We start from the raw sequence: 144,179 nt of genomic DNA, 5'->3' as shown, positions 1-144,179 counted from the left end.
CCTTTCCACACATTAATTCTGAGAGCACCACTAAGCTCCAGGTGAGCATTACAGCTATTCCTCAGAGCAGATAATCAGGAGTTAGCATTCTCCAGCTTGGTCACTGTGTTTTGGTTTCACCATTTTAACACTATAGAACCTTAACTGAAATTCAGGTCTCAGCTTTTGATTTGTTAAAGATCTTTTATCAGTGGGCTGCTTTGAAGAAGGTGGCCTTAAAACCATGTCTAGGTTCCAACTTTATGATGCAAATGGCCCTGGACTCCAGAAGCATTTTTCCTTTCATATCAAGACAATATCATGTTGCCTTTCTTCCTAGCACTATTCAGGAATGTTTTCTCAAATCCTAATTTCTTCATATTGGAGATAAAACTCAAAAAAAAAAAAAAATCTCTGTCTTCTTCAGCTTTTGTCTTGCTTAGCTGTTTGTTTTAATCTCCTGCTTATTTTAATCATAATGCAGATTAGGAGCCCTATTTTGTAAGGGTGAAAATAAATGTAATCAAAGATGGCAAACAGTTAATTTGTGATTTATTATTTAGTCTCTCTTCAGATACAATAGAGTATGGTCCTTCTGTCATCTTTTTGTAGCTGTTTTGGAGAAGCCACCAGCAGCAGACTTCACAAAATAAGGAAGACCCAGCTAGAGGCTGCACGGAATGGTTTTCTTATGGCAGGTGTCCCGGTGCAGTATCACCCAAAGCCTGTTCCCTCCAGATAAAAATATGATGAGATACACACACCACCACAGTCATTTGTGTCATTTAACCTTGTTTGAATTGGATGCCTGAGAAAATAAGGCTGGTCCAATTTTCTTGTTCAGTTGAAAAGCTTTCCATGAGCACTACATGAGGCAGTCAGCAGAAAGGTTCCTTCACTTCCCAGAGGAACTCTCACTGCTGTAATAGCTCATTTAGAATATATATGTCTGTAAGAGTCATATTCTGATTTAGTAGGGGAAAAAAATCAAGGTAGCAACTTGTGAAGGAAGTGATATGTCACCATGAGTTATGTGGTACCTCCATACCTGTCTCAAGAACACATCCTTCGACATGCTGTGAATCACTTACAGAACTGTGATCCATCCTCTGGCTTCGACCAGGGCCAAACAAGCCATGGATATTAGTCTTTCACTAGGACTTCATGAAGCTGTCACTGACTTAATGAAATTGTCATCTCACCATTGACTTCAAAGAGAGATGGGCTGGGGCCAGCCGTCAAGTTACCATCAAATTACAATAATCTCATTCTTTTGATGGGATTTCCTCTCGTGTTTTTAATGGTGATGGACAGCACAAGCACCTGAATTCTTCTGAGATCAGGTCACTCTCCTGCAGTAACTTTCTTCTGCACTTTGTGTGTTTTTCTTCTCATTCTTGAAGAAGAGGCCAACACAGAGAACTGGCTTTTGCCTTTCCCCCTGCCACTCTATTAACATATTTTTACATATCAGATTATGCATCATAAGGAAGTTTAGCAATAAGCCTAGCATGTGTTACACAGGCTGACCTCCAGCTGTGATGACATGTGCTATGTTATAATTGTTTTCTGTTCTGGCATATTACATGTAGCAAGACATTGCCCAGCTCAGAAGACTATTTGCTGACATTGCTATAATGTGCTTAAACTGTTTGATGACAAGAAGGCTCCTGGGGCAGGGGAAGTGCTGTTGGTGAATTTGCTGCTCTGGTTTGATAGCATAGTAGGAAAACAGGCATGTGTTAGCATCTTGCCTTGGGTGCCTTCATCACAGATGATCCTCTCTCCAGCATCAGGTGCAGATATGGCAGTTGTGGTAATGGGAGCCTGTGGCAGCTGAGTGTTTTGCAGGGACCAGATTTGTCTTCTCAGTTTTAGTTCAGAAGCTGGAGCTAAGTTGGTAAAAGCACACTGTCAAAACTGGATGGTTTACTAAGAACAAAATATCTTCTTCCTTTGGCAGAAAATAAAATAAAACTCAGTCCCTCCTCCCCAGTATTTATGCCAAAAGTCACAGTGTTTGATTCCAAAACACAGTGATACAGCTGATGCAACCTGAGCATCTCAAGGCTTCACTCTCCTGTGAACTGAGTTTGCTCAGCAGGCTTCCTGCAACAGGCTTTGCACACCAGCTCCATCTTGTTTTAGTTAAAACTGTTTTCACTTTTCATTTCAAAATATCATTTCCCACTGACTTACTGTCTCTCAAAGGAAAGCCAGGGGATTCCTTCCATGTGCTTGCTCTTTCTGGACAGTGAGATACTATTAATCTAGATATCCAAACATTGCATCCCACATCCTTCAGCCTCAAAAGGATGCTTTTAGCAGGACATTTTACTCTGTTTTGTAAAGTCCACTCTGGGGTCAAACTGTGAGCTGTATGTATGTGGCAGAGTGTAATGGTTGCAAGATCAAACCCCTGACATGGACTTGAGAAAGAAAGTGGGAGAAACAAACCTGAACAACCTGGCTGTGCATCTCACACCCTGCATGGCTTTCAGCAGGACCAGAAGTGCCAGTGTTTAGCATCCTTCTTGAGAAGCAGACAAAATGTATCCACACACACAGAGCAAACCTCACCAGTGGCACTGCTCAGCACCCCCTGAGAGCAGAAGGGTAACCAGCTGGAAAACACCATTTTGGGGCTACAAGATTAGTTTTAACCTTATCAGAAGAAACCAAGAAATTAGAAAGGGTTATGAAGAAGAGCTGTAACGCTGAGATTCGTAAGCCACAGATTATGTATGACCATTTTGGCTGTGGCTTATTATTCACTAGTATATTATTCTGGCTTTCTAGCTCTTGGGCAAGTCCATGGAAAAGGCTGGCATAAAAGAGTGTTTTTTCTCTCCTGGGCTTTGCTGTGGGGGGAGAAAATGATATCATGATGGGATTCTGCATAATAAGACAATGCAGATGAAAAACGAGCAAGCTCGTCATGATGGAGCCAGTGCATTGCTTTTTAGATGAAAACCAATTGAGTAGTTAATTTTGAAGTAAATTGCCCTTGTTTCTCATAGTAGGGTGTTTTGACATTTGTGTTGACAGTCTCCTGATTAAATGGGAATATTTTGGTCACATTTGAATCTAAACCAAGCCAGGTGTTTCAAGGATCTTTTATATCTAACTTCTATTAAGGCAGATGGTCAGTTCCCCTCTGGGCATCAGAGAGGATGAAATCCTTTTTTTTTTTTTTTTTTTTGTGGAGTAGGGCTCTGTTACAAGCAGCAGCTCATGATGTTGCCAGAGGCAGCATCTAATGTGCATCACAGGTACCAAGTAAAAAGCTTATCTGCTTCGACTGTAATCTTTTTATTGCACAAAAGCAGATCCTTGAGCACTTTGTGGGGATATTCAAGCCTCCCCCTTGGCCAGAGGGAGGGAGAGAAGGAGTGAGGAAGCACCCTGAGGAGCATAGGCACAGGGTTCTGCTCCACTCTAGGTAGCACTGGGGGGAGGCCCAAGCAGAGAGTCCAGGTAGGAGGAGAAAAGCAATAAATGGGGAAGGATAATAGCAAGTCTGGGGGTGGCGAGAGGTTTTTCTGCCAAAATGTGAACTTTGATGTTTCCCCAAACTGGTAATCCATAGAAGGGTGCAGATTCAAGGGAACCATTTACAAGCTGCAGAAATGTTTGGATCTGCTTTAGTTTCACCTGAGTCTCCAGCACAGGTAGGTGCTCCAGCAACTGTGTAGCAAAAGCATAGGTGTGAGCTCTGTTATTTCTAACGCAGTGGTCAAACCCCTCATCTCCTGAAGCTGCTTAGCTTTGTGAGCCCTTTCTCGTAGGAATAACATGGCTATTTTATTTCAAAATATAAACCCAACTGAACTTATTAAGTCAGTTCACTCAAGCTGCCAGGAAATATCTGTCCAACTTTTTATTCCTACTTAAGCCAACAGGAATCCATGTAAATGCAGCACAAATATGTACAAGCAATCATTTTGACTCATGTGGGGCCTCTGGTTTATCCACTTCCCTGAACTTCCTCATTCCATATGGGAATGAGAAAAGAAACAAAGCACTACTCCTCTCTTAGGGAAGGGAAACTAAGGCACAAAGTTATCAAGCCCATGATCTTCTCTGTCTCTGGCCAAGCTAAAACTTGAATCCTTCAGGGTGAAAAAGTTGAGGCTCCTGCAGAGTCAGCCCCCCACTCACTCTCCCTCTCCCAGGACAACTGAGAAAGTTGAAAGAATGGGACAACAGACTGTTTGTTCCCGTTGCTAGCGGCCAGTTGCTACAGGAGATTTCAGTGCTCTTCTTCTCTGCCAGGGAGGGGAATCTTTTCATGTGCCCAGGGGATGCAGAAAGGATTTGACTTTCCAGACACAGTTTTGAGCTTAAAATATCTCCTTACACAGATTAAAGTACTTATTTCTGATTTAGCAAAGACCCCTTGAAATGCTGGACGGAACACAACATGGTTTTCATTCAGCTTTGTCTGCCAAGCTTAATTAGGGAAGAATTGGAGGTTCTCCTGATGGGAATTTGTTCTAACTCAAAGGCTGAGAGGCTTCTTGCACTGATAGCTGATGGATGCTCAAAGCCTGTCCCAGTCAGGCAGGCTCTAAACACGAAACACATGAAATACTGGAGGAGAAAATAGAATCAAACACAGCTATAGAATTAGACATCTCTTACTTTGCCATAGTGAGGGGCAGGGGCTCCTCTCATTAGGACTCAGCTTTCTCAGTTGTGCAATCTGGGAGTAGCAGGGTTCACATGAAAGCTGTATCTGTGAGCCAGAGCAGCTCAGCCTGCCTGGAGCCATATGGGCTGGCCTTGGGCTGGCTACCCTGCTGAGCATACAGCTTGGATAAAGTAAATATATATTAATATGTCTCATATATATATGTATATATATCTATATAAATACATAAATATAGAGAAGGAGAATATTTTTTCTTAAAATCTCTTTGAAAATTACTTCTGTAATGCAGAGGCATTCCTAGCTGCCTTTTATGCCCTTACATCAGTGCAAGTACACTTTGAAGTATGCCAGGAGCTCTTCCACTTTCATATCAGAGCATTGAAAACCACCCTCAAAAATTTACATGACGGAGGAATAAATCATTTCTTCTCTTTTCTTTTCTCTTTTCTCTTTTCTCTTTTCTTTTCTTTTCTTTTCTTTTCTTTTCTTTTCTTTTCTTTTCATTTCTTTTCTTTTCTTTTCTTTTCTTTTCTTTTCTTTTCTTTTCTTTTCTTTTCTTTTCTTTTCTTTTCTTTTCTTTTCTTTTCTTTTCTTTTTTTTCTTTTTCCTTTCCTTTCCTTTCCTTTCCTTTCCTTTCCTTTCCTTTCCTTTCCTTTCCTTTCCTTTCCTTTCCTTTCCTTTCCTTTCCTTTCCTTTCCTTTCCTTTCCTTTCCTTTCCTTTCCTTTCCTTTCCTTTCCTTTCCTTTCCTTTCCTTTCCTTTCCTTTCCTTTCCTTTCCTTTCCTTTCCTTTCCTTTCCTTTCCTTTCCTTTCCTTTCCTTTCCTTTCCTTTCCTTTCCTTTTCTTCCCCCCTCTTCTTTTATTTTATTTTTTTTTTTAAGTTTAGCTTCTTCTTGTTTTGTGAAATCTGTCCACCCTTTTTAAGGACTTTATCAACCCTCCAGATTCCATCATGCCTTTTTGTGCAATACATAAACCTTTGACTCTTGCAATGCATAAAAGGACTGGACATGGTTTATGCCCTATGAAAGAAAGATTACAAACGTAATAAGTAATTTAGGTGTCCACTCTGAATTTCTAGATGCTTCCTGGAATAATGCTGCTCCATCATCTCTCTCATTATTGGCAGCATCCTGTTCTGACAAAAGGCAGAAAGAAATGTTGCTGAAGAAAATGAGTATGTGCTTGTGATGCTACAGTGAAGGAAGATCTTGCTGTGGTTGAAAGAAATGTGGCTGCAATACCGAGGATACAGCTCCTACCTTATGCTTCTCTTAAGTGGTATAAACCAGCCACGTTTATCCACTGGGAAATGTTAAATGAGCTAATTGTTACTTACAGAATAGAAGGGAAGGATGGAACAAGAAGGTGAGAATAAATTATAGAAACCATACAAAAAAATAGAAAATAAATGATAGAAACAATAAAAAAATGGAAGATAAACTATAGAAATTATAAAAAACAGATAAAATAAAATATAGAAATTATAAAAAATAGAAAAATGAACTATGGAAATTATTAAAGAAAAGAGAAAATGAACTATAGAAACAATTTAAAAATAAGATACAGAAATTATTAAAAAATATAGAAACAATTTTAAAATATAGAAAATAAGATACAGAAATAAAAATAGAGAAAATGAACTATAGAAATGATTTACAAATACAGAAAATAAGATACAGAAATTATAAAAAATAGAGAAAATTAACTATAGAAGCAATTAAAAGTATAGAAAATATATAGAAATTATAAAAAAATGAGAAAATGAACTATAGAAATGATTTTAAAATGTAGAAAAGAAGATATAGAAATTATAAAAATAGAGAAAATGAACTATAGAAATTATTTTAAAATATAGAAAATAAGATACTGAAATTATAAAAAATAGAGAAAAAGAACTATAGAAACTATTTTAAAATATAGAAAATATATAGAAATTATAAAAAATAGAGAAAATGAACTATAGAAATGATTTTAAAATGTAGAAAATAAGATATAGAAATTCTAAAAAAATAGAGAAAAATCAACTATAGAAACAATTAAAAACAGAGAAAATAAGATATAGAAATTACCAAAAAATAGAGAAAATTAACTATAGAAATAATAAAAGATAGAAAAAATAAACTACAGAAATCGTTAAAAGTACAGAAGATAAACTATAGACATTATAAAAAAATAGAGAAAATAAACTGCAGAAACAATAAGAACTTATAGAAAGAACCTGTAGAAATGATAAAAGATGGAGAAAATGAAATGTAGCAATTATAAAAAATAGAGAAAGCCAACTATAGACATAACCAAAGAGAGAGAAAATTAACTATAGGGATTAAAAAAAAAAAAAAAAAAAAAGAGAAAACAAACCATAGAAACCAAAAGCAGAGCAACATGTGTTGCTGTTTGCAACCTATAGCTGTAAAGGTTGCTGTCAGTTTATACAACTCCTGCCTGATTTATTTTCCCTGGATTGAAACAGTTTTTCCCAAGCAGCTCCATTTTTCTCAGTAGTGCGTGAGGGACCACGAATTCTTCTGGCAGAGTCTACGGTGATGAAACAGCAAACATTGCATTACTAACCCCAATAATGCAGGGAAAACATCTTTCTATTGTGCAAGCAGAGAGCAATAGAACACAGAATTGCCCCCCAGGAATAGATCGCACTCTTCCAACAAAAGCCTTGTGAAAGCCTTTGTTCTGGTCCCTAAGGATGTTAGGAATTGTCACACAATCTATGTAGATCAGCCCTTGGTCCTGATAAGCAGACTTTGCATTTCTGTGCAAGCTGGCTGATGTTTGAATAGCATAATAGGGAAAAAAATAATTGAGATGCTTTTGATTATTTTGAGAAATACACATTTTATTTCTTGTCTTTTTTTGATGGGGAAGCAAGAGGTCAGAAATATCTTCACAGTGCACAGCATGCCCAGCTGGACATTGTAAATGGCTCTGAGGGGCTTCAGCTAGACCTTGAGGAGATCATAGAATCGGAGAATCGTAGAATCAGTCAGGGTTGGAAGGGACCACAAGGATCATCCAGTTCCAACCCCCCTGCCATGGGCAGGGACACCTCACCCTAGATCAGGCTGGCCAGAGCCTCATCCAGCCTGGCCTTAAACACCTCCAGGGATGAGGCCCCAACCACCTCCCTGGACAACCCATCCCAGGCTCTCACCACTCTCATGGTGAAGAGCTTCTTCCTCACGTCCAGCCTGAATCTCCCCACTTCCAGCTGTGTTCCATTCCCTCTAGTCCTATCACTACCTGATAGCCTAAAATGTCCCTCCCCAGCTTTCTTGCTATGATGTTATGATTTGAGTAGCCTCTAAATATCTAGAGAGGTTTTGAAAGTGACTTTTGTACTCCAGATTCACCCTGTCCTTTCTTGAATCTTTGCTTGGACCCCTAATGCCCTGCTTACCTTTTGTTGAGCAGCATCCCATATATGTGGAAGCTTTTGCTGCACAAATACTTGACACAAATTTAATGCTCACCATCCAATTGAGATGTTTCCTCTCTTTCTAGGAAGAGGACAGCAGGGATGTCACTGATGCTGCCCTAATTGTTTTAGTGCATTAAGTGAATATAAAACACTTATTCCATGGAAGTAGCCTACACAGAACTACTGCTAGTATTCCCTGACCAATGGACCCACCATGGTGAAAACATGTTTTGAATGATGCTTCCCAAAGGTGTTTTTAATAAAACTGAACAAACAGGATCCTGACAGACATAACACTGAGCAAGTAGCATCTCTGTGTTTTCATAACTCAAAGCCATGGCTTACAAATCATTAGAGAAGTGATTTGTGGTCATGTCTGTTCAAACAAACCCTGATTTCCCTCAGTAGGGCTTCTTGTCACAAATGGGGGCTGTACTTTGCAAAAGGTTCATGCACCTTTGACTACATCTGTGTTAACTGCTCCTTGCCATCAGGCTGGGGACCTTGTCCTTTGTGCAAATGCTGGGCAAGAGGTTGCCATTGCTGCTCCCTGCCTGGTGATGCCTCTCCAGCATGTCATTAGCATTCCCCTCCCGCACGAGCACCAGAGGGGAGCTGTAATTAAAATTCAATGTGACAGAGCATGTCAGATGCAAAAGGTTCCTTTTGCTAAGCTCCTGTTCATTGTGTGGTTGTATCAGTTATGTGTGCTGCTTTCTAGGAGCAAATTAACCTGAGCAGGTTGGGCTTTCCTGATATCCTACAGCAATTTTGTTTAGCTCATATTTTTGATCGTTAAATATCGTTGGTTTATTGGTTGTCTCTTGCTCGTAAAAGTAAAGTGATAACTCATTAATTATTTCTCCTCAGAGCCCAGATGTATTCAGTGCAACAGAATACTGACCCTGGAGTGGGGGCAGCTCTCCCAAAGCCAGCCCTTAGCAGCCACAGCTTGGGCATCACAGAATCACTGAATCACAGCATGGTGGGGGTTGGAAGGGATCTCTGGAGACTGTCTAGTCTAAACCCCCTGCTAAATCAGGGGCACCTGTCAGGCTGCCCAGAATTGTGTCCAGGCAGGTTTTGAATCTCTCCAGAGAAGGAGACTCCACAACCTCTCTGGGCAGCATGCTCCAGTGCTCTGTCAACCTCAAAGAAAAGTTTTTCCTTGTGTTCACATGGAACTTCTTGTGCTCTAGCTTGTGCCTATTTCCCTTTGTTCTGCTGCTGAGCACCACTGAAAATAGGGAGGACAGCCTGGAGAGGTGGGAAAAGGAAAATAGTCCAGAGAAGAACCCCTCAGGGTAGAAAACTTTTCCCAGTTTTACCTGGTTGATCTAAGAAACAAGAAATTATTGCTTAAGCAAGGAGGCCTGGAGATGAGCTTTGTGTTATGAGCAGGGCTTGCCAAATCCATCTAGGGAGTCTGATAGATGAGGAGCTTGGCTGAACAATAGAAAACTGAGGACTGGCAGTGACCCTGCACCACCAGCTCAGCTCCACTGGGACCACTAGGAGTCCACAGCAGACACTGGATGTTTGTGCCATGCAGGTTCTCACAGCACACCTTTGCAGGGCAGCAAGACAGGGGAAAGGCAGGAGTTGTGGAGGAGGAGGAGGAGGATGGAGCAAGTGCTGACAGGGCTTTTCCCTGAGCACAAGTGCAGGCTCAAGCTTATTGTTGCACAGAATTGTTTACACTAGTTTTGCAAGTCATTAACATATGGTAGAGATCCTCATTGCATCCCAGGTCTCACACTGTGCTTTGAAACTATCACTGGTGTAACTGGTGACTGCTCTGAGCAGCATAGAAAGTCATGACAAAGTCAGAGGTTACCTCTGTGGACATGTTGCCATTAGACAAAGGAAGCTTTAAAGGTGCTTGGGCAAATGTCCACAAAATACTGGGGCAGCAATAAAACTTCTAAAATAATAACAAAACTCATACTGAAAGCAAAACCTCCAGTAGAGTGATTAGGATTTTGGAGGGGTTCTCCCTGGGCTTGTCATAGCAGAATAATGCTGTTTGGGCAGGTGGCATAACCAAGGCCATGCCTCCCCTGGAAAGCTGGAGACACAGTAAAGCTAAGGAAGTGATTATACAGTTAAAGAGAACAAGCTGTGCCTCCTCACTGGCTGGTGTCCAAGGCAGGGTATTTTAGGAGGCATGAGAAGGGCAGAGCTCTTTGTGAGCTGCCTGGCAAGGTGTGGAACTGAAAGTGCCCAGGAGAGCTGCTCTGCAGAGCAGCAGTTTCTTGTAGAGCAGACCCTGTTGGATGTCTCAGGAGGGGCAAATGATTCAGGAAGAAGAGAGAAGATCCAGCTGGAATCCCCACGTCCACTTCTGAGGAGGCATCAACCTGTAAGCCAGCCCCTGAGGAAGCTGCATTACCACATGAGGAGTGTTGGCTTAACTGTAAAAAGGAGATTATGGATGAAATGGCTGTGCTGCCAGGTTTTTACCTTTCAAATTGAGTCACTGTGTGAGCTTAGGAAGCTTCCCAGTGAGCAGAAGTTTTGTTATCATATATTTATGATGAAAAATACAGAATCACTTCTTTCTGAGGTATGTGAACTCTTGGGTAGCTGGTATGACTCAAAACAGAGTTAATCCCCTGAGGGATTTCTTGACACCCTTCCCACTTAGGTCTGGATCTTGCTGAAATCTGTGAGGATGATTCCAGTGACTTAAATGGGCTTTAATGTATCATAGGGCTGCTGCACTCTGAGCAGGAACTCTTCTTCTGTGTTATTCATATAGTGCTCTCCTGCCTGGGCTGTGAGGGGGAATTCAGCACCCATCACAGCAGATGTCAGCTCTGTGTTTTTCTTCACTGGACTCTCCTCCAGCTCTTCTCCAGCATTCCTGTGGCACTTCCAAAGAGTGACTGCATACTTTGTATGCCACAACTGTTTTCACCCACTTCATCTCAGCCTCATGCTCTGAGTTAATTGCAAAGGTCTGTTTGAACTGTGACTTACCCTACCTCTGTCAGGTCTGGAATACTTATTTAATACCATCCAAAATTAATGGCAAAGGAAACTAAGGTTTTGAAGGTCTTGGCCATGCTTGAATTACAGCTCCCATATTAGTATTTGAGGTCTGAGTGCACACAACATTCAGCTGCTGGATGAAGTCATTCTCTCTAAGAGCAAGTCTCCTTCCTCCTAACAGTTATCAGCCTTAGTCAGCAACGAACATTTCTTCCCTGCCATTTAGTTACTGGTTTTTACCATGTTTGTGCCTGTGAAGAACAGAAAAAGGTCTGAGAAGCAGATAAGGTGATAAATTGGAGGTGTGTGCCTCTTGATGAGGAGGGGTGGTTCTCCTGCTTGTAACTTCCTTCTCCTTTGCCTTGCACCAGGAAGGCTGTGGAGCATGGAAGAGCACAGAGCATGCCATGTTTGATTCCAGGTGGCTTAGTTCAAAGCTTACCCCTCCTGCTTACTGACAGAGACCCATGTGGGTGATGGAGATGTCAGTGTGTCAGGTATGTGCAGTATCCTCCTGAAGGCTTCTTTGTTAAACAGAACTCATGTTAACTCCTCACTGTGTTTCAGAGCAGGACTGACCATCACTCTGTACACAATAAAACTCAGTGTCAAGCAGCACCGAAGTAATTTGTTTTACACACCCAGGCTCACTAGTAAGTCCACACACCCCTTCATACTCAGAATAATGCATACCAGCTGTATTTTAAAATCTAGCTGGCTTTAGACATTATTAAGATATAGCCAAATTCAGGAAATTACCTTGCTAACAGCTTGCTGCACATTGCCATTTATGGTGCTTGTTACTGTTATTACAAATGAATTCATGGGAAATTTAATTAAGTTCTCAAAAAAAGAAACAAATGGTTTCCTATCTAGTAAGTACCCTGGCTAAATTTACTTCTGGCATATTTTGTTGTCCTGTAAATGTTTTCACTACATTATTTTTCCCTGAGTAATCTTGTTACTAAATTAAGCCTTTAGGGTCAACATCAACTTGCTGTGTACCATAGCAAATGTTGATAACTTCAGTGTGCTGCACCTGCAGCCGGTGAAGCTTTAAATATTAAAGTTGCCCTTCTCAAATAACGTTTGCAGAGATATCACATTTATTTTCCTTGTTTGTGGCTCCTCTGTACTTCAGAATGGCTGTGTCCAAACACATCCAGCCAGCATCTCTGCTAGGGAGTGAAAGACTTTCCCTGTCTGGCAGAGCTAATGCACCCATCACTGGAGGTGGTTTTGCCTCCCCAGATCTCAAAACCAACATCTTAGTTAAAGGCTGGAGCTCCGTCCTAGGCTGGAGTTCAGTCCTAGGCTGGAGTTCAGTCCCAGGCTGGAGCTCAGTCCCAGGCTGGAGCTCAGTCCCAGGCTGGAGCTCAGTCCCTGCTGCCTTACCTCTCTGTCTCTGCCACCACCTGCTAGCTAACAAACTAAGGAGTGTGCTGGTACAGAAGGAGCAGTGACATGTATCAGTGAAAGATGGGGCTAATCATTTACTCTTAACCTGCTAAACCACAGGGGAATAGGTAGGAGAGCCTGGGCATGTTTTGATGAAGCAGCAAATCCTCTGTTGCTTGTTTAGGGAAGGAGAGGACATGGCTGTAAATCCAGAGGAGTCACTTATCTGCAGAAGGAATGTGACAAGCATGAGCAAAAGTGCCACATCATCTGCTTTGTGCTCCCTGGTGTTGTGCTGGGGTTTGTAATCTGATTGGTGAGGGCAAGAGGTGAATTTGATTTAGTAACATAGATCAAAATAATACTGGGCATGGAAAGTATTCTTCATAAATCATGTTATGGCCCAGCAGCTACCTGTTCATCAATTGATGCTGACTGAATCTCCTATGCTGGAAGGTGATTTGCACAGGCAGAAAGGCTTGATGCACTTCAGAGGCCCTGCTTCTGTGCATGGATCAGATCACAGATGGGTTTGCTGAGCTGAAAGGGAATTCAGCAAATCTTCACCCCAAATGAGAATTTTCATGGTCTGTGGAGTTTTGTTGTTGTTCTGCAAATCTTTACTGGTCTGTGTTGGAGTCCATGCTAGGGAAAGAGGCTTACAATAAGACTAAATACCATTGACAGTGCACCTGACAGCTTTAAAGCTATCCAGAAAGTGAAGTGGAAATCATTTGCTTGGTAAATAGTAACCTGCAAAGGCATATTCAGTCACTGCTCTGTAGTGTGCATTTGCTCCCTAGGAGTTTCAAACTGTGTCTTAAATCCTATATTTGCTCTTCAGAAACCCAGACAACTTGGCTACCTTATTCCTAAAATCCTGCTCCTCTTCTTGGGCCCTGCTACCCCAAAAGACAGAATGGTCAGAGGATGGCAGAAACTTTGTGCCTTGTCCAGCTGGCAGAGGTGAGCAGGCTGAAGTGAGCAGGGACACCTGCAACTGGATTAGGTTGCCTCGGGCCACACTGAGTCTGATCTTGAATGCCTCCAGGGATGGGGCCTCAAGCATATCCCTGGGCAACTTGTTCCAGTGTTTTCCTACTCTCATTGTGAAGAACTTCCTCCTAATGTCCAACCTAAATCTACCCTGCTCCAGTTTCAAACCATTGCCCCTTGTCCTATTGCTACAAGCCTATCTAAACAGTCCTTGTCCAGCCCTCCTGTAGGTCCCCTTCAGATACTGAACTGTAGCTATAAGGTCTCTCTGGAGCCTTCTCTTCTTCAGGCTGTGCAGCCCAAATTCTTTGAGCTAGTCTTTGTAAGAGAAGTGCTCCAGCCCTCTAATCATCTTTATGGCCCTCCTCTGGACCTGTTCCAGCAGGTCCATGTCTGTCTTGTGTTGGGGGCCCCATGGTTGGACACAGTACTCCAAGTGAGGTCTCACCAGAGCAAAGTGGCAGAATCACCTCTCTTGACCTGCTGGCCATGCTTCTTTTGATGCAGCCCAGGATGCAGTTGGCCTTCTGGGTTAGGCTACCTAGTGAACCTCTGCTAGACTCTGTGTTACATCACCATCTAATGTCATATGTGATGGTGAATGTACACATATGCATATTTCATTGCAGGCAGAGACCTGCAATGAAAGTTTGTCCTAGCAAACTTTGAGCCAGATTGTTTGATGGAGGGACCAGGCTAGGGTAGGGTTTGGTCACTGGGGTGCTGAAGCTGGGTAATTTAAAGGAGCATATATCAAATAATTACTGCAGATCCCCTTTAGGACATGAGGCAGCTCTTCTGGGTTTGGAGTTATGCTAGAGAAAAATGAGATTTGCTGATTGATCGTAGCAAGGCTGTTTAGAATTCAGCAACAGCCAGTAATTTGAAATAGATGTTGTAATGCTTTGACTCTTTGGTCTTTCTAAACCAGCCATATATTTCTACCTCATTTATTATTTAGAACTGATATATTGCTTGATGTGGTGAGGAATTTGTGCTCTCAGATATTGACTCAGTGAAAAATCATAGGGTCGTTTTGGCTATTCCCACTCAACCTGAGAGAAAGAAGCCATTGTCAGCTGAATTGAGAGTGCAGCTGCCCCAGGAGATAGTCTGCTCTGAGGATGATGGAGCAGCCCAAAGAGGAGGGAGTCAGCCCAGGTGATGTCACAGGGAAAATGAGCTTTTCTTCTAACATTTCTGAAAGACCTAAATCTCTGCTTTCCTTGGGGGAAAAGCTGGAGTCCTGTTTAAATTAGAAATGAGTACAGGGCAGCATCTCTGATCGGAAACTGTAAACATCAGACGAAAAGTAATTATTTTTTTCAGCATGGGATCCTAGGTAAAAAAAAAAACACCACCAACATTTTTTTCACTTTCTAAACTTACCCTGCCCATAACAGCAAACAAATAACCTGCCCATATTTTCACTCATCCTAAAACTTTCCTGTGCCCGGCCTGCTTTCTAGCCAGCGATTCATAGGGATGCAGCCAGTGCCAGAAGATCCTTTGGGTGAGAAATACAAATATGGGTGGGACACACCGTGCTCTAGACCCTCTCCTTGTAACTGGCTGGCAGCGATGGTAACTCCCGGCAGGGTGGAAGCGCAGCGGGCTCCCAGCGAGCCGGCAGCACCATCTGCTGCAGACAGAGCCGAACGGCAGCGACCGCCCTCGACTGCCGTCACATTGCCGTCCCGGCTGGAGAATGAGCAGTGTGAGGCTCCCCAAGTTGCTGTGGCTGGGTGATGAGGAATATTAGGCTCCCCAGGTTAATACGGATAGGTCACAAGGAGCATTGGGCTCCCCGAGCTGTTACAGATGGAAACAGATGTCCACAGCTAAGGATAAAGGAGCTGAAAAGTAGTCTTTACCCCTTGTGTGGAAAGGGAGCTTTGTTGATACTTGGATGTGAATGATTTTCTTGCAGCTGATGTCAATGGTTAAGGCCACTAGGCAGATGCTATTAACCTTCTCCCTTCACAAAAGAGGAAGGGGAAAAGGGAGTAAAGGAAAGAGACTTACCAGTTAGAAAAGAAACTAAAACTGCTTTAATGAAATAGTAATAACAAAAGAAAGAGTAATCATATTAATAATAAAATAAACATATAAAAATATATACAAACCCAGTATCAAACTCCCCCAGAGTCCAGACTGGGCTCAGTTGCAGGCAGAGCCCTCCTTGGAACTGACCATGGCAAAGGAAGGCTCGACCCTCATGACCCCTCAGCTTTATATTGAGAATGACACATGTGGAATGGAATGCTTTGGTCACCTGTCCTGTCTGCTGCTCCCTGCAGGTGCAACTGTTTTACTGATGACCCTTTCACTTATGGCACTCCAACGTGGCACACGATTTAGCAGTGACCTTAGTCTGCACAGGAGCAAGTATAAGCAAGAGCCTTTCTGCACACCAGTCTTTAGTGGTATCTATAAACATCAAGTATTGCCTCTTCTAGAAGCAGGCACTGTCTGCAAAATTATGCCCTGAACTTCAGCAAGTGCCATCAATGAGGAGAGACTGAGCTGAGAAGTAAAATCATTGCACAGAGATTTTGTTCTGTTCTAGCTCAAACCAGGACTGAATAAAAAACCAAAACCAACAACAAGCAAACAAACAAACAAACAAAACCCCAAATCAACAGCAACAAAAAAACCCACAACAAAACCACACACAAACAAAAAAGATTTAAAGGTTTCATCTCAGCTCCTGCTAAGATTTGGAGTTAAATGTGGACATCAGGGCTCAGACACTGACTACATCCCCAGCTGTAAATCACACAAATATTCAGACAAGTTGCTTGGTGGAACAGCTTGTCTGCTCCTCAGTGAACAGCAGTGGACTAAGCTGGTGCTCCAAGTGAAATCCAAACTTAAATATTAATCTGTCTTGCTAAAATGGGAAATGTCAAGTTTCCACAGAGCTTTTGTGGCATTTCAAGTGGAAAGTGGTAAAGGAGAATAAATCTGCCCTAATTATGGAAGTCAGTTAAAACCTCTGCTTTATCTTATAAATGGAGGAAGTTCAGATGTGACCTCTGCATCTGAAAGCTATAGGACAGACCATTTTTTTGGGTGGTGGCTGTAATGGCACTTAGTGATGTTGTTACAGCAGAGGACTGACACTGCTGTGCTGAGCTGAGAGCTGTTTGGAAACCTCTCTACTGCCCTTTTCCACCCTGTAAGTGGTAAACTGTTTTCCTGCAAAAGAATGGAAAATTGAGCAATGTGCTGAAGACTTGATCCAAAGCATATTGGCTTCGAAGTCTATCCCAAAACTCATCTTCAGAGGAATTTGGAATATACTTATCCCAATAATCTTCACTTTGAACAATAGAAAACAAAGCAATTTTTCGCTGGACATATAGGAAGTACCAGACAGGTGAAAACATGGAGACCTCATCCTGGACTAACCTCAGCAACTGAAATTCTCATGGAAATGGTGTCTTTGGTAGGGCAAGGACATTTTACTTCAGTGAAATCTGTAAACATAAATAACCTAAAAAAACCCTAGTAGGTATATATTACCTCCTTAAAATCTTTTCTCTGGAAAGAGTGGAGGTATTTAATACCCAGCTCCTCAGCAGACTGATGAGAAGATGAAGTATTTCTTGGTGAGCTCCCCTGGGCTTGGAGAGATGGTCTGTTTCCAAAGCTAGCAATGCTCCAAGGGCCTTGGCCCTGCTGTATCTTGCACAATGCCCAAGAGGTTTTTAAGAGCAGAAGAGTGTAAGGAGACACCCAAAGCAGCCTGCTTTTCACAGCTGTTTTTCAACAAGGTTTGCTTTGCACCCAGCAAGGACAGCCTGGGGTTGTTTGGCCTATCCAGGAACACATGCTTCCAGTAAGCTCCTCTCAGGAGAGGAAGGCATGTTTAGGAAACCCAGAGCAATTTTATTTTCTCATTTCCACACATCAGGGAAAACAAACAAGTAAACAAACAAAACCCCCCAAAAACCAAACTCACACCAAAAAAAGCCTAACCCCCAAACTAAAAAACTTTGTCAGAAACTCTCAACAGGATAAAACACCTGGTGGGTGGAGAATATTGCAGAGAAAGGGCTTCCTGGACCAAGGAAGCCCTAAAGCACCCCAAATGCCAGTGCAAGGAGGGTGTTTGGGTATATCCTGAAACATCATGTTGTTAGCTGTGCCAGAGAGTGTGGTAAGCCTTCTGCTGGGGCTTTGGAAAGCAGTTTCCAAAGCTGTTGAAAAGTTCTTAAATTATTGTTAGCTGAAAAAATTGCATCATAAATAAGGGGCTGTTGCAAAAGTCATTTGAAATGCAAAATTCTGCCTTAACCCTGCGCTTTGCAAAGCCCTCTTGATGGTGGGTAGAGATCTCATGGAAGTCTCAACCTATTGCACCCCAGAGGCCTGGTGGCTGTGCTGGAAGTGGTTTTCCATCTTATCCTCCAACTGTAAAGCACGTATGGCTCTTAGAGAAAACCCTGAGTTCATCCCCTGTACATTTACTTTGGGGACAGGCTATGGAAGGAGCTAAGATCCTGACCTACAGTTACATCAGCTTATTCAGCTTCAGCAGCCAGAGCACGTGGCTATTAGTAATCTAGTGAAAAATGTAAGAACACTTGCTTAAAAATAAACAGCCCACTCAAAAAAGGAAGTTACAATAAATAAACTGCATGAGAGGTAGCAATAAAAACTTTATGGCTGGAGTCATAATTGGCTGGAGAAATAAATGTCTCTAGAGCAGGAGGTATTGAATATTTTCCTCCCTACATCTTGCCACTGGTGTTTCCCCAAGTGGAAGAAAGCAAGTCTCCCAAGCCTGCATGTCCAGGAAGGAGACAGCACTGCATTTACAGTCACCCTGGTTCTCCTGCCCACACAACTTCCTTTCTCGAAGTCACGCTGGAGAGAGAAAATGTTTTCCTTCCACTTGCTGAGCAGAGTATGGTGAGCTCATACGCAGGAGACTTCAACTTTCAAATGCTGAACTTGACCTAAGTTTGATTTCCCTCTTTATTTATGTTTTCTTCAGCAGCTTCCATGAACTGAGGCACGCTGTTAAACTAATCTTCACCAGCTTTCACTCCTTGTCTGGAAAAGTTGCTGCAAGTGGCTCTGGTTGGTCTGTGAGTAATTCCTCAGAATTACTACAGTCCCAGATAACTGGGGCTCACCAGATGAGACTGGGACAACCAAAAAGGAGGGATAATAGAAATTATTGCTTACAGTCTCTCTCTCTTTTTTTTTTTTTTTTTAATTGTCATTTTGTGCAACTCCAGCTCAAAAACTAATTGCTTATAAAGAGCTCTAAATCAGAGTGGTAAAAGCAGACAAACCCCCACCCAGCTTTACATCACCAAAATTCCAGCCAAAGGAGAGGACCCAAACAAAACTGCCTTATGCCAGGGAAGGCAATGTCCCAGGTCTTGACAAAACCATGGCAAGTACCAATCTGCAGAAGTTCTGCCCTGACAGAGCTCAATGCAAACCCCAGGAGAGTTGCTTTTAACTGCCACATCCCACCCAACTTTGCAGAGATATTATCCTCCCACACATGTTGATATTGTTCTCCAGAAGGCGTGAGTTTTTTTTATTGTGCTGGTAGAGTTAGATGAAACTAATGAGTCAATGGTCCCATATTTTTAAACAGATGGTGGAGATATCACTTTTGATTTCAGTCAGCTGCTGTGCTTGGGTGCATCTGTGTTTTGGAGTGAGTGCTTCAGAGTACACCTGTAATGAAAAGAGGCTGAAAATGGCTGTGGATGTAGATTGGAGAGCAATGGTACCTTGCTGCAGGGAGCCTTCCACTGGCTTTCATGAGCAGACAGTTTTCAGTCTGAGGCCCTTCAAGGAGAAGGGTGGTGAAAAGGAGGTGTGGGGCAACAGAATAAGCACTTCCTGAAAAATAATAAAATTATGTCCTGAGAATGACTGAGGCATCTTAGCCCCACATGCAGACAGAGAGCTGCTGACACAGTGATGTCAGCCAGATTTCAATAGCATTGGAGAGGCATTTTGGAGGTGTTGGTGTACTTTGGAGGTACTGGTCTCATTGCACATCTTCACCCTCTCTCAAGATGTAATGTTCTTACTCATGTTGAGTAGCACATCTCTGAGGAAACAGTCCCAGTGGTTACAGTAGGCAGGCACTAATATTCATTATGAGTAAACAGCTATATGTGGGTATGGGGCAATACAAGATTGTTCAGAGTCCTGTGGTTTGTGAGGCAGTGGTCAATGTTAGAGATACATGGATATTCGTGCAAGAATCCAGATAAACGTCCTGAAGGTTGTGTTGACATTTCTACAGAGCTAAACGCGCAGACATTTCAGCAATTCTAGCTGGAAAGATTCATTTTCCTCTTTTTTTTTTTTTTTTTCCTTCCCACTGCTGCCTGGGTTGTGTTGTCTGAGCTTTGGATTAAAAGCAACATGTACAGAAAATACTTTGCATAGATCTCATGGCACCTGGATTCATGCTAGGAAGCATCTATACTTGCATATCTGAGCATGGCAAGCAGCTCTTTGGTAGCACAGAGTTAGCTTCACGCTGGTCTGATGTCATGCACCTGATGTAAACTTCACCATGATGCTTTGATCACATATGGTGTAGCTCATCTCAGTCAGCTGCTCTGCAAGTGCTGAGTTCCTTTAGTTGGTGAGAAAAGGCTGGTGGCATCACTGCTGGAAACCTCCCTGGCAGCACTAGGCAGCTGACTTTGGAATGGCCAAAGGTAAGGCCCTGTTGATAGCAGTGGATAGCGTAAAAATAGCAGGGAAAATAAAATGCAGAACAAATCAGAGCAAGACTGTTTAGATAATTTCTAAAGGCAATGTGTTTTAGATTGGAGAAATGAAAGCCAAAGCAGTACTGAGCAAAAGAGACTTCCCTGCAGTGCATCGGGACTGGAAAAATTGTCAAGCATATTGGTATCATTAGTCTTACCACTTTGGGGATGATTCTAGGGAGTATGTTTGCAGCTTTCTGTATTGACTGTGTAGTCAACGCCATCACAAAAGAGCTGTTTGACATCCTGAGCCCATTCAGCAAAAAGGTCCATGTACCCCAGCAGGCTCCAGGGCAGAGATGTTGAGCAACCATCTCGGACAACAGTGTTTTGGACTTCTCCAGCACTCAGTTTGCAGGTATTTCGATAAATCCCACTCTGAGGTGTTCCAGAGAAGCTGTGAACAAGCAAAAGGAAAAACCTTGTTAAGAGAATGGAAAAATCCCATTGCTTATGCCTTTTCCAAAGGAGCCTAGAGGTGGGAGGGTGCTTTGAGTGGCATTCATAGAGGCTGCCAGTCCCACGTAATTTGTGTAGGAAGTTTCTCACTGTTACAGTCTGCAGGGACATTTCTTCCCCCTTAGTGACCTAATTTTGGTGAGTGAGCAGCCATTCAGAAGGCTTTCTTGCCTGACTTTCCAACTGTAGCTCACAGCCAGCAGGAATGGTTCAGAGCTTCCCCAGGGGTATGTGGTTCAACAGCCCCACAGCTCCCTCCTGGGTGTCCCATTGCTGCTGGTGTACGCAGACAAGGTGTCACTTAATGGACAGAACATGACAATGTTGCTAAAAGAAATAGGTCCTTAGGGTATAAAGCAGCCTAATACAAGCTTCAGATCCCACTATGAGTAACTGGATGTGGCTGACTGAATTTTAATAAGAGTTTTGCCAGAAGAAAGCAACTTTTTTATACAAGGCACATGATTTTCCTTTGAAAGAATGTTTACAGAACAGAGCTCATTGCCTCATCAGTCAGTGTATCCTTGATATTTTCATTTATGTGGTTTCTTATTCAACACGTGTTTGAATCATAAGACTTCTACCCCTTTATCTGAATTCATCTACTGGGAGCATTTTTAAGAGTGAAATCTCAGTCAGGTGCATACCAGACATGCAACAAACACTTTTTTTCCTCTGATCCCTGTCTCAGTTCTCTGGAATTCTCTGCTGCTTTCTCATTTTTAATGTTCCCTCTCTAGCAGAGAAGTAGCAGGTCCAAGAAAAATACTCAGTGAGGTCCTAGGACCAGATCCTTGCTTAGCATCTTTGATCCACTTAAAACACACACGGAGGTTCTTTTGTCTCCCAGGTGAGAGTCTTTGAAGACTCCTCATATTTCTTCAGCTAGTCTATTCTGCCTCGGTACTGGAGGGCTGCCCTCAATCCTTTGGTGGGGCAAAAACCTGACAGCAGTTGATAGTGCTGCTGGACTGAGTGTTTTTCAGGTGAGTTTTTCCTTTGGCTTTACTTAAACAGCAAAGGAAGGGAAAATCAGATTGTGCAGGAGCACTGTTAGGAGTGGAAGCTGTGGGTGGGCAGAGAGTACGGCAACCCCCTGCAGATGTAAAACCTCCTGTGAGGTGAGGTCTACCATATGTGCCCTCCCATACCTTTTGGCAGCCCTTCCTGCTGTCCTCTGATGTGGACATACCTCGCTTCTGATTTCTTGTTCTGCAGCCACATGGAGATGTGAGGAAGTGGGCAACACTGGAATGGGAACAGAATGTCATTATTTGTGGTGAATTATTTCTTCATGCTGAGTGTAGGAGAGACCTTCAATATATGCAGTGGCACAGTTTTAGCATACTTCTTTCTCCAGCATAATAATGCAGTTCTGTAGCAAACCTTATCGACATTCAGGCCAGAACTTGGATTAAAGGAAAAAAAAGTAGCTGTTTGTTTTTCCCGATTTATTTATTCACTAAAATTAACATATCTGAGTATCATCAATAGCATGATGTACGTGCAAGCATGATGACAAAGAATATGCATGGGGGTGGTGTGATGCTGTGCAGGAGTAGTGTGATGTTTGGTGGTTTAAGCAAGACTTGTAGCTTGAGATGTTTAGAAATCCCCCCAAGGCACTGTATCTAAAATACATGATCTGGCCTGTATGCCCCAGTTTGCTACCCCTGGAACTTTTTCCTGGCTGCTGTGTGCATTGACATCACAGGCAAATGTAGCTGCTGGTGTCACATAGATCGCAAGAAAACAGGGCAACATCTGGCAGTGAGCACTACAAGGCCCCTGATCACAAAACTGAGTGTGAAGAGGAAATGTGGTGATTCTGTTGTCTCCTGAGTGCATTAAAAAAAAAATCAGACAGAGACTCAAGAACAAAACTATTTCTTAATGAAGCCTACGTGATCTTTCCAGTATTAAGACTCTGCAATGAGCTCAGACAGCATCTCCCCAGAGTGCTGATGTGGGGAAAAGGTTTCAAATGTGTCTGCAGTCAGCAAAGACATAACCCTACAGCTGAAATCCACAGGAAAGCCCTCTCCACTTGTGAGGGTCATGGTAACTTCAGTCCATGCTCAGCCACACAACTGAAACCAGGAGGATACAACAGACCTGTGTAGGTGAGCAGATGGTTAAGTCTTCTTCTTTGCTGCTGAATTTTACTGATAATGCCCAAGCCAGACAAGAATCCTCTTCACTTACTGCTAGTGGAAGAGGATCTGCAGTGCTAACTGGGCCTGTGACTTCCCATTAATTACAAGGTGCTATGATTGCATATTTACATTTGCTGATGACGCCTGTGTCTTTCAGAAGAAGGTGTAGAGGAATTTACATGACTTTCAGCTGGAACACGATGTCACCAACACTCCCCCTCCCAGGCTGGTGGAGCAGTTCTGATTGCTTGCAAGGCTTTATTAATAGACTTGCTAACATCAAGGAAAGCTTTAGGAACACTTTGGGTACAGGGAAGTGCCTGTGACTGCACCTTGTGCTGCTTCTGCTAATAATATGTAGAAATTCTAAATAATATATTTTTATTTTCTACCTGTTATAACTTGGTTATTAGTAGCCCTTCCTCAGCCTTTCAAAGCAGCATCCAACAGTCCTGACATCTCTGATGCATACAGCAGAGCAGGGTGCTTGCTGCTTAGTTTGGCAGGAGTTAAACCCAGTGCTGTGCAGGAAGAGGGAGTACAGGAGTGCATGACCTTTGCCATGTTTGCAGGCAATGGTGAAAATGGCACCAGAACAGCCCTTGGTAGCAGACGCTTGAGGAACTTTCATGCCTTCAGTGAAAATGACTGCCCTTGTCCTGGAGGTGCTAACTGACCTTGTGTGCATTGCTCTGCAGGCAGTTATGAGAACCTCAAACACATGTGATTATATCTCAGCAAGACACAGGACATCACAGTGGCTCAAGGTAGCCCCTTCTGCAGTTGCAGTGGATGAGAAATGTAGCACCTGGTTAATAACTCTGCTTCATGAGGAGAAAGATGATTTTCCATGACAAGATAGAAAGGTATTAAGATGTCTTGTGATCACCTGATGTGAAAGGGACAGGATGAAGCTCTTTATAAGAAACAAGAAGTAGCTTCCTTGGGTTGGATAGCACCTTCTTCAGGCTTTCCACATATCTTGAGCTCTGATTCTACAGTAGATGTAGCCTCCAGTACATCCTTGCTTCCAGTAAATCCAGCCGCTTTCAGGAAAAATTAAGTTAGACAGACTTTCTTAGCTCTTGACAGATCAATCTAGTTCAGAAATAGCTCTCACCTGATAAGGATCAGGTATAACTGATGCAGGAACTCCTACCAGTATGTTTCTGAACATCTTTGAGCTACAACATGGAGCCTTCTCTTTGTCTTCACTGAAATTTAAAAGACTCGTGGAGGTTCTGGCAATGATCAGTGCTAATTAGCTAGATGCAGTCATGAGTGTGAGTCAAGTACTGGCTTCCTTGATACTCATTTATAGTTCTGGACCAAATAAGTGGTGGCTACTCTGCACTTCTTGGACATCCACAGGCAAGAAGAGGTCTGTAGCTTGACAGAAATGTCCCCCATTTCTGTCAAGGATAGCTCGGTCAGCATGGACAGGCAGTGCAACCAGGTAACTTTGGCTGCTAGTCTAACATCTATCTACTAAGCAGACTTAGCTTGTGGCTGAGCAAGGCCTTTGTGCTGCAAATAACTTTGGTTAAGGTCTGCTGTGCATTGGCTTTTCATGGAAAACACTAGAGGGTATTTTCTAATAGTACAGAGTGTACTTTTTATTCCATCTTGCCACAGTAATGGCATTAACTTCTGGGAAAACAGACAACATGAGCTCCAGGTCTGGCTTTCTTGCTGACTAGCTCCTTGGAGAGAAGTCAGCTTACTTTAGCCATATCCATGAAAGCTGCTGTGCCAAATAACTGAGGCCATCTGAAGCAGTTTGAATACCCTGTTCTCATGCACTACATCATCTAGCAGGGTGTGGAAGTTTAAGCCATGAGTCTGTTCATGTATTCAAGTCACGTAGCTGTATACAATTTGGTCCAGGCTGTGCTCTTCTCTACCAAGTCTCATAAAGTAGTGTTGGTATTGGTGCTTCTCAAAGAACTGCCAAAATGGATCCTCCAAAACAAGTAATAGTGGTTCAAGCTACACTGTTGGGGTGGTTTCATTGTGTGTGGCTAGCCCAATGTTCATGGCTACATGTTTCATGTACAGTGATGTTCCCCCAAGGTTTCAAATCTAACGTCAGCTCTTGCAGTCAAAGAGACCATTCCCAAAGAGTACCTATGGTGATTGAGCAGTTAAACACTGCTCCTGCATTTGGGTGCCTTGGTGTCAGTTGGGTGACCAGACAAGATCCCACTGACCATTGTGCCCTACATCTTCACAGGCTGAAACTGACAGGAAAGAGTGCTGTATAACCACAGAACATAAAGAAGCCTGGTGTAAGAGCTGAGGGAGGGATGTAACTGGTGGGGACAGGTTGCCTCATTTTCTACTTCTTATACCTACATATGTGACATGAACATTCAAACTCATCCCTGGATTTGCTCTAAGCAAAAGGACATCCTTCCTTCATGGCTGATGAATCAGGCACCTTCCTTTACAAGTTGGCAAAGGGTCTGGCAGAGATACTTTTAACATGCCAGGAGATCAGGCCTTAAACTTCCCTTTTCTTAACAAAGTCCCTTGTCTGTAAAGAAAAAAATCCTCTGGCAAACTATCATTTGCAGGTAGATGGAGGTAGTGACGCCGACATACATTGTCTGTTCAGATCAAATGGCAGCTGGCTGAGAGAAAAAAAGAAAATAAAGGATTAATTCCCTGTGGTGTTTCTGAAGTAGGCACACATTGTGAGTAAAGCATTTAATGGTCACTTAAGAAGAGGAGGGTTTTTTTCCTATGGTCAGGTTTGATCCCAGCTATACATAGTTCTGGCTCTTGATGTTAACAATTACCTCTGTAAAATACAGATTTAAAGTAATTCCCACCCTGTTTTGATGGCTGAGGGCATCCTTTTTGGACATCCCAAAGTGTGAAAGGTAACACAAAAATTCAACAAATTGGCTGTTATCCTTTAACTTCTCTGCTTTTAAAACTCTCCATGTTGCAGCAGGATTTGTATACTAAGACTTTTGGTTTTTTTCCTTTGGATTTCTGATTCTCTCACTGCTTAGTTTTTTGTTTGAAGACAAACTCTTTAGGTAGTGACACAGAAATGAATTGTGGTAGAAATGTTGCAGATGAGAAAACCCAAATGGACACTAGCTTCAGGAAGGATATTAAATTAATATTTGATAGAATTATCATAGAAACATTGAATGGTTTGGGTTGGAAGTGACCTCCAAAGGTCATCTAGTCCAAGCCCCTGTAGTCAGCAGGGATGTCATCCACTAGATCAGGTTGCTCAGAGACTTGTCCAGCCTGACCTTGAATAGCTCCAGGGATGGAGCCTCAACTACCTCCATGGGCAACCTGTTCCAGTGTTCCACTACCCTCATGATAAAGAAGTTGTTCCTAACATCCAACTTAAATCTACTCTTGTCTCGTTTCAAACCATTGCCCCTTGTCCTTTCTCTACAGGCTTTCTCAACAGGCCTTCTCCAGCCTTCTTGTAGATCCTCTTCAGGTACTGGAAGGCTGCTGTAAGGTCTCTTCTCCAGGCTGAACAACCCCAGCTCCCTCAGCCTACCCTCACAGGAGAGATGTTCCAGCCTCCTGGTCATTTTCGTGGCCCTCTCCTAGACCTGCTCCATCAGGTCCATGTTGAGGGCTCCAGAGCTGGATGCAGTACTCCTGGTGAGGTCTTACCAGAGCAGAGAATGATAAAGAAATATTTAATGCTTTCTTCTGATTTCAGGTGAGTAAGTATTTTAAGACATTTGCAGAGTGTTTGTGTTTCATAATGTGTGTGTAAAGGTCTGATATAAAACAGAAATATGAGGGTCTTGGTATTTGAGCTCATTGTGTGTCCTAAATACAAATGTTTTTATTTCTAATGGAAAGAAAAAAAAAAACAACAAACAAAAAGCTTCCTGTTTTCTTCAAACAACATTTGTAATGAAATCTCAAAAGATAGACAAAACACAGGAAGCATTCATGGGACCGTATCAAAACAGAAAGCTTGAGAAAGTTTTCACCAAAAAATATCCGTGTTTTGTTTTTCCATTCAAAACTATTATTGGGCAGTGGGGAAGAAAACAAACACCTTCCCCTTAAATTGATGAGATTATCTGCGCTTTGAAAAATGGGCTGTGATTTTGCTCTCACCTTTTATAATAGGATTTTCAGGAAACAAATTTAGCCCTAAGTGTTGTTGATGTGAAGGTGACACAGTTTCACAGGAAAGGTGAGAATAAGACGCCGGAGACCAGCACTGCTGGGCCAAGTCCTCTTTTCTCCATGCACTTTGCTCCTCAGCAAAAGCAGTTTCTCACATGTCTCTACAGGTTGTGCTGGTTTAAATACAACAGGGAAAAATTGGCAGAGGTGTACCCTGTTCAGTTTTGATTTTAAAGCAGTCTAGTTAAGCCAGTGCCAGTACTTAAGGCAAATGAATTTAAACTAGTTAACTCTATAATCAGTTTAACTAGCACTGATGCTGTTCCAAATGACATTAAATCAGCATAAGTGAGAGTTTAACCTGGTTTATCCATGTCTGCTTTGGCCTTTGCACCAGTTTAATTACTGGATTTGCATTGCTGTGCTAGCCAAAGGAGGTTGCCCTCACAAACTTTATTCCATGGACTTTTACTGGGTTCCAAGAAGTTGTTCTCAGCCTATCTATGCCTGTGTTGGTGATACCTCCTGGGGTACATCTGTCTGCTTCTGCTGCTGCTTTTCCCTCTCCCAGAAAGCTTGCAAAAGACCAGCAAGCTCAGCAGGATGAGTTTGCATGCCTTTCTGTAGTAGTCTTTGCGAAGCCAGACCCAAATTATTTCCTACTGGGAGGATTAACCCCCTGGTCCTTGGGAGGAGCTGGTCACACATAGTCTGCTGTCAGCTCTTCTGACCTTGCTCTCAGCTTTGGATTTGTTTTTCTTAAGGAGGCAGTTCTTAAGAGTGGTACTAGCTCAGGAGAATCTCAGCTCTCACATAGAAGAGACCAACTGCCTGCCTCTCAGCTTGCAAATGCACCACTATATCCAAGGTTTATTGGGTGTTACTGGCCAGGAGTCTGGTTTAGAGTCCGTCAGATTCTCCTCTGCAGTCGATGGATTGAAAGTGAGAGTTCTCAGGTGACTCTTCTCCACCCTGAATCCCCCGCCTAAACCAAGGAAGACTGGCCATTTTTTCCTGCAAAGGTAGTTGTGTCCTCCACACCATCCTCCATATAGACCTAGGAACATCTGCTTTCAGCAGTAAACTTAATCTGTAATGTGGAAATCATGAAGACTATTCTTTTGATGAAGAACCAGAGGGAATGACTTAATCCCCAGTGTAGCCTTTTTTACCCTGAAGCCAAGTCAGAATGACATTGCTCTTGCAGCTTCTGTTTGCACCACTGCCACTGTTGCTAACCAGTGTCATGAGTTAGTGTCTGGAAAGAGGAACATGTGAAAATCAAAACAAGGATATTGAACAACAGAGATTGTCCAGTTCCCCCTTGACTTCTTCTGTTACCCATCCAAATATGGCAGAGATGAAGAAAGGGAGGACTAGGAATTAGTGGATGATTCATTAGAGTAACACAATTCATTCAAGAACCCCAGCTGCAGAATTAATCACCTTCAGTTCTGCTGATAAAACCACCCTGGGACTGACAGGGTTTCAGACTTTGTTCCAAAATGATGACACAGTCATTGAAACTATAATTTAAAATTATGAATTCTGCTCATTTCTCCTGGGGTACTCATGTAATGAGGGGGCCCATTTTCTACCTGAGAACTTGAAACTTTTACTGAGAGGAGCAGATGCAAACCTTGCAGTGAAGCGATCAGACCTGGCAACAGCATCTTGTGTGGGGCAGGCTGTGGGGAACAAGGCTCTCCTGCTGAGACCTGGGGTAGCTGGTCTGTTGTTCTCTGTCATAAAATGTCTTTTTGATTCCCTCTCAAAACATCTGGTTGGTACTGGCTGTCTAGCAAAGCCCTGCATGCAAACCCCTCCTGCTTGGAAGAATTATCTTGCTGTATGTGGCTGCTGGTTTTCATGTAAGTCAGAGATGTGCCAAGTGCTACTGTTGTGACAATCAGGTTAAATGGTGGTTCTTTGGAAAGCTGTATGTGGTGCACAGCAAAGCAGCAGCTAAATAGTTAAATTTACATGGATTTCATCCCTCTTGGACATAGAATCATAGAATCAACCAGGTTGGAAGAGACTTCCAAGATCATCCAGTCCAACCTATCACCCAGCCCCATCCAATCAACCAGACCATGGCACTAAGTGCCTCATCCAGTCTTCTCTTGAACATCTCCAGGGACAGCGACTCCACCACCTCCCTGGGCAGCCCATTCCAATGGCAAATCACTCTTTCTGTGAAGAACTTCCTCCTAACATCCAGCCTAGACCTCCCCTAGCACAGCTTGAGACTGCGTCCCCTCGTTCTGCTGCTGGTTGCCTGGGAGAAGAGACCAACCCCCACCTGCCTACAACCTCCCTTCAGGTAGTTGTAGACAGCAATGAGGTCACCCTTGAGCCTCCTCTTCTCCAGGCTAAACACCCCCAGCTCCCTCAGCCTCTCCTCATAGGGCTTGTGTTCCAGACCCCTCACCAGCTTCATCGCCCTTCCCTGTGCACATCTTCCATCCTAAACGAAATCAGGATTTCCCCACTGTTACACTTCTGAGCTGCTGTGTGTAGGGAGCTTATGCTGAAAGGAGCTTGTTTGGTTTATTTTCCTGAGTAGGGAGAAGGAATCCCTTTGACTTGAAAGCAGAAAGGATGGTAACTGCACCTTATGGGAGGAAGCTGAAATGGCAATTTGGGTTGGCAGGAATTGTAATTAAAGCTGGAGTAAATGTGTGAGAGTATCACTGGGAGGTGGAGGAAGATGAGGGCTGAAGTGGAATGCATCCTACGTGGGCAAAGATTTGGGGATAGCAGCTGGGGAGGGAAGGGGAATGGGTGCTATATTGCTGACCTGCAAAGAAATGGTGTGGCTGGATAAAAAGAAACTTAAGATAAGAAATGAGGCAGAGCAACAAAGAGAATGGGAAGAGGGGAGCTCTGCTACATCTGACCTGGAGAGTGAAACAATTTTAATCAGATATTCGCAATAAGAGATTTTTAACCGCAAAGTATGCAGCTGGTGGAGCAAAGAAATGGAATAGAGGTGTTCCTGTGAGACCCTATGTAACCTCTCCACTGAAAGCTCTCCCTGAAATGCCACCTTTCTCTCTATATTTAATGCTGAAAGCCTTTAAACAATTCTTCTGCCTTGTAGGGAGATAAAGAGGGATAACAACCTCTTGTCTTTTAGTCTTCAGGGATAAATTGCATTCTCTTCCCAAATTTCACGGTGTACAACTCAGAGAATGAATGCAAAGAGAACTTTCTTCAAAAATAAGTCATATGTCTGTTTATTTTTTTTAATCTTTTTTTTTTTTGAATAGCAGCATTGACTGCTTCCATTCCTTGTCAAATGAATGCACAAATTGTTGGGGAAGTCTTCCAAACTGGGAAGTCTGCTGAGTCAGGTGGCAATTTTTTTGCTTACTTATAGAGATAACAATCTGTGTTGCCACTCTCTGCCATCAGCTAGAGATCCTCAGACTGTGGATTGAGTACCATTACTGATGTAGGCCAGAAGAAGAAAAAATATGAGGACTATAAGTGAAGATACCACAAATGAGGGAACTGTAAAGAATAATCACTGGGCATGGCGGTATGTGTGGGGGAAACAGCAGCTCTGTCCAATGTGCTTGCTGCATTTTAAATTGTGCACCCCGCAGAATCTTGAAAATCATTGCTGAAATCACAGGAAATGTTGGTTCAGAATGAGGAAGAGCTGTGTCTCCTGATAAATCCTTCTCCTTGGGAGCTACACAGCTGAAGTCCTTCAGTCTCCTGAATCTTTGTGCTTCTTTCTAAGACTTGATGAGAATCTAGTCTGAAAAGGGGAATTTGTCTAATAATCTGAATACAGATTTTAACAGCTTTAACAATATCAGACCCATCTGTTGAACAATAACTGAACAATACTGAGCAGAGAAGAGGATGTCTGCATGGCACTGGGGAGGTAAGAAGAGCTGGGGAACCCAGACAATTGCTCATGATTTTTGGAGGGGGTTGTGTTAGTCTGTGCGAAGAATAAGACCTAAGTGTCATATAAGTACTGAGACTACCTCTATTGATAGTTGTTAATTTGCAGCTCTAGGAAGGAATTGACAAAGGATTAAAATTTCATTCGATCTGAAAAAAAAAAAAAAAAGGAGAGAAAATAAACCCCTCAAATCTAGGCAAATGGAATATTTTCTTCAGGGGAACAAACTCATGGAGTTGTCAAAATAGATTCAATTTGTTTTATTTTGGCTATGATTTGCATTGAATCATTCTTGAAAGCAAGACCAGTTTCAAGCAATTAGAAAAACAAGCTGTGCAATCCCAGTGGTTCCTAAATCTGATTACAGGACTGTACCCCGATAAAATCTGATTTACCCCCTAGAGAGCTGTTGGGACTTGCTCACAGGTCATCACCCTTAGTGGAGTGACAATGCTACAGAAATCCTACCCAGTAAGAGTCTTAGTAAGGTTATGCCATTAGTGCAAACACTAGATTAAAGCTTGTGTTCATCTCTGATTTGATGTTTGACAAATGACCTTTCTGTGTTTCGTTTTTCACTTTGCTAAACGGGATAATTGTTCTTGACCTCACAGTGGCTTTCCAATACCTAAAGGGGGTCTGCAGGAAAGATGAGGAGAGACTTTTAATCAGGGAACATAGTGAGAGGACAAGGGGTAACAGTTTCAAACTGAAAGAGAGTAGATTTAGATTAGATATTAGGACGAAGTTCTTTATTGTGTGGCTGATGAGGCACTGGAACAGGCTGGAAGTGTTCAAAGTCTTCTTGGACAGGGCTTTGAGCAGCTGGGTCTAGTGGAAGGTGTCCCTGCCCATGGCACAGGGTCTGGAACTAGATGACCTTTAAGGTCCCTTTGAACACAAATTGTTTCACAATTCTATGATTCTTGCTCACCTCCTTAAAGTAGTTTGACATCCATAAGTGGAAAACACTCACCAGAGCTATACAGAAGTCTAATGCCTACATCACAATGATAGTGACATAATCTTTAATTTCACTTATTATGTATTTTTTGATTAATTTTCTTTATAGAAATATGATTGCACTATTGGCATAGTAGGATTTAGCTTTGCTCACTTTGGGTCATGCTTACCTATTAGTATTCTGCTGAGGCACAGTGGAAGTATTGTTCCTTCACCCTGAAAAATAAACTCTAAAAAAATACTATAAACACAAATGACATCTATTATGAACAGAAGAATGCTTTGTATGACTCAGCAAAACAGTGCAAAGGTCTCAATTAGCCCAGGTTCAATGAGGAATTGCCCTCATCTGAACACCGAATACAAATTTTGTGTTGCACAGAATGGGGGTGAAAAGCAGAAATAAAAGCTTCGTGACAAGAAAAGCAGCTTCCTCTCTCCCTGGGAAGTGCACACAGCAGCCCTACTGAAGCTGCAGAATCTCAAGTGAAACAGCGTTACCCAGGATGTACATTTGCATGCTAGCTCTTAGCTCTTTAGAACTAGTGCTATAACTGAAACACAACGCTCCTGAGCTGTACATTTCTAATAGCAGAAGAGAGTATCTCATTTTTACACCTGGAACACCAGATGAAAAATCCTTACAAAGAGATGAGTCCTACTACTCACTCCCTTTCATCAAATCATGTAGCGTTTTTTCAGTCCTGAAAGCACAGCTCATCAGAAGCACCCCCTAAACCCACAGAGGCTCAGGCTGTAAACATACCTTGGCAGTGGGTTTTTTCTAAGTTGTCTCTAACCATTTGTTTGTTGGTTGCCTTTTTTTTGTATGTGTGCCCAAAGCATTCTCAGCAAGCCTACTCCCCTGTCAAGCCATCCCAGCCATCTGCCAATGTGGGCTCAAAAGAACATTCTTCAGGGCCTTATCCAATTTGTTTTATCTGATTCATTAAAGTAATTACTCTTGCTCTTAAGTCATTGCTGGGACTTTGGCACCTGCAGAATAATCTGGGACGTAAATTTCTAAACCAAGCTAAAATCTTTGGGTTTATTTCATCATATCTTGCACTGCCTGAAATGAGCAGGAGGCCTGGCTGTGCAGGTGTGAGCAGTCCCCAGTGCAGTGTCAAGCAGCTTCTGCATCTGAGATGAGGAGAAGAACAGGTGGAAAATCCTACTCTTTGGTTTACCCAGTCTGCTGGTGTTGGTGGTGCTGCACTGGTACAACACGAATGGGGTCATTTTAGATAGGAGGGATATGATGGCACCAGAATTACAAGGCATCAGTTAACAGCATCCTCAAATGTCCTTTGAATTGTGCTGTGACTTCATTTAGTGGGGTCAAAGCTCTGGGGAAATGCCATGAATTAAATTTCCTATGGTGTTTCTGAGCCGGAAGGTCCCTGTCATCCTAATGTTACAGTGAGAAAAGAGCACAGAGCTGAAAGAGATTTCTTGCCATCTGGATTGTAAAGGAGGATATTCTGATGGTCGGTGTTGACACACAGCACCTCATGAGCATGAGAAATAGAGATATGCTCCCAAAATCCAGCTCCCTGCAGCACTAAAATCCTAAACTGAGGGAAAAAAGAAAGGCCAGGCAGAATAATTTAACAAATACTGAATGGGACCATCAACTCTTAGCATCTTTAAACTCAAGGAGAGACTAACTCCATCACTCACAGAGGCTTAGCAGACACAGGATATCTCTGATCCTCAACACAACCTGAATCCCCCTATGCTGAAACTTCCTTGCTCATCCATGTCCTCCTGCTTCAGCTCTCCCTGGGACCTCATGCCTGTTGTGGCTAAGACATAGTGTGGCAGAGGCTCTTCCTAAATGTGTTCAAAGATTGTCTGCTCTTTGTTTCCTAATCCTGCCAGGAGACAATCTGGAACATGAGGCAATACTAAAAAACTTCTGCTGCAAATAACTGCAAGCCAGCTGGCTCTCATACATCTAATTTTACTGCACCTTTCTTCACAACATTTATGAGCTTTTGCCAATTTATAAAGACACACAAAGTTTGAAGGAAGCCTCTTAGAGCTACAGATTATTGTGCTGAGAACTTACTCTGAAAAGTGCAGAGTGCTGAGATGTGAGTCTCCATCACTTTTGTACCTGGCAAAATAAATTATCAACAATGTCCCACCTCTATGACCTCTAAATCTCTGTGGTTTGCACTCAAACCCATCACATCCTCCTCTGCCTAAGATAACCCCCATCTTCATCTTCTACTGAACTCCTAACAAGGTCAGTGCCTGAACCTGAAGCCGCACAGGAATGTTGTACTGCTGGGCACCCACCGCTAAGTCTGACAAGACTCTTTGCCAGATATTTTCAAGGGTGTGATGAAAAGCCCCCCTGCCTACACGGCAAAGAGTTTGAAGAACAAGTCTTACTAGAAGCAGCTGAGGGAACTGGGATTGTTTAATTTGGAGAAAAGGAGGCTTGGGGGAGACCTTCTCACTCCCTACAACTTCCTGAAAGGAGGTAGTAGTGAGGTGGGGGTTGGCCTCTTCTCCCTACTATCAAGTGATGAAACAAGAGAAGATATCCTCCAGCTGCACCGGTGGAGGTTTACGCTGGACAATTTAAGAAGAAAATCTTTGCTGAAAGAATGGCCAAGCATAGGAACAGGCTTCCCAGGGAGGTGGTGGAGTCACCGTCCCTGGAGGTGCTAAAAAATGGGTGGACTTGGCACTTGGGGCCATGCTTTATTGGGCACAGCGGTGCTGATGATCTTAGAGGGCTTTTCCAACCGAAACAATGTGATGATTCCATGGTGGGACTGGTCCTGGACAGGGCACGGCTGCAGGGAACCCCGCAGTTCTTCGTTGTCCAGCCGAGAGCAGGCGTGACGTCACTCTGGCGCCTGCCTGCCGTCAGAGCCGTGTGATGTCAGCCCTGGGGGGGCGGGGGCCGAGGAACGGGAAGGGGCGGCAGGTGGCGGGCACGGCTCGGCTGCGCTCGGCTCTGCTCGGCTGCGCTCGGCTCCCCCCACCCCCGCGCTCCCGGCTGACAGCGGCGGGCCCGGCCCGGCCCTTCGCGGCGCGGCTCGGCGGGAACTGTAGTGCGCAGCGGGCGGAGGCGGCCGGGCCGGCCCCGGGGCGGACTACAAGTCCCAGGCGGGGCGGGCGGCGCTGGTGTGTGTGAAAGCGGGCGGCGCGGCGAGGCTCGGCTCGGCTGGGCACGGCGGTAACCTCCCGTCTCTCCCTCTCGTAGCGGCGACGATGCAGGCTGAGTCGGGGATCGTGCCGGACTTCGAGGTGGGCGAGGAGTTCCACGAGGAGCCCAAGACATACTACGAGCTGAAGAGCCAACCCCTCAAGAGCAGGTGGGACAGGCGGCGGCCGGCGACCCACACCGCCGGGGCGGAGGACGCGATGCCCCCGCGCTGCGGGGCCGGGGCGGGTCCCTGCGCTGAGCCAGGCCGTTTGTAAAGACTGAAATACCCCCACACGCCCCCCGCGCTGAGGGGAGGCATCCTGCGCAGCGGGGCGGCCATTTAGTGCTTCCTGCCATAATAGCGGCGTTGTTGGGCGGGAGGGCGGGCCGGGCCCGCGTTATGTAAAGGGCATTGTTGGCCGTGCGGGGCCTCGTTGTCACGCCGGGGGAGCCCCCGCCGGCTTCTCGCGGGGGGGGGGCGGACGGAACACGCAAGGCACCGGCGGCACCTGCCCCCCGGTGAGAGCCGCCGCTTACTGAAGCCCGTCCTTCTGTCCCCGCGCCGGGCAGGTGCGGCGGCACTCGGGTGGGGTCAGCGCCAAGCTGCAAAGTTGTTGCAAGGTCTTGTGGCGTGTAAAGGTGTCTTGGGGTTTTTCTTTAGATTTAGCGAGCCGGTTTGTTAGTTGTTCGTGCTTGGGCACTGGAAACTTTTCCCTAGGTACGTCACTTTCTTCCTGGAGTATTTTCTCGGCGAGATACATGTTTTGTTCTTATCTGGAGCGGCTGCAGCACATAGATACGGTTTGTAAAGGGAAATAAGAACAGTGTGGATTTCTCTCCTTTCTGGGGTGTTCGGTACTAACTTTCTGTCATAGTACTGAGGGGGGGGGGGGGAAGTCAAGCAAACGCGCTCCCACGCCTTGAGCATCTGCCGTGTCATCAGTGGCACGTTTCTCCCTCCTCTGCTGCTTCATTCAAAGCACTCTGGCGGTAACGAACCCTCCATTTCATCACAACGCTCTCCTAAGCAGCACTCACTTGGATCGAAGGTTGTTGCTGCAAGAGTGTCTTGTTTGTAATCAAGTCTACTGTTACCCTGTCTTTATCGTCATGGTTTTTAGTTCTGAACAATGCTCTCTCTATGTCTGTGTATGTGTTTGAAAAATGAATGAGAAGGTAAATATTTAAAGGAAACTTGTGCTAAAATGAGCTTAGATTGTGTTGCCTGTCAGACAGACTCCAGAGTAAACAAATGAATTGTTGATCATGTTCTGAATGTTTAAGAAACATTAAAGATGTTGTTGAAAATTCTACTACTGTTTGCAAGGACTGGTAAATGAAGGACCCACCTCCTGCAGCCTGTCTTCATGGCAGGACTCTCTGGCATTGAATGCTCGGTGTTGCTGAGAAATGGTGCACATAGCTAAGGTAACCAAAGCTGCCAGAACTCCTCTGCCCTCCTGGACTGTGCGGGGTAGTTGCCATTGCCCAAGCAGTTAGCTAGGAGCCAAACTCAATCTAGGGAGAGAGGGCAGCACAGCAAAGATGGGTTCATCCACAGTGGTGGGTTCCACCTGTAAGGGAGGCAGCTGGGTGACCCACAGGGCTTTGGGCTCAGAGTCTGTGTCACCAGTGGAGTGCAGCAGTTATGGGATAGGTGGTGATAACTGCACCATTGTCAAATAGCCCTATTTGCAGCAGCTGTGGGTTCTAGCTGGTGTGCACGAGTTGTCCTTTTGTGGCTGTCCACTTTGTAGTCAGCAGTTTGGATATGTCTTCAAATGGTGTGGTGCCTATGCCTTCAGATATGAGGCCAGCATCAGAATTTCAATAGCAAGTCTGCGTTTGACCTTGCACAGAGGCTCCCAACTGCTTTTAATTCCTGGGGCTTGGTGCTTTGGGAGCATCCCCTATGTTTACTTTTCTTAGGGAAGTGAATAATGTTACTCTGGAATCAAGCACTGGACTACTTGGCCATCTTCTGAATGTTGTCACTTCAAACTTCTTAGACAGAATTGCTCCAGTACTTTCTTACCTGATACTCTTGCAGAGCTGGCACTGCCCAGCCTTCGGATTTAAAGGGATCCCGGTGTCAGTCATCTTGACATTCTGGTGGTGCCTCAGGCCAGTATGTGGTCTGATGTTTCCAGGAGGGCTTGTTGGGTAGCAAAAGTGACCAGCTTTCCCCAATCTGCCTTGTGTCCCTTCACACGTACCTGTGCATGCAAGAAGAGGGAGCCCTGAGGGTGGAATAAGACTACATGGTTTTCCTGGCAGATAGCAAACTAACATGTCAACCTCAGTGCAGAGCCTGCTTAGCTCACATACAGCTCTTACCTTGAGGTAAAGTCTCATCTGTCTTCCTGGTTTTGTGGGAGATGAAGAGGCAAAGAAGCCGGGACCCCTGCCAGGTCTGCATAAACCTGTCCCTGGAGCCAGGCTGATAAAACTTGATGATAACAGGAGGCAAAAGTTGCTCACAAACCTGTTTGCTTTATGATGTGCAGATTGTAATCTAAGAGGACTTCTGTAGTCCTTCAGCTTTGCTCAGGCCCCAAACCAGTCTGACAGATGATTATCAAGGGTATCCAACATCACCCTGCTGCTTTCTCTTGTGGATGTAAATCAGGAGTAATTGCACAGCAGTCAATGGAGTAGCACCAGGTCAGCGTGGTGTAGCAGTGGGACTGTGGCCATGGGAATAGCTTTCCTGCCATTTTCTTTGCAGCCCTGCCTGGAAAGGTGCCTGAGGAGCTGGCAAACCAGAGGCAATAGCTGATGTTAGGAGATGAGTCTAAATAGCAATCTACTCCTTTCCCTGGTGGGAACTGCTGATTTTCTAGCAACATTCAGGGCTTTCTGTGATTGTCTTTAAACCAGAAGAGGTGAGAAGCGTCCTTGGCTTAGTCATAGCAGCTGAAATTGTGAGTATATAAACAAAGCCATCCAGCTCAGAAATATGTAAGAATACCACTGCTCTGAACCAAGAGGAAACTTTTTTTGTTGCCTGGTTTAACTCGATCCTGCCTGTATTATGGTCCTGACTCAGTAAAACTCTCCTATTTTCTTCCTCGCAGATTGTCGTATTCCAGAAAACAAGCATCCAGTTAAAAGATTTCTCCTCTTCACTGTGCTCTTGCAGTTACTCCATCCGTATTTCATAATTCGTCTGAATTCAAAGCCACAAGGGGTCTGATAATAAAAGGTTTTTGCAGTAAATACTGTACTAACTGAGGCCAAGCCACAGCTGAATGTTAGAGGCCAAGGAAAAATGTAAGCCCAGCAAAAAGCTTTAATCACAGTGAGTGGAGAGAGTACATGGGGCTGAGATACATCAATTCCATCTGTATTTCCTAAACTCCTCAGACTCATGAGAAGTTAGCTTCTTGTGTAGAGTGCTGGCTATGTTTTCTGGTTCTCTGGAATTTGCTGTGGTTGAATATCTTTGAAAACTGAGAAGATGTTTCGGTTGCTTTGGTTTCTCCAGAGCCATTTTTCACTGTGGGAGGAAACTGGGCTCTGTGATTTGCCAGTAAGACAATGAGATTTATTTCCCCTCCCTCCCCCCCTTCATAATTCATTCCTCTCCTGCCATATTTCTGAGGATAATAGTTTTAATTTATAAGTGCCTACATTTACATATGTATGTGTATAATGAACAAGTAAGATTTCTTTTCTGATACAAGCAGTGCACAATAAAATTGATGGGAGTTTTATTTTCAGGCAATCAGTTGAAGAAAATAGTCAGTTGCTACCAAAAGTAAACACACATCCTGATGTGTCTGCATGGAGTCATCAGGGCACTGTAGGCTTAACTTCAGTTTGTGATACTACTGATTGCTTTATTAAGTCAAATGTTATAAAGAATGTTTTGGATATCAAGCTGGTATCTGTAAGTAATGACTTCACAGTCTGCCTTTGCACAGGGTGGTCTGAACTAACCCAGAAGTGCCAAATGCAGCAAAAAAAAGGGGTTATATTCAATTGCTTCTTCTCTGTTTTTTGGTTCTCTGTAATTTGTGTCCATTTGGATGTTATGTGCGACCCAGTAAGTGCCAGCAGGTTATTGGCAGTTACTGTAATTTGCTGCCTTGCTCATAATAAAACCGTGTTGCTGTAGGTAATTCTTTGCTATTGTGCTATTTTCTGTTGCCCTTTCCCAGTTTATTTATTTTCGGACAGGTTTAAAAAGCACCTGAATGATGCAGTTACTGAAGTATTTTTGGTGGAATAAATTACTATGAAATGCTTTTGAGTTACGTGAGAGTATTTTTTTGGAAGCTTATTCTTGCTTTATGAGCAATAGCATTGAGATGTAGAGTCTGTCATTATTGAAGCTGTGATGGTCTTGTAAAATTCTCATCATTCCTGGTATCCAAATGTCTTTTTTTTTTTTAATGTAAACTCTCAATATTTTACTTACCTGGGCTAGTACCTTATCTCTTTCCAGTTAGGATCCTCTGCAAAGGATTCCTCCTTTCTTCCTCTTCTGGTGCTCTACTAAACAAGTCTTGATTTAGTTAAAACATCCCTTTTAATACACAGTGTTTGTTGAGGAACTATTAATTTCATCAGAGACACACATTTTTGAACTGTGTACTTCCTTTGGAGCCTAAGAGGACTTTTCTAAAGTGCCTTAGTCTGCAGATGATCAAATTTAATTTTGTAAATGAACTTTGCAGCGTGATTAAATTCGAACTTGATTACATTAGGCTTCTCAACATTGAGTTTGTGCCTTATTGGAGGTAGTCTTTTCATATTACTGCTATTTATGGATCTTATTCAAGTGTTTTATATTCTGGTTGGGTTCTGCAATGCAGTTTGCTCAAGCTACTGCTTATATCTGTTCCAGTTGTGCAAGAAGTGGAAAATATCCTTTATTTAGAACAGGTCACATGTGCTTGCATCCAGGAACCGCATCTCAGGGTGTTTTAAAAAAAATGAAAATGTATCTTGGAGGAACAGATTTAAAAAGTTCCTGAAATATTTTTCCGTCTGTTACAGAGGAACATTACATATTTTAAACTAAAAGGTAATAATAGCTGAGTTGAAAGTGCTATGTAGGCTAGCCCTGACTGAAGTCAATGATAGAAGGCTTAACCAATGGCAGTGGGAGTAGAGTTAAACCAAAAGTATGTCTGTTTGAAATATCTGGTAACATTTTTGTGAGTGAGTCAATAATTCCATGTTTATTCTGCACCTCAAATTCACTTGACTGGGAAGGAAACCCTTGCCACAGCTTTTAGTACTTTTTTATTTTTGCAAACAGTCTTAAAAGGAAAGGCTGCAGTTGGAGTGTCTGTTGTATAAACATGTGGAGGCAATAAGTGGTGTTTCAGTTCCTTTGCACTGGGAGCGGGTGCTGCTCCCTGTCTGCAGCAGAGCATTTTCCATGGCAAGAGATCTTCGCTGACCTTTTCTCTTCTGTGTATCTCTGACTCTGTTATTTGCAGTAGGCCTTTGCTATTTAGCAAGGAAACAGAAATAGCCCATGAAAATCAGTTCAGCATTTGCTTTGATACAAGCTACTGAACATCACCTTTTTGCTCCCCTAGCCTGCTTCCCTAGGGAGGATTTTGTTCGGCTGCCAGGCTGATCAGAGAGTGCACAGATATTTTGAGCTGACTGCACTGACTATGTACCTCTTAGCATGCACATGTATTTTCTTTTTATTTTTTGGATTGGTGGCTGTATTAGTTGTAAGTACACATGCACTTTGCATGAAATAAATCCATACCTTCCTGGAGAGCAGGAAGCTTCCTGAGCTGGCTAGTATCGATTTACGGAATCCAGGTGATAATTTGAATCAATGTTTCTTCTGCCTCTTAAATGGCCGAAAACAAACAATTGCAGCCCTGCTCATGGAAAGCTGGGGTGCCCCTCACACTTCTCATTATTCCCATGTGTAATGCAGGTAATTTCACAAGCCTCTGGACCAAAATTTTGGGGCTGCTGTGAACCTACCAGCTGTCATTAAGAAGTCGGTATGGAGCTGCACTGTGTATGTTTTCATTTGGCACTTAGGGTGATGTACCAGAGGTCCTTTCCAGCACAGCAGTAGGCAGTATGCTAATTTCTGCTGTACTATTTGGTCAGAATCTGGAAATGAAAACAGAAGAGGTTTGCAGATGTGCAGTTTCATAAACAAATTCAGCCTCTTACCATGATCTATGATTAAAAGTTTAATGAGAAGAAATCTGTACAGCTGCTTAAAAATGAGGGTAGAGGAGAAACCTGTTTTGACACTTAATGTTCTGTCCTCCTATTTCTAGGCTTGCTTTCCAAAGCCACACACTTTAAGGCTTTGAAAATGGAACAGAAGGAGTAATCTTCTGTTTACTTTGCTGCTAAAAATGGGAATTGTCTGTTGTCTGTTATTTGTCTTCTGAGAACGATCTCTGTTCCAGTGTTGAGACCAAAATGAAAGTCCAACTTCCTTTAAGCTGGTGAGGCTCTTGGCCATTATTGTCTATCTTGTTGTATTTTGGATTTGAAAAGTTTTTGAAATACATCGGTTATAACATTTTTATCTGGTGAAATTCACTGTCTTTTTAGTATTATTTTTGCTGCAACAAAGAAAACATGATTAAGCAGCACGGCATGGCAGATTTTACTGAACAGTTAACTAATGCATCCCTATAATTACACTAAAACTGTGTATTTGTTTATTTTTAATAATTCCTGCAGCTAGAACAGTAAGAAGATAACCAATGACTTGCATGTAGCTTTGTAATTCGTTTCATACTGGGGAAGAACAGCACAGGAAAAGGAATATTGTTGCATATTCATAATATAACAATGCCACTACTTTATCTGCAACAGCTGTAAAAAAGCTTATGCTGCTTTAAGTGTCAAGATTGAAATATTTAGGTTCACTGGAACCAAAAACTGTAACAGCTCAGCCTGTCTTCCAGCCCATCTCCAAGGCAGAAGTTACATGCAGTTTTCGTTGTTAGACATGACAAACGTCTGCTTCCTGTGGATGGATGCTAGCAATTTGGGGATGCCCTTTAAAGGGCATGCTCTCTCTGTGTCTTTGGCCAGAATTTCAGTTTGCTGCTTGAATAGGCCCCATTCATTGATGTCTACGGGCTTCACCTGAAAATAAGCATTTCAAAGAGAACTTAGGAGTGTCCAAGTGAAAGAGGATGGTCTGGGTATTGCTGGTACAAGCACAAACCTGGTGAAATCTAATAAGGAAGGCTTGCAGTACAACTGCTAGCTAATACTGTAACCACTAATAGTGCCTTTGCATCAAGCTCAAATTTTCTGGTAACATCTCTGCTGCTGTAATGTTTGTGTTAGCAACTTTCTGTCAAACATGCAAGCCAGGGGCTGGTGGTTTATAGCTTTTTTTTCTTTTTTTTTTTTTGGCCTTTGGTGGTAAGTGATCATGTAGAAACTCTCTGTAGGCTCCCCCTGCCCTGACCTGCTGCTTGCAGCTGCTGCATGGACTGGACTGGCAGGTTGAAGGGTAAAAATGTGTTGCTGTGATATATAATTACTTCTTCCAGCATGAGCCAGCAGAGCTGCTTGCTGTGATGATTGTTACGTGTACTGCTATGTAAAAACAGAATGCCAGTTTAATGTAGGGTTCAGGTTAGTATTTTAATGTTGTAATTAACAGGCTCTTAACAGTAAACAAGCTTTTTTGTTGGTTTTTTTTTTTTTTTTAATGGGTTCTCATGAGTATTATTCCTTTACAGTGTAGGCAGACATACATTTGCAGATGTGGAGTTCTTGAATTCTCTATTACTTGGAAAAATGAGCATCCAGAACAAACACACAGTGTTTTTTCAGACCCTTTTACTGTAGAATAGCACAGGTACAGGGTCAGACACCTGGAGCCCAGTCCTGCAGTCTGGAGGGATATTTTGGCTAAGGGAAACTGTCGTATTTGAGATGATGCAGCAGTTGCCATCTCTTGGAAGAACTGGATTCATCTTTAAATGCTTCCCAAAAACTGGTGATCTACTTTCACAGGTATGTTGTGCTTTGGTTTGTGCCACTCTTTTGAGTAGCGACCTGAACCCACCTGAACTTGCTGCTTAGGCTGGGTGGAGCATGCTGGGGTGTCTGGTCTTCACAGACTGCCCTGTGAAACTGCTGGTGAAGAGACTGCTGATGTTGCAGGGAGTAGGAAGGAGGTTTGCATCTGTTCAAACCTATAAAGGCAAGCTTCATTTGTCTGTGTGCAAGGATTATGTGCCTGGTTTGGCCTAGGGTTATGTAAAATAAATTATTTGTAATTAATCCTGAGAGAAAATGACTTTATGTGGTGAAAATTAATGTTTTAGATGCCTGGAAAGATGTTGATCATTGAGATCTTTAGGTGCTGGAAGCTTGTCGAGTTTATTGTGTTTAAAGCATTGCACCAGTAACAGGCACTGTGTTGTCAAAGCTTGCCTGTTAACCCTGGGATGCTGAGACATGGTTTCTTGTCTTCACATTCTGTGACTACAAACTGCTCTGTGTGTGGTAGAAACTTTGTAGGGCAGGGACTGTGGGGTCTGGAGACCTGAGAAAAGTAACAAGAAGTGGGAACAACTGAAATAGTCCACATGAAGTGTGCTTTAGACAATGGAGACAAGGAGCACATTTACTATTTTGTGTTCAGGATTCTTTGGGCTTTACCTAAATAAAGGAGGAGAAGATTTGTATAAAATATAGCTTGATTTGGAAATACCTTTTCTGGATGTGTCCCTGCATGGTAATGTGCAGCTGTAAAGCCAAACTAGGAATACGGAGGTACAAACCCTTTTTATAATGTTGGTGGATTTCGTCCTTGTGTCGGTGTGAGCTGAAATTCCCCCCCACCAACAATAACCAGGCTAGCTCAGTCTGGAAGCAAATGAAAAGCTGTATTTACAAGCAGAGTCTAAAATCTACAATGAAATGCAATGAATATGTACAAATATACAAAATTCACAACATTTACAAATATATACAATCAACAGAAAAAGCACAACCGATCTCCCTTTGCTTCCCCCCAAGGGGACCCTCCCAAAGGGGCCTCCCTCTCCCAGGAGCTTCCCCCCCAGACCCCCCTGGACAGAGAAGCAGAGTTTAGTTAGAGCAGAAAGTTGTTAACTTAGCTGCCAAGGTCAGTACGTGTTATCTTCAGCCAGAAGAGAAGAAGAAACAGCAGCCAGACAGCCCAGCAACTGCCCCCACTGCCGAACGCAGAATGTGCAGAGTGCCTACTTTGTTTTGGGTAATAGTTCTTAAACATTTCTATCTAGCCAATGGAAGTGTTTAGAACAATCGTTATTTTGCTTTCTTACACCCAATAGTGACTTATTTACATTCTTTCACTTTCTCTGTTCTGAACTTTGCAAGGAAAAATTAAAAAGACAGTTTCAAACCACCACAGTCCTGAATAAATAACAGTTGCAACTTGAGGGAATGAAATCAGAATGATACTGAGATGTGTGAATGTGGAGGGAATGATCTTACAGAAAAGCAAAGTGGGAAGCCTCCTATGGGCTGTTCATTGGAAGCTGGAAGGAGTTCAGGGGAGCGTGGGGCTCTTGCAGTGGGTCCCCTGGGATGCCATTAACTACTATGTTTGGGTTTCTGCTCAATCTAGCAAGATTTATTTTATTTGTACCAAATATTTACAATTCTACCTGAGCTCAGCCATGCTGAAGGCAATGCTCCAGATGTCAGTATGTCTAGAGAAGCCATAGGCATGGCTCAGAAGGGTTGCTGGGATCATTTATTTATTTATTGCTGTTGTAACATGAAGGTTGCTATCTGATAAATAATTGTTCCACCCTTGGAGAAGGCACATTGTAAATCTGTTAAGCTGCTCCTTTGTTTGTTATGCTTGTGCATAATGAGTTTGGAATTTAAGATTAGTGGTATGCTGTGCAACTGCTCATTTCATGACCTCATCCTCCTGCTCAGCTCGCCTGCCTGTCCACCTGTCACATCCTGTTGGGCACCTAGGGCTATATCATAAGGGGAACTTTGGTTTAGTGTTGCATCATCTCATTTTTATGTGTTCTGCTGCCTAGTGGAATTTAAAACCCCATGAGGTAGGTATCTGGGTTCTTTACAGAACACATGGGGGAAAGGTGGCTTCAAAGAAGGCTTGTGAAAACCAGCATGTGGAGTTGGGGATTGCCTGAGTCAGGCAGTGAAGGGTGTAAAGAGGATGGTGCTGATGTTGAGCACTGTCCCTTGAAGGTTTGGTCTAGGTGAACTGTTGATAAACCTTTCTTGAGCTGACATGCCAAAGGTAGGTCTGCTCTTACAAAGATGAGAGAGCAGGTAGTACGCCATCCTCCTACACTAGCTTTACCCACTTGGGACGCAGAAGTCTTGAGTTCCAGTCCTGTCTGTGACTCAAAACATGGGACTGAACCCATCTACCACCCCTTGGAGTGCCTGAAGCATTAAATCATAGGCTTTTTTTGAGGTACCTCTTTTGCAGAAGCTAGTCTGTTTTGCCTTGTGTGGTATTTATTGAACTGGTAAGGGCTGGGGTGGCTTGGTGTAACACAAGCAAGTGAGCATTTACTTGGAATGGTTCTCACTCTGCTTCAGAAAATCGATATTTGTACAAAGGGGAACAGCTCTACCAGGAGGCAAGGAAGATGTGCTCAAAAATTAGATCGTTTTTGGCTCCCATCTGTTTCCAAGGTAGTTGTCCAAATCCCTGTAGTTGAGGTCTCAGCATGAAATATGGAGACCTACTTGAAATACAAGTGGTGATATTTGGAGCACAGATAGTTGGACAAAGAGAAGAACATCTTTCGGGTTATGGGAACAGGAGGTTCTTGAATTGTTGCAGGAAGGGAAGACAAGGAAGTCATAGGGTGGTATGGACAATCTGATGGTAGTGATGGCTGAAGGGCCTCTCGGTGACTGTAAGGAGAAGGTGTCAGGCAAAGGTAGATATTAAGAATGAAGATAAGTATGTTGTTTCTTAACAGCACCCAGGAATGTGAAATTCATGGTACAGCAAGAGAGGCCTGAATCTGTGCAGAAGTGAGTTACAAAGAATTAGTAAGGAAGAAGAAGAAATAATCTTGATCACAGAGTTGGTTTTTTGATTTAGCTTGTTGCACAGTTTATAGTTTCAATCTAATTGCAAAACTATTCTGCAAGTGATAATTTGGTTCCCAGCTAATACAGCTTTTGCTATTTACTGTTCAAAGCTGTGCTGTAGCAGCTGTTAGCCCTGGAGATGCTGTGGGCCAGCAAGAACTTTTGGCTTTTTAAGTGTTGAGTAAGGCAGAAAAGCATGAAACTGATCTGTCTGTTAGGAGCATCCTGAAGGTGGTGGAGCTGCTCCTGCTGGCTGAAAGGGGCCTGGTCCTGCTGCTACACGTTTGCGGAACTGGGGCAAGTCTCTTTGGTGTTTCCTAAAGGAATTGGCCACCCTGCTTTCATGGCAGCCTCCTGCTTTCTGAGAGAGATGCCTTGGAGTAGGCAGTAATTACTGTCTTTCCAAAAGAGTCCTTCTTTGTGGAGGAGACTATTAATTATCCCTCACTTGGCCTTTTTAATGACAGTGCTTGTAAGAGTTGTGCTGGGGTGCCATGATCTCCAGAACACAAAATTTCCCTCCTTGGGGTCTGCAGTGATCTCTTGCATGATCTTGGGGGTGTGTACGTTCTTGGACCTCAGGTGGGATTTTTAGGGACTTGCTCTTTGAAACTCTTGATCATTTGGCCTTTTGCCTTGCAGCACCACTTGAGTCTATAAATAGACCTGCAGAGGAACAGGTCCGATGATCTTGTGTTCCCGAATGCCGTTCTGCTGTGCCAAGTGTTGCGCGCTGCGTAGCAGGGAAAGGAGTGTGGTGAAAAAGGGTGGCTCTTGCAGTGAGCTGCAACCTGGGGCACCTCTGATGGTAGATGTGGTCTCAGCTGGTCATGCCACCATTTTCATATTCAGAGCTCCTCCTGCGCACCCTGGGCAGTGGAGCTCTTTTAGGTAGACACAGAGGCAGGCACACGGAAGCTGACAGGTCCTGCTCTCGAAGGACTGTGAGAGCATCAGGATGCTGTTGTTATGGAGCAATGTTCAACAGATCATGGTGATACTTTTGCCTGTGCCATCCTGGTTGATGTGGAAAACCAGCAGTACTGCAGGAAAAACATCGAAGAACAAATGCTTTACTAATTTTAATTTAATTTGATTTTTTTTTTTTTTTACAGCTCCCCCTTGTTTAGGTACTGCATTTACTCACTGGCCTGTATTCTCATAATTTTTGAGATGTGCTGTGAGCTGGGGAATGGTACTGGTTTGTGTGGTTACCAGCCTCATCCCCTGTTATCTGATAACTCCTGCCCTGTTGCTATGAAACGTTTTAGTGAGGTGCCATGTAAAAGGGATTCATGAATATCTGTCTGTAACTGCAGAGAGATATTTTTCCATGGCTCATCTCTTGCTGATATTTCTGATCAGTTTTCTAATCCTGTTGGTGAAGGATTTGAATGATTTCTGGTGTTGTCATACAGTTATCTGATGTTTTCCATCTATGATTTAATAACTTTGCTTTGAGGTTTATTAAATAACACAGTGCAGAAAATTACAGTATCTATCCTTGTTGTCTCTTTTCAGTGGGTTTAGAGGACTTTCACAGCTCTTGAAATTCTAATTCTGTAATCACTATTTTATCTAAGACAGTTTCCCTTGTATTTAAGAGCTACAGGGCTGTGCTTTAGAGAAATGCTAAATTTGGCTGCTTGCAGAGTCATCCAAAGTACATGAGTTGTTCAGTAGGTGCTGTTTGGCTTCTTGTAGTGCTATAGGGAATGCTGGGCTTTTGGGGCTATGTGATGAAATGCAGTTCTTCCTTTCTGCATGTAGCATAGGATGAAAAAAATGGTCCAACTAGGAACTGTGTGCTTTATTTGTTGGCACAGTTGCAGAGCACCTCTGGCAGCAGAAAGACAGATGCTCTAGAACTGCAAGATTGCATTGCTTGTATTGCATTTCTGCTGGAACAAAAATATACCAGGCTCAGCATTTGTGCTTTCCACTTGTGTATTGTTTTCTCTTTATTTTGTGTATTTAGAAAACGCTCTGCTCTGCAAACTGCTGGTTTAGTATTTTCTGTGGAATGAAAACCATCTGGATAATTGAATCAAATTTTATCTAAGTTTTTGGTAACAGGCTCTCTTCTGTTTCCTGGAATCTTGTTAGATGAAGATGAGAACTTGAGGTAAAATTCAGGAAGATATTTCTGTGCTGGTTTATGACCTGGAATTTTAGAAACCAGTTGAGCTTGTTTAAAGTTGTAGAAGTAGTCAACATATTAAAATGATACATAGTCTCTCCCAAAAGCATTCTTCCTGAACTTGCCATATGCTTTTATGTTTCTTCCCTAATGCACTTGGAATCCTTGGCCTAGTGGGGGCTGCAAGCTAAAGAAAGCATCCAGCATTCATGCCGACGCTTCTTTGAAAAAGATCTGGCTTAAACACCAGCTGAAGTTAAGCATATGTTTAAAGACCTCCCTTGATCAGTCCTCCATTCACCAAAATGCTGCCATGTATTCTTTATTTCATAATTCTAAGTAATTCAATTTGGTTTTGTATGCTTTAACTTGTTGTAGCCCTAAGGCTGTAACAAACACAGGAGTGCTTTACTCTGACCCAGCAAACCTTAAGCATGTGAACTGTGCTGCTCAAGACGATTTGTGCTTGAGTTTCTGTTCCTGCTTTGAACAGGTTGTTAGATTGGGATAAGAGTATTCAGCATATGGCAGGCTGCTAAATCTGATGTGCCTTTGAGCCTGACACTGTGGTTTTACATACATTTCAATTTCGTTGAAATACTACTTAGAAAAGTAAAAAAAAGGCTACTAGAAAAAGATAAATACATGATCTTTCCAATGTGAGAGGAAGAATTAAGTGAATTTCAATATAGCCTGTTTAACAGAGGAAGAGCACTATCAGTCAAGTTTTTCCCCTGAAAGACTTAACTGCCCATTTAGTTTCTGATGTCCCATTGATAGTGTTGGCTTAGAGGTTCCTTTTTTCTGGGTGCTGTGGTTTTTTTTGTTGTTTGTCCTTTGGGTGGGTTGTTTTTCTGTTGTTGGCATGTTGTGCATGGTGGTGGTTTTTTTTGTTTTTTTTTTTTTTTTTAAATTAGGTGAAGGAAGGTGCTCAGGTTCTCAGCACTGGAAGTTTTTAGGTGTTTGAGAGACGAATAATTACATATGCAGATGTTTAAATCATGAAGAACAGTTCCCTGACGACTTGTGTGTGTGTGTGTCTTTTCCCACTGCAATAGCAAGTGTCTGCATGACTCTTCTGAAGGAGCTGTTTGACTGCAGCTTTCTGAATCCAAACTAGGTTGTTCTCAATGCCAAAGCATTGTTAGTCCAGTACTGGGTGTCACATGGACAGGTTCTGAATGTTAGGAAGACTGTTATTTCCAACAGCCTTAAGTTTTTCCCGATGGCTATGTAGAATCACAGAGTCATTGAGGTGACACCTCTGGAGATCATCTCATCCATCTCCGTTACTCATCATGTTGAGTAGGTTGCTCAGAGCCATGTCCCTTTAGGTTTTGAGTATCAACAAAGACAGACTCCACAACTTCTCTGGGTGACCTGTGTAAGTATTGATGATCCTCACAGTAAAGAACTGTGGGGCTTTATTTGTGGTGGTTTTGGTTTTGTGTTTTGGTGTTGTTTTTTTTTTTTTCTTTTTTTTTTTGAGTCCTGTGTTACTCATACATCAACTGGTTTTAATGACAATGGTGTGCACAAGATGAAGTATGCAGGAGGCCACACACCTCCTCCCAGAATTGCAGTCCTGCAGCTTTGCTTTTCTAAGGCAAGGGAATGCATTTCTTATCTAAACTCTTGCAATTGTGCAAGCATAGGTAAAGACTTGGTGGGCAAAACTTCTGCACCCTTTTTAGTCTTGCCTCAAAGGCCACAAGGCCTTTGTTTTGATTCAGTCTTCTTTGACACAAGCTGTTTTTTTGCCCTGTCATTCCCCATAGTGGGTGGATATGAAGCACCCTATAACATAATGTTTCATTTAATAAGCAGTTCAGCTTCAGTGCAGAAGTTGTGTCCAGTGCTGCAAAACTCTACTTTGGTGTTGTTCGTGCAAAGCATTTGATAGATGTTTGTTGTTCACGATGTTATCTGGGCTGTTTCACATGTATAATAATTCCACAAGACTGTTGACTAAAATACTCCTGTTCTTTGATGCACCAGCTCTAACTTGCCTGCTATGAATTCATACACCAAAGTCAAAATTACTTCTAAAACAGTAAACATGAACTTTGGCCATTTCATGCTGGGGTAATTGTAGAAGCAGTTCCTCAGAGTGCTGCACATGAGCCTTTTTGTAACCTGTGTCCCTGCTTGCTGGGGCAGTGTATGGTATGCTTCTGCCAAGCTACATTAAATCATTCCACATGGAATGGAGTATCTAAGCTTTAGTCGGGACTGGTCTTGCCTTAGCTGTCCTGCATCATGCAGTTGTCAAGGACTGCAGTCTTCTGTAGGTGACTCTTGGCAGCTTCAAGGGCCAACAAACTGGAGATCTTACAGAACATGTTCTTTAGCATAAAGTAAGTTTACTGGGATTACTGGAAAAGTTTACTTCAGAGGTGCCTTCCAGGATAAAAAAGTGTAGCAATTGCATACAACACTGACAATAGCAAGAAAGAGCACAGTGCTATGCCATGCTGTAGCAGTCTCACTTGATTCACTTGGTACCAAACATAGAGATGAACATGTGTTGACTACACAGACTCCAGTTTGTATTTTCTGAGGCTGCATTCATTTATCTGTAGTGTCAAGCTCTAAAGTGTTAGAGTAACTGGAGTTGACTGGCAATAGCAGAACAGCAAGTATAGGAAGCAAACCATGTTTACTGCTGCAGACTGTTCCTGTTTCATTTCCAGTAACTATTGAGAAATAAGCAGAAAGTTAAGGGTGCTTCCCCAGAGTAGCTCTTTTTGGGAAAGAAACTTGATTGCTTATTGCCATCTAGAAACTAAAAAAACCCTGAGGACCCAGTAGACTCAATGGTCTTTCTTAATTTAAGTTTATGGATGAAGTTAATATCTGCATTTATGCAGTCCTGGGATTTTGTCATGTAAATGGAAGTGAATGGTAAACAGGGTGCAGCAGTATCTGCACCTTGAGGTGCTGTGAGGCTTAATTAGGTGTTTGGTGCCTTAGTGACAAAATTAATATCATGTGAGTTCTGGATATGGGCAGATCTTGCTGGTACTTTTTGCCTCTACTTGTTCTACCTGCAGCGAGAGCTCTTTTTACCCATCACTTCTGTTTGTCTCTCTTCTTGTTTATTCTAAGGCTTAGTGGTGTGTGCAAGGCAGATGAGGAGAAGCAGGTGGGGGGAGAGGTCTGGACATCTGCTTACAAGGTCATCTCAAAATGCCCCTTGAATATCTCACTTCAGATGCAAGATTTGGGAGCAAGAGGAATGCTGTCCTCAGTTGTCTGGGTAAAATATGGGATCCTGGGAGGTCTTATTCGCACTGTGTGAGCTGGTGCTTGAATAAAGCTGTTGGGGCAGTTAAACTCTGCAATGCTTAACTTCAATTAAGTTGTCAGGCTTAGCATTGCTTTAGGCATTAATAGAGTTTTACTCTCACTTAAAAATCTGGTTTAGTAATTAACCCCCATTTTATTCTGGAGTTCAGAAGGTGCTCATTTAGTGCAGCAAATCTAATGTCATGTGAATAAAAACATGAAAGATACTTAGTAATGAGAAACTGAAACAGGGTAGTGCAGAAATTAGATTATATGAAGTTTAGAGAGAGCTGTGCTAGATGCTGAGTTCTTAGTGAAGAGCATTTTGAAGGTACTGCTTTACCTCTGCATTTTCGGGGCTAGGGCATGTACTGAATTAAACTAGGAATTAGTAACAAAGTTGGAATTTCTGTTGTGGCACACAGAGTTGTTATTGCACTTTATTATACAGCTTTTCTGAAATCTGGGTGTGGAATGGCCCTGACAGTACAACTGTCCAGAAGCTGTGGGGCTTTGAGAAGCTGGGAGAGAAGTGGAGTGACCCCTAGTTCAGTGGGGTGAGACAAACTAATAGTTGAGACCTCCTGCTCTATTGTAACTAAAAACTGAACCCAAACTCCAGCATATTCTGCTGAGCTTACTGTTGGAGAGAGAGGGACAAAAGGATGGTGTGTGGAAGGAGAATTGTACCTGCAAACAGTGGAGTTACTTCACAAAAATTGTCCTGGCCTTTGTGATTTGTTTGGTAGTGTTCTTCATGTTGCTGTGCCCATATTTTATATCCTGCCACAGTTGTTACTGTTAGAAATAAAAGTCATCTCCATCTTTCCTGGCAAGAGGACTGTTTAACTACTCTCAGCACTGGAGTAATGCTGTGTACCACTGCTCTGCTCCAAGAGCAGAGCTTCTCTTGGAGCAGAGCTTCTGCAAGAAGCAGCAGGTTTAATTTTCTCCAGAAAGTGTCAGGCTTATCGCACGTATGGATGGAGTATGTGCCAGCTGGTAAGTGCCATGCTTTGCAGGACAGGACTGCTAACTTCACTTTGGCTCATGTGGGCTGATTTGCCTTTGAGTATAAGGCACAGGCCTTCAAACAGCCTGGAAAACTAGCAGTTTGTGCTGCCCAAGGGTTTTGGGTGACTGCAGGGGTAAGGGACAGCTTTCTCCTTTTCCACTGAACATCACATGTACAAAATGTTGTTTATGCATATTTTTCTGGTCTAGGTATCAGGCTCTATCTAAGAGTGCCAGTTCAGAATGTGAACACAAAGGCATCTGCAGAGCAATACTGTGTATCATCCTTTTGCCCTGCGACATTCATTCTCACATTAAAGTGCAAATCTACCAATTCTTTCGTATTGTCTACCCTGGTAGATTTCGGAGGTGAAGATGCAGGAGGCCTGGTGTTTGCCCACCCTACATCCTTTAGAGCTTACGTATGTGGAATTGGAGGCTTTGTCTATCATTTGAGTGATTTAAGGGAAAAAATAACCTCTTATCACTTAACTGCTTTATTTCCACAGCAGTAATGTGGGGTAAAAGTTCACCTTACGTACTTCGGCAGAAGGACTATGCACTGCGTGGGGTGTGGTTTTGTGCTACACCTGATCTCCTCTGGCTGCAGGCTGCTGCTGGAATGTATGGCAGTGCCCATCTGTGCCTTGAGTTGCAGTCTTGCACCCTGCGAAGGAGCTAGCTGTTTAAATAACTGCAGGCAGAGTTGGTTATCTCGCTGATTCAATGGAAAGGGACCACACATGCTCAAAACCCCCATCTGCTTACAGAACTGCCTTGTTCCATGGCCGCACAGTTATCAGACCCAACCCAGGGGAAGGCAGGACTCCTTCTGTAGCAGCTTGCAGTTATGCTGGGTCGGATGAAATATAAGATCATACTGCTGACTCTATAAAAACATGGTAAAAGTGATGTGCAAGTTGGTTGGTTGGTTTTCTGTATGCAGCTGTGTTTTGCTGTCTTAAAACCAGCATTGCAGTAGAAAATGTGACAAAACCCATGCTTGTCACCAGTCAATGACATCTTTACTAGAGTCCAGTCTGATGACTTAATATGTCTGATTCTTTACATACTGAATCTCTTAAATGAATGAGCAGTAATGCCAGTGGTCTGGTAACCTGCCAGACCTCTTCCTAAGCTTTATGCTTACTCCATAGGAACCGTGTCCCAAATGTGCTGGCTCACTGAGCTAATCATCTTACAGCTCAAGCATAGTTTAGTTAATTCTCTGTAATAATTTACTGATGTCAGCTATACTCTAGTAGTTATCTGTGTGCAAAGTCCTGGTTTGTTGCAAATATGATGTAACGTAGGTGAATGCTAACCTCCCTGACCATGGACTGAGCTAAGTTGCCTTAGTACACGTTGGCTGTGGTCTAACAGCACACGTGGCTGCCCTCGCTGCTCAACTGTGGGATGGTAATGTGTTAAGCCAAGGTATTTTCATCGACTGCTTGAGTCCTCCTGCCAGCATTGAGACCTGGAATCACTTGCATTGACTGCAGCTGCAACATCCAAGTCATCCTGTGTTAATCCATTTTCTGTGGGAGACAGAACATGTAGATAATGGATGAAATGATTAAATTCTTCCAGCATGTATCCACTGATGGTAACTGCGGACTAGTTTGACAGGGTTCACATCTGTGTTAACTTTCAGAAGACAACATGAAGCTATTATGCAGTTACTACCCACTCCAGAATCTGCACATCAATTAGGAGAGGCTGCTTACTCATGCTCCTCAAAAGTTGTGCCAAAATAGCTATTACATTATGTCAGAGCCCGTATTTTCATCCTGAACAATTAATCAGAATGTAAACCTTGTTTCTCCTCAGCAGCTTTGTATGTAGACCTAGGGCTTTGAAACAGGGTACTTTGGAGCTGCGCTGGTTGAAGAAGGCTCCTCTCTATGCAGTTGGTACATGTCAGGGAAATTATTATCAACTGTGACGTTATTTTGCCAGTGGTATATCTGGGAAGCTCCAATAACAAAGTCTTCTGTAAACAACTTTTGTTCTGCGCGTTATGACTTATTCTACTATAACGCTTAGGATCCCAGCTTGGGACCCAGCATCTCGTGCTGCTGGTAGGTGCTGCGTGAGCATGAAGGAAGGCTGTGAGCTGCTTAACAGCAGATCTGGAGTCTGAGAATAAGACAGGAGAAGCAGATGGCTGCAGGGGGAAACAATGAGGCAGAGCTGTCAGTATGGTGGGAAGGAGTCCTAGTGCACCCACTGCCTCTCTGTTGGCAAAACCCTGATCGGCGTCCTGCCCAGGACAGGGCTTTTGAGACACACTTGATAGAGTGGCTGGTCTGCTTTGGAGGTACCTCTGGGGACCTTCCTTTGTAAATAGAAGAAAGAGCTAAGCAGATGTGGTTGGAGGAATCTAGTAGTGTTGATGATCAGCTTGCAGCTTTTCTTCTCTAGCATCAGGAATCTGTGGTTCTGGAACCCAACTCTATCTCCTTGGGTAGTTGGTAGTGGTGCACTGTGGCCCAGAGATTCATGGTAACAGAGCTTCAGACATCTGTAGGTTCTCAGTTAAGACATGCCATGCTGAGGAAGCAATGTCTGTGGAGAAGCAACAAAACCTGTTGTAACAAAACCAGAAAAATACTGGCTTTAGTGATGCTTCTGGTCTTAGACAAGGACCTAGAGATGTGTCTCTGGACTTTCTAGTCTTTCCTCATATAATAGCTGCCTGATAGCGCTATACAGGAGCTCCTTTATTCCAAAGAAGAAAAAGGGCTCAAATGTCATGGCATGAATGATTTGTGCAATGCACAACTCAAACGAGGATTCTGTAGAGAAGAACGTGCTGTTGGACCCATGGGAAGGCTCAAGGCTGCTCTGTAATTCTTGATCCTCGTTCCCAAGTTTCTGTCTGTTTTGCCAAACGCCTTGTAATGCAGAGAAAACGGTAACTTGGAAAAGATGGGGGATAATAAAAATAGAAGCGCTTGCTCCAATTCCTCCATATGTTAATGGCTGGATTTACAGGCAGGAGATTCCAGTAAGGTGTGCCAGCAGTCTGAATACCTGCATGTGCTGCTGCCCTCTTTCCATGAAAAATCTGTTTGGGTTGGAGACAAGGGTGAAGTCATTGCAAATGTTTGATACCATTGTGAATAAGATCTAATTCTGTGTGATTTTATTAGAAGAAATGAAGTATTTTAATTCTTGAGGTACTAGCAAGGTTCTTGCTTTAGAAATCCTGTCTTGCATTTATTTTTTCCCTATTGGAAAATTTATAGAAAGTGAATAATATTGTCATGTTGGAGGCCGTCTGGAAATAGCTACAGCAAGCTAAATTATACAGTATATTTGATAAAAACATTTCCAAGACTTGCTCTAGGGAAAGGGGGATGGAAGAAGCCTGGAAAAAGGTTAAATAAGAAAAACATACAAAGAGATTAGGGTTCAATAAATAGGAAATTGTGATAATGTTTTTATAAAAACAAAACCCAAACCAAACAGAAAACCCCACAAAACAACAACAAAACCCCAAAACCCAGAAAACCACAAACAGTGATTGAATACAAATCCTGAGCTATCAAAGTGCTATTTAGCCAGTGGCTGTTCTCTTGGTTTATTGCCTCTTCTACCAGTATGACTTGAAGATGCAGACCACTTTTCTGTCATTTGACAAAATACTTACCTGTGTAAAATAAAAGTAAATACGTGAAATGCAACAATAGAGGTTTGTAAGGAGAGAAGTAAGTTTAATCAGGTAGTTACAGTATGGATTTGTTTGCTGCAGGAGGTTGTGGAGATAGATGGTACTAGTAGGTTCAGAAAGAGATTAGACAGTTTCATGGACAAAAGAGATGCTAAAGGGAACTGGTCTGGAGTTGCTCTGTCACTGGCTAGGGATGCTGGAGGATTACAGGGGAAGTAGAGCATAGATAGTGGGAGGGCTTGTGTGCATTCCCATTGGAGCTAGGGTGCTTATTCCATGCATTTGTCCAGTACCTGGAATTGGTAGCACCTGGATTGGGTACCAGTTGGCCAAGCTGTGGCAGGCTGGATGTCTAGTTCCTTCTTTCTCTAGTTATTTCAAACCCAGGAACAACTCATTGCAGTCTGGGCTAATGAATCATTGCAAGTGCTTGATGTGTTGGCAGCTACATGTCACCCAGCTTCACACTCTGTTCTGCTGCTGTAATTTTAAGAAACTATTGGAACACTGCCCTCCCCTCCAAAAAAAGTATATCCAAGGATCTGGAAACTAATGTATGCAATCCTCCCCCAGTTTATTTGTACCAAGCTGTTTGGGTAGGCCTTGATATTAGTTCTCTTAGCTGCAGAGCAGGTTTTAGTCAAGAAATCAGAAGGTTGGATATCATTTGCTCTGAGTGGATAACTGAGTCAGTTAATCCAGAATCAATGAGAAAAACTCATCTGAGTTGGGAGAACTTGGTTAAAGACATCAAAATCTCCCAAGTCCATAAGAAAAGATCTATATTGTGCTTTGCTTTAAATGGAGCACTAGTCATGATCCTGTCAGTCATGTTTATTAGTCTGATTTAGTGTTTATTTAGATGTCTCTCATGCCAAGCTTTGTTCATCTCTGCATGTACAGGAGACTTGTTTATTCTCCTAATGTGTTGGTTTAGTTGTTAGATTAATTGAAATCTGAACTTCCATCAACTATTCATCATATTTTATTTGACTCACAAAGTCCACATCTTGATGTGCTTCTGTGTACATGTTAGAACAACTTTGTTCAGCACCTCTAAAAGCCTGTGGGGGTCATCTGTTCCCTCAGTTTGAGGGGTCAGTAGTAGTTGCGCTTCCAGCAGAGAAGAAATGGGTAGTTAAAGTGAGTGGTCCTCTCCTGACTGGGTGCTTCATGGACCTTTGGTTTTTCACCCCACATCCCTGCTGCTGCTTCTTTACCCTTTGATGTTTGAAGCAGACCTCAAGTCACATTGCAGGTGAGTCTGGCCAGAGAAAGAGTCCATTTTATGGAGGGGTGAAGTCAGGGACAGTGTCTTATCCAGAAGCTGTGAATTAGGCCTTTTCTTCAAATCCAGGAGAACAGTCTCCTTCTCCAAGAACTTAAAACTTTTTCCAGTATTTGAAAAGCTGTCTGCTCATCTCTGCAAGTCCTCCTGCCTTTTTCTTCTCCATTTCTGCAGTGTCAGGAAGAGAAAATAAATCTGTAATCCGTGTAATATTCTAAATATAGAAGTGCTAGTTTACAAATGAGAAATCTTTTTGGTGGCTTCGAAATGGGTTTTGTAATAAAAGGAAATGTATCTGACACTGCCAGAATTTACAGTCCCACCAGAGGCTTGTGAAATAACTGTGATACCAAACATCCTCCTGGGCTGCAAGAGAGCTTGTTGATGTGTATGGGTTACTGAAGGGTATTTCTGGCTGTTGCCATGAGGATGGGTTAGCAGGAAAAAAAATAGACTCTTTGCAACTACTACTGTAGGGCCCTGGCTGTACCATCAGCTTTTAAAAAGAGCATTTTAATAAAAGGTGATTAATGGGGGGTGGGTGGGAGGGGAGTGTCCTTTAAAACCTTAAGTACCTGAATATTGCCCCCGAGTGTCAGGAGGAAGAGGCTATGAGTAAGTCTGTTGTAAGTGGTACAGACAAACACTGCTTTTGGCTCTTTAACCGACTGGAAAACTCTTTTACTGGAGCCTCTGCCACTTGCAGGCTTGCCTTTTTTTTTTTTTTTTTCTTCCAGAATCTTTTCAGGCTTTGACTTCTCTACAGCTGCTCTACAAATAAAGGTCTCAGTTATTCCCAGGTGGGATAATGTCTTTTTCATGTGGTCACTTGTAAAGTGTTGCAGGAAGGTGTTGTAGTGGTCTTCAGGTGACAGTCAAACACAGATTGCTGTCAGCCATTTGGTGAGGTCAGATTCAGCTACTAGTTTAGAAATAAAGTTTTCTCTGTTCACTATTACAGTGTTTTCACTAGGACTCAACCTAGTACTGTGTGAGTGCTCTTACTGCCTTTGCTTTATTTGTAGCAATTATTTATAGGTGCAGCCAGGGATCCAATTCTGTCTGATACACAGAGGCATAACCATGAAGAAGAATTACACTACAAAGTGTACTTTGCTGTGGAGGCATTGAAGATGTATCAGGGAAATCAGCAACCCCCGGGTTTTAAAGCCGTGGTTCTCAGCCACGTTTAGACCTATAATTCTGTAATCTTCCGTGGGACATGGGGCTTTGTTCTGCCTTTTGTTATGCTTTTAACTTGCAGGCTCCTGATGCCTGCACACCACTGACTGTTGTTTATGAGCCCCACACTGGGGACCACAGTTCCAGGCTCTGCTTCTTTATACCCAATAAAAATGCATCCATGAGCTTGCAGAGATGTTTCAGGTTATATAAAAGAGAATTTAAAATAGTATCTTTTTCACAACATGGGGAGCACGTGTTCGTGAATATAAATTTTCAGCACAGTGGCAGTGGAGTTAGTTTAACAGATGCAGAACTCTGTTACTAAGAATAGTTTCTGCAGTTATCTCCCCACACAAATTTTCTCCTTGGGCATTTGCAATATGCTTATCAACATATGCATGTTCAGGTTTTCTGCAGAAAATAATCTGCAAGCTTTCTGCTTTGAGAAGCTATCAAAAGCATGGGCTTCTGAAGCCATGCTGAGTTTCTACTGATGAATCAGAATTCTGCATGGAAGGATTTGGGTACAAACAAAATAAGGAAAATTAGCAATATATTTTTTATGCTTTTTAAAAGGTTTTTTTTTTTTTTAATTTCATTCTTGCTTTCCTTTGGTAAACAGCAACACTTGCTGGCAAGAATGGGAATAACAGATTAATCTGCTTATTTTCAGTTGTTGGAGTCACGTTCATTAGTCATCCAGCACTTTTCCAGCTGTTACCCAGCACAGAATTTTCCTGATGAGGAGGAAGATGTAATGTCTGGGCACAAGATGCAGACTCCTTCCTAATGACATTAAGGCCATAAGAGCACCTCAAGTCAAACCAAATGTTTATTTCCTTGAATGAAAGCTAAATTGCCAGTTTTCCCTCTAAAAGAAGCTGTGCTTTCATAAACAAACAGAATTTGGTCCCCAGTTAGGACACAAAATTGTTTTTAAACAAGAAAGAGTTAATTGAAGGTCGTTTATTTCTCATTTGGTAAGCAGCAGAACTTTTATAGGGTGTGAAACTCTGGTTATTAACCACGGTTAATGGAGATTGTCTCATTCATTACCCTACACTGTTAAGGATAACTGTTGGTTGCTCTCTGTTCAAGTAATGCTTCTGTTGCCAGTGATGTCAGGAGATTTGCTTCATTTAAAACCAACAAAGACCTGGGCTTGGCACATTAGTAGTCATTGAAGGTGAACATAAAAGGAAATACAATAGGTACAACACATTGAAAAGAAACACAGTTTTTTAAGGTAGTTGAGTGCTTAATTCCTTTTGCTATCAAACAGAAGTGCCCACACACAATTAAAATACAGCCTGAAGAAAAGAAAGAGTGAAAACTAAGGGTTGGGGAGATAGCTTGATTTGCCCTGATACCCTTTCAGGGTCCCATCATATCTGGCAGTGACATGCTGAGGTTCTGCATTTGGTCTGGGGGCTGCAGAGTTACTTGTAAGTCTTCTCTCTGACTCGATGGCCAGTAACTTATCAACGGATAGAATTTTAAATGTTGGCTTTGTGGCTTTGTATTTTTGTGCTTATTTTAGGGTACATTGTTGGATTGCATCACGACGTGGAACAACACAGCCTGAAATCTTGGGATGATTAAAAACCAAGTGAGTTTCTGTAGATGTGAAGTAATGTGTCCTGCTTTGCCCAGGAGAAAGAACCCTTTGCAGGTGGTGTAATTCTCCTGTAAACATCACTGCATTGATGCTATGAGATTGAGAGAGTTGGATGTGCTTGGATTACTCTGAAGCAAGACAGTATCTGCTAGAGTAAATACAGCTCTGCATGCTTTGGCAATATCAGGGAGTAAGCTTCTCTACTAACTGATTTTTGTAATTATTTTTGATGTACTTGATAATAGCTGTTTGATGAGTGGTGGTGTTGATGATGTGGTTTGTAGTGGCTGTTCTCATCATACCTGGGATTCAGTTTGTTGCCTTCACCAGCTGTGGTAGGTCCAACATCCCTCTGTGTTGTCCTGGCCTCAGTGATTTCGCTGAGATTGGGATTTTTTCAGCAGTTTAAACCTTTCCAAAGGAGACATTTCTCTTACTTGGCTTTTACAGGCTGCAACATTTGTAGAGCAAAAAGCATTTCTTAAAAAGCAAATGTTGAAGTATTTACAAGATTCCCTGAACTTGGGGCTACTAATCCTAGTCTGTCTCTAAGATGTTACACCCCCTTTCCTCACCTAATGATTGCGAAGGTGGAAATCCACCTCTCTAGCCTGGATTTGTCTCCGAAAGTCGGTTTTTACAAACTGGTACTGGGAGAAGAAAACATAAAAGGGACAGCAGCCTGGACCCTACTGTTGTAGACTTTGCACCTGGGAGCAAAACCCTGATCCCTGAAGTTCTGTAGGACTTCACCCTTGAAACAAGGACTAAGAATGCAAGGAGACAAAGGAAAGCTTGGGATTTTCCATAATCTTGTGCTTAATTTAAAAACAATGATTCAGACAGCCAAGGGAGGGGGTTTATCTGTTCAGCTATGATACAGGTGTTGCCTCTTCTTGTGCCAAATACCTTTGAGGATGGGAAGAGATGACATGGTCCTTCTGGAAACCTGCAAAGAGTGTTGATGACTTAAAAGGGATAAAATAAGTCTACTGAGTCTGTGCTGCCATTTACATCTTGTAGAAGAGAGTAGGGATTATAGTAGAGTTCAGGAGAAAAGCCTTTAGTTCAGTGAGTATGTTACTGTTTAAGGAAGCCTTTTATTTCTGACTGAACTGGATGACTTTTTATTTTCTCTTTCCTGAAGAAAGCTACAGTGTGTGGTTTTTGTCTTTCCAGCAGCTGTGGCAGCCTGTGGTGATAGTGCTGTGTGCTGTAGGTCTGAGATAAGTGTTGGAAATCTGCATGTTTGTTTCTGGAACATGATACAAATGTATTAACTTCTGAAGATCAGCTATAGATTAACAAATACTTGGTGAGTCATACCTTCCCTTTGCTGCCTGTTTTTTTTTTTTTTTGGTTCTCTTTAGCATGTCATAAATGTTTAGGAAGGCTCATTCATCCCAGATAGGCGTGAAATCAATCTTTGATGCATAGGGCTGTGACTCAGGCCGAGGAAACAAAAAGGCCACTTGGTGTAATGTCTGCTGCTATGTTCTTGCCAAATCCCTTCAGCAGAGGGGGAAATCTTTTCTACTGTAGTTTGTTTGGAAGATGCTTTGAAGATTATGGATCTCTTCCATGTAGCATACACCAATTAACTGTGATTAGGAGTCTTGTAGGTAATACCTCTGCTATGAGGATGAAAAGACGATGAGAAAGATGGATAGCACAGGATGTGAAGGTATTGGTAGAATATGCAAGGGAAGGCAATGGAGTATGGGGAGTCTTGTTCCAAGGGAAGTTAGACAGCAGGGAATTGTGGGACAGTGCAGCCTGGCAGGAGCTTTGTCTGGAGAGTTGCTAGGTCAGGCTTCAGCACCTTGCTGGGAGATGATATCAAGGTGAGTTTCTGCTTAATCTCCTTGCTCTGGCTTCAGTCCTTCTCTTTTTAGTGTGTGTTCCTTTGGCCCTTCTTGTGGAATAAGTGGGAGTACATCTCTGGAAAATCTTTTTTTTTTATTACTATTTTTTTAATTCAATGTAGTACAATATGGAACTCGGAGCTGTCAGGCTCTGTCTCTTGCCCATTCCTTCTGGCTTGAAATTAAGTATGTCAAATACATCTTAAACTGTGAGAACTTTCCTTATCCTTTCATGTTCATCTTCTTTTCCCCAGAACCCAGCAGTGCCATGTGAGCTCCTCTTCTCTTGCTTCCCATACTTGCTCTTTCATCCTAGAGGGGGTTTTGTTTGTTAAAGTGAACATTTCGTACATGTTCTTTGCCTTCCCACCTTGGAAGTCACTGTTCCAGATTTGTCTTTGGGTTACAGCACATCTGCTTCACCCTCCGAAGCTTTTGCTGTGTGTTCATGCACGTTGTCCACAGAGCACTGCTTCATGGTCGTTACCCTTGTGAGCCTTTTAAAATGGTCTTGGAAATGAACTGTGCTGTGTCAGTTGAGAGACTGGCAGGGAGTTGGTGTCCTGCTTTTAGGACTGGCTCAGTGGAACACAAACTTTTACAGGGTTCCCAGCGGATGACACCCACAATGAAGTTCACTATCCCAGGAACAGATTATAACCAGCCTCTTGTGCCCTAGCAGTGTAAGGCTGAGGGAACAGCTTTCTGAGTGCTCTTGTGTGCTGTGTGTGCTTGAACAGTGTTGATGTTCCTGTAATTTGCACTGTGTGGACAAACAGGCTTCTTATTGCTCCTCTGATTGCCCAGGAAATGTTCTGTCAACTCCACCCTTTTTTTCCTGATGTGTAGCACTTCCCACTGATCCAGTGTTGAGCTGAGCTGGATACAACTGGGTGAGTCATCTCACAAAGTTTTTACAGCAGGTGTCTCTCATTCTGCTTAGCTTGCTCTCTTTTCTCTTGTGGGTCTTTTTCTGCCCCATGTCTTTAAATTTCTCTGGGTTCTTTGTTGAGATGTTCTTAACTGAAACAGTCTCCTTTTTCCCCCATCTATCTCTGTCTTCTATTCCTTCCCTTGAGATCTTCATCTTACTGGCACAAGTGGTAATTGGTAGGCAAAGATGATGTTCAGAATTTTTCTGCTGCAACTCTTCCAATGGCAGCATTACATAAAATCAACTGTGCTGAGAAAAAATGAAGGGGAAGGTTCTGCAGAGCAGTGCTTGGTGGGGCATGAGAAGAGGGAAGGCTACCAGCTACGGTGCTGTTTCAAGTAAAAGCTTCTGTCTGTTGGCCTTGTCCCATCAAAATGAGTTGACCATTAACATTAGTATGGAAAGAGTATTCCTGCTTTCTATTTCTCCTTCCTTCAGAGGAAGGAAGAGAACCATGGTAAGAATTGGTTGGAGGTTTTTATTATGATTATTAAAGAAAAGACAAATAAAACCCTTAGGCTAGCATCTATTGTGAGGACTGCTGCTGTCTCCTGACACATTTTTCTTCCCCCATGTTCCTTATCTTTTCTGTCTTCTATAATAAGTTCCTTAGGACACTAGTGGTCATGTTTGCTGTTTGTGTAGTGCTCTTTGTACAAGATGCTGATTGATGTTGACTGCTCCTGTGTGCTGTGCAGTGCAAACAAATAATTAAGTTGCTTGTATGTGACAGGTAAAGAATTGGTGTATGTGTGAGTGAATGTGCACAAAACCTGAGCTATGTTGATGTATGAGGGCAGGGGGAAAGGTGTATAAAAAACCTGAAGTGTTGTGATTTTCATACGTAAGCTATTTTCAGATGTGGGTAGGATTGCTCTCTTCCTCTGTGGGTAAAATATCCAGTAACTGCTCAATGGAATGTAGCAAAATAGAAGCTTCCAGGATATGGGTTACTGTCAGAATTGCACAAGTTGGTCATTCAACAGCTGGTTGCTTTAACACTTTCAAATGCAGCTTTTAATGCAGATGGGCAGAACCTTTGCCTACTTAAATACTGAATTAATTTCTGTCAGACTCAGAGAGTAAAAGAATGCTTTTGTCCTTTATCAATTTTTTACCTAGTATGAAGGAAGAAAGCTGTAACAAAAGACATCTCCTGCAAGCTCATTTGGACTTGGGCCACATTTCAGCTCTTCCATCACTGGAAGAAATGTTGCATGGCTTCTTTTCACAATGTAAATATTTAAAAGGAACGTGCCCTCTTGATGGACCCGCCTAATTAAAAGTATTAGGAGCTGTGTTTATTTATAACCTGTATGAATAATTATTACTCAAAGTCTGAGTATTATTTTCTTGGGAAGTCCCTCATTAGAAACTCTGCATCATCAAGGGTGAACTGTACTATTACTTAACTAGTTTTGATTCATATCTGGGCAGAGACATGAAGAAAAACTGCAGAGGCAAATACAACACGCTGTGAATAAAAAAGAAAATCTTCCACCATCCCAAATAGTTTCCATAATTATTTTCCCTTATTGCTGAAACTTAAGCACAGCTAATGCTTAGCTGCTTGTGCAGCAAAATGATATATATGGAGTGTTGCTCTGGGTGGTGCTGGGAGTGAGGGTGAAGTCGAGAGCGGGTGGGTGTGCTTCCTCCCACTACCCCAATGCCAGTGCTGCTGGGCATCTCTGAGGTTGCCATGTACCTTCTACCAGACTGCACACCCTTGGTGCAGTGCTGCTTGGTTATACATCCAAGTATTTGGCCTCTCTCCATTTTCTTTAGAACAGGGGCCATTGTTTGTGCCTGGACAACAGTGGCTGTGTTTTCTAATTCAAAAAGTGCCTTATAGAAGAGGCCTTTATCATCATTCCTGCATTGCAAACGGGGGAAACAGAAAGAGAAAAGGGAGCGACTGCCCCTCAGGTGATGCAGATGAGCATCAGCAGGGAACAGAGCCCTCAGTCTTGCCAAGTCCTATAGTTATTTCACTTGATGTTGGTGTCACCAAGCAAAACTGTCCTGTAAGCTTGTGAAAAATAAGAATTTATTATAAAATACTCAATAAGAACCCAAGAAACCCTTCCTTATGTGCAGGCAGAACTAGCTTAGCTGCAGTTCCTGATAATCATGTCCCTAAGCTACTGGCAAGTAGGAATAGCTCAATAGTCAGTGCTGGAGCTATAGGGTTGTAGAGATGTGGCAGAAAATAATAACGTGTAGAACAGGCTGCTTCTCCTCTGTCGTGTTACTGAAAATGGAAGTTCCTGAACTGTCTGCTCATGACTAGGTCTGTGAAGTGCTCTCCTGCATGGTCTCATGGCCTCAGAGTAAACTCTGACTGGTCCACTTCTTGAAGTTGTCATTTTTGTTACACAATACATTTGGCTTGACCTTGTCTTGAACAGAACAAAACCAAACCCCTTTTGGTTTTCTTGTTCTTATTTTCTCAGTTCAAGCGTCTTCTTGATTTTTACTTTTTTTTTTTGTTTGTTTGTTTGTTTTTAAGACCTGATGTTCTTTTTCTTGGACCCATAAATATATATCTCTTACCCCGTCTGTCTTTTGTTCATATACACTTGGGTAAGTATTCCTTCATCCTTACAAAATCACAGACTGATAGGGGTTGGAAGGGACCTCTGCAGGTCGTCTAGTCCAGCCCCCTTAATCTGATGATACTCAGCTGTACTCTCACACTGTTTTCTGTCCCTGTCTTTCCTTATCACTTACATCACCTGCCTTGATACCTGGTTGCTGTCTTTTTCAGGCTGCACCTGTGCTGTATTCCATGGGATTGTTCCTTACCTGCTGACTGTCCTGGCAGCTTTATTTCCCTGCATCTATGTTTGGTGGTTTTTGTTTGTTTGTTTGTTTTGTTATTTTTTTCCTTATATTTTCCTGTATCCTTTTCTTCTAAAGGAGAAAACCTCTAAGTACTACTTCTTTCTTTTGACATGAAGTCTTCCACTTTCTTCTCCCCTCTGTCCACAGCCTGTACCATCAAAAACGAATGAAATTTTTGTAGCACTGTGCCTAATAGCCAGGCCTTGATTTTTTTTCTGTATTTTCCCAATACAAAGGAATCCCAGTTGTACCTCTGCATGTCATAGTATTTTGTACAGCACAAGCCCAAGGATGGTCCTTAGAACTCTGGTTTTGTGAACTTGCCCAACTTTGCTAGGGTAGGAGAGTAAGCAGTACAGAGACAGTAAATGGTGTTACCAATTACTGATATAAGCTGCAGGAAAAGGGGAGCCCACCTTCTGCATCAGTACCTCCTGTACTGAGGACTGGTTTTGTCTTGTAAGGAATTTTGCAAGCTGGCCATTCCTGAGACCAGTTTAGGGTGGGAGAGCATGCACTTGTGGCAGGACATGAGTTTGCTTTGGATTCAAGAGAGGATGAGGAGTGGTTCTGACCTCTCTGCCTCTCTGTGTGATCCTTCCAACTATCCATTAATCCTTATGACCATGCTTCAAATGAGCCATAATGTGTGCTTGGCAGCTTACATCTCACTCTGATTTGTTTTTCCTCTTTACTCAGACCTTCTTTTTTTGCTTCTGTGGCTAGCAGTGAGATTGCTAGAATTCAGCATGAAGGCTGGGCTGCTTTATGTTGGGGATTTTAAAGCCTCTCTATGACCCTGTCTTGGAAGGAGAGGAATTCAGAGGCAGTAACTTGGTTTAACAAGGTCCTACTCATACAATAAAGGAAAATTTGCCAACTGAATTGAAAGTGATGACTTGATTGCATTCGGATATTTCTTCTCTGTTCATAAATGATTCATTATTTCCTGTCTTCCCCCTCCTCCCTAAAACTAATCAAATTTAAGCAGGGTTGGCTTAGCTTCTAAGAACTGGGCTTCCACAAATCGTAGTGAAAAGGAATCAATTGATGCTTTTATGGTTAAATTATTACTTCATAAGAAATCTCAGTTGTTTCCACAATAGCAGCATTTTTCTTGGTTTATGCAACCAATGACATGTGGCACCGTGACAATCACTGTGTTGCTAAGGCTGATACATCTATTGACATGCTATTGGAACAGCAGCATACCTAATGGAGGAGTAAATTTGGTTCAACCATTAAGCAAATGATTTCTTACAGTTTGATAGTGGTTTTTTTTAATCATAAAAAAGTAGATTGTGGAATTAGTAGACTTGGAATATAGCTGTGCTGACCTCACAGGAGAAAAATGACTTTGTCCAGCGTCCTGTCTGTCTCCTTGTCCTGTTTCTGTATTGTGTGAGAAATACCAAAACCAAACAAAACAGAAAAACCCAACCAAAAAAAGCCCAACCCCCCAAAAAACCTCAACCAAACAAAAAACCCCCAAAACCAACCAAACAGAAAACACCAAAAAACTCAACCAACCAAAAAAAAAAAGTTCATTTCAAGGCTTGGTAGTGGTCTGAGCAGTGCTGGGTGTGAGTACTTGGAAGCCTCATGGAGAATTTGTCGACTAAAAGCTTCTGTTTCCCTCCTCAGCCCAAGTGTTTCTCTTGATCTAATGAAATAGCTCCCATGTAAACTCTTGAATTGCTCATATCCTGTGATCATAACGGCTGCAAGAAGGTCACATTTTGTTGTTACAAGAATATAATCTCTGATGTTTCAGGTGAATGGATTTGTTCATCAGCTGCTCTGAGCAAGGACTTTGTGAATGCATCCTGCAGTCATCTGGCCTGGTTTCTTTTATATTTCGGGAAGGCAAAGGAGCTGTACTGAATGCTGTTAAGATTGACCAAGGGTGGTCTGGGCTATCTACTTTGGGTCTTAGAGTTTTGGCCCAAGACCTTTAAACAATGGGGTTTGTGAGTGGATGTCTGAGTCCAGCTCATGTTACCTGCAGCCTGTTGTCCCAGACTTGGGGTTAGGGGTAAGAAAGACCAAGCTGGAAGAAGAAAAGGGTATGAGAGAGAAGGGAAGACAACTTTCTGTCTTGAAACTTGTAGCCTGACTTTGGGAGGTGGTGAGAGAAGTGGGCTTCTGTCTGATTTTTCACAGACTGGTCACACTGACCTTGCCAAGAGGGAGGAAGATGGTGACTAAGAGCTGTTTACTAAACCTGTAGATGTAGCCAGCCTGCCAACTTTGTGTGCTGGTGGGGAGTGGCTTTTCCTGAAGGCCTTTAGAAGCACGAAGTGTTTAGGGCATCTAGGTTTAGCACTGGAGGGAGTACTGGACCTGGAAGGCCTGAATCTCATGAAAAGCTGCCCTTGACCAAATGTTCAGCCTTACACTTGAGTACAGGGTGGTCCACAACCCAAAAAAGGAACACTTTCTGCATCTCTGGCATCTTTGAAAGCAAGTGCAGTAGGACCTCTCCTTGAGCAATTTCTGGTGGCTCCTGCCAGAGGCAGACCTCTTGTCTCAGATCTTCCAGGTGTATCTTATTTCACCAGGTGTGAATCTGCTTGATTGAGTGAATTTTTTTTTTGGGGGGTGTATGAAATGTCCCAAACTCTTAGCTAAGCTGCTTTTCAGAATACATCACAGGTTTTATTTCTGTACTAATGTTTGGTCTATTTGAAATTACTTTAAATAATCTTTCCTAACATGGTACTTTTATTTTTGTCAGAAAGCAAGGAGCAGATGTACTCCCTGTCTGACTGTGCTGTCCTAAGGTGGTATCATCAGACCCTTTCTAAATGCAAGGATCACATTTTAATTGTCCCTAAAGCTAGAGTGCTGCTACTAGAAGGTGTTATTTCTTGTGGGAACAGCCATCCCTTGGGACCAGTTTCCCCTGCCTTCAGCAAAAGTCCAACTTTAGTTTCTGGCTGAAATTCGAACCATGATGAATGTCACTTTGTTCTGCAGTGTGTGTTGGCTGCAAGAAGGATGTTGGAAGTGAAGTATTTTGTGTGACAATGGCACCCTAAGCAGAGATCAAGCAGCTAAACTGAGGTCATCCATTCTTTATTTTCCAATATTTAAGCACTGTTTATTGCCCCTATCCTAAGCCTTGCTGTCTTGTGTCTGTTTTTTTACACAGTAATTAACACTTGGATTCTAGTTAACAACAATGCAACTGAAACCAGTAGCAAGTGCTGGGACACTGGTGCCTACCCTGTCCCTGACAGTGCTCTGTGCAGTGTGCTCAGCAGTAACTGGATAGAGCATGAATGTTTTCTCCAGGAGCTTTTGGAGGACTTGCTGTCAAGACGTGTGTGCTGCAGTGCCCAGTGGCTTGAATGACACTGCCAGATGGACTGAGTGCTCAAGTGGCTGTGACCACTGGCTGGGTCATTGCATGTCTGAGGGCTTAGTCACCTCTTAGATGAAGCTGTTGAAATTATTTTTGCTTTTAGTTTACTGAAATCTATGGAATATTGTTTAGTTTTAGTCCAATAGAAACAGTTCATAGAACCATAGAATCAGTCAGGGTTGGAAGGGACCACAAGGATCATCCAGTTCCAACCACCCTGCCATGGGCAGGGACATCTCACACTAGATCAGGCTGGCCAGCTTGGCCTTAAACACCTCCAGGGATGGAGCCTCAACCAGTTATTTAAAAATAGTTGGAAAAGTACTTTTCAATATATGCTTTAGTCTTTCTGTTGACCTGAAATTGCTTATTAACTTGGTGGTGTGTACCAAGGCTGCTCTCTGGAATAGACCCTCTAATACACCCTCTGCTATTCTGCTCAGTCAGTGTGTTTCCTTAAAAATGCTACAAGAAGCACAAATATAGCTGGAACACCTAGTCTGGACTCAGGGATAAAAATAAACATGACATTATTATATTAGACTTGGATACAGCTCTGTCTGGTGGTATGCTTTGATAACTCTGACATCTAATATTTGTCATCAGACTTTAAAGTTCATAAGCTTTGCTGGTTTGCTGGCTAAGCTTTTCTCAGTCCATCTTTTTTCTCTCAGGTTCTTAGTTTGTTTGCATCATTCTCTAAAGGCTACAATTACAGACTCAAGCCATGGTTTTGCTTTGCCCTGGTCATGCCAAAGCAACAGTTAGACACAACCCCAGCTGCCAACTGCAAATGCTTTGTTTCTGTACAGCAAGGTCAAAATTACACAGATTTGCAATCAGCTCACTCTCTAACCATTACCTTACTAAAGCACTTTTGTAGCTCTCTTGCCTCCCCTCTTGCGCTGAAACTCCTAAATTTAGTAACACTGAAGCTGGAGGGTTAGAATTGTGCTGAGAATTTGCCACAACTCATTTTGCTTGCACTATGTCCCTTCAAATGGGCATTCCCTTTCTTCTGCTTGTGTTTTAGGGAGCTGTCAGCAGCTTGCCAGCAGCATTTGACCACGGGGCTGCTCTGGGTCCATGTCACTGCTATTACTCCCACCGCTATACCAATAGCTGTATTTATATTTGCAGTATCACCAGCTTACAGGCCTTTCTATTTTAAGTATCCCTGGCATGCTGTAGACTTTCCAGAACATGATTTGCACTCTTAGGGAAAATGAAAGATGCATCCAACAGAAGGCAGCAATCTTGCAGAAGTTTGGATGTACATCAAGTTTCCTTGAGGTGTACCTTAAGAGAAATGACGGCTGGTTATGAATTATGACTGCTAGAAGATTTCTATCACTTACAGAAAACTAATGAGGAGAAATTCTGACTGATTCTGCTTAATTTTTTCCAATGCTTGTGCACTGGTAAAGTACTTCTGTTTTCAATGCTGAATAGTTATTAACTCAGAGCTTTATATGCAGCATGTCATTTATTATGGAGTTGTCACTGACAGTAGTGTTCGGTAAAGAAGATGCTCTGCCATGCTTCTCCAACCTATAATCTTTTCCTAAACTTGCTTAAAGGTAACAAATCAGATCTTGAGCACTGTCACTGTTGCAGAATAGCAGCATACTAAACAACCTGCGTGTGTGCATGTGTTGGATTTGAGCAGGAGAAGTGCTGAGGGCTGACTCACCAGAATGTTGTTTCGGGAGAATGAGGGGGATTCAGCTGCTCACCATTCCCTTATAGTCAGATTTGATCCATTAGTATTTTAAGAAGGCAGTTAAGGAAATTTGCTGTCTCCACTTGGCATTCTGTGCTAGGCATGCTCTGGGGAGAGGAGAATGTATGCAGGGGTTGTTTCTTGTTGGCTCAGCTAACTAAATTTTAGTAGTTGTCAATGTTATTGAAAGCTTAAATGCTGTCTCTATTTAATTTCATTAAGGCTTTGGCTGGTAGAAACATCCAACCTCTGAATCTTTTAAACTTACAGCAGGTCAACAGGCAAACTTACTTACAAGCATTAATAAAGAATATAGCAAGGGCCCTGTGAGTAAATGACTTCTGTGGAGCCTGTATAGCTATATGTGCAAAGAGCAGTTACTGAAGATTCTTACTGAAACTATAAATGTTCTTGTCTGTCTTTCCAAGGGGTGATACAGTGCCTGGATCACATCATTCTTGATCCCATCTGCCGTGGCTGAAACCTTTCTAACTTGAGAGAGTAAAATACTTTAAGAGACAAAGAGCCTTCAGTGTTTCTGAACCCAAAATTAATTTGGGTTGGAAGAGACCTGCAAAGGTCATTTCATCTAACCTCTTAACTCTGTGTCTTAAGTTTGAAGTTGGGCAGGGCTCTAAGCAGCCTTATGTAGTCAAGCTTTGCTTATCTTCCAAGGATCACTAATGAAAATGTTGAACAGGGTTGACACCCTCGAAGAGAGCTATTATTAACCAACCCTGTCCACCGTGGGTTGACCTGCTGACCACTGCCTGCAGAGCCCAGCAGTCTGTCTGGGTTTCCTTGCTTCTAGTAGTCCTGTAAGCAGTGATTGCTTCTCTGGTTCTGTCTGTTCAGCCAGCCATCTCTCTGTAGAAGGCAGTAAGTTGATGAGACACTGTTTGTCTGGCACAGAAGTCATCCCATCGCCTCTCCCTGATCCCAGTGTCGATTACACAGACGTCCAACCTGTTTGCCCTCTTACTAACAGTCCCAGACCTAAACAATCTTTGCAGTGAGCAGCCTGCCAGAAACCAAGGAAGAGTGGAGGAAGATTGATTTCTAGTGTATTTTCATTTTGTCAGAGGGCTTAGGAAGGCTTGTGTCTGCAGAATGACCTTAAAGACCAGGGCCGTGGGCCCCTTGGCTTTTCTTCCAGCTACCAATGCTGGGCACTTCCCAATGCATTCACTGCCTGGATGTTCCAGGTCTCAGAACAATCTGAGCTGTACTGATAGGTACATGGAGGATGGGAACAGTTTGTTTCCTATTGAATTTAATTGCTGGTAACTTTCCACATTCTCTTTTTTTCACAGTTTTGTCACTGAATATTTTCCAGGATCTGTTTGTTTTGTGGTGGGTTTTTTTTGTTTGTTTGTTTGTTTGTTTGTTTTTTTCTTATAACAGTTTTGACTGCAAAAACTATAGGCTGATTTTCGATGCCATTCAGTCAGCAGCAGCTAATATCAAGAGGAAAAACTTATTTGCATTTTCAGAACTGGTAGATGATTAAGTTTTCGGTAACAGATTTTTTTTTTTTTCAATTTAAGTGCTAACGAAATATGTACAAAAGCTGTGTTTGAGTGCACAGAGATTAAGCCAGCTATAAATAGCATCTTCTGTGACCCTGTTGGAATTTTCTTTAAGCTTGGAAACACTGAAGTGTGTGTTTTGTCAGATTTGAATCATGAACCCTGAAGAAGAGCTAATGAGTTCTTATTTCTGACCCCTAATCTTCAGCTACAGCATTCTTTATATGAACAGATCAGTCTGAAACTGTAGCTCAAGCTTCTTTTGCCTTATTTAACTTAGTTTACTCCCTTTGTTCATTGTAACATATTTTTTTTTTCTGCTCCAGTTGGTGTGTTTATGAAAATAATTATTTTCAGCCCACATTATCAAACCCATGCAAGCTGTGAGATTATTGCTGTGGGTGACAGTTCACAGAATCTGCTTTATTTTCTGTTTAAAACCAAGCCTTTCCTCTTGAACATGTTGTAACTCTCACCCCCATAAAATGCATGGCTTTCTCTGTTGGTCTGTCTAGTTTTCCTGGCAGCTTAATGAGGAGGCATAGCTGAGGTGAAATGATCAACTCTTGGGACAAAACCCCTGTTGTCTGCTACCTGGTGAATCTGGTTGTAGGCACTGGGTGGCAAAGCACTCATTTGCTTTTAGGGCTGGCATATTAAGTTCTTCGCTTTAAAAGTGTTCCCAGGATGTGCTGCACTTCAATGGGTTAAGGTGCAACTAACATAACTGTTAATTATATTTTGACAACAAAGCAATTAAAAAAAAATGAACTCCCTTAGTTTGAAATTGAAATTATTTGTAAGAACATGTTCACTGAGTTCTTTTAGTAGGAAGCAATCAGAATGCTTTGCATGTCTTTTTTTTTTTTGATGCAGAATTTCTTTCAGCTTGTGTTAGTATTTAAACCATAATAGATGTTAAATCCTTGCAAAAAATATTTTCTTTAAATTTGTTTTCTGTTTCTGTACCGAACAGAATTGTGAAAAAATAAATTCCAGTGCTTGACTAGCTCTTGTTTGGCATGAAGTCGTAGAGCACTTAAAATTCCTCATACAACAGCTTTAATTGCTTGCTAATCTTGCCTAAAGATTGGCTGAGAATGTCAGCTCCGTTCCCCTGTTGCTTATTTTCAGTAGCATAGACTGCAAACGCTTGGAGAAAATGTACTAAGAGTATTTACTGTAGAATGTGGGTAAAAGGAGCATGGAAACCCTTCTCTAGAGGTCAAACTGTTGACTTTCAGATTGTTGTCTATTGATGTGTATCACTAGTCTGACAGATGTATAGCTTTTGTAGAATGAGTTAATAATTTCTTGCTGTAATGCAAAATCAACAGCCAGTTGACCTGAGCCCCTGGAAACGACCCTTGTGGAAGGAGATGATGTGCAGTGCTGTTCCTAGCACTGCTACTCTGCTCCATGGTGCCTTCCTCAGTGAGCTGCTCTTTTGGAGAAAGACAGCCTCATAGCCATGCCTTCCTCTTTCCTTTCTATGTGGTGTTGAGCTTCGATGAGTGTGTTAGTACTCATGTTGTTGGCTGTTCCCTTTTTTTTGGAAGCAGATGTTGCCCACAGTAACTCTACAGCCACAGTGAGTAACGGAGGAATCATTGCTTGTTAATGATTCACTTACAGGTTCCTGTATTTGCTGCTGCTCAGTCACTTGTGTTGCTGTTTTTTACACAAGTGTTGCTCAGAGAGGCACTTAGACCTGATTTTCATAGTTTCAGCAGGGTATTGTAACGGTGGGATGATGGGTACCTGCTTTGATTACTGATCATCCAGTCCAAAGTGTATCACTCCAGAGCTGATCCCAGTGATGCTCCCAGCAGTCCTGTAGAAATTCTTTGTCTCATCACAGCCTCTCCAAAGTGTTTGCTTTCTGCATGCACACTTGGAGATTTGCTTTCTTGGGTTGTGGTTGTGCTTTGCTGCTGCAGTTGTAGGAATGGTGCATCTTATAAACAGGAAAAAGCAAACTTCAGCTCTTAAGTACCTCAGCTGCCAAACCAGAGTCCTGAAAGAGATGCTTGGGGTCACTGAGTCCAGTCCTTTGTCTTCGTTGTGCCTGTCATATCCTCCCTAGGCTGAGTGAGTTATGCAGACAAAGATTGCCTAATAATTCAGCTTCCTATTTTGTAACAGTCATTATTGTAAGCTGGTTCATGGTGCCATTGTTCAAATAAATTAACAAAAAAAAGAGGCTCACACAAAAACAAGAGGATGCTTTCGCTGCTTCTGGCTTGCTTACTTCCTGTAAAAAGAGAAAACAAAACCCCACTCGCCATGTGGTGCTCGGAATTATTCAGCAACAGGCAACCCAATAATAGAAACTAATAAGCACTGGAAGCTTCAGGATGTTAACAGTATGAAAATGCTGTGGCTTTGCTTGTACACATTCAGAATCTGGTTTTTGTTTTGTTTTGCATTGTTCTTCCTTGATGTCTACTTACCTTCCAGCACAGGCAGCCAAAGCCCAGCCCCATGTCATTTGCCAGGAACGTTTTGCAGCCTAACGGAGGCTCTGAGCTTGGCCATGCTCTGGTTCAGTCCAAAATCAGTGTGAAAACCATCATACCAGGCCAGGGAAGCAGAGAGGCACAGCTCCTGCTTGATCATGGGTTCAGGCATAAGGGTGGGAGGAGAAGGAGGAGGCTGCAGCAGATCATGGGCCAAAGGCAGTGTCAGGTAGAAACATGATAATGAGGTGATTCGCAAGCCAGTTATTGTTACTGCTTTTAGGAGTTCCTGTGACTGATTTGATTTACAGTGGAGGTCAAGTATAGCAATTCACAGAATGATTGCATGGAGAAAAATAAGAATTCTTTAACAAAAGTATTTTTTATGGTGTTTTTTCTTTCTTTTTTCTTACCAGTACTAAGCTATGTCAGGGTTGTGCCAGGAAAGGCTTTCTTCTTGTCCTCACTCTCCCCCTGTTATTTCACAGCAATGGCTTCATACCCTCTCCATTTTCTTCCTCCCAGGTTGCCTTTCTCCACATTCCTTTCCCAGCACACTGCCCTTTCCCCCTGTCCCACCAGTTTGCTCCTGAAGAGAGTGGGAGCTGGTGGCAGTACACCTGTGTGCCAGTGGGGAGCTGGGAGCTCAGCCTGCCAAAGCACCTTTGCCTTTCTGAATTCATCAGCTCTGGGAGGCTGCATACCAAAGAGCTCAGATCTGCATTCAGGTTTAGGTTTGTGCAGAAAAAGGGGAAAGTCTCTGGTCAGATTTTATTTATTTATTTTAATTGAACTTTTAATGTCTGAAGTGAAGAAACACAAAACCTGATTATTTCTGTGTGAGGGACAAAAAGCCTGAGATTGCTCTTCATCATGTTGATCCATATAAATTGTTCGAGAGATCTGGCCTAAGCTTGTATGGGAAGTGGCACTGGATCAATGAAAGAAAACATTCAGCAATGTGCATTTTATACAAGCATTTAAACTTTTTTTGTTGTTTTGGTTTTGTTCAGTAATAAAAGGAACAAAGCTATTATTAGTGACCATGGGCTTGGGAGTTTGCTAAAGCAGCAATAGTTACTCATCTGTTTTCATTTGCAGAAGTATTCTAACAAAGGCAGCCACAAATGTGGTGGCAGGGTTAGGAGGTGGATGGTAGGAGTGGAAGTGTAGTTTCTGGAAGCTGGTGCTTACTAAGACCTTTTTGTCTTGTCTTGGGTTTGTGGCCATCCGGGAGAGCAGTTCCTGGTGAGCTCTTGCTTTGTTGGATTGAAACGTGAAAAAATGAATTCCCTGGGTAAGTTCTCTGCCCTTTTTCTTCTCTAAGCTGCAGCAGAGTTGTACAGAGCAATGATCACTTCTAGTGCCAGCTCAGAGTTGTGGTGACCCATTGGCTCCTGTGGCTAGTTTATAAGAACTGGAGAGCAAGCGGTGTTGTGTGATCTTTTTGTGTTATCTTCCCTTTCTGCTCCTAGCCCTGGTAGGAATCAAATCAAGAAACTGGCTGACTTACAACAACAACAAAAAAACCCCAAACCTGTACAAGATGGTAAATATTTCCTTGCTCGTTTCTTTTTCTTATGCACAAGACCTTTGTATGTGCTTTAATGTTCAGGCAGCTGGGTCATGGTTTGCTACATCGTGAGCATTGTGGACTTGGAGAACTGATGCTGTACATGGTGGGGTTGACTTGAGTGCAGCTCCCTCAGATGCACTAAGGGCAGCAAGGTTTTCAGCTGAAAATGCTGTAGTTAAATGCTGCTTGTGCCAAAAGAGCATGACTCAACGGGAAGTAAGAATGAAATACTGATTTCCTTGGGTTTGGGACCATGGCCCAGCTAGATTTGGTTAAGATGCACTGAATGCATGCTTGAATTTTATGTTGTAGTTATAGGCTCAGTGAATGTTGCTAATAGCCTCATTAAAATCAGCCTCTTTTTCTCCTCAGTCCTGCAGCGGTTAAGAGTCTGACCTTGCAATTTGAGTTTGAATCCTAAGGTTACTGGGACAAATACCATGGCAAATATCTTGAATAAGTAACATCAGCTTTCTGAAGTAACTTGCATTAATTGCTGTGTGCTTAGATGTCTGTCTGCTGAAGATCATAGAATCACAGAATGCTTTGGCTTGGGAGGGACCTTTAAAGGTCATCTAGTCCAATCCCTCTACAGTGATCATGGATTTAAAGACATGAATGGACTCAAAACTGGAAATGCCGAAGACCTAAATGAAAAGCAGAGATGGAGAAGGAAAACTCGTGTTGCAGAGAAATCTGTCAGGGCAGCTGAGCTCAAGTGTAGGAAGTTCCAAGTATTTTTCTAGTGTCTGAACTGACATTGTCTGTGGTTTTTAGATAGCAGATAAGCAAGGGAGGAATAACTGAGCTGCTTTATCAGGCTGCTTACAGAACCTAGAAATATAGTGTGATAGTTGAATAAAAGTTCTTATCTGTGTTTATGGTTTTTAGTGGTCAGAAACTGCCATTTAAAGAGAACAGATTAGGTAATTTGTATTAAAATTGTAAATATGTTTTTTTTTTTCCCCCTGGATTTTATACAAACTTTTGTTTTTCAAAAAGCATATGTTCTCTGTTAGCTATGTGAAATAATATTTTGCTTTCGGATGCCAAACGTTTGGGAGTAGAGTGCTAGAATAGGAAAAATGGTGATATTTTTACACAGGGCTTTTTTTATTCTTAAATAAAGCTTTTGAAAGTACAATAAAATGCATAGCCATAAGTTTGAAATGACCTGGCACTGGAGGGAACAAAGAAACCCTTCACACTCTTGAAACAGGATTCTGCACATAGAACTTCAGTTTGCTTGGTTTTCCTCCATGGCAAACAAGTTTTTGAAGTTTACTTTGGCAGTAATTCATACCACCATTATGTTGAATAGGAATGGAAGGATGTTTCCAAGCAGCAAATTACTTTATTGCTATGCAGAAATGCAGTTTTAGTTCTGTTTTCTGTAGGCACTGAGATTTGGGTTTGGTTTCTTTCTCATTTTCTTGTTGCCTTCCCAGGCATCTGTAGGTTTTTAGTCCCCACTGAAAACAGTTATTCATCTTTTTAATTGAAATGAGAAAAGTACATGATTTGGCCATTCTGGCTTGAAGTTAATTGTTTAGATTTTTACATGTGTGAAATGTTAACCAATAGAAAAACGGAAGCAGGGTTGGACCCACCTTGTATTTGCTTGTTTGGTTTATTAGTTCCAAAGAGTTTTGTAGATTTAATAACAAATGAAGAATTATAAAGGCGGACTTTGCTGTAGAAAATGTACCAGTTTTCTGCCAATATAAATTTTTGTTTGGCTGCCCCAGTTACTGGGGAAAACATTATCAGAGGAAAGCTCTTGTGTATTGCTTCTTGGATGGTGGTACTTGCACAGTTTAGATAAAAGTGATGCTGCTATTGAATAATGCAGTGAGAAAATGGTAAGTCAGTTAGAAACCAGGTTGTTAAGCTGCTGCAGCTAAATCTAGAACATGCTGGCCAATTTCTGACAAAACTGATTTCTTCAGCTTTTCTGGAGAACGGTCTTTGAACACCTATTGCCCCAAGGAAGCAAGATGGGGAGGGGTACTGTTTGTTCAGGATGGGAGAGGATCAGCACAGGAGATTGATGCTGGAAAATGGATTATCCCTGTGGCAGTATGTCTGTACAGGAATACATTAGAAGTTGCCATGGTTCAGTGAGCAGTCTGGGGATTTTTGTGGTTTGGTTTGGTTTTGAGGACACTACGCTCAGCTTGTTTTCCTTAAGCTGTGTGGAAGTGCCATGGTCTTTTCTTGGAGATTAATCATACCATTCCTACAAACTTCAGTTTATTTGCATGTGGGCATGGAAAGGTATCTTCATACATTTATAACTACGTTCCTCTGTATTCCCTGGAATTGCAGGAACCTTTTATTGCCTTTTTTTAATTCAGGTTTTCCTTAAATAAGAAAAGATAAAACTACCTGAAGCGATAACTGTGTGGCTGTTCTATTGCTTGTAAGACTGCTGGAATCAGTCCTGAGTGCCTCCGGTGTTGGTACTTGCTAGTGCTTCATCTGCAGTCCTCTTCTGGGCCACTGCAGTACCAAGGTCTTGGACTTGATTGAAAACAAAAACCCTTTGGCTTAGGAACTGCGTTATTCTGGCAGATTTTGCAATCCCCAGTTTACCTGGTGGTGGTTCACAGAATCACAGAACATTAGGAGTTGGAAGGAACCTCGGAAGACCGTCTAGTCCAACCCCCCTGTGTGTGGAGGTAAAATGAGATTTTTTTTTTTTTTTCCCCCTAGGGTTTTCTTGCTCTTGTTTCATGGACTATTTGAATCCCAGTATGGGAAGATTTAATGTGCTGGCTACTTAGTAGTACTAAACACTTGTTAGTTTTTTTTAAAATCTCAAACACAACTGTTCAAATTTTATAGACTTCAGCTTCAAACAACTTATATATGGACTTAATCGTTACAACATTACCTAATGCATTTGATCTGCTTTGATTTTTTTTTTTCCTGTATAACATTTTCAGCATAACATTACTGCTGTATTTTGTAGATCATCACTGATTTCTCCCAGTTATTTTTAAGAAAAAAGACAGTTGTAGAAGTGTGAGCTAATGAAAGTCTTTGGGAAATGCTTACTCTGTCAGACAGGAGAGTGTTTTTCAGGTTGCATTTGGTTTTGTGTTCTTCTTAATTATTACTTTTTTTTTGCCAGAGTAAATTAAATTGTATTAAAGGAGGACCAGAGGCTGTAGTTCTTTGTTCCTGAGCTGGAAATACCATGGCCACTGAAAGTGTTTTCAATCTGTTCCACTTTTGAACTTCAGTGGAAATTTTGTATGGCAAGTCCAGAGCGTTGATGCCAAGGTTTTGGATTTTTATGTTTCTGTAATGGACTGAAAGGGTTGTTCTTTGCTAAATTTGTGAGTAGGTGTTGAAAGAACCTGGCAGGTTCACCTTCAGTTATGTCTTGTGTTGCTTGTTGCTTGCAAAGTAGGATAATGAAAGACATCTGACTGTTGGCTACAGAGGATGAATGGTATTGGGATTTAGAGAAGTGGTTTCAACTCTTCTCTGTGCTTCCCAGGGTGTGTGTCCCTGAGTCAGTCACCAGGATGCTCTTCTGAAAATCTTTGTGTTGAAAGTAGTGACAGGTGATGGCATCTTTATCAGATGATGTGGCAGTTGGAACCTTCAGCTGCTATCTTGTCTTTGAAGGTCTCCCTTTAGAACTGGACTGAATGTTTCTCTACATGCCTTCTATCTACTTTAGGATGTCTCTTTTTGTAGTGGGTATTTCTTGGTTTTGTAATGGGTAATTCATGTTGCAGGGTCAGACTCCTGAATCTCTGGCTTACCAGTTTTCAGTTGGAAGAGGAAGGGGAGGCAACATTCCATAAGTAGCCCATGTAGCCTGGTAATTTAAAACATGATTCCTGTAGCTCTCCAGGACTGCAGAAAGTGGTGGGCAAATGAAGGTGTGGTGTTAAGACTCCTGAAGGTAAATTGGTTTAATTCTCCTTGCAAAGCAAACTGGAAGGGAATGTCCATTTTCTTCCTCTATCATAAAGTCTGCAGTAAGTTACACACATTATAAATGTCTTGATAAGTTTTGGCTGTCCGGAGCTGGTCAGGAAGCCGTTGCTTAGAAACCAGGGGATGTTTTCTAGGAGAAGAAAGTATGGTAGATGTGACTTTAATTTGTTTTCCTATTTTTGTTTTGTTTCTGGACTGAATAAAGGAGCAAGTATTTTTGCTCAAGACTTGTGACCTGCTTGAACATTTGATGTAGGCAAAACTTTCTGATGCTGACTCTGGGCCAATTAAAATGAATAACATGGTGTGGTCGCCAGAAGGAAAATAGGGACTGAGGCTGATCATTCTGATGTGAACAAATAACAGCTTCTCCTTTTCATCACCTGCTCCCACACTTTTCTAACTCTAGCTTTCTTTTGCGCTGTTTTGTCAGTTGTTTGTACCACTTGATGGAAGTTTTTTTCTTTCTATTTAAGAAAGTGATTTGGTGGAATTTTTGCATTACAGAAATGACCTTGGAGCCTATTTCATACCTTTTCCTAATGTTAGTACTAGAAGTTAGACTTGCCCATTGACTTACACCATTTGAATGCGTGGCTGCCCCAAATTAAGGAAATGCTGGGCCCCTCTGGTCTCATCATGGTTCAGGGCAAAATTCTGGGGAATAGTGTATCAGCCAGACACACAGAAAGGTCAGCTAAACTATGGTCACTTACTTGCAAAGTGGCAACACAGACACTCAAGTTATTTCTAAATTAGTTGCAAAGGAGGAGTCAAATTTTTGAGGTATTATTTACTGCTTGAGTTCAACACTTCTGAACTCTGGCTCACTTGCTGGGCTAATGTGGGAGATGTCCAGCAGTGTCCTCGAAGGTGGGGGTGAGGGGGAAGAGAGGACTTCCAAGAAATTGCAGCACTATTACTGCTGATACTCACTTTCCAGCGTGCCAGACGATAAGAGGAGTGTCTTTTTAGGTTTTAGATGGGCTGATAGCTCTAGAAAAGTGCATGTGGATTGGTGGGACCTGCTGAGAATCAGCTTATTCAAGCTACCATTTTGTTGGGCTGATGTATGTGAAAGGAACAGCTCCTCTTGTGTGCAATACTGTACTCCAGTGCTAGTTCAGATCTGTATGCTCTGTCAAAGAGTTTACTTTGTCCTGCCTCTGTCTGGTTGGAGCCTTTGCCTAGAGGGCATCTTGTGTGGCCTGTAATTTGCCTAGAGGGTATCTTCTGTGGCCTGTAATGTGTTACTGTCTGTTTCATTCCACAGTGACCTACTTTGATTAGGCAACAGGGTCTTTATCTGAAAAGATGCAAGTTGTTCCTTTGCCAGTCCTCCAGTTGGAAACAGTTTCAGGACTGGACTTCTCAGAATGAGACTGTTGGTACCAGTTTAATCTCGTTCATAGCTGGTCTGTATCACTTGGCAAAGTGCCATGCTTGTTCTCTCCTGGGTGTTTGTTCCTCTGCTGTATTTATAGATAGCAACACTCATCCCCATCAACCTCCGTTTTGTGAGATTAAAATGCCAACCTTTTCTTTAGCTTCCCACTATAAAGTGGGCTCTTGTTTCTCTCATCACCTCAATTTCAGCTCGATGTTCTTCAGCAGAGGTGCCCATAGAGAAGTTCTTGCCCACAAGGTCTTACACAGATGTCCTGCAGACACTGGTGCTTTTCTTTGCTCTCTTGTGTTACCTGATACAGCCTGAGGCTCCTGCTTCTTACAGTTGTGTTGCAGTGCTGGCCACTTAAGCTATTAGGAGTGACTCACTGCCCTGGGCTCCTCTCTGTCCCATTGAGTTTAAATTAATCATAGAAGTACTGATGATGGACCATATCCTGTTGTGCTTTTGAAAGATCCTGATAAGAGTTGTGACACCTCCCCAGAAGGATGAGCTGTTTCTACTGAACTATGTTCTGAAATAATAGAGACCAAATCCAGCAGATACAAGTCAATGAGGTTTTTTCCCAAAAGTGCCTTGATAGTGGCATTAGGTACAGATGTTTCAGGTTACTAGAGGAGCTTGAAGATCTTACTATGAGAGAAAATACGTGGGAATATGAAGAGGGATCCAGGAAAACCAGTGAGCTGTTCAGGTGTGTAATCTGGTAATAACCTTAAGTGCTGTCCTTCAATCAGAGGAGAAAAATCAATGTCATTTTAATGTGGTGTGAACTCAGGACAGTGCCTCATGGCCATAGCAAAGACTGGTAGAGTGTGATTTGGGATTTGGAGTTCAAATCTTTGACTCTTTGCAAATGACGAAACAGTACTGGAAAGAGAGATGAATGGGGGCAGGAGAAGGGCAGGACCAGAGAGGGCACAGTGGGAGCCCACAGGTTGCTCATGCTGTTCCTGGAGCTGTTCTGTGCACTCCGTTTATTGGGGGTGAAGTCGTTGTTTCACCCTTTGCCTCTTTACCCTTTTTATCCCTAACTTGGTGCAATGCCAGCAGGCTGGGGACATAGGGGACAAAGCTCCATCTAGTGTGGAAAGGGAGAGGTCTGGGAGCTAGCAAAACGAGTTTCCCTAGTTCAGGCATGGGGCCTGTGGTTTTGGGTTGGATTTTGGGTTTTTTTGATACCTTGTGAAAAGGACTGCAGATGCTTTGAGCATGCCTCTGTTAATTGAGTAACTTTGACATCCTGATAGCTGATGCTCATTTTCTATACCCTGGCCTGTGTAGAGGTTTTAATACAGTTGTAAGTTAGCCTATAATGCCAGTTCTAGGCAAAACCAGATCTGTGCTCTTCTCTTAAGGTTAGAAACTGCATGGCTGGGTTAGAGCTCTGTGAAGAGAAGGGATACAGAAGTCTGATGATGTACTTCTAAGACAGAATATCTTTTAACTCTTCCTGACTGTTTTGTACAGTCTTGAAGTACAGTAAGGGCTAAATACAGCAAATGTAAACAGACAAGACATTTTATTATCTCCTTCTAAAAACAAATCAGGAATAACAAATCATCTTGTTTGTTCTGGAGGTTGCTAAAAATAAAGGGGGAAAAAAAATCAAATCCCTTTTATTTTCCCCTGAGTATTTAGAAAACCAGTTGCAGTTTCTGAATGTGGTTTTATCAGCAGCCTCTCTAAAAGGATGGGAAAAATATTTTCATAGACACATTACTAAATGTCTGAGTTCAACAAATGATTGTATGTCAAAACCAGGTTACTGTGGTTTTATCCACAGGGGAAAAAAAAAAAAGTATTGAGGGTAACTTTTTTAGTTTTGTTTTTCCTCAATTCACTTTTGATGTCCTGTTCTTAGCCAGAAATATGCTGCATGTTCTCATACTTCTAGTACCTCTTCTACACTTTAGTGCCAAAGACCACAGTGGCAGAATTTATCCCTGCCTGCTCTTTGAAATCTGTGGGAAGTTGGGATCGAGCACCTGCATGGATTTTTGTTGTTTTGGGGCTTTTCATCATTTCAGCATGTTGGGGGTATTGAAGATTCTTCCTGCTGGAGGAGGACCAGGAGGAATAGAAGAAGGTGAGTGAAGAGAAGGTGAGGCTTGCATCCAAAGTGGTAGGTCGAGCTGAGGGCATGGTTTCTACTGCTAACTTTTTCTCGACCAAGAAGCTAGAGAAATGAGAAGGTCAATTTACTCCCAGTTTGTTTGTCAGTCGTTTCTTTTGCAGAAACCTGCAGCTGCTTCCAAGTTCAGGCTGAGAACCATTACAATACAGGTTTTTAGGGACAGTAGTACTGGTGGCTGATGGGCTCCAGCAAGTCTGGAACTAGACATCATTTCCAGGTGACTTTGCTGCAAGTTTATAAACCTTGTTGATTAATGTAGGGCTGTGTAGTCCTCTGCTGTAGCCTAAAATAACAGAAGGTGTGAATTGCTGCTCCACAGTAATGGTGGGTGTTCCTGCAGGTACTTTGCCAAGGTCAGGAATGCTAAATAAACCAGATTAAACAAAACCCTGTTGCGAGAATTCGTGATTAACTGTAGTCTTTGTGGGGTTTATTGGTTATAAACTAAGTGGCTGCCTTTTATTTTTTGTCTCAGTATCTAAGGCAGATGTGAACTTCAAGTCCAGTGAAATACTTTTTGGCTCTTGCCTCTGTTTACATGATTCAGGAGTTTGCAGTAGTTCCACAACAAATATAGCTTTGAACAGAAATAGCCATTCAAGTGCTAGGCTTCTGGCAGCACAGAGGAGATTAAGAGGTTCTAACTAAAAGGCATGTAACTAGTTTTGAGTTGGCTGCTGTTTCCCCCAAATAAACCAATACCTGCAATGTATTTTGAAAAGTAAGAAGTGACATTCTTGCAGCAAGCTCCATGAGCAGCGTTTCTTACTTAGTTGTCATTAAACCATGCTAAACATGGACCATGCTGAACAGTTTAACTTTAAAATAGCTTTTTTTTTTCCTTCTTTTTTTTTTTTTCCTTCTCTGGCACTGCAGCAGCTGTATCAATTTTTGAGAATTTTATTTGCTTCCATAAAGTTATTTTGGGGATTTTTCCTGATGTCTCCTCTTTGAGAAGAGCTTATGCTTTTTAAATGCAACAGAAGAAAAATGCAGAACAAAAGGGTGATTGTAAAATGAAATTATGTGTTAGCAGAGCTGTAGTTGAAGTATTAAGAAAACACTTATGAATAGATGAAGGAAGATTTTTTTTTGGTGTCTGTTTTGACACTTTGTGAAATCAGAAAGCATAAATGTGCTTGTGTGTTTGTATTTTGAATGATACTTCTGTATCAGGGCTTTGATTTGGTATCTCTTTTATTTACATGCCAACACAAGTTTAAGTAGTTCTTTTCCTCTTTCCTTCTCTCTGGTGGTCATGAACAGTTTCTGGCTAGAAAGAAGGTGTAGAATGCTTTTATATGGGGGCAGAATTTACAGGACAGTCCCAGTTCCGTAGTATTCCAGCTTTTAAATCAATACTGAATATTTCTGCGAAAGACTGCAGTTCATAAATAGATGATATAAACTTAAAATAGAATTTATGGCTGTTGAATGGCTAGTGAAGAGGTCTCCTAATCACCACTTGCACTGACCCTCCCCAGCTGTCCTGTGCAGCTGCAGAGCAGACCTTGAGGCATTCTGACATGACCCACAACATACACCCAAAGGTTGTAAACACACAGAAACTGTACCCATCTTGGGATATCTCTGAACTGGGAGTAGGTAGGATTTGAGAAAGGTACTTGGGGACAGAGGGGCCTTATCATTAGATGTGGCTGTACTGAAGAGGCTACTGGGTCCTTGATGCATTGCTGGGGTTTGCTTTTTCCATAAGCCTTGGTCTGAGATTACCAGTGTTGTAGGTCACACTGAATGGCCAAGGAAATCAAAGGTCATCTCTTCTGTAGTTGTTTGCAATTGGGCAATTCCTCCAGTGAACAGCTGTCATTTTGCTTGGCCTCAGTTAGCAAGTTTGTAAACATCACCAGTACTTTCTTACATGGACAGCTGGAGCTTATCCCACCTTCCTGTCAGTCCTGTGGATACCCAAAGCAGCAAGACCAGTACATCTGTCCTGCAATTGCAAATTGCAGTTGAATGTAAATATCCAAATGGTTGGTAAAGTAACTTGTTGGTGAATAAAGACTTCTTCCCCCACCCTAGTTGTTCAGCCTGCGCAGTAAAACATTCATCTTTGCTCCAATAATTCTTCCAGAAATAGCCAAATATTTAGAAGAACTGTGAGCAATGGTTGAAGAATCTAAAATTGAAGTTGGTTTAAAATATGTGGACCCTGAGGAATTGGTTTCTGCAGCCTGTAGAGCTGCTTTGTTAGAAAGAAACGTTATAGAATCATAGAATTGTTATGGCTGGAAGGGACCTCAAGGATCACCTAGTTCCAACCCCCTGCCATGGGCAGGGACACCTCACACTAGATCAGGTTGCTCAGAGCCACATCCAGCCTGACCTTAAAAACCTCCGGGGATGGGACCTCTACCACCTCTTTGGGCAGCCTGTTCCAGTGTCTCACCACCCTCATGGTGAAGAATTTCTTCCTAACACCCAACCTGAATCTGCCCATTTCTATTTTTGTTCCATTCCCCCTAGACCTATCATTACCTGACATCCTAAGAAATCCCTCACCAGCTTTGTTGTAGCTCCCCTTAAGATACTGGAAGGCCACAATAAGTTCTGCTCAGAGCCTTCTCTTCTTCAGATTGAATAGCCCCAACACTGATGAAGACACTTCTTGGTGTGATCAGGTCTTGTAATGTACTGCTGCTAGTTCTGTGGCTAGAGATTGAATTGAGAGCTTCCATGTTACCTGTCCAAGATTATTTGAACATTAGAGGTGTTGCAGTAATGTGTTTAGGGGTTGGTTCTTCCCTTGCACATCATATTCACTGCAACGAGCAAGTCTTACACACTGATAGCACTGACCTATCGTACACTGAGTGCTGAATTCGCTTTGTGGTTTTCATTATGACTGTTTGGGGTTCTTAATCATTTCAAGCCAATCTTCCATAAACACTTTCCCTTTTGCTTTTTAAGATCTTGTTTGCTGAGCATACTGCAGCAAGACTATCGTCTGCATGAGATGAGGCTTTGGGCTGCCTCATCGTCTTTCGGAAGCATTGAGTAGTGCTGTAGCTGTGGAGTCAGTAAGCAGAAAGCCTTGCAGGAGTGGAAGGGTTTAGTCTGGGAATTGCTGGGTCACTGTGAGCCTCCAGGAGCATGGTTGCTTTTATGGCTTGGAGGGAATCTGAGCCTGTGAGTGATGGGTACAAGCTGTGAACACAACACGGTTGAGTCTTATTTTCTGCAGGGCTGCCACTGCAAATAAACTTGCTATCCAACTATGTAAAGTGCTAGGTAATTTCTAAACCAAGATATGATGGAAAGGTGATGTGGAGTCAAAACTGGGCACTGTGTGGATTCTAAGTATCAAAAAGCATGGTTTATCATAAGTCATCTTCCCTCTGGGCGACGGTGTTATCTTCTCTATTTACCCAGATAAAAGAAGGTAAATTCTATGTTACAAAATCGAGAACTACAGAGGTTGTTAGTGGAGTGTTATCTCCTCTCTTTTTCTTTTATCACCTCTTGGTTGTTTAAGCTATCTGGCTTTTTTGTTTTGCAAATGTGTGTAGAACTCTTTAGAGAGGGAAGTACCTATAGATGTGGTGTCTGGAAGATGGTTCAAAAAGCTTTTGACAAGGTCAAGCTTTCAAGTGAAAGACAAACCCCACCTTATGCCTTTTCTTTTCCTTTTCCTTTACTTTTTTTTTTCTTTTCTTGAAATATCTTGTCTAAGTTTGTGATGGCTTTGAAAGTTGGAGGAAGAGCACCAAACCAATATTAGGTAACAGTCTCAGCTACATTTAAATTCCTTTAACCCTCCACAGAACATTTTTGAGAGCTTGAGGTATTTGTGTGTGTAGCTGTCTTCACCTGCCTGTGCCTTGTCTGCCTGAGGGATTCAGCCGGTTTGAGCAGAGGTGAAACTAGGGAAACTGTACACCATGACATTGAGACTCTGTACTAATTAAGGTTGTATGTCCAGCTCTTGAGAGACGCCCTTCCAGTGGCTCCTAGACAGAGGTTCACCTGGGTGAAGAAGGAGTTATGTCCCAGGAAAAAAAATTATCTTGCACTCCCCCTTCCTCCCCCTTCTCACCCCCCTTCTTTTTTTTTTTTTTTTTTTTTTTTGTGTGTGGTAAAGATCGTGAGAAAATGATGCCTTACAGACAACCCTTATCCACTCCTCTGATGGCATTAATGGCCTGATCCACACCCATTTTAATTAATGAATGGGAGAAGTGCTTTCAACGCTGACCTATGTCTTCCTTTTCTCCCAGACCTGCAGCCAGTTATCCTTCTGTGGGACAGTGAGGTTGGTACAGCTGCCTGGCACAGGTCTGAGGATCATACTCAGCCTTGCAGTAGCTTTGGGCACTTCTCTGTGCTTGCTGCAGACCAACGCCTTGCTCTGGGCTGTCTCCATTGGGAGTTTGGGCAATACTCTCAGGCAGGTGAAACAAGATGTAGCGAGATGCTGACTCTGAACTTCTCTGCTCTCTTTGTGATACCTGAAGACCTCATGTGTGGCTGCCTCAACACCGCTTCTCTTCTCGGTAGGTGCTGGATTGCACAGGTCTGCAGTGCTGGCAGGCAGTGAGCACTGCTGCCTGCCTTGCTGCTCCGTGGGTATTGGAGTTGCCAGGTCCTTATCTGGAGCCACCCCTAGAGACACGGCTGCTGGCCTGGCTTGACTTTCACCCGAGGGTGCTCAACAGAAGCCCTTGGAGACAAGTTGGGGGGGAAAGATGGAAGGTGTTAGAGTTCAGATGTTCATGCCCTGCTCCTTTGACAGCTTCTGTCTGTAAGTGGCGCTTTCCTGGGGCGACGGCACCATGACCAGATTGCGTGATTGATGTGTTGTGATGGAGGTTGTATTCTGGGAGTTAAAAATACTGTGCTTGGGAGCTGGCCACTGGCTTCTGCAGAGCCACAGGAACTGTGGCTGGCTGGCTGAGATAATGCTGGTGACTTTCAGAAGGGGAAGACTTCAAAAAATACTCCATGTTTTAAAAAGAAAATTAATACATGTCTGTAGCTCCCTCTGAAAGTTCATGTCAAATGCACATTTGGGCTAATGGAGGTTCAGTTTAGGCATAAAAGACTTTACAGTGATTATTATATAGAAACCTTTGAGGATGCTCTTGGTTTGCAATTATTCATCTCCCTTTTAACAGGAATGGTTGTAAAAGATTGTAAGATGTGACCTCTGCAGCTTCTAGATTGAACCTCTTCACTTTTACCTTGTTCCTTTGTCTGGTGGTGATCAAGCTTTCCAAGCTATACTGCAAGCTGTGTCGTGGAGTAAGTGGGCATTCAAGCAGATCAACTTAGGGCATTTTATTAAGTCAACACTCATGCAAAAGCCACCTCCAGAGCTTAATAATTATTTACTGAGTGCTCCTGGGTCATGAGAGAGGTTTTCATTAAGTTCAGAAAGCATTATGTTCAGCAGCTTGTGAAGATGTGTTTTAAAGACAGGAAGAAAAATGGAAAGCTACTAAATGGTGTATAGCTACTTTAAAAGATTCTTAGCTGAGGATTAAACAAAGTGTTTCTTAGTGGGCTTGTTTTTTGTTGATGCTTTTTTGGTTTTTTGTTCTTTGTTTTTCTTTTCTTAGACAAGTGTATCCACTGACGCAACTTGATTTGTAATGCAACCCCTTAGCTTCTGGGTAATAGACCTGCATGGTGGATTTGTTAGTGTTTTTCCTCCTTCCCGCATCTGATCCAGGTGCATACTGTGCATTTGGGTGCATGGATGGATGTCTACAGGGGCAGCCTTTGGTGTGGGGTAAGCAGTACTGCTGCAGGAGGGCAGCTCCAAGCTGGTGCAGGTCAGGATGAGAAGGCACTAGAGGGACAGAAACGTGTACCTTACTGATGGAGCAGATGTAACAGCAGACAGCATGTCTCTTCAGACCTATAACCTTGAAACACAGAACTTTCAGAGGCCTGAAACAGTCCTTGCTTTATTATAAAGCCTGATAAAGGTCTCCACACCGTTTAGGTAGTTGCTGTGTCCTTTGCAAGAAAGGACATATGAGGATGCCAGCTGTTGGTTTGTGTATTTTTTTTGTGTTTTTTTTCCCTTCCCTTAACATTGATACTTAAAGCAGTGCCAGCCAGTTGGAGCGGTGAGTGGAGCATCGCTGGAACCCACAATCAATTATTAAATTGCAGGAATGAAGTACAAAGTGCTCCAGGGAAAATGCCCTGGTAGTCTTCTTGTACTTGGAATCTCTTACTTTAGCTGAAGATAGGGGAGAAAAGATTGTGTAGAAGGCTTTCTTGTTGTTTATGTGTTATTCAGTGTGTTTGTGTGTTATGGAGCTGGGGAGTTGACTCTCTCTTGCCTTTTTTTTAATTACTTTCCCATTTGGTATCCTGTTTGCTGTCACCTCTCTTCATGGCAAGCAATAATGCTGGCTGCAGGTTCGAGGCCGCTAGAAGTGGTGTTGCTTCAGCCACAATATGTAGCACCAGCAACAAAAAGTTTCCTGAGGTTTTACTGGTTGGTAAAGAGACTGAAACCAAAATTTCCTCAAAACTGAAGTTTTATTTGTCCAAACTTCAGTGGTCATTGAACAGGAGGGGTGTTGGAAGGGAGCTGTGGTATTTCTTTCTGGAAGTCAGGCCAAGCATTTGAGTTGCAACTTTTCATCTGCTTGCTGTAAAGATCAAGGAAGTTTTATACTAATGACAGATACTTAAACGTAGATGCCCTTCTTTTCTCTGTAAATAATTATGAATAGGATAAGGATAAGGCATGAAACAAGCATTTAAATCCTGTGTTCTTTCTTACCTCTGAGATCTGGTGCAGCTCAGTGGATTTCTTGAGGTGCTAAATCTGCTTTTCTTGGCTGATTTCTCTGTGGACTAACCCATTAACAAACATGGACATGAATGGAGGAGAGCAACAGCCTCCCTATTGTGTGCCTTTTCTCTGCTTAGGGTAGATAGTCCTGTTTGGAACAAGTGGTTTTGAAATCTTTGTTATTTTAAAATGTATTTTATTTGATTCTTGCTCATTTTTATCTGAGGAAGTTTGAGAAGTTGGCTTCTGGTTTTAGTTATAATTTGTCTAAGAAACCTTCTAATGGAGGCTTTTCTTCTTTCTTAATAAAACAAAGTAATTTCTAAAACAGTAATGAAAAACAAAGCTAATTCCCACCCCCCACCCCTTTCCAAATTCAGGATCTCCAGATAAGTTCTTAATGAATACGTAGCTGATGCAAATTGATGTCTGCAAACCAGACAACTCACATAAATAATGCATGTGAACCAGAGAACTTGTTTGATCAATTTATAAGAATCTACAAACAAAACTGACCAACAAAAGAGAAGTCCTTTTTTTTTTTTTTGTTTTGTTTTGTTTTGTTTTCCCTTTGCCCAAGGAGACAAAGTAATCAGTACACATCTGGGAAGGTAGATTTGGCTCTCAGAGGTACAGTCTGTGCTGTCTCTTGGGGTGATGGCAACAAAATCAAACTTGGTTTTTTTATCTGATTGGTTGCCTTTTATTATGCAACAGCCATCTGCATTATAACTTATGTATGCAGTAGCCAGCATTTCCCAGGCATCTGTGCAAAGGATATGTGATTTAAACTTATTTAATAAAACGTTATCGCTTCGTGATTAAGTGGATTGGCACATGACACTCAGAACTAATAACTCTCAGACTGTGTTATGCTCTGCTTATTAGACTGCTAATGGATAACCCGTTTAATCATATGTCAATTAACAGGATGAGTCGGTTTCATTTATTGCAATTAGAAGGCAGCCATAAACCGTGTTTGCAGGAAGTATCTAAATCACATCGGGTGTCAGTTGTGTGTGTGGGCTCTGTTACCAGCTCTATGCAATCCAGGGGTGAATCAGTTCACCTAGGAGAGTTTTGAACCCACATGTCCAGGTTCTGGGTTGTGCTGTGTGGTAAGTGGCAACATGCTCGCTTGTGGGAGAAGAGCTAGCTGCTTGTGCAGCACAACCGTGGGAGAAGAGCTGCCTGTGTAGCAGCACATAGAGGTCAAAAAGCTTCAAAAATACTCTTTTGGGGAAGACACTGACATAAGTTTTTAATTGCTTTTATTGATTGGAAAACTGTTTCTGCCAAACTTTCTCCTGTGTGCTCTCCAAGAGGGTACATGGTGATGAAACGTAAACCATCTCCCGTTCCATCGCGGAGCTTTGTGTGGTGTGTCCTGCAGTCAAGAGGATGAGCAGGCATGGTTGGGAAGGAAAGCTGTGTGGGAGGACACTCAGTGTTGTGTGTGGGATAGACCTGGAGGATGAGATACCAAAGTTTCAAACGGTTTTCAACATCTGATCTGTGCTACTGGTGGTGAGTGGAAGGAGCGCTGCTTTGGTGTCTGGTGTGGTGAGAGGAGGAGATTTGCAGCCTCTGGGAGATAAATAATGGCAGGAACTGTCCTGTGGTTGTCCAGTTCCCTTCACAGTGCTTGTGACTGGAGCATCTGGTCAGACAGGTGTTGTGCAGCAGCTTTGTCCCAGGTAAAAATGCTATTTGAACTCCAGTGCATTGACAGGAGTAGCACGTTGCTGCCAGCGCTGCATTCAGGGCTTGTGCACCTCTACGCTGCCTAAAATTGTAAAGTGGATGAAGATAATGATGCCTGCTGAGCTCATGTTGTAGCTATGCTGGTTTCTGGCTTCTCCTTGGAACAAGGTTGAATAGGACATTCAGTAATATCGAGATATTTTTCTTCCCCTTCATCTGGCCATCAAAATCTGGTGTTCTGGGTACGGATAAAATCAGCTTCTTCTTCCCCTTGCTAGTGTGTGCTCTTTTTGTGATACTTTTTTTAAAAACATACAGTGCCTGACCTTGCAGTACCTACCTCATTATATCTATCTAAAGCTATTTTTCCCCAGTAACTAGAATATTGAGCAGAATTACAAGAGAAATGAAATCTGAGTCTCAGCCCTTTGGGGAAGAATTTGTCAAAACAGTATTTTCTGCTACTGTTGGTTCTTTGAAATACACAATACTTGTCAACTTTTGTTGTTTTCAGTCAACAGCAGACCCCTGAATAACCTGTAGGAAGCTGTAAGGGCAGTTGATGAGTTATTGGTGTGGGTAGGCACAGTGATCGCCTAAGTGAGATGAAGTTCCTGGCAGGGGCTGTTTGAAATGCCATGGAAATAATTTTTCCTTCCTTCTCCCTCGCATTCCCCAAAATCTCAGTATATGGGAAGGATCTTCTGAGATGGTTTTCAGCACACTTGGCTTTGGTAGGCGGAGAACCAGTTCAAAATGAAAGGTGGTGGGAGCAACTGCTGGGTTACCAATTTTGCAGCATTAGGTATCTATAAAAAAAATACCAAGAGCACATGAATGAGAAACCTGCTTACAGGGTACAAAATAAGTTTCTCTTCAGCGTAAAGAGAATGAATCCTTCCTCCAAAACAGCATTACTTCTGCTCATCTCTTTCAGTAGTCTCCGAAGTGAAGTGTGCTGCATTATTGGTGGGTAGGAAGAAAATATTAATACTTCAGTAATGGAGATATAATTCATAAATCAGTATGCATGTATGGAGCTGCATGCTCAAACGTTTGTTTTTTTTTTCCTGCATGATTAAAAAAAAAAATTGAGAATCACTGATCTGTAACTATCTAGTCAGGGAAATAGAGCATCTTCTTGGCTTGGAAATGGGTGAGTGGTTCAGATGTGCAGCCAGAAGACAGGCTGCTGGGTTTGGATGTGAGAATGCTTCGCCCTTAATTGCAAGGGAGGTGTTTTTTACAAGTATCACAGTCAGTGACTTGTCTTGAGCAGCTAATTAGTGCGATTATTCCACAGCTGCATTAGTTTCACCACAAAGGTTTTCTCTTGTTTTATCAAAAGGATCAGTGTCTCTGTGAATGTTTCAACCTGACAGGTCTTAAATAGCAAGATGGTCCCCTCCCTCTCTCTCTCCCTGCTCCTAAATGTGTGCTCTGGAAAAGCAGAGTTTGTTCTCTTGGGGGAGTAAACGTGGGTTTTTCTTTTTTATTTCTGCTCTAAACTGTTTGCGGCGTTGGGCCTGAACAAAGCCAGAGTACTTCCAGCAGTGCTGGCTATGGTTGCCCAAACACAAGTAGCTCTCAGTACCTCCAGCCTTCCAGACAAGACCTGGCAGGGCTGCTGGTCCCCGGACTCCTTTGCAAGCTGTCCTGGCAACATCCTCCAGGTGGATCCTCCGCTGGAGCCAGAGGTGGGGTTTTCAAGAACAGCCTCTTCCTAAGGCTGGAGGCTTACTGCTGGAATTCCCCAGGCATGGTCCTGCAGCATTACGGCCTCAAGAGCCCTTTCATTCTGTGGGCTGATGGAAATCAACTGCAGCAGTCTGAATCAGAAAGCAAATATCCTGAATTATGCACACTGTAGCTCACTCTTACATGGAGTCTTGTATTATTACCCACTTTCAACATCCTTCCTTTGTAGGATGTGCTGCTTGGTATTTACATACCCTATCTGTTGTGCTTTGCACTACAGAAATGTAGATGGATTTTAGTTGTGAAGACTAACAAAATGAAGGGTTGCTTCAGAAGGTGTTCCCGTAGTCCATGACAAAGTCCCATGTTTTGTTCAGTATTGTCTGGTAAGAAGTTCTCCTTGGTAGGGACTAAGCACATAGGTGGTGAAGCCATGCAGTGTGCTAGGTCAGGGTAGGCTGATATGCTTTATAAAGTGTGACTGAAATAAAGCCCTTATTGTTTATTCTGCCTGGTCTATCTCATCGTGCTCAGAAGATGCTGGTAGGCCTGAAGTGGGAGTTGGGGATTTTTTGGTGACTGGTTTTAAGCTATGAAGAATATCGCCACCAGCAAATCCAACACTTGCAGAATTAGCTGAACTTTGTTGTGCTTCCATGGGAGACATATTTTTTTTTAATTTCTTTTTAAACTAGATCATTAGACTTAGAGTATTATCTATACCTGTCATTGCATTCCATACATCCCTTTATTACTTTTAAAAAAGGAACCTGAGTACCTGCTGCTATCGGTAAAAGTGTTTGTTTTGTTTATAGATGGTCGCCGTAAAAATGGAAACAGCAAATAGCTCTTTACAGCTGGCTGTTGGTGTTTGAAAATGGTTGGCCTCAGTCAAGTTAAGGCAGTCTAATGTGTCTGCTAATCACCTGAAATAGGTCTGCCCCAAATTCCCCCTGGGGTGGCCCTGCAGCTATCCTCACCCATCCCACCCCACGGTCCGCTGTAATTCTGCAGGCTCCAACCGCTGGTGCTGCGATCCCGCTTCTGGAAGCTGAGCTGTCTCTCTTTGGTCTTCCCACAGCAATTCCGAGCATCCTGGCGCTTCCAAGCCTCCCTTAAGCTCCTCCAGCATGACCTCACGAATCCTGCTACGCCAGCAGCTCATGCGTGAGCAGATGCAGGAGCAGGAACGTCGGGAGCAGCAGCAGAAGCAGCAAGCAGCCCAGTTCATGCAGCAGCGAGTACCTGTCAGCCAGACACCTGCCATCAACGTCAGCGTCCCCACCAGCCTGCCCCCCGCCACCCAGGTACCCATGGAAGTCCTCAAGGTACGCCTCTCTCTCTGCCTTTCTGCTCATCTAAACGTCCTTTATTTAACAGGGACGTGGCTATAGGGCATTTTGGCAATGAAAATGTCCAACAAGCTGCGCTCTGGCTTGATATACAGCTTTTTTTGGTGTCCTGGTAGTGCAAAATGGAAACTCTTTGTAAAAAAGTTTGTGTGACTTCTCTGCTCTTTAAACTTTGAGATCTCAGGAGGGAGGTTTTGTTACAAAACCAATGTTGCCATCGTTTCTCCTTTGGATAGCTCCTCCGTCTCTCTAGTTCTTCATTATTTTCTAAAAGCAGACATAATTAATAAGTGTTCAAATCAATATTTAATTTTTTAAAAGAAAACAGTGACGTATTTTTGTAAAACGGAGTCAAAACTCGTTACAAAAGAGCTCCTTGGAAAGCCTTAAGCTGAAATACGGGTGAGTTTCCAGCCTCTTGCAATGAGTCTTTGTAATCCTTTTTTTGCTTAAATGACTTGTTTGCTATTAGTGGCTTTGGATTCCTTGTCTTACTGGAAACTGTAGGAGCTTGTTAGTATCCCCCTGTCAAAGGGGATGTAGCTTGCTAATTACTGCAGGGTAAAACGTGAACAGCTAGAAGAAAAAAGAGATAATTTCATGCATTGGGTAAATCCAAGTAGAGTAAAGCAATGTGGAATGTGCAAGTAAAGAGTTCTGGGGAAATTTGCAGATGTATTTAATGAAATTTGCATTAATTTTGAAGAGTTATCTGTTCGCTTTAAGTGCTACATCTCTTTACTACACCCTGATGTTTAGTAACCACATTCAGTTGTTAAGTGTGTTCTTACCAGATAAGTTAGCTGGGCTTGCTCACAACCTGCATGTAGTTTACTCATCACTGTTCTGCATCAATGATAGGTAGGCAAAGATTTACTTTTTAGGATAGACTTGTCAGCTCAGGATTTTGAGATCATCTGTATATGGAGGAAATGTAGAATACATTTATTTATTGAACCTGCATTCTGGTGGTGTGTGGACAGTGCCAAAATGAATAGTTAATTGGGACACTCGAGCCAGGCTTAAGCATGGTCTGTGATCTAGGGGCAAAAAGGTGACAGCTGAATTTTGAATTGTGTATATTTCCATTGCCACTAAAAATAAATGTGCTGTACTTTGAGCATGTGTGCATGTGCTTATAGTAAGGAGTCAGAAATTGACTGGGAATAGCTCTTTTGTCTAGTTCTTGTGCACAATGTTTGCGCATAACAGTTTGTTAAACTTGTTATGGCACTGTAGTTAAAATTCAGAACCAGGAGATGTGTAGATGCTGTGTAATAGTTTTTTGCTTTAGTTAAATATGTTACATTTTTATGTCCTTACATACTAATATGTTATGACCTGAATTTTAGGGATTGTTTGTTTAAACATCTCTGAAAACTTGTGGGAAAATGTTTTCTGATGATGTTTTACTACTAAGGGAAGAGTGTAGTGTCTTGAAGAAGTATTAGTAGTTGTCTATATTGTTCTTACAATTACTTCTTTATATGAGAGAGGAGAGGAGGCAGCTCTGTGTTTCTGAGGGACAAACCATAGGTGATGCTGTAGATGAAAGGTGATGCTCAGTTATTACAAATGGAGTTCCTAGGAAGTGGCTTGTCACAGGATTTGTATGCAAATCTGTAACCTGCTGGAGGATTGCTAGGGAACTTCACATGAAGGACTTGAACCTGAATCCTCATCATTCAGATGCAAAAGAAGTATTTGGCTTCTATTTCCTGCTGATGGACGAGGCTCTCTTGGGAAGAGGGAGGACACCTTCCCTGTCTTTGGCCTAGACAGCAGTGTACAAGGCCCTCTAGAACAAAAACTGAAGGGAATGTATCCTTAATTGGTTTGTAAATGAAAAGTAATAGCTACCAACAACAGAGACTTGGGCATTGAAGGTGGTGGTGGTGGTGGAAACCTGAGCTACCTGCTGGAACAAAATGATGCCTGCATTTACATGAGTAACAGCCAGGTGTAGCAAAGCAAAGTAGTCTTCTGCTCATGAAGAGAGGCTGCTTTGCATGGTTTTGCTGCATGTGTTTTTGGTGGAGAAGAGCAGCTAAAGATTCATCTTTGTATCCTTACTGATAGAAATGGACCAGTTCTGTACAGAAAAACCTAGTACAAAATACCAACCTGCTTGAAGTCATGATCTTGCTGGAAATTTACCACTGATACTTCAGTGAGAGTGGAAGGGCCATATGATCTTTTTTCTTTTTTCCTCCACTTAAAATAAAAGTAACAACAAAACAAAGGTTATTTGGCTCAAAAGATGAGATTAACAATAAATCAGGATCTTCCTGGTGCCGATATGCTGACAGCCAGCTCTGCCTGCAGTTGTGCTGTCTACGAGTGACATCATTTCCCTGCAGCTGCTTTTTACACTTCAGTTGTTTTTTAGCTGTAGACAAATTTTCCTTATGAGCTGTACAGAAGTTTTAATTAGATAAATAGGGAACTAAGTTGGTAACTTTATTATTCAGATGGTCTGGATTTAGTGACCTTAAAGAATGAGATGGACAGAAAGGGGATTTTTACACTTTGAGAAATGTTAATCTGCAAAGGGGCTGTCTTTAAAGGAGATATTTTTGAGTACTGCTTCACCAACAAATAAGACCAAATGTAGTCGTTGTTTTTGTTGTTTGTTTTGAAGCTTAGCATCAAAAAACTTCCGCTCCCAGCCTGTTGAATTTGTCAACATTCTGTGTTTTCAGTTACGTGATGTGACTTTATCATTTCTCCCATCTATTGCAGTGAGAGAAGGATGCTTGCATGTAGTTTGGTTGTTTGGAATTACTAGTTTAATTAAAAAAAAAAAGGCCAAAAATGTTAATGAACTTGGATTTTATATTCCTTTTCAAAATGTTCATTTAGAAACAACACAGAAAGAAAGAGAAATACGTGTGAATCTATGTCACATTGCGTAGGAATCCCCCAAATTACATAATGTGGTATGCTCAAGGCCATGTGAATAAATAGGATTTCATTTTCTTGAGTAATGACTTATTGCATCACTTCTCTGCCGAGTAATGCAGCTTGGCAAGGTAGGAAATGACCTGTTTGAATTCCAATTTCATGTTGCTTTGTGCAGCCCTAATTAAGAGATGGACTAGGAGTAGGTCTAACACATTTGAAACAGTATCTCTTTGAATGCAATAGCAGAAGGAAGATTTGGTGCGGCTTTCAGTTGTTCTGCAAAGCTGATGTGAGCTTCGTAGGTGTGCAGGTTGCTTTATCTTTAAGCATCTTCTGATCCATCACCTGTTGGTAGTTGAGGACCAACATCTACAGAGAGATGTCACAGGAGTTTCTTTGTTTCTACTGTAACTCAGCATTGTGTTCTGCCTTGGAAATAGAAGCTTATAACTTAAAATGATGATTTTTTTGGAGTAGTTCCAAGTCCTGGCAATGTTGGATCGGGACCTGTTCCTGAGGTACAAAGTAAGTTTATATTTTTATTTCAATGAGTTAACTTCTTTGCAAGGAGTTCATCTGAAGATGCCCTTGTTGGGTTGTTTTATGGAGTAGTTCTTCTGCAGAGATGTATTTTAGATTAGTATGCTTAATTGCTATGAAGTAGCTGTTGTTGATTGTAGTTATTCCCTTGTCTGGTATGAGTCCTAATCTGTTGGAGCAGAAACCCCTGTGCAGATCTCAACTTCAGCATTCCAGAGCTGATCTCTGGGAGCTGGTTGCTGCATTTCTGGAAACAGGGTTAGCACAGGACTTGAGGAGGTTGTATATCAGGTCCCTGCCTATAGTCACTAAAGACCTGATCTATAGGTTTGTTCTTGTGCTCCTCAGTCATCCATTTGCAAAACAGTACTGCTATTAATGCCATACCTTGTGGAGTTAAATTTGGTAAAGGTGGTGAAATTCTTGGCTATTAGAAGTTGAGAGACTATGTTTTTGGTTCGTAATGAAGCCGATCTGTTAATCAGCTTCCCCATGGACTTCATCTGTTACTCTCTTCCTGTTTGATACTGTAAAATTAGCTCTTCTTCTGTAGTCTTAGCAGCTGCCTGTTGACAGTTATTTAAAGAACATCTCCTGCAGATGTGATAGAGTTGCTGGGTTCTGCTTTTAGCATCTTTCATGCCCCTGTCTCACCCATTTCCAGCCTCCTTTCCTACCAAGCAACTTGCAGAATTCTTGTGGAGTGAGTGATGTTCCATCTGCCAAGCTACTGGCAGCAGCAGGGCAACACCCTGCCTGTAACAGGCAGTAATACGCCAGCCTCAGCTGTAGGTTAGTTTCTCAGTCTTCTATGTCAATCCAGGCAGCTGACTGTAGGATTTTTATTTATTTGGTTTTTATTTGTTCAGACAGAAATGCTGACTGGTATGACCAGAATCTTACATAATATGTGCCTCTGGCACCTTCACTAGAGCTGCTCTTTAGCAGTATGGCTATGGGGCACACCACACTTTACATGCTTTTAAGAAACACAGAAGGAAAAGAATTTTTCTTGTTTTAAAAGATCCAGGAGAAAACAAACCAAAACAAAACTAAAGAATCAGCCTAAAGACTTGAAAGTACCAGCTGTCATGCCTTATTCTCCAAAGCAAGGCTTGCAAGATCCTGTGCTTGTTTTCTGAGTCAGTTTTCAGAAAGATCTACTGATAGAAGTAGTCAGACCTGAGATCTGAGATGTTGATGAAGGCTTGTCTTTAAAAATTGCTCTCTTCTTTCTCTCTGGTGTGTTCCTGCAGTGGTGCAGATGTCTTTTGGACACTGCATAAATGCTTTATGTGTTGTAAGTTAAATGAAGGTCTCCTGATGAGTGGATGATATAACGGGTCCCTTTCAAGATGCTAACATCCTCTTTATCCTTGTTTCTGGGGAGGGAGCAAGCAGTTTTCCTTGCTCCAGGGAATCTGGTCAGTGTGGATCCTGCTTTGGTGATCTGCAGCTTGCGGTCTCTCCTCTCTTTGCACTTGCATAGCACTTGCTCTTGCTAACAGGGCAGGTCACCCCAAGATGTGACATGTATATAAAAACTTGTGAATGGAAATAGAGGCTACTAAAACATTTGTAATATTTGTTATTAATATTAATTAATAGTTTATTTGCAAACAATAATGTTTATAATATGTTAACTCTTAGAAATTTCTCTGCCACTAAGGATCGTATTTAGGATTTCGCCCACTGCACTGCCTGGGTCAGTGTCTTCATGTCTTTTTGGTGTCAGAAATGCAGCTCTTTAGTGCTACATCTTGGCCTTCCATCTTGGATCTTAAACAGGCTGAACCCCCTTCTTTTCAAAGCCTAGAACCAGACACGTTTTCCTTGCTTTGCTTCATTCTAAGAGCTTATCATAGAATGTTGGGAATTGGATGGGACTTCTGGGTATCATCTAGTCTAAGCCGCCTGCTAAAGCAGGGTCATCCAGAGCAGGTTGCACAGTGATGCATCCGTGCAGGTTTTGACAGTGCCCAGTGAGGGACACTCCATGATCTCTTTGGACAGCCAGCTCCAGTGTTCCATCATCCTCAAAGAGAGCAAGTTTTCCCTTGTGTTGAGATGGAACCTTCTGTTTGTGCCCATTGCCCCATGTCCTTTCACTGGGTACTACTGAAAAGAATCTGGCTCCAAGACTTTTGTCCATCTCATGGCTGTATCGTGGGCTGTTCTCTGCTGATACCAGAGTGGGTACCTTTGCCTCTTCCTTAATGCTGTCCTATTGCTGTAGTTTGTCCTCATCTTGCCCTTTCCAGCAACTTTTCCCAAGTGGCCAGGAATGCAGCCATGCTGCTGGGATGGGTGCAGGCGATCAGGCTGGCCTCTTGCCTTCACCCCTGTGTCATTGCTCATTCTGATTTTAAATGCACCATCATAATAAGCTCTTTGCACCAGATACCCTTAATTTCTTTGGGTTTGAAATGTCAAACATGCCTTCTGAGTGGCAATGACTATGGAAATACAAAAATTAAGAACCTAGTCCTTTTCCAGTGTGCTTACCCCAGAGAGTGCCCTGAGGTGCTAACACAGCCCAGCCTAGCAGGTCAGGCTTTGCACTTAGCTGTAGTGTTCTTGGTGTGATAATTGCCATAAACTTCATTGTAGGAGGGGACTTCACTCAGAGTTCTGAAGAACAAGATCAATGGGATGTCAAGATAAACATATGGTAGGATCTGCTACAGCAAAAGCTTGTTTGTGGACACAGTTATCTGATTAAAAGTTAATTTAATCTAACCTGACAATGGTAGATAGCGGTGTGAGCTGGTACCTTATGTAAGTGTGGTTTGTGTGTTCACAACTGAGAACTTAGGCAAGGAATTTGCCAGACTGTGCCTTGGTGAAGTACAGATAGAACACTGAAACTGAGCTTGCTTGCACTCAGTGACTGGCGGATTCTGACTACAGCAAATTCTTCATAAAGAAAAACTTGAATTTAACTGCAGAAGCATGAAAGCCTGCCTTGTCTCCTAAGCCTTCACGTAAGTAGAAGTATCTCTCAGGCCTAAAATCTTCTGCTTGCTTAGTGGGCTGAAAGCTGTTCCAAAACAAGCACTGGTACTAGATGTGGTTAGTAATAGAGGTAAAATGTAAACTCTTGCTTAACACTTGGGTTATTAGACTTGAAAAATGCCTGGAATTCAAAGGGGCAGCATGCTTTGGTGGACAAGTGTCTGATTGCCTGACTGCCTGTGCAAAACACTGCTTTCACCCTTCGTCCCAAATGTCCTTTCCCTATGGATGCAAATGCCATGTGTTGGCTGGCTCTCGGAGAAATGCTGTTGCTGATAAAGATGTCTGATCTTTCCATTTTAGCTCTTCAGCTGTGATCACTGTGACAATAAAATATAGCTCCCAAAGTGGAGGGACAAACTGTGCTACTACTAAATTATGCTTCTGGAGGGGACCAGGGTATTTCCTGGGCAAATGATACTGTGGGTAAGGTGCACAGTAACTGAGCAGAGCGAGAAGGTAGCTGACAGGCTGCTCATTATCATACAGCTGCCACCCTGCAAGTTCACAGTAGTTACCTGGTAGTTTGAAATAACATTTGTGACATGGAAGTAAGGATGTATTCACACAAAACAATGTAGACACTTGAGGATCCAAGCCCTGATCACCTTTTAGAAACGTCTTGTTGATGGCACCCCTTAGTTGGTGGTCTTGAGGATTTGTTGGCTTCCTGCTGGCAGGATAGCATCCACAAAGTTAAGGAGAGCTTTCCAAGTTTGTTCTGCTACAGCTTCAAAGTACTTTTCCCCCCTTCCATAGTCTAGCCGTGTTATCTGATGGTTGAGTTACCAGACCTTGAGAAAATGGAGGAGGTTCACTTCGTGTCAGTGGCTATTTTGGAGCTGCAGAAGATGAGTTAATCTTCCCAAAGATTTGTAGGTGCCCACAGCTGTGGGTATTAAAAGTACTGATGAGGCTCTGCAGCCCACCAGGGAGCAGATTTTAACAGCTTGTATTAAATCTTCCTTGGGTCCATGTTAATTTTAAAAAACACCTCATCTCACTTTCCTGGTGGAACCCAGGACAGATGAAGAGAGTCAGTGCTGATCGCTGTAGTTGTGCTTATTGCTTCCACAGCTTAATTCAGCAGAAAATAGTGGCCAGAGCCACACGCAGCGGTGGAGAGCAGGGTTGGGGATCTGGGGAGGCCTCTGATGACACCTTTGATAGATGTTTCAATTTGAAATGTGAACATTTCGATCTGCTTAAAGTAATCTTTTGGTATTCTGTGTGATCCCAAATATTTCACTTCTCCAGCTAGTTTGGCAGCATTATTCTCCGAGGCGCTGAACCTGTGTAGTGAATGAATTCAAAGTGACAAGCTGGAGACATTCCTGCCATTCAAGAGAGGCTTAAGGAATTTCTTATTGGCTGAATTACAAATATGTAGCATTTTGCCCAGCACTGCATGGCAATTTCAACCTGCCTGACCGTGACAAGATTAGCACTTTTCCTCCCCCACCCCAGCAGTAATTTTTTTTTCCTCTCCCCCCCAACCCTTTGAAAAAATTAGATTAAGAAGTACCAGGCAGAGATGCAAAAGCTTGAAAGAGTGAAAACCAGCCTTACCTTGAATGATTCTGTCTGTCATTGGATTGGTTCCTTAATTAGCCCCATGTCCTTTAACCTCTTGAGAAATAAGTAAGGGATAAATTTGGGGATAAAGACAAAGACGCCTGAAGATTTACCACACACCGCTAGGTAATTCATCAAGGAATGTTGGTAATTAGCCCTGCCTCTTTCCTTTCTGGCTCATTTAATAAAACTGGTTGATTTAAAATAATGCCTGCTGGTTCATTATCAACTACTTTGAGAGCCAAGTTATGAACTTGAAACAAAACCCACTATTGTGTTGTCTGCAGAGGACCTGGCAAGTGTGGTTTTGTTTCATTTTTTTTATAAAACGGAAGTTATTTAGTCTTGTCATCAGTCTCCCCAACTTGATAATTAAATATTACTTTGTGTTTGGATTAACATTTGGCTTTTTGGGTGTCTTTATTTCTAGTGTCTACTACTGAGAGGCAGACAGAATGGAAAAAAAAATTCAAGATCTTGAAGAGGTACTTGTCAGATTGTGTTAATAAAGCATGGCCTGATGGAATTCAGCTGAATATAGACTTCACAATAGTAGTAGTCGTCCAGTTGAGGAAATGGGCAACTGCTTTAACCCTTTATCTCTCAGATATAAGTGCCAGCTTCATGTCTTGTTCTTTGAGTGAAATTACTCCATTTTAGTAGGGAGTATTCTTTAGTGCATTCTTTAGTGCTTGTAGTGGAAATTGTCCCCGAGTTGAGGACAGAACTGTTCTGGTTTGTATTTACATATGGAAATTGTCATGCAGATTTCTTTTTATTAAATATATGTATAAAAAAATATATATATAAATGAAGAAAGATCAGGCTTGAGTATTTCTGTATGGCAGCATCTAGTATGAATTTGTTGCATCAGTAGTTGCTGGCTAGTGGATCTGGTTAGGTTGGTCGGTCTGTCTGACTTAATTAAGTTACTATTACTGTAAATCTTCCTTTAATAATTAATGTCAGACTTGGCTTGCAACACTTCTGAAACTGTTATAGGCTAGAGGAAAAGCAGGCTGTGCTAGCCTTTCACTTACAGCAGGCTTGCCAGATCTTGAATCCCTTAGATTTTCTGAACCTCTTCTAGCTCTTCAGTGTTATCAGGGGCAGGTCTGGATGGAGTATTTCAGTGCAAATAAGAAGCAGTGACCTCCTGCTCGTCTTCCATACATCTCATTTGCTTCCCCTGTGATAGTGCTTATTCTGGGGGAGCCTGTGTTTGTTACTTGCTTCAGAAAAACTTTTTGTCTGCTTTTATAGGCAGATAGGTTTAAAAAACTCAACCAAACAAAAAACCAACCAAACAAAACAACCCCAAAACTAAAAAAAAAAAACAAACCAAAAACTCTGTGGTGGCCTTTGTGGAAATATTACTTTGCCAGTGTTTATATCTCAACAGTTCTTTTATTCCTAACTAGAAAAATACTTTCCTGCCTCCAAACACTTGTAGACAAAGCACTGGGGTATTAGGGTAAGAGCTCAATCCTGCAGGTTGTCACTAGGAGCACTGGATACCAGTTACCTGCTTGTTTATTATTTTGAGACTTGTTAGTAAACTTTTATAGTTTAAATTGACTTAGAATTGGGTAATTTTTATTTTTTTTTTCCCATCTTGTAAGTATGTGGAGCAGAAAACTGAGTATCTTTTAAAAGAAACAAAAATCCCACCACAAAATCCCCAACAAACACAGCTCGATTTAATACCAGTGGTTTACAATTTAGAATGTCCATCTCAAATTAATAGTTTGGCTTTCCCACGTCATATTCTTGTATTTTTAACATACTAAAACAGTATTTTGTGATAGACCTCCGTGACTGAGTGTCGTCAAATTGCTGAATGTCTGTAACTGAAGTTCCAGCTAGTTCTGTGGAAATTCTTTGGGTAACTTACACAATTCAGGCAGGCTTTTTTCCTTTCGAACTGGATCAGGAGCAGCATGCATGCCAGCATCAATATTACAGTAATTAAACAGGTCTGCAACATGTTGGGAAGCACTGAGAACACATTCAGGTACCTCATTCACTGCGTTGCACTTTCATCATCTCTCAGCAGATGGCATTAGGAGTTCCCAGCGTCTGTGTTTCCTGGGAAAGCTCTCAGCTGCTGGGGAAGTGGCTTTCTAGACTATTCCTTTCAGTGTTTGAAGACTAACAGTTATTAAAAACTCCTTTGACACATTATTTTAATCATGTTGTTTGGATGTGTTGTTGTGTTTTATTTTCACCAACTAATGTCCCAGAGGTAGCTTTAAGCCATTAACCAGTAAATGCTGTATGTAATAGTTATTAAATGCAAAAAGCAATTACTGCTAGAAACTCTGTGAAAGGCAGGCTGCCTCTTTTAAATAAACCTGCTGATGGTGTCCAGTGGAAGTAATAAACTTGTTCAGCAAGTAAGACCAGAGTGCTAAAAAAGCTAAAGCAATAAAACTGGAGTGTGTTTTCCACTGAACATTGCCAATCCTTAAAGCTATGTAAGACAACACTTTACTGTCTTGAATTATACCCCCCTTCCTGCTCTCTGCCACAAATCCTGATACATCTTTTTTTTTTTTTTTTTTTTTAACCATGTATGCCAGTGGGGGGAAAAAAAAACACTTGAAGAAATATATGATGAAAAAAAGCAGTAAATATTACTATATTTCTAAATTAATATGGCTCCCACAACCCAGAAGCCATGCGCTGTTTTCAAGCAACTCACCTACTTCAAACCCTAGCTTCTGACAACAGCATTTTTGTTACTGACTTGAATCTGTCTCCTATCTCCAGATGAACACATGGACATCAGCAGGAACGTGTCTTGTGTGTTTAAAAAAAACCCAGTGTTTCAAGGGTCTGCTTTTCTGTCTGTCCCTGTATCTGTATCTGTCTTTTCCACACAGAGTGGCAAATCTGCTTGTCAGAAAGTGTCCCAGGTCAGGACTGCCATGGATGTTGAACATACAGTGGTGTTGGGAGACCTTTTTGGAGCTGAGCTTGGAGTCTCAGCAAGCAGTCAGGCACCTAAGCACCTTTAAAAGGTCTCAGGGTTCATTGCTGCAAGCTTTAGAAAATTCTGAGAGTTTCAAGGTATCTTTACCTCCTCCCTATCTAAAACTGACATTTCTTTTTTCTTCCTTACTGCAATGAAAAGCTTTACCTGTAAACTGCTACATTAAAATAGAGTGTTGGCAGTGCTTGTAGTAGTATTGAAACAGAAGGTACTCTGACCTACAATCAAAAATAATTAATGAATTTGAAAGTGAAATGAATCAAAGCTTCTATTTCAGACTTCCTTCCTAAAAACCACCAGGAAATTCCTGGTTGAAACCATCAAAATTTAGTTTAGGGATTGATTGATTACCTATGAATTAACATTTTCTATTCTTGCTAAAGGAAAATATAAACAGGCAACTAATGGAAACAAAATATTCCCTACCTTGAAAGGCATCCATTTCAAGATTGAGGTGTTGAAAACAGCCTAGCTACCTATCTCAGGTCTTTGTAAAGATCTTGTCAAGGGCTGATTGGCAGCACACTAAACCTTGTCTTCAGGAAGATTTCTACTGCCTGCCTCAGGATGTGACTTCTTGCTGCTCATGTGTTGTTTTTCTTAGGCATGTGAACTGTTTGTTTCTTCTGGATTTTGGGAGGCCTGTCTAAAGGGTGTGATATTCTCAGGGAAGACTTCCTGCAGTTGACCCATATCAGCAATCTGGAGAGCCATGGCCCTTAACCAGCATCACTGTACCAATAAACCTCCTTTGGGCCAGACAGCTTGTTTTTTGCAAGGGGGGCAGAGCTGCTTTTAGTGCTGCTGCAGCCTCGTGTGAAAGCAGGGCTCTTCTGCTGAAGCAGGAACTGCTTTAAAATGAATTCCTGCCTTGTTAAACAGTGCTTCAAAGTTAATTCTTGTCTTAATTCAACAGAAAATTCTGAGAAGTGAGACTTCTGTTTAAAAAAAAAAAAAAAGCAGCAGTCATCTGTATTACCATAACTTACTAATTGAAGAGTCTTCCTTTGAACAGTCCTAATACTATTTTGCTGTGCTATTTACTTGGCTGTTTTAAAATTCTGCTTCCTGACTCCCACCAAAACTATGCTCCTCTGAAATACCACTATAGCCTGGGTCGTCTCAAAGAAACAATTTGTTCAGGGAGGGTGTAAAATGACCTTGAATGAGTCAGCACTGTGTGTAGCAATCAGAAGCTTTCTATCCTCTTTGCTTTCTAGAAGGAAATGAATTCTGGACCACAGGCACCATTCATTGCGTGGCAGTTAATGGGCTCCATTCACAGGAAAGTTCATATATTCCTTAAGGGTCCAGCCCTGTATGGTTTGCTGTGTAAAAGGAAAAATAGTATTTAATCATGCTGCTGTGGCTTTTCAAAAGAGTTTATGCTTGTCTAATGTATATTGGCTTTTTGATGGAAGAAAAGTGGTGCTTTTTCCTCTAGAGTGCTGCTTATTCAATAAGCGCCTGCTCGATGTGAAGTGCTGCTTGCTGTGGGTCACTGTTGAGAATTGCCTTCTGCTTTTCTCTGTGCTGGTTAAGTAATAAGGACAAGGTTTCCAGCCAGGGCTTCTGCCTCTTCCCAGGACTTACCCCAAATAAAGCCTTCTCTCTCATCTTGCACCTTCCCCCAAAAATGTTACTAATTCCAATTACCTGCTTTGATGAAAGGACTGGGTCTGGTCTTTATGGCTCAGTGTGGTCTGAATGCACAGTGTCTAGACTCCACTTTGGATGCAGAGTGAGGAATGTGCTGGCTGCTACCAGACCAAGGGAATAATGACAAGGAAATACAATCTAGCTGTGTGTTTTCTTCTCTTGTAGCTGCAATTCCAGGTAACGTACCTAGCCAGCTCTTGCTGCCAGCTGTATATAAGCAGTGGGCCACTAGATGGGGTAAAGCAGAAGCATTTTTGGCTGTTCCTTATTTGTGCCCATGTTCATTTTTTGGGTCTGTTATATATTGACTGGGCTGATGATGTTCTTTGCATCCTTGGCAGTTGCTGCTGCTGTGGTTTCCCTGCTGTGCATTCATGGGCCCACATTAAAAAATATGTGGGACTACTGAAGCAGTTTGAGATTTCGAAAAGAGAAATAAATTTAAAAATCAGATTAGTGGTTTTGATTGCCTGAGTCATTGTAGCCCTTCAAACATTTGTACCTACATAACTAGGGTTGGACTAGGTGACTTTAAAGGTTGCTTCCTACCCAGAACACTGTATGATTCCACAAACTGAGGGGTAAGAACAGCAAGAACAAGCAACCAGGTATCAGCACTGATAACCCTATCTGCCCTTAGTGTGGAGTAGCAAAGTGCTTTTGGAGTTAACTTCCTGTTGCCCCCACTTGGTACATGTTAGCTTTTTTTTTGCCTAGTGCCATTGATGAGTACCAATTAGATTAATGTCAGAGGAAATCCAAGCAGAAGACTTGCTCTCTAGCCACTACTGGCAGTACAGTCTGTAAGAGCAGACTAGAGACAGTTTGACACCGCAGGCTTGAGATGCATAGAGGGTTCTGAACTGGTTCCCCTTCAGAATCCCACATCTTGCACCATGCTGCTTGAAAATGCACAGCTAGCTGTGGTGTCCTTGGGACCAGCTGCAACTCTGTCTGCCAGTGTTTGCTATTGTGGATGACCTGGCATCTCCTCAGGGTCTTGGCAGATGTTAAAAATCCCCAAAGTTTTACTTTTCCTTTGTTCAAACTTTATTTCATCTGAAATGAAATGCCTATAAGAAGGCTGGGAAAGGACTGTTTAGAAGTGCTTATGGAGGTAGGATGAGGGGCAATGGCTTGAAACTGGAGCAGGATAGATTTAGGTTGGAAATAAGGAAGCTCTTTACTATGAGAGGAATAAAATACTGGAAGAGGTTGCCCAGATTTAGGTCTCATCCCTGGAGACATTAAACATCAGACTCGATATGGCCCTGGGCAGCCTGATGAAGTTGGAGGTGTCCCTGCAGGGGGATTGGACAAGATGACCTTTAAGGTTCCCTTCCAACTGAATGCAATCTGAAAAATAAACCCCATTCAGTGTGAACTTATTTGCATTTTTGAAGCATTAAGATCTTGAAAAATATTTGTTCCATCCTGTAAAGCAGTGACATGCTAAAATAGGTTTACACCTGAGGTTTAAAAAAGGATGAGGAAGGTAGGGAAGATCAAGTTAGGATCCAGTTAATCTACATCTGATTTCTAGTTACATGTCTCTAAACTAGGATGTGGCTGCTTTGATTGGTGTTCTGTTCCCATACTACTTCTTGGGTACCTAAACCTTTGCACGTTATCCACCAGTGATGACCTATTTTGCAACATACCTTTCATGTTGATTGTATTTTTTCAGTTTTAAAAGGAGATTTATGACTTTGCTACAGAAATAAACAGTGCTTTGGTGGAAGATACTGCACCTATTTCCCCTTGTGAACATATCTCTGCTCTTGCAATAGCCTTGGAAGGGTTACGTTAGTGTGGGTCAAGTGCGGTTTAAAATAGGATTCTTCTGAGACCAAGCCCGGAGGCCCTGAATTTCTTTCTCAAAAGATGTTTTGATCTTCTGACAAAACTTTTAGTTCTGAATTTCTTGGTGATTCGTATTTGCAACTAACCTTTGGAGAACTGGAATGATAACACACATTCCTCCTTGTGTTTTGTGCATGTGCCTCTCCTGGTGAGTTGCTGGCCTGTCCTTTTTTGAAGTTCAGATGAAACCATTGAATAGAGTTTTCTGTAAGCTGTTTGGGAAGGTGGAATTTCTCTGGTGTTCGTGTAGTAGAATCCCCACCTTGGTAGGACTCCACACAACAGGGGATGAAGAGTTTGTAGTCCTGTGTCGGTGTGAGCTGAAATTCCCCCCCCACCGACAATAACCAGGCTAGCTCAGTCTGGAAGCAAATGAAGGCTGTAATTACAAGCAGATGAAATGCAATGAATATGTACAAATATACAAAATTCACAACATATACAAATATATACAATCAACAGAAAAGCACAACCGATCTCCCTTTGCTTCCCCCCAAGGGGACCCTCCCAAAGGGGCCTCCCTCTCCCAGGAGCTTCCCCCCCAGAGCCCCCTGGACAGAGAAGCAGAGTTTAGTTTGAGCAGAAAGTTGTTAACTTAGCTGCCAAGGTCAGTGTGTTATCTTCAGCCAGAAGAGAAGAAGAAACAGCAACCAGACAGCCCAGCAACTGCCCCCACTGCCGAACGCAGAATGTGCAGAATGCCTACTTTGTTTTGGGTAATAGTTCTTAAACATTTCTATCTATCCAATGGAAGTGTTTAGAACAATCAGTATTTTGCTTTCTTACACCCAATAGTGACTTATTTACATTCTTTCACTTTCTCTGTTCTGAACTTTGCAAGGAAAAATTAAAAAGACAGTTTCAAACCACCACAAGTCCCTTGTAGGCTGGAGGTCTTACATGTGCTGAAGTCACTGCTGTGCCCATTTTTCAGTCTTTTCAGTCATGAAAAGGAACATGCTTGTGCAGTATCTGTTGGAGCCAGTGATCCTGGCTGCATTTGTTTGTTACAACTGCAATACAGATATGGCTACTGACAGCTAACTTGTTTTCAGTCAAAGTGTTGTGGTTTTTTGTTTGTTTTGTTTCTTTCTTTTTCAGGTGATGGTCTTGCAAATGCCCCCTCTTCTGGCCTGAGCAAGGGTTTTTTGTATGGGCAGGAGTTTCTTGTTTGGAAATGCAACTAATTATTTGTCTACTATATGTGAAATAACACCAGGCAAAGGGTTTTCAACAGCTTATCTCTGGAAGATGTGGAGGGGCAGGTGTGAGGAAGGTTACAAAAGGAGCAAGTGGCTGGATGTTGTTTTTGTAGGTATAAAATAGATGGTGATGCTAAGTCTCTATGTATGTAAGACCCAAGATCTTAAAAGGGCTGAAATGTTGGCAGCCTTGCTTAACAAATGAGCCAGCACTAGTCTTGTTTTGGGGTTTTTTGGGGGGGAGCCAGATGATAGGTACTCTCCGACTGCTGTGGGAATAAGATCATGGGGTGTAGAGGTGAGGTCATGCAACTTTGTCTCTTTGCCTTAAGTATGCCTGCGTTACAGAAGAATTATTGTAACGTTCCTGTAGCTAAGAAATAACTAAAACACTTAAGTTTCGTTGTGGTTTTGAGGTTTAAAATTAGACTGGAATCAACATATTTAATTTCTAACTGTTGTAACCTTTAGTGTCTTGTGGCTGCTCTGATGTCTGCTGTAGCACCTTCTTCATGAGTGAGATGTCAGGAAATAGAGGATGTGATGTTGCTTAATTGAAGTGTCAGACATCAGCTCTAGGAAGGGCAACCACGATTCAGAAGTAATCCTGACAGCATTGTAGTTTTTTTATCCTTTGTGGTATCAGTTTGGCCCCCTGGGTTAGCTGTCCTCCAGAGTGGTGGCTTGCCACCCTGTACTAGGAGTGTACACACCTTTGTGGCTTACCAGTGTCCCCTAAAAACTCTGAATTCTGGTATTGAGCAGAATGCTTCAGATCATCACCGTTTGAGTTTGCATGAAGGTGACTTGGATTATCTTACATTAGCAAACATGATGATCAAGCACTCTGAGGTACTGAAACTGTTTTATTATAACTCAGTAGGTTTTAATGCAGTCATAAATAACATCACAGCTCGTTAAGCAGAAGGATAAAAATCAAGGAGTTCGGTGGTAAGCCAGCTTGCATTTCCTTCACTTGAATGAAGTCAGCGATTTATTATTATTTTAGGCTATGTCTAATGATCATATTAGTAGTGTGAATAAAATGGATGGATCTAGACTTGCTTTAGTCTTCTGCTTATTCAAGCCTTCCATGTTAGGGCTGGCATGAGACATCACTGACTCTAGGCAAAGTGGTATAGAGGCCAGCTTAGTCTTTCTAATTCTTTATTAACCATGACATGTAGAAGCTCAGGTCATGTTAACGGCGTAAAACTGGTTTGAATTAACAAAATCTTCATTCTTTTACTAACTTCTTCTCGTGGCACTGTGTCTTTGTTGTAACATGGATAGCCTCAAAAACAGGCGTGCTCCAGAACAAGTGTCCTTTGTCCTGCAGCCAGTGTGTTGTCAAGTGGTTTGTTAAAATAAATGGTCCTTTCAGAATTATTTTCACTCTTATTTTTGGATGCTTCTTTAAAAGTTATGGAAGCTTTTCAGTAGATACACAGGCTGAGCTGTTCCAGCATGCTCTGTGTGACACCAGTTGGGTTTGGTGTATTTTTGTGCTTTCACATTTCAGTCATCGTTATTGACATGTTCTTGATATGTCTTTGTAGGTGACCTTGAGAACATGCTGCCAACTTCACAGTCCTCACGTAATTATGTGAATAATGAGTGTAGAATCTTTCACCTAGACCATTTTTAGACAAGTATGTAACCTGTGTAGATGTCTTTAGGCAAGTATGTAACAAGATGTAGAGGTTGGACTAGGTGACCTTTAAAGGTCACTTCCAGCTCAGACTATACTATGATGTTCTTCTGGTGTGCAGTGTGCCTCCAAAGTGGAGACATTTTCCCTTGAATATAATAAACCAAGAGTTGTATTTGAGTTTACATATAGCTTTTATTTTGAAAAATAGTAGGCTACAACTGTTTCTCTTTGTGGCTTTTGGGTGCTTGAAGTATTTCAACTAGTGCTGCCTTTACATTTCTTCCCCTATCCTGTGTTCTGGTGCTGATTGCTGAAATTTTGTGAATAAATACTTCAGTAGCCCACAGGCAATATTCTGAACACCAGTTCTTTCTCACAAGCTAGCATTGTGGATTTGAAGGACCTTTAAATCAAGTTCACTTCTTGCCTAGCCCCAGAGTGCTGAAGATTACACTCCTCAATATTTGAAATGATCTTGGCTCAAACCTGTGGTGTCTCATATGCTGTGAAACTGAGCAAACTTTCACAAACTTGACAGTGATAAATGAGAGCACTGTTGAGGGTGTGACTTTTTAGAATTTATGAAAGAAACATGTTGGGGTTGTTCTTTTTATTTACTCTTTGGTCAAAATAGCCTCTTTTAGCTTCAATTTCTCTAGTGTTTTTCATGACACACAGTAAGACAAGTCCATGTAGGGGTAAAGTAGATTTCTTGCTTTAAAAGCTGCTTTTGGTATGGAATTGTAGAATGGCATAGGTTGGAAGGGACCTCAGAGATCATCTAGAATGGTTTAGAGCAACCCTTGGGATATTTCCTGCCTTAACCCTTAAAACTCTCATGGTGCATGTTTGCACATGAGAGGTTTCCTCACCCATAGAATCATAGACTGGCAGGGATTGGAAGGGACCGATGGAGGTCAAGTCCAACCCCCTTGCCAAATCAGCACCACCTAGGGCAGGTGGGTCTTGAAAGTCTCCAGAGAAGGAGATTCCACAACCTCTCAGGGCAAGCCTACTTAAGGGCTCCAGCACCCTCAGAGTAAAGAAGTTTCTCCTCATGTTGAGATGGAACTTCCTGTGTTCCAGTTTGTCCCCCTTGTCCTATACAGGACATCATTGAAAAGAGCCTGGCTCCATCTTCTTGCCCCTTAACCTTTAGATATTTATAAACATTAATAAGATCCCCTCTCAATCTTTTCTCCTGGCTAAACAGCCCTGGGTCTCTCAGCCTGCTCCAGTCATTGAATAGAATGAATCATTGAACAGAATCATTGAATTGTTTTGATTGGAGAAGACCTTCAAGACCATCATGGAGACCTGAAGCTTCTTGAATTTTATTTCAGTCTGAAGAAGCAAACAACTTATTCCATTCTGTGTGTGGGTAACTCTGCATCTCTAGGAAGTTGGTAATAAGGGGATTTATTTTCAAGTGAGCATGTGCTGTGTCTTGTTCTGTTTTAAGCTTAGCTCTGGTTATTTTATACTCAACGTTTTATATAAAACTAGTTTCTGTTTTCTCATTCATTCATTTTCTATGAAAGGTGTTATTTTTTTTACCAGTCCCATTTGTGTTCTTCACATTTGACTAATGAGCCATGATGAGCAACCTGAGCAAGGCCAGGTGTGAAGAAGGATGATGTGGAAACTCTTCTCAGGGCATTGCGGGACTTGTGGAAAAACTCATGTTTCTCCTTTTGTATAGCAAAGTGCATGCTGTCTTGGGTGTGGGCTCTAGAAATATACCCAGAATCTTTAAATCCTATGGATATGTGAAGGTTGATGTGATTTAAGTAGTAGTCTGAGCTGTCAAGGCTCTGCATCTCTGCCATGGCAGATCCAGTGGAGTGAAGTCATTAAAGACACCAACTTTTCCAACAGGCTTGTAGTGAACCAGAGACCTGGAAGTGGAATATTCTGTTGTGCAGGTCTAGCAGGGGTTACTGAAGGCTGGAATGATGCCTGGATTAGTAACCTCTGTGAAATGCAGCAGATAGTCTTGCTCAGGCTCTAAATATGAGTCTGAAAGTCAAAGCTGCCACTGGCCAATGCTGTGCTTGGCAACCTTAGGAGGAAGATAAGGTTGGACAAATAGTTTTACTTCTCCAGTGTGACTTGTTCACATTGATAGTGAACTGTGTTACAGTGGTCTGGTAAATCTTGTGTTGATGTTGCTTTGGCTGTAGGAAGGAGGGATATTTGTGCTTCGGCTGTGGAAGGGCTTTGTAAGGGGGAGGTGGGAGCAGAGATGGCTTCAGACCATCTGCGCTGTGTTTGGGTTCTCAGGCAGCCAAAATGTTTGTGATGCTGTGACTCTGCTCCCTCTTGAGTTCACATCTCTATGCCAGGTTTGCAAGAGAGCTTTTTGGATGCAACTTCGTATCTATTGCTTACAGTTCCTGTAAGGGGGGGTCATTTCTGTCCTACTGTGAGCAATCTTAAACCTTCCAGTGTTGATGAAAGTGCTGCCCAGCTTCTTCCTTCGGAGCGAGGAAGATGGCAGAAGTGGACATAAATATCAGGTGCTTTTTGCTGTGACAGTACCATAATTCAAACTTTCATGTTAGATGCAGTTGTGTGGCTGATATTGCTACCTGTTAGTCATAAAACATTCACGCTCTGAAGCACCTGGGGTAGGTGAAATCATAGCAAAAGATTTGTGCCTGGCATTTTATGGAGTCAATTACTTGTCTGTCCTAAAATGTTGCAATGCTTTTTTTGCTATCCTCCTAGTAACTGTATAAAATAAAAATTTATGGCATGTGCATTGGGGAAGTAAACAGTTGAAATGATGGTTTCCTAACCAAATAAATAAATAAATAAATAAAAGGGAAGAGTTCAAAGGACTGAATCCTATCTGAAAGCCACACTTGTGGAATGGCAGCAAGCATGCCTTGAACCTGCAAATTACATCAATTCCTATCGCCTTACGCAATCTTGGCTAGCTTCTCTTTCATTTCCTTAGATACTGTTGTCATGTGCTTCTGTAGCTAAAGCACAGTTTTTTAAAGAGTAATCCACAAAACCTTTGTTCTTTTTGTCTCCTTAGTGTCTTTCCCTTGGATGTAAAAGTCACGTTACACAGAGGAATTTTTGGTGATGGGCAAAACAACCCCTGGTTGTATAAACCATGTTCATTCTGTACAATGTGCCTTTTCTTCTTCATAACTCTTTGTGCTTCAGGATGACTGTTGGATCTACTTAGACTGCAGTGATGATGCTAGATCTTAAATAACTCTCTTGTACCTGCCTTGGTTTGCAAGTTCAGAGGATGTATTTTGGATGAATTAAGCAACCAGGGAATTTTATTGTGCTAATTGATGTCATTTCCTTGTTTTGGCTGTGTTCTAAGATAAAATGCTGGAATCAATAGGTCATTCTATAGTCAATACAATTTAACTCTTTACCTTTATCCTGCTCTTGGGCTTTCTGGTCAGTGTTTTTCTGGCCCCTCTTCCTGGGTTATGGACCCAGGGGACCAAATACGCACAGGAAGAGACAGAGGGAAGGGGAGAATAGCAGCTAGAGAGGTTATTGAATAGGTTTATCTATTAATAAATTGACTGTTGGCCTATGGGAAATGATATATCACAGCCCAATCAATGTATTTTGAGGTAGCTGCTCCATCTTGGAGGACTTGAAAGGTTTCAGAAAGCAACAGGACTGGACTTCTCATGTGAAGCTACTTCAGGCCACTGACATCCTTAGGGGGAAAAATGTGATGCCGTTGCTTAATGTTTGAATGCAGCATGTGGGAAAATGTCTTTGGGAATGAGTTAAAGCATTGTCTGCTTGGTTATTTGGTTTGCTCTGAGTTGGATTCTCCCTGACATTGCAGTGAAACCCATGATCAATGATTTAATGAATTAATTGAAAGTTGTTTTTATGGTCTTTAGGATTTTCAGAGTTGAGCTGTAGTAAATATGACTTGCAGAATCTTGAATGTGGAGTGGAAAACTGAAGGAGAACAAATCACTTAATGCAGGAGGCACTGATTGTCTTTCTCATATGTCATTCTCCTTAGATTTTTTGTTTTGTTACCTTAGCCTAAAGAATAAACACTTAGTTATCCAACTTTATCTTTTCACTGAAAGTCCTAGAAAACAATCTTGTGGCTACTGCTGTTGGGGTTTTATAAAACCTTGAAAGTGGTGGTTTGAAGCAACTTTAAAAAGCAGCTTTGAAGCTCTGGACTAGCATGTTGAACAGGCTTTTTGCTGCCGTAGACACCCAACTGAAGTCTGTAGGCCTTGCAAAACACTACAGTGGACGTGGTTTTGTATCATTTTTCTTTGGGTACCATTAATTGTTAAATGACACAGACTTTTAACCTTTTTTAAAAATCCCATGACATTTAGCTGTTTAAGCAACAAAAAGTTCTATTGAACTGAGAAAACGGACCAAAAAGTATTTTATTTGTAATTATAAACTGGGAGTCCTAAGGCGATTTACTTGAAACAAATGATCTTTTTAATTAAAAAAAAAAAAGAAAAGAAAAGAAGAAGTGAAGCTGGGGAAAAAGTCTTCCTCCCTCCTGCCTTGGTTAGCTGTTCTCTGTAAATCTCTAACATGTCCCTACGCCTAAGCCTATCTCTACTTAACTGAAGAATGAAGTGGTTTGGCTTTACTTTGACAGAAAGGTTCAGAGATTCTTTCAGTGAGAAGAATCTCCTTCTGTGTGGTTTTGGGAATGAGAATATACTCCTTCCCAGCTTGATGGGGCTAGAGAAGGGAAGCCAGCATCTTCTGGCATCATAATGGCCTTTCGTCATTTGTGTTGCACCAACAGAGAATTTGGGACATCTTCGTCTTCGCATGCACAGGCCTGGTGTCTCCACTGCTTAACTCCATGTCCTCATTCTAGAAATTAATTTTTCACTAGGAAGCAGGTGTTGGGCTCCTTAAGCTCAAATTGGGAGGAGGAAAACTCCTCTCTGTGCAGCTCAGCCTGAGTGTTGCAGATGCTGAATACAAAGCTAGCTCTGGTTGGGACCCACGGTGAGTTCCCAGTGTGGGGATGACCAGATGCTCTGAAGTGATGGCCTTTGCAGAATGGATGAGAGAGATGGGGGTATTTGCCATGGAAATAAAGGGAGGATGAAAGGTGGGAAAGATGAAGTGGTGAAGGAATTCCTTGGGAACAGGATGTGGCTGGGTCTGGGGGCAAGGAGGCCTGTGCAGGTAGAGCTTCCTGAAGCAGGACATGGTGGTTGTACTCAGGGTGGACAAGTCCTTCTCTGATGTTTGTGTTTCACATGTGGCTAGTTCAGAACTGGCTTTGTTCTCCTCATTCATTTAATGTTTTGATCCTGATGTTTTTTTCTTCTTGGCCTTGCTGTTTCTTCAGTTCATGTGAAAGTTGCAGGAACATGAGTAAACCAGTAGTAGCCTGGATATCTGCAGAAGGTTTGGCAATGAAATGGTATTTGAATTGTTCAGTAGTTACAGGAAAGATCATCTTCAGTTTTATAACTTCACTGTTTCAGCATGGGGTTTTATTGTTGTTTTGGGGTTTTTTTTATGTGTTTGGATTTTGGGTGTTTTGTTCGTTGGGTTGTTTTTTTTTTATAATGCAGCACCTGACATTGTTCATGCAGCACTATTCTGTGATCACAGTGAAATAGATAATTTTTTTTGTTTATTTCTCCCTGGATGGTAAGTGGAGTTTGAATGTAGTAGTGCTTGGAAATGTGACAAGTAATACACTGTGATTTTAAGCAGTAACTGAGATGGCAAAATCAGTAAGTGGCATTACGGTATGTTGGTTTTGTGCTTGCGTCCTGCTGGTACCCACTTCAAACAAATCAAACCAGTGCATGGACAAATTCCTAAGTGTATAAATAACAAAAGCCAACTAATGTAGCCTAGTTACCTTTATCCAGAAGTACTGCTGGGTGAAAGATTGATCCTGCAGCAATTAATCAACCTCTAACTGTGGTTAGAGTTGATCTTAAGTGATTCTATGGACTTGAAGTTTTCCTGCAGGATGATTAGTAGAAAAGACACAACTAATTAATGATTTTTTTTTTCTTCTTCTGATGTAAATTCCCTGTAATTTTCATCATTAGCCATTTACTTTCTCGATTACACTGAGCAATACACATTGGCCAAGCTAGTGGGCTTCCATGCCTTGTGTGTGCCCAAGAGTGAACTCTTCTGTATGCTTCTACAAGAGGGATTTGGTCTGTGCATGCACACGGGGAGCAGGGGTGTGTTGCTCTGTTGTCACTGTTCCAAGTTCTTGTTCTCATTAGCAAGTTATTGGTAAATCAAGTGATTCCCAGCAAGACTTGACAGAAGGAGCAAGTATCAGAAGTATTGTTTCAGTTGCTTGAGTTGGCTTCATCCAGAGGAACAATTTGAGCTGTATGCTTGTGCTTAAGCACACAGCTATGCTTTGTTTAAATTCCTGAGCTCCTGATCACCTTAACGGGAAACTTCTTTTAGTTTTTCAAGTTGAAGGAAGCATGTGGGTCTACTCAGGAATTCTGTCACTGATGTGTGATGCAATATAAGGATCTTGAAGAACGTAGCCTGAAGTACACCTAAAATCCCCACTGACACAGTGTGTATGCTTAAAGCTAGTGAAAGCCATTGATGAAATGTTTGTTTGATTGATGCTAGACCCAAAAAATCTGCTCTCTGCTTATGGGTTATCTTGTTTCTGAGATGTGGAAGAAAGCAGGCAACTTCTCAGAAACTGTTTGCCCTGCTCAGATACTTGAACTGGATGTATGCACTGGAATTAGCAGTCAGATGTCAAGGTTAGCAAAGGTATGAGACAGCAAAGCTTGGGTTGTGAGATTCCTGGAGGCTGAGGAGAGACATTATCGATTTCTATAAATACCTGAAAGGAGGTTATGGAGAGATGGGTGTGGGTCTCTTTTTCATAAGTCACAGCTACTTGGACAAGAGGAAATAGTATCAAGTTATACCAGGAGAGGTTTAGGTTAGACATTAGGAGATCCAGAGGGTTCCATTTCAAGTTAGTTTTTCTTGCACATCTGTCCCTATTCAGATGCATTTCTTGAAGAGTGTATCCAAACTAGTAAATGTCGTCTTGAACTCTGTGTCTTATGAATTTGGAAGAACAACAAGAACTATTCTTCACCCCAAAGTCAAGAAGGGGCTGAGGACCAAAATTAGATCTTAAATAAGTCAAAGCTTTTATTCATGGTTTAAATTTCAGGGCAGTGGAACTTTGATTTAGGGTTTGTTTTTCAGCTCTTTGCTTGTGAGATATTTTGTCAAAAACAAAGCAAGACTGCTTTGCAGCTTATCTACAGAGTGACCATGACTGGTATATCTTGGGATATTTACCCAAGCAGGCAGATATGAGTGCTCTTTGATGTAGAGGCTGCAGAAGAGGACAAAAAGAAGAGTTAGTCTCATCAGAAAGCACTGAGTTTATAAAGATTGCCCCCTCAGATTTCAGCGATGGATCTCATAAGGCATTAAGTGACACAACAAAAAATCAAACTAAAATTTTCAGATGACTTCTCTGTAGTCTATTGTGCCTCAGACTTGACCAGAGTGAAGTTAGTTGAAACTGGTGTGTCTGTCCAAGAAAGAATGTGTCTGAAGCTGTTTCCATCCTGTGGGTGCACCTGTCATTGTTGCACTGGCGTGTAGGGTGGGAATAGTTAAGTCTCATTCTTCTTCATTTGTTCTTGTATTCAGATGTGAAAGCTTTGATGAGCTGTACATTAACAGGAATTGTTCAGTGCCTGAATCTCACCTTTGCATCCTTGTGGGGCATTTTAATGACAGAAAAGATGGTTCTCTGTGCTCCTGGGGTTCACTACTGGATTAGTGTGAGAATGTGACAGGTCCTTGGAGCTTCTCTAGTGTGTAGTGACTGTGGTTCTTCTGGTAGATTATTTTCTGTAAATGCAGCAGAGCATCTCTCCACTACTGCAGATTTGAAGCCCAGACACCTGGCAGTAAATTAATTTCCTTGGAGTCACTTGTTGCCCATGTGTGGCTAGAGTTAACTTTACATGAAAACATGGTCTAGTGGCTAACTGCTCAGAATACTTCCAGAAGGAAGCATTTTCTGTGAGCCAGACAGTAATTTCTAATATCTGCTGCCCTGTACCAAAGAGGACACACTTCTCAGCAAGATTAAAATTCTCAGGGAATAGTTACTCTTTTGTATTAAGTAGAAATCAGCAACTTTAAAAGTTAGAGAAGTAATGCAACTCCTTTGTTTAATGTTCACAACTTCTTTCTCCTACCTTCCCTGACGTATTTGGGGCAACACAGTCCATTGAAAACAAACAAACAAAAAATACAGAGTAGCAAGATAACACAAACTGTTCTAGGATAATTCAACAAAGTCTTCAGGAAAGCATGTTCATGTGGAAATAAATCTGTGTTTTGCCAACAAAAATCCCATATCAATTAAGAAGAGTGTATTTCAAAAGTTGACATGGAGTGGGGTCTGTCCAGTTTATTCATTATATAATATTTGGTGATGCACAGGTGAGATGTGATCTTGGAATTTTGCTGGTCTGTTTCTGCTGGGAGCCTGAACAGTGGGTTGGAAATGGGTGCAGATCAAAGAGGCTTTGCTCCATCCTGTTGCCTTGGCAGGGTCCACATAGAATAGCCATAGTTTCTTATGCCTGTGGAGGAAAAGGAATGGGCGAATTCTGATGGACAAGTAGAGCTTGTTTTTAAAATAACATACTCAAAGATAAGTGTTAGGAAAATAACTGGTTTACTGATAACTTTTATCTGCTTGGAAGATGAAAATTTAAGTGAAAATAGATTTATCTGGGTAGCCTAACTCTTGGGCTGGTGATAAGAAGATTGATAATGCAGTTTGGGACTGGCAAAGCAAGTGCTGTACTTATCACAGCAGACTTCTCTATTGTGTTGTCTTGCCATTTACTGCAACAAATCAGATTAAACTCTCTAGCAACACTCTCTTAAGTGTGCTTCCCTGTGCAGCAGAGCCCTTGGAAAATAAGGCAAGTTGAGCAGCTTTTGATGCCTGTGCTTGAGTACTGGCTCTTATCGAGGAGTGGGTGGAAAGGAAAAACTAAGTTCTGGATGGTGTAGGACTGGGCACAGTACTGTGACAAGTGCACATAAGTGTTTGGAACATGCTGTAGCCCATTGTCAACCGCTGCTGAACTGGAAAACTTCTTCCAGTGGTAGACTGAGACAGAATTTTGATGGGCTTTGAAGCACCAGGGAGGTTGAGGCCATGAAAGAAAGACCTTTTTCAAGACCTTCATATTCAGTTCTGGGTGTACATGGGAGCTGTGTGGGGCAGGGTGCTGGACTGCTGCAGCCAGAAGCCGATGATAGGTCTGTGTAGCCCCATGGCTTTATCCAGTACACCCCACTGCCAGGAGATATGTGTTAGGCTGGTAGGGCATTGGTTCTGTTATTTCTTACTCTGTACTTAACTTTTAACCTTACTGCCAAAGAAAAATACCATTGTCTGTATTGGTACGACTGGAACGAAAGATGAATAGCAAGTTAGCCTTGAGCAAACTGTCAATCTGACTTTGATAGCCCATCACTTAAAAGGTCCTTTTATGCTTATGCAAAAGCATGATGTCAAAGCTGGGGAGAAAAAAAGAATACCAATATTTAGGGCTAAACTTGCCCAGCTTCCAAGAAGAGCCCCTGTGTGAACTGTTTGCTTCTCCACATGCATGGCTAATTGCCGTAGGTTACTGTAAGTCTGAGCAGTGGCATTCCAGTTTCTTCTGCTGTAGCTTGTTTATGGTGCTTCCATACAGGAATCTCTCAAACTGGAGCAGCAAGAGAGCAAGGGATATTGCAGCTGCTTCTCTTGCAACCTATTAGTAGTATGCTGGAAATGCTTGAGTATAATCATTATCAGGTGAGTTGTTGTTGCAGATTTATTTTAAAACCTGTTGCTAAGAAGGCTTACAGCCTACAGGAAATCCTTTCTGCTGGTATCTAGTGTGCTTTAGTTAATTTCTTCCAGAAAAATAAGTGGGGGATGTATGTGGTCGCTTGTAACAGCGAGAAGTGACTCTGATGGAACTGGTTTAAAACAACAACAAAAAAAAAAAGGTCTTGGGGTGTTGTTCTGTTTGGGTTTGTTTTCTACCTTCCGATAAAAATGTTAACGATCAAAGGAAAATGACAAAATGTCCAGGATGTGGTAAAAATTTTATGTGGAAAAAAAATTGTCTTTCTTCTAATGCTTGCTTAGGATGTGCAAAACTGGTTTGGTATGGGGTTTTCATATTTTGTGTTAAAAAACAAAAAATAAAAAAAATTTGTACTGAAAAGCTTGTCTTACATACAAAAATAGCTGTTGCTGAGGACAGTGATTGATCTGAACTGAAACACTTCTCTTCTTGCATCTTATTTGCATGATGTGTTTATAAACAGGCTGTCTTATTTATATAGGATTTAGGACATATATCTGAACTAGAAATAATTTGTAGGCAAAAAGAAATGGCATATTCCTTTGCTTTTTATCCAGTGTGTTACTGAAGGAACCCAAGTGACTAAAACCTAAAAAACCAACAATAAACCTCTGTTACTTGACCTCTGATAAAGGACAGCAATACACTACTTGATTTGAAATGGTAGCTACTAACAAGTAAAATGAATCCTGCAGTACAGCTTGTTTCTCCATACTTCAGTGAAAACTAAATGTTGTGCAGCGGAAGGTCTGAAATGCAGAGCTGTCTGTTCTGGAGGATCTCATAAACTCAAAAACCTGAGCGTTGGCCTGAAGTGAGAAATCTTCTGTGGTGGAAAAATAAGTGGAAGTTGTTGTTTTACTAAGTCAGTTATTCGAACATAAGTTCAAATAGATTTCTTGCCACCAAATATGAACTAGTGAAGTGTTTTTGACTTCCTTGGAGCTGCTGACTTTAAGTGGAATGCTTAGCTGGTGTGTATGTCACAAGTGTAGAGCTCAAATCGATAGCGTGTGTGATGTTGTAGTAAAATAAATCACTCCTCAATTTTTGTCCTACAGGTGCAGACTCACCTTGAGAATCCAACCAAGTACCATATTCAGCAAGCCCAGCGGCAGCAGGTAAAGCAGTACCTCTCCACCACTCTGGCAAATAAACATGCCAACCAAGCCCTGAGCTTGCCATGTCCAAACCAGCCTGGTGATCACGTCATGCCACCTGGAACTGGAAGCAGCGCGCCCAACAGCCCGATGGCTATGCTCACCCTTAACTCCAACTGTGAGAAAGAGGTAATGCACATTCTTCAGCACCATGGAACTGCAGCCTGCTTGCTCTCTGCTTTAAACCATACTTGCTCGTTGTTAAGATGTTACTTCTATCTTCTTTCCTGAACTGTGCACTTTGAAAATGCAACTCCTACCTCTAGGTCTGCCTGATGAATATATACTTACATAGAACATTTTGACAGAAAAACTATGTCACTCTAACGTCCTCTTTTTTGAACTATTTTAGTAGTTTATGCTTATTAAACCTTCCCCCACCCCCCGCCTTGCTTGATGAATGCAGTGAATAATTGACCTTTGGAGAATACAAAGCAGTTTTGTAAGCTGTAGCTTTCTGGAATAATGTTATTTATGGCTCATTAAGTGTAGGGAGAGCAAAGAGCATAGCAAAAATAACTGAAAAACACAGCTTTTTGATATTTTAGTTATTTTTACAGTCTCTTGCTTAGCTGGAAGGCCACATTATCCCAGCTGATACACCCCAAAATGTTACTGATTGCTGTTTCATGATGAGCTCAGTGCTGCAAGTATAACACTTAGCTAGCCTTTGCCTAGAAGTCCTTTGCAACCTTGTCTTAATCTTTGCTGGCAAAAACTTAGTTGGATGTGACATGTGTGCTCAGGTGCTGAAGGAAGATGATTTGTAGGATGTCAACAAGTGTAAGAATCATGTCAATAATTTTGTAACTTGACAAATGGGAGACAATTGTAGAGCTCCTCATGTCCCCTCATCTTCCCCACTCAAGCCTTTGTGCCAGATTTTTACTGCAGATACACTCAGAGGAAAACATTATGCAACTTTGAGAAATAGTTATTACAAAACATATTTTGCACAGGCAAGAAAAATTACTTGTGCTCCATGGCTTCAAAAGAAATGAACATCAAATAGTTCCATCCTATCATCCCAGTTGTACCTATTTTTTTTTATTTTATTTTTTTTCCCTCAAGATATTTACAGCTTCGCTTTGCTGTGTCATCAGGCACATGTATGCATGACACTGTTTCAATCATGCTCTTTTTGGGACTGAGACTGTGCCATGAACTCAGATCCATGCTTTGCTTCTCTTTTTTTTTCTTTTTTTTCCCCCCTCTTGTTTTTTTCTCTCTCTTTTTTTTTTTTTGTCCCTTTTCTTTTTTATTTCTGCAGGGATTTTATAAATTTGAAGAGCAAAGCAGGGTTGAGAGTGAGTGCCCGGCTCTGAATACACACTCACGAGCATCATGCATGCAGGTACTGGATGACACAGGAGCTGGAGCACAGGTCCCCTTTCTCATGAGCATGTTTCTTTGAAGTTATGTCCAAGAATAAACTTGCCCCATTGTGTCCTTAAGAAGTTGAATATAAGATGTATTTAAAGAATGAACCAGCAGCCTTGTTTATTAGCATTGATGTCAAAAGTGCATGAAAACACCCAAAAAGGATTAATGCTTTTCTAGCACTGCAACACTACAGCAGAAGAACATCTCAGCCATGCTTTAAGGCCTCATTTCAGGAAATCTTTTCTAATGCAATTTCCCCAAGACTGCATGCATGTGTTCTTCTCCTGATAGTTTCTAAGACCACATACCTATGATGATCACAATTGCATTTTAAAAAGGCTTCAGTCCCTCTGTGGTAATTCATCCTCAGTAGTCATCATTTTATTTTGTTTTATAATTTTATTTTTTTTTAACGAAGAGGGTTTTCATTTCTAGTAACAAGATTTCAAGTTCCTTTCTTGCTCTCACTTCCAGTCAGTGTAATTTGTTCTGATCGCACTTTCCTGAGCTGATACAAAGTCCCTGACACTGCTGTTTCTGCCATCAGTTTTATGCATTGATTTTGTAAAAGACTGTCAATTGAGCTTCTTTTTTTTTTTTTTTGATAGTGAGCAAGAAGGAAATACTCAGTTTTGCAGGACAGTTCAGAGCACCTGCATAGGTGCTTTGGAGGGCTCTGTTTCTCCCGACAACAGGAGCTTACAGAGGCATCTTGCAGCTCAGCTCTATAAAGAAGATGGCTTGTACCAGCTAAAATAATTTCCAAGCTGCTCTTGGGTGGTGCTTTCTGGGAGAGTGTGTGAAGGGCTTAAATCCAATTATTTTGTTGTTGAGAGTGGGCAGCCTGTCAACCAGAAGCAAGCCTTTTCATTCCCCTGCAGATGTCAGGGGTTTGGGCATTACTGCCTGCGTGGAGGTTTTGCCCCAACAACTAGAGGAAGGAAGGAGACAGTGCTGCATGGGGAAAGGGTCGCATCATCAGTAGCTTGTTCTACAAGGAGTTATCTCCTCCACAGTTCCTTGTGTAGATAGTGCATGGTAATTGCTAGTGTGAGGATTGGGTTAGAGCATGAAGCCTCAGCTTTGTCATTACTTAACTGTCCTGGCTGAGTAACAGGAGTCATGGCTGAGGGATGGATTTGGACTGTGGCTGAGCTTCACAGGCACCTCTGTTTGGGTCTATGCTGCAGAGAGCCAGAGTGCTTTGTCAGACCTCTGTATCCTAACAGTTTTAGTAACTGTGATGTGTTTCCTTGTCCACCTTTTCTGCTGCAGATGGATGATGTGATAGATGACATAATTAGTCTGGAGTCGAGCTACAATGAAGAAATCCTTGGCTTGATGGACCCAGCCCTGCAAATGGCAAATACGGTACAATGGTCCTTTCCTTCTGGTTTCTCTTAATTCTGGTTGTCTTTCCTTGACAGGACACAAAACTGTAGCATGATTTCTTTCCTATGACATAGTTACTGTATTGTCTCGTAGAGTATAACTCTTTTTTTCTTGGAAGAGGTAATGAAAACCATGAATTTAAAATCTCAGGCTGGAGTCAGGTTGAGGGAATGCAAAGGACAATTTTACTTTTCTTACTTCAAAGTCAGCTTAGTCTATGAGAGGACTGTAACAGAGGAGTGAACTGCGTGACATAAATGAGCTTGTACCCATCAGTAGTAAAGGTCACCTTGAACAATATGCTTGGCTTCAGAAAGCCTGGAAGGAACCTCTGGTGCCCCAGGTTCCTGTATCTTGTGTTCAAGTAAGAAATTTTAAAACATGTGTTAGCATCCCAGTCTGGTGTAACATCATGGCTTTAAGCTTAACCTGATTTCAAGTGGAGGGAAGTCCCTAGCTAGATGGTAGCAAAGATGTTACAAAATTTAGGGGGAGGAAAACAAAATGTGAAAACTGACTGTCAAAACAAACACGAGAATAAAGAAGTTGAAGTACTGAATAGAGGAAGGGAAGGTAGGAAATCTGTGATAAAAGGCAAGAGCACAGAGATGTGAAAGTTGGTGAGCAAGGGAGGAAGCACAGGTTACCTCTGAGCTGCTGTTTCTGTTTGCTGGTTCAAATTGCTCTGAGCATTAATATAATCGTACTTCTGGCGTAATCTTATTTTGATCTTTTGTGGAAGGTAGCTCCAGTAAATTTTTTGCTTTAGGCTTAAATGCTGTTAGATCTGGCTAAGGAGAGGTCTGCCAGGGCTGGCATCTTTCTTTTTAATCTAGTGCCAAAATGTACAGCTTACCACACTGCATTGGGTTTGTAGAATAGGTTTACATTTGCTGAAGGTAGCCATCTGATGTCCTGCACTCCCACAAATTCCCACAGCCCTCTTGGAGACGTGGTGCATGCCACAGGAATCCACCCACCAGTATCCCTTGCTAAATAGTGCACTTTGAGTAGATGGAGAAATAAATTGTGGAGTCTTACCAGAAAGAATGAATTTCTCTTTTATCTAAAGTGACTTGAAAAGTACATCCGTCCTGGAATTTGAAAGGAAAATTTAAAAACCTGTGAAAAAGAGAGTTTTCAAGATAGTTATTCTTTGGAGTTCAGGGATCAAGTTCTTCTGGAGTCTTTTCTCTGAAGTTCCATTGGATTAGAACCCATTTAATTAGAGGGAACTTGGACATCTTTGTGCTTTTCTTTCTCTCTCATTTTACAGGACCCTAGCTCTTTGCTTCCAGGCAAGGGCATAATGGTTCCCTGCTCTCTTTGGTGCAAAGAGTCTATGTAGTCATTATTTAGGGTACTCTGCATCCCTCATGCTTGCTGTGTGATAAAGACTGATCCACATTTGCTGTGAAACTTCAGAATTTGCCCACTGTGTCACAGAGTTGCCTAGACTGGAGAAGACTTTTCAGATCATTGAGATCGTTAACCTAACACTGACAAGTCTTTGACTAAATCATACACATAAGCACTAAGCCTACAAGTAATGAAGTCTGTAAAATAAGGATATGAAATAGCAGAATTAAGACTTCTTTACTCAGACATTTAAATTTTTGGAGGTAAAGAGCATGTTTCAGTCTCTGAATTAAGCTGATACCAGCCCTGAAGAGTGGGAAAGTGAACCAATTCCAAACAATTGGTTTGGGGTAAAAAAATGAACCTGATCTAACAGACACTTCTCTTTTGGAGCAGGATTTAGCACTTAGAGCATGCAATATTTTGCTAATAAGGAATTCATGGGTGTAGACTGAGCTAAGTAGAGGTGGAAGAAATCAACAGAGGAAATGGTCTCTAAAGAGACCCAACCTATAAATAGTAGTGCTGGGAGTATGACAAAGGCTGCTATTGTTCCCTAACCAACAAAGGACAAAAGGAGCAGTTTGTTACATTTGGTAACAGTACTGAATTGATAAGCAAAATCAGAGATTTCTGTGCAGAGGTTTGCAAGTACCTCTTAATTGAAAAGGACTTGTTGCAATCAACTGCTCAGGGAAGTGTTTGTAAACTTTGGGTCAAAAGCGAGCTGGCTTTGCTTCTGTGCTAAAGGGTATCATAAAATAGTCACTAGTTTGCTGAGAGGGCTTTCTGTGTAGATATGACCTAATAATTGGATTGCTGGGTGCTGTGTAAAGTATTCTTGCTGCCAAATTGAGATGGGAACTAATTCAACTAATCAGTTCTAGCAAGAGTCTTAACATGGAAGACCTTGTGAGTACGTGCAGCTCCACTTCATCATGACTTTACTGTGGAAGTTAAACTCTGAAGTAGAAGAGGAGTCTTATTTCAGGGATGGTTGCTAAGTGTTTTCTTGTAGGGAAGGGAACAATGCAATACGTTGTAGGCTGCATGAGCTGGGGAAAGGAATATGCTCCAGTGTGTACTTGATAGCTCAGAAACAGTCTCATTAGTCACACAGCTGATGTCTCTGTGATTTTAATGCAGAGCCTAAGTGACCTAACTCATAGTATCATAGAATGGCTCAGGTTGGAAGGGACCTCAGAGATGATGTACTCCAGCCTCCCTGCTATGGGCAGTGACAGCTCTCAACTAGACTTGGCTGCTCAAGGCCTCATCCAACAATTACCATATTTCTCTTACATTAAAAGCAGTTAAAAAAAAAAAAGACAAATGCAAAATTATAGGAAAGCTGACTCTTGCCTTATTTGGTATATTTGCACTTTATTTTTTTTTCATCTGAAAGGAATTGTATAAAGTGAGTCCCAAAAATGTGAATTGCAGCCATCCTGGAGAAGAGGCTTCTCAGAGACTTCTCAAAGGCTCATAATGACTATGGACCATACATGTAGTCACACTCCTAGTAAAAAATCATAACAAGGTTTGACCTGTGGAGTTCAGCTTGCTGGGAAAAGTAATCAAAGAAAAAAGCTGATCAGTCTCTTTGCTTATGGATCACTGATGTAAACTGAGGCTGTTGGCATCTACCTCTGATGTAAATTTCCTTGATAAGCATTCATGTGTACATACAAACCTCAAAGGTTTAGCAGCTGTGCAAATTCCTGCCTTCATCCTTTATTTAGCTAATGCTGCTTCAGCAGTGCTTGTACTTTGGTTGTAGCACAGCTCTTGGTTGGGTTCCTCTGGTGCTTGCAACTTCGGTAGGACTTCAGTGTGCGCATTCAGCAGCTGCTGTGCCTGCATTGCTCTCCCCTTTTGTGATGATTGCTTACACAGGGCCTGCTTATTTACATGGAAATCTGGCAGTGCTGACATCTTTTGAAAAAAAGACTTGTAACAATCAGGGTCCACCTTGAGAAGTAGGAAGGCAGCTTGGTGACCTTAACTGTTCTCCACGTTTCATTATAACCTAGCTGCTTCACTCAGGCTTTGAGATGCTAGCCTCTAGATTTCTGACCAAAAAGAAAAATATGTTTTTTTCCCCCCGCTTGAAATTCCTAATTAGATTTCACATGTCTGGTTTTGAACTTCAAGTCCCTGAGCTACAAACAAGGTCTTTGTACTTTCTCCATGCTTAAAAGCATGAATAGAAAAAGCCCATCCAAGTCAGAAGGCTGGATGACGCTATTGCTGTGCCAGTGTCATGGATCAGTGTCTTGGTGGGATTGGGGTTTTTTTTGAGGGGCCAAAAGATAAAAGAATCAGCCTTGTAGAGCAGGGAGAGTGAGTAGTCACCCTGACATTAATGTGGGTAGGTCACAACTGGGAGCATAATCTGTGATGGACAGCTGTGATATCAACTCCTTTATAAATGTTCCCTTTTTTAATTCTTTTTTTTATATTGCATTCGAGATTGCGGGTGCATCTTTGTGAGAATTCAGTGAAGTTTTTGCTCTGTCACTTAAAGATTGAGTGAGGGCATTTTGTTGGTCGCTGTCTGTTCAAAACAAGCATCGGCATGACTTCTGGCTGGTTATACTTCAATGGGTTCATATCAACTTTGCTTCTTATGGTAGCTCCAAATGGCAGAGAAATTTTCTTAGGTCTGTGTCTGGCAGGGACTATAAGTAGGAGTTTAACAGTCCAGGCTGTGACTCACTTTATTGTATTCAACAGAATTATTTCCATGGGTGTAAAGTTAGTACTCTAATCTCTGCAGGATCAGTGTCTTGGTGGGATTGGTTTTCTTTTCAGCAAGGATGATAAGAAATATTGCCACTCAGATAAGATATCAAAGTGGTTTATACCTGTCTATTCAAAACATAATTGAAAACAAAAAGGAGATGGGTAAAATAATCCACTCAGGCTAAATGTAAACTTCTTTAAATACCTTTCAATTTCCAAGGGATAGCTTTGATAAGCCTTGTTGGAATACTACTGTATTGCTGCATAAATCTTCTTGCTTAAACATATCTAAATAAGAACAGCAGAATGAACAAGTAATTGAGGAAACTTAAGGTAAGAATAATCTTCTTCCTCCTTGTTCATGTTACATAAGGTGAAAAACAAGTTAAAGTAAATTTTAATGTTTCCTGTGTAGGTAGGTTTCAAATCCCATGAAAAATATGACTGATCAATATAGTCTTCTTCCTCAAGCATGCCACAACTTGCTAACTAAGTACTTTCTTTCACATATTCCTAGAAAAATGGAGGCTTCCTCCAAGAGAATTTTGTAAGCTCAGATGTTGTAAGAGAAGTGAAGGGGGGGTACAGATGTAATACTTTGAAAGATAAAGGACCCACAATACAGCAATATTGTCAATGTGTTACTACTTCTGTGTGTTCTTGAGGAGGGAGGACAGAATTTTCCCAGTGTAGCTGTCTTATTCCTCATGCCTGTGACTGTGACTTCTGCCGACCTTACTGCACTCTCTATTTGCACATTGAAAGAGCACAGGTTTCTCAGTTCTCTGTTCTTCTGTATAAAGCCTCTCATAAAGGCAAAACAAATAATCTCTTTTCTTGTTTATCTTTTCCAGTTGCCTGTGTCTGGCAATTTGATTGACCTTTATGGCAACCAAAGCATGCCTCCTCCAGGACTAAACATCAGCAACTCGTGTCCAGCTAATCTTCCTAATATAAAAAGGGAGCTCACAGGTAAATATGTCTGAAATACCACCTTGGAGCAATAGTATCATTGTTTGAATTCAAGTGATATTGGACATAATGTTCAAAAAATTGTGTCACAGGAAGCTTTCCTGCACCTCTTGCAGAGCTGTTTGCTAGTTGGGGTTAGTGTTTGCTCTCTCAACACCAGACTTTAACAACTTGACATCTGGAATCTCAGTGGGATTTGTGTCAATGAATTGCTATGTGTTCAGGCTTTGCTTTAGTAGGCAGGGCAGTAACGAACAAATTACTTGTTGTAACATAAAGTCTGGACACGTAGGTCCTATAAAATGTAAAATTAGGCACTAGAGACAGAATATGTCTCTTGATTTGAGAGGAAAATGAAGTATCCTGTAAATTTGTTGTCATCTTGATTCCTTCAGCAGTGCTCTGAATAAGCCCTGGAAGGCAGGAATTGGGGACATTAAAAGCGTTTTTCTCTCAGTCACGTGTTTCAGTGCAAAGATTCAGATTTTCAAGCATTTTATTTTTGCTATTTTGCTTTAGTTGAAAGGATATAACCATGTGTAGGTTACAGTATGCAAGGCAAACGTGTTTACAGGATGAACAAATGGAGATCCATACCAGAACTGATGACAAAATTGTGTTAACACCCAGAAATGGTTCTTCTTAATCCCAACAGATTCACACTGCATACAGTATGGTAGAGGCATAGTTTGTTTCTTGTCTGTCATCCTTATGGGTTTCTGTTGTGAAAACTCACAGGCTGACTCAGTTGCAAAGCAGGTTCTAGGCAAGAATTAGTTTAAGTAGAGCAGTTTTAATAGCCCAGGAGTCAGCTTCTCAGGAGGAAATGCCACATCCCTGAGCTGGCAGATACTTACATTTATATGACTGCACAAAATTTGAGTTTGGCATCCAGTTAAGACACACAAACTGCACAGCAATTTGTGGCCACTGGTAAAGAACAGCAATGGAACTGTCTTAAGAGGAGAGTGGGAGGGGATGAAAACCACTCCAGGTCTTTCATTGCAGACAGTTTCATTGCCCAAGTTATAGAAAGTTTGAGGTCTACAGGTAGCTGTAGACTGCAAACTAAATGTCCCAACTTAGCACAAGTCCAGGCTAGTGGATTCATTGCAGTTGGTTGTTTAAGACTTCAAGCAAAGAAGGCAGAAAGAGAATGGAAATCATTGAGTGAAGTGGTCTTATGGAAGTCCATAGTACTTCAAAACAGACCTGAACTAAGTTAAATGTGTATATGCTACATTCACCTCCACACAAAACCAGTTTGAGAGTGCTTTTTCTGTTCACAATATATGCTAGCAGCTTGCATTTAATTTAGGAGGGGGTTAGGAATTAAACTCAAATTAACAACAGTCACTTTGACATTGATCTGGCCAAGGCTTTGTGTAAAAAGCACAACTGCTGTGCTTTCTGACAGCCTGTGATTTTAAAATCAGCCTGTTATTGCAGGCAGGAGTCTCTTGCTTCTCTATTTCCTGATTCTTCAGTTGGAGCTAGGCTAGAGAGAGCTTGCAGTGTTTAAATCTAGCATTTGTCATAAACTTTTCTTTGTGCTACTGTGTAAATACTAAAGATGAAAAACCCTCAGAAAATCAAATCTGTTATCCTGGTGTTTGATGTTGATGGCTGTAGCATTTAATGGGAATCCTGTTCACCCAGGAGTATAGTTTCTATCTGTTTTGGCATTAAAACAGCTCATAGCTGTTTTATAAGGAAGTGTCAGATTAAGTCCAAATTTAATTATAAGGTCCAATGATATTTTGAACTATTTTGAGGGTCCTTTGGAAGCCTAGCATAGGAAAGGGTATCTCATGTTATACTACATGGGGTATTGGGGTAGTTCTGTATTGTAAGCAATGAAGTAGTAAGCTTCCAGTACTCCAAGGGAAACACTTAACACCTGTTACTTTGAATTGGGTGGGACATAATCCATATTGCTTAAAAATGAAATAATGCAGGAAAGAAACTTGTTAGAGTCACTGAGGGGTTTGTTTCTGTAATGGAACTTGTGATAATAGATCATACACCCATTCCTCCTCACTGACTTACTGTGGTACTACAATAGTGCCTGCTGGTTTTGTGATTTAAATGTAACAGAGCAAGGATTAATGGCCTCACCTTTCCACAAAAATTAAAAGGAGTGAAGCAAACATGAAAATCACAGCACATGAAGGACTTTGAAAGATCATTTAGTTCAACCCCCCCTGCTAGAGCAGGATCACCTAGAGTAGGTCACACAGGAACATGTCCAGACAGGTTTTGAAAATCTTCAGAGAAGGAGATACTTAAAATTGCTCAAGAAGCTTAATATCAGACAAGAAGTGAAAATAACTAATTTAGTTATGCTTTTGCCTGAAGTCTGGTCATAAATGTGTGGAGCAAGGTCAAAAGCAGCTCTGAATTGAGGAGATTATGTGCAGCATGGTAGTCATTATTTTGATTTTTTGCTTCTTTTGAAGCAAGACTCGTTGTTTTCTAACATCTCTTATCACACAAGAACAGTTAGTGTAGCTGGAAAGTCCACTGTTCTTAATAGGTCACTTAAGTTACGTGGTGAGCCTGGTGCTGAAGGGGCAGGCACATGCCACAAAAGCTTTAATTCAGGTGAGTAGAGCCTCTGACTCCCAGCCGCTTCCCATCCTGCGCAGGCAGCAATGCCATAAGCATGCTGTTCCTCTGGTTCAGCTTCCCTCTGCTACGTCAGCCTGCCAGCTCTGTGTGAATGTAGGAGAAGGTATGTTGGATTTCAGCAGTTTGTTGTCCTCAAATACCTTGCTGAATCAGGGCCTCCGTGGGAAACATTCTTGTCATGGAAGTCAGAATGGGAAAAGATGCTCCGCAGGCGTAGGGGTGAAGTTCAATGCCAGCCTTGTTTTGGCAGTCACACCTCACTGTACAGGCTCTTCTCCCCCGTTGGAATGGGTGTAATAATTTGTTTGACAAATATCAGTCAGGCTTCCTGCACAAATGTTTCACAGACTGAAATGGTGTTTGAATGACTTTAATTCTAATTCCTTCATTCACATGCACAGCATGTATTTTTCCTACAGAGTCAGAAGCGAGAGCGTTGGCTAAGGAGAGGCAAAAGAAAGACAATCACAACTTGAGTAAGTTTCAGTTCTTCGCTTTTTGCACTAATTCTAGTCATGATTCTAGGCATTAAGTGTTGAAATGCTGGTTTTAAAAATCTGAATGAGACACTTCATGGAGTATGTAGTTCTTTATGCTACGTCCATAGATAAATATCTCCAGTTGCTGTGAAACTTGCTTAAACCTGCTGCTGAAGTTTAAGCTTTATTGCTCTTTTTTTCTCACAAGACAAATGAATGGGTGGTTATCAGTGGGATTACTGGGAACAACATTTAATCCAATTGCTCTTAACAAATCCACCTTGCACAATTTTTCTTTTTGAAAAACTTAACTCTTACATATGTGGTCAATTTTTATCTTTAAACATAAGTGTGGCCATTTTATAAACTACATTTTGTAAGGAAATGTGTATTTCCAAGTTGGAAAAAAAACCACATTTGAAAATAATCAGCATCTTATGACTTTGACTTTCCTTTTATATTTTATATTACTAGAAAAAGAAGGAACTTTTTTTGTGCCTTGAGCGATTCAGAAGCCTTTTCCCTACCATGAAAAGCTAATTCAGGAAAATAAATATTTAAGTTTAACTTTTGGATCCTGAGAATGTTGCAACTGGAAGAGTACTTTAAAAAAAAAAAAAAAAAAAAAGAGATGATACATTTTGTCCCTTTTCCTGTATTGGTATTTCCTTGAGCTTCTCAATTTTTGCCTCTGGATTTATCTGTGATGCTTTTTCCCTGGGAAAATTTGCACTTCTCAGTTGATGGCTAGCACAGCCATCCTGGGTTGGAGAGTCTTAGTTTAACTCAGCCTCTTCAGCAGCACCACGTTTTTCCAGTGCAGGCAAAACTTCCATCCTTAGTCTGTCCCTGTGTAGGAGAACAAAGTAAATTGTCACTGGACTTTAAGCTTCAGGCAAGCATTTCAAAGATGGTTAAAGAAATCTTTGTTTCTGATTCTTTATATGTTGTAATTGAGCGTGGATATTACTTGTAACATTTGTACTGTTTTTCCTGAAGTTGAACGAAGAAGAAGATTTAATATTAACGACCGTATAAAAGAGCTGGGCACTTTGATACCCAAGTCAAATGACCCGTAAGTATAACAAGGAGACTGTGGGAGGGAGGTGTTAACAACAACGAAAAAAGTCTTTGAGGGACAAAAAGAATTTACCAAACGAGAACCTGAAAGAAATCCCCAAGTTTTCTTGTATCATCTACGGGCACTCCGTGACTGTAGAAATTCTTGAAGGCCTTAGTTTGGCAAAACAGAACCAATCCCTCTTTCTCTGAAAATGGAGGGCAGTTTATCTGGGAAGCCATCATAGTCCCCTTCTCCCCAAGAAAATTGGTAGCTCTGTGTCTCTTCACTGATAATTTGCCACTGTTTGTGATTTTGCTGCTACTGCCTTGTCTGAACACTTCCTCAATGCTGATTCCATTGCAAGGAGCCTCCACTGCTCTGCAGCTTGAAAGGCTCACATAAATCTCAACCAATGCTCAATGATGCTTTTGGGAAGTTTCCATTACTTTAAGGCAGTTGCACATGGAACAATTCATAGCAAGTCTTCAGAGAGGCTCTTTAGCTTCCTCTAAGGCACGCAAGACAGCATTGCATAGAATCAACGTACAGGACAGGTGAGTCTTTGATCTGATAGTCTGCAGCAAACTTTTCATTTAAACAAAGTAAGATGATGTTTAGGGAGAAGAGGGTGCAGGCAGCCTCTCTTAAGTGAGTGTGGGAGGAATAATGTGGAATAAATAGTATGGGAGCTGAGGAACCATCACCCTTAGTGTGGCATTTGTATTTTGTCCAGAGTTTACATTTAAAGCACCTGCTGCTGATTTGGACTGTTTCTTTCCTTCTGTAGAACAGTCCTGCTGCACTGCCATCAGCTTACTGCTTCTTGGGGAGCTAAAAAGCTTCAGATCCTCCTCCCACAGAAGCAGCAGCTCACAAATTGTCCTTTTAGTTCCTCCACTGAAATCACACATCACCCAGACAGCAAGCTGTACAATGTTTGAGAAGAGTCTTGGGGGGGTTCGTTGTTGTTGTCTTGCATCGATTAAAGGAGACCCTGGTTTTCAGTCACTCTGCACAGTGGTGGTCACAGATTGTGCTGAAGGCAGAGGCTGATCCCTGGGGGCTGTGGGGAGCTTTGTGCCTCTTGCCTGGGCCAGAGCTGGCTGCAGTCTGCTTCCAATAGCTGCGCTCTGGCCCCATCTAGTGCAATTCAAATGCTTTCTCTATTCATCTGCTTGGGATAAATGAGCCAGGCGTTGTGAGGTGTAATCATAGCTACTGATATGGAGGCAATGACTAAAATAAAGCCCCTAGAGAGCCTTGACTCCTCCTTTTTTATTGATTTCAAAGGGATATGCGCTGGAATAAGGGAACTATCCTGAAAGCATCTGTGGACTACATCCGTAAGCTGCAGAGAGAACAGCAGCGCACGAAGGAGCTTGAGAACAGACAGAAAAAGTTGGAACATGCCAACAGGCATCTGCTGCTCAGAATACAGGTTTGCTGATAAATAAGCTGCAAATGCTCTTCATTTTGTAGTGTGTGACTGCAAATAATGGTAACTGAAGTTTGATTGTAGGAACATGGGTTAGAAGGAACCACCATTTTCATTAGAAGTGACCAATGCCAAGAGATTTTTTTTTTTTCCAGGGGAAAGAAAACAAGATCCATTAGTATACTGTTAGTATCCTGAACAAAATCTCAACACCCTAATAAAGCGCTTTTGGTTGGCCTATTTTTGTTCTCTTATAGCCAACCTAAGTCACAAACTGAGCTACAAAAAGATTTATATGACAATATGGGGGTTTTGTTTGTTTGCTTTTGGTTGTTTTATTTTTCCTGAGTGCCAGACCTAAGGATTTGGGACTTCATTTATCATCAGTTTGATGATGATGAAATTCAGTTGAGCTGTTTGGGAACATGTTCATCTTACTTGTCTTATTTTGGAGGGTTTTTTGACCTGTAGCTTTATAGCTCATTTTCTGCTGAATGGCAATAAACTAAACATTTTCATTTTGTTTATAAATTGTGTGTAGACCAATCCAGGCCCTGAAGCTCCAGGCAGAGAAGCTCAGCAGATTTCAGTCTTCTGCATCTGATCTTTTATTTCTTCTCCCTAATGCTCTGCAGGAATCTGACATTGCTTTCTGGTGGAGAGTAAACATTACTCATAGGACAAAACAGGCAGGTGGGCAGTGCTGGTGACAGACATTGCAGCACTGTGTCTTGAGTTCCCCATGGGTGTCTTGGGAACTGGCAGCTGTATTTCATGTTAAGGCTGCTCTGGCTTTTCAGGGCAGTTGCAGAGAAGCCCACCTAATGTGAGGGCTCAAGGACTTCAGATCAAGACAGCCAAGAGCTATGGATGTTGAGTTGCCTTTTTTATTTTTTTTTCTGTCCAGGGTGCTCTGGTTGGTTGTCTTCTTTCTCCCTTGAGGTCTGTAGGGCTGTAAAATACTTCTCCTTTTCAACATGGAAAAGCAGTAGGTGGCATGGATGCTCTCTCCATGAATTATTGCCTAGTTAGATTCACCCAGCAGCCTGTAGCACACACAGATTCAGGCTTGAGAGGTTTCTCATTAATTTTTTTGCCTTCACCTCAAGCTGGATATGAAACCTTAGCCTTGCAACTTATACAGCTTGGGCTGTCAACTTTCTTCTTGAGGTGAGCAAAGATAGGTGGATATCCACCCCTCTCCATAAAAAGGGTAGTTAAAGAAACGTGTCTAGAACTGGGTGTAAGAACACATAACACAGAGACAGTGATGTCCCAGATGCTCTCATGCTGCTAGTCACCTGCAGTGTAAACATCTGAACCCTACACACAGGCTGCAGTGTGCCAGGCTGGCTGCTGGGTGAAGAGACCCCTGAACCACAGCATGGCTAAGCCACAAAGTAGATAATGAAGCTAGGAATGCCTGAGAGTTGAGTGTGGCAGGAAACAGCTCTGAAACAGAACAAGCTGGGGTGAGCTTCAACACAGTTTTTGTATGTTGTTGAGAAATCTGTTTGCTAGAATGGGACCATGAGGATGCACAACCCTTCTGCATAGTGACATCAAGCAGTGGTATTTGAAAGTGAAGTCAGATCACTTCTCAAACATCTTCCTTTGTTATCCATCTGCTCTGGCTTCTTTTTCAAACGACATAAAAACCAGACCCTATTGCATCTAGCAGCAAATATCCTAAAGGCTGTATTTTCCCTTTTTCTGTATTTTCCCATTAAGTACAGAATAAGGAACTCCTGATTTTTGGTATGTTAGCTGGTGGACAAAGCTATTCCTTATTCCCCTTCTTCCACTGGTATCGCATTTGTGCCATTGTGAGCTTGTTGTCTTAGCTTGAAAAAAGGCTGGTAATCAGCCCCAGTGATGGGAATATTCAGAAACAGATAATCAGAGCAGTGATTGTGATTGCCTAATAGAATGCATAAGTAGAAACAGAACATCTCTCTTACTGGTGCACTTGACAAAGAGCATTGAAATGAATTCTTCGATTATCTGTCTCCAGTCGAGTGCATCTCCATGATTAAATGTGTAGGTGGGATTGAAATTTTTCATGAAGGCTCAAAGAATCCTGGCTGTGTGTGAAGTCTAAAACCATCCTATGACTTGCTTATAATTTTCCAGTTCAGGAATAGTGTTGCTCAGTTTTGGCTGACCTCTTTACCTCCAGCTCTACTAGACTTCTCAAAAGAGAGCTGTCCCTTCCAGGGTCTCAGCAGGAAATGACAAGCTTCGTGCTGTGCCTTCACATATGTGAAGTACCAAGTGTATGCTTCTGTATTGCACTCTTTTCCCCCCAAATTCTGAATTTTCCTCGCCTGACCTGATGCCAGACTTTCTTGCTGTGACACTAGTTTGAGAAAGAGGCACAGGGATGCTGGGGTTCTGCAAAGTGTGAAGGATCTGTGTGGGTGATGTTCACCCACCCCTTCAAGAGAAATGTTCAGATGAAAATCAGCAGAGCAGAAGTGTGCAAGGTGCAAGCTCTTGTTGCTGCTGGAAAGGTAGGAAAGGGTTTGTGTGCATAGAAGAAAAGTCACAGTGCACAAGAATCATAGAATTGTTTCAGCTAGAAAAGACCTCTTACGATCATCAAGTCCAACCATCAACCTAAGACCACCATGGCCATTAAACCATGTCCTGCAGTGCCATTTCCACATGATTCTTGAACACCTTCAGGGATGGTGACTCTACCACCTCCTTAGGCAGCCTGTTGAATGCCTGACCACTTTTGCAGGAAAGAAATTTTTCCTAAGAATGTAAGATGACAGATTCTGCTTTCAGATTGTTGTTTAATTTATCCCTTATCCTCCTTCACAGGAACTTGAGATGCAAGCTCGGGCACACGGACTGTCCCTTGTCCCATCTACAGGTCTTTGCTCCCCTGATATGGTCAACAGGGTCATCAAACAAGAACCTGTGCTGGACAACTGCAATCAAGACATCATGCCACACCACACAGACCTGTCTTGCACCACCACCCTTGATCTCACCGATGGTACCATCACTTTCAGCGACAACCTCGGAAATGTGACTGAACCAACTGGCACTTATGGTGTCCCTGCAAAAATGGGATCCAAACTGGAAGACATCCTGATGGACGATACCCTCTCCCCCGTGGGAGTAACTGACCCTCTACTTTCCTCCGTGTCCCCTGGGGCATCGAAGACGAGTAGCAGGCGGAGCAGCGTCAGCATGGAGGACACCGATCACGCTTGTTAGCATATCCTTGGCACCCCTTTCACAAACTGCTTTGTTTCTTGATCAGTAGATGAAATGATTTACCTTTTGTAGATTTTTTTTTATTTTACTGTATTTTTTTTTCCTCCCCCTTGTGCTTCATCAGTAGCCCTCTGTGTGTGTGCGTGTGTGTACATATTATATATATAGGATTTTTTTTAGAATTTTTTTGTGAAGAAACTTGTATATTCTATTTTAAAACTACCAATGCCTCCAAAATATTGTACAGCCCATGTACAGTATCTGTGAACTGGATCCGCCAAGAACTTTGAACTGGTCAGATCTACTCAAAGCAATAGAATTACAAATGAAGAGTCTGTTTCTACTGGAGGAGAGGAGGGGACGGGAGGGGGAATCGTAGAATTGTAAATGCAACCTAATTACTTGGAAATGAAATGTAAAGTTCAAGAATGTAAAGAAACCAAAAAAAAAAGAAAAAAAAAAAAACAACAAGAAAAATGTCCAATTTGTTATTGTATTAATTGAATAGTGCTGCCTTAAAGATACAGTGTCCCTCAAACGTCGGTCTTGATATGACAAGGTGTTTAGGGGGAAATACCCCACCCCACTCCACTCAGAATCCAAACAACAAAAGTGTTAAGACAACCTGATTGTGTTGATTGTGGTATAAAATGCTGTTGCTGAAAATATCAGGGAGGTGAGAGTCTCTTTTCAATTCACCCTGAGCTGATTTGGGAGTTTTCCTTTTGATCATGGTTCGAGTTTTTTTTTCCCCTCTTAGGTCTTTTTTAGTTGTGTAACACACATCGGTGGCTTGCCAGCAGCAAACCAAGCAGGAGCACTGTAAGTTGGTAAATGTTCTTTGGACAGAAAAAAAAAGAGATAGATTTTTATCAGCTGGACACATTCTGTTGTACATATCTAACTGGCTTTATTTTTTTTTTTTTAATGGCATTGTACAGTTTATTTTAATTTGCATGGATTCATTAGTTATGCTCAACTTTTTGTTTTAAATATTTGTATTTCATTTGTAAGAATTTTTTTGTTTAGGATTTTTTTTTTCCCCTCTTAATATTGCAACAATTTTTTTGGACATTTTTAAAGCTCATTGGAAGTTTTCTGGGTTATTTGTAAACACTTGAAAGGAAGCTTTTATGCAGGGTTCTGTGTTTTAAGAGAGATTTTGAGAATATTTTGTATATTACAGTCTCACTTTGCAAATGTTTTTAAACACATTTAAAGTAGAGTACAAGTTTAGATTAGGTAATAAAACGACTGTAGAGAAACTGAAACTTACATATTTATTTTTAGTGATACAGACAAAAAGTAGTAAGATGCTTGGAAACATAACTATGTAGTTAATATACCCGTTAGAGTAATCTGTGTTTCATTTCAGCCTGGGCTGACATAAGAAAACAACAAAAACAACAACAACAAAAACAACAACAAAAAAAGAGTAAATTACTGTATCTGCAAATAACTGTTACTTGATAACAATGTTATTAATTTTTAACATGCAACCATGTTGTAAAAGTAGTTTGGTGCATTATCTACTCCAGTGTAGTCCTATGCAATAACGGTAGTTATCCTTGTATTATATCAAGCCTAGGTGTTCTCCAGAGGTGACCTGTGGTGTTCCAAGCTAGGTGGATGGAATGGATTTCTCCGCAGCAGCCTAGAGCTGCCTCACAAGTGGCAGGCGAGCGTATCTCGTTCAGAATGAAGTGCCTTAAACTCTAGTTGTAGTCTTCCTCGACTAGCACTGACTGAAGTGTGGCCCAGGAGAGAGCTTGAGGGTGGTGTTCCGTAGGACCTTGAGGTGTAGCGTGGTGCCTACGTGCGGAAAACAAAGAGCTTCCTGTTCTCCTTTTGTGCTACACTGGAAATGACATAGGACAAGTGAAACGGTTAGGGACTCGAGTGCCAGTTTGGCAGGCTTTGGAGGGAAACCTCGGGCGCAGCAGTTTGTGTTCAGAAATCAAATGTGAATTGGGTAGCGGTGGGACAGCTGGGGACGAGGATGGGAGGTCCCATAGCCTGCAGCAGGGCTTGCTGAACTTTCACCCAAATGTTTCCCCACGGAAGGGTTCTTGAAGTGTCCCCTGGCCAGCCCTGCTCCTCCTGGTGCTGGTGGTGAGGGGCGTGGGGCTTGGTGGGATGCAGCTTGCTGAACAGTATTGCGGGGTCTGCCTTCCTCTCGCTCTTCCTGTGGCTCTTGCTGGCTGTGTCCAACCATCTCCGTTTCTGCTTGAGCTGTGTGTTAGCATTGATGCAACCACCAGGTTGTGGCTTTGTTCTTCTATTTTTTTTTTATTTTCTGAAGGAGGAGATGGAGTTAGATTGTAATGATGCCTCTCCCCCCCCAGCCCAGACAGCTTTTGGGAATGTGTCTTTCCTAGGCTAGTGAAGCTCTGGCCCAGGGCAGGACCCAGGAGCCTGCAGGATGTGCCACAGCTGTCATGGTACTCGGACAGGGAATTTCGCTGCAAGGCAGTTGTGCTGTTGGCTCTGAGCTGAGTGTGCAGGTACAGGCTTTTGGTGCTGCCACTTGGTGGCAGGTAAAGAAAATCAGGAATATAGAATGCTTGTAGCTGTAGTACAGGGTTGGGTTACGCTTCCCCATTAAAATGAGACAGCTCTACAGCACTGTACAAAATCAGGGTGTGCACACTTGAGTGTAGTAACAGAACCACTGAGTCTATTGATTAAGGCTTTTGGGGTGTTGCCTGTGCTGGGCATTTAGGAATTGGGAGTCTAGACTGTGGTGTATAAATACTTATCAAGCTTCTGTGAAACCACTGGTACTTGCAGCCAGCCATGACTTCTGATTTTGGGTATGTGCTGTGTGGAGATGAGTTAGGATTCAAGGAAAACTGTTCCATTAAGAGCTGGATTTCTTGATACAAGTCTTTGTGGCCCCAGCAGCTGTGCTGTGTGCTCTCCCTGTGTTGTGTTGCTCTGGGGTAACACTTGACTTGGCTGTGCCCTGCTCACTCTTCACCCCATGTTTCCTTAGGCTACAGCCTTCCTCTGAGTTTGCCCACCCTTTGAATGGAAGCGTGTTGACACTGCAGTGGGGGCATCTCTGGGAGACACAGGCCTCCAGGCAGGTGCTAACTGGAGATGTCTCTGCCCCTTTGTGCATTGAGGAACGTGTGGCCGTGGCGTTTTGCAGGGGCTCGGTGGCAGAGGACAGAGGTGGCAGTTACTGGCAGGGCTTGGCATGAACTTAGGTGGAGTGAGATGGAAGAAGGTGTTGCCCAGTCTGACGATGGTGTCTTGCGTGACACGGGCCTTCCCCGGGCGGGTGGACAGGATACCTACCAGTTCTCACTTTGCCAAAGCCATGCAACCAGCAGGAACATGCAGAGTACCATGAAGTTCTTCCTTACTGCTTTTGGCCTATACAGC

General features: G+C 42.0%; 1 protein-coding gene across 7 annotated transcripts; it reads left to right on the top strand.

The window, feature by feature from the left end:
- The first annotated feature begins 35,079 nt into the window (after positions 1-35,079).
- On the top strand, positions 35,080-140,844 carry MITF (melanocyte inducing transcription factor). 7 transcript variants are annotated; one of them, XM_054387526.1, is made up of 11 exons: positions 88,793-88,844; positions 94,967-94,973; positions 95,345-95,591; positions 124,001-124,228; positions 125,370-125,453; positions 126,758-126,853; positions 131,833-131,950; positions 135,001-135,057; positions 136,060-136,135; positions 137,414-137,561; positions 140,388-140,844. In XM_054387526.1, the coding sequence occupies exons 1-11, from the start codon at positions 88,793-88,795 to the stop codon at positions 140,787-140,789; spliced, it is 1,515 nt and encodes a 504-aa protein (XP_054243501.1). In that variant the 3' UTR covers positions 140,790-140,844. The 7 variants fall into 7 exon arrangements, with proteins under 7 accessions (XP_054243497.1, XP_054243498.1, XP_054243499.1 ...); XM_054387522.1 differs by lacking the exons at positions 88,793-88,844; positions 94,967-94,973 and adding an exon at positions 35,080-35,183; XM_054387523.1 differs by lacking the exons at positions 88,793-88,844; positions 94,967-94,973 and adding an exon at positions 35,080-35,183 and having other exon boundaries at positions 134,983-135,057.
- Positions 140,845-144,179: the final 3,335 nt, after the last annotated feature.

The sequence above is a fragment of the Indicator indicator genome, chromosome 15 (assembly GCF_027791375.1).
Source record: "Indicator indicator isolate 239-I01 chromosome 15, UM_Iind_1.1, whole genome shotgun sequence".
Classification (NCBI taxonomy): domain Eukaryota; kingdom Metazoa; phylum Chordata; class Aves; order Piciformes; family Indicatoridae; genus Indicator; species Indicator indicator.
This window is presented reverse-complemented; position numbering and strand designations above follow the sequence as displayed.

Coding starts and splice junctions, on each gene's coding strand:
- MITF (XM_054387523.1), top strand. CDS start 35,080: ATGCAGGCTGAGTCGGGGATCGTGCCGGACTTCGAGGTGGGCGAGGAG. Junction 95,592..124,000: donor TACCCATGGAAGTCCTCAAG/GTACGCCTCTCT, acceptor TTTGTCCTACAG/GTGCAGACTCACCTTGAGAA. Junction 137,562..140,387: donor ATCTGCTGCTCAGAATACAG/GTTTGCTGATAA, acceptor CCTCCTTCACAG/GAACTTGAGATGCAAGCTCG.